Consider the following 144,179-nt stretch of genomic DNA (forward strand, 5'->3'; position numbering starts at 1 on the left):
GGCAGATTGTTAGAGCAACTACCAGCTTCATTGGAATCAAAGGGCAGCATAAAACTTAGGGTACAAACAACAGTATTGGCATCCGAAGTTTCATCAAAACATGAGGAGGAGACCCACAGTGATACAACTTCAGGAGAAAGGGACCACAGGAGACATCACCTGAGCGGAAGACATCTTAGAGATGAGCCAAACACCCTCACCGAGTTGCAGGCATGCCCTCTTGCTATGTCTTGTTTCCAGCACTTAGCATGTTTTGAATTTTTTCAAAGGGTGGAAAATATCAGAGTTCATCATGAGTTGGCCCATCCTTTTGCACTTCACCTACATGGAGGACAGTCTATCTTGGCTGGGGTCACTTTCACATTGACACCCGAAACCATATCAGTGGCAACAGGCATACCAAACATTGGAGAGCAGTGGCACAAGAAGAAGAAGGTAGAGAGGCATCATTATGAGCCTTACATCAAAGACAGTTGTTTGAGCCACCTCACGAGAGTTTTTCCATTCAGATTTTTGAAAGATGAGTATGCCCCGCTCATGAAATTGATCATGAAGTACTTCAGTTGCGAGGGGAGGTTTTCTCGCCTTTATTCCTATCACATCAGGTTGCTCATGCACTTTACCAGGGTGCGGATGATGAACCTCCCATTTTTCATCTGCGAGAACATAGAGAGGATGAGAAATTTCATGCAGCACAAGACCCCTCGACAGTAGCTCAATAGTGTGTATCACTTTGCCCTTATCCGGATTTTGGTGGACCATCAGTTGGGATTGGAGGGTATTGCTTGGGAGGACTTCATCTCCCGTGACTTCTTCAGTGCTCCACAAGTGGTTTCAGAGGCAGAGCATGAGATAGGGGGCCCATCTCATCAGTATGAGTGACATGAGACTGCTACTATGCCAGTATACATCACCTATCAGAGAGGCAGTAGACCCTTATTTGCAGCAGCAAAGCGAGTGTTATCTCCACCCAGGGTGGAAGGGGCCTCGCTTCCGACATCAGCATCACAGGAGTAGGGTAAGGGTAAGGAGCCAGTGCAGGAGGAAGGGCCATCAGGTGAGTGAGAGACCAGGTTTGTTCTCCTCTAGGATGATGAGACAGATGTAGAACCAACAAATGCGGAGCTTACAGAGATCATCCAGGAGCAGCAGTCAGTGATTGAGTCCTTATCTGTTGACTTGGAGAGGGCCAAATGGAACATGAAGTACTTGGAGCATAGAAACAAACAGCTTGAGGACCAACAAACGATCATGGAGCTGCAAAACATTCGTGAGCATTGCCAAGCTGCTCAAAGAAGAAGGGTTGTGCTCACATCTTTGGAGCAAGCAATCAATGGGGATCGGGAGGCCAACCTTGAGAGGGTCAACATGCATTTGGAGATGCTGCTGGACAAAGCCGACCAGGACCTTGCTCTACTGAGACATATGGCTTTCCGTTACAGGGTGCGAAACATGAGTGCACAGGCCCGGATAAGGAACTTGAAGGCAAAATTGAGGAAAGCAACAAGAAGAGAAAAAAGGACAAAAGAGCAAGACTGGCTTCGAATCTTGGCTGAGGCTTCCTTGGCCCATCATAACACCCCATAGAGATCCTCCAGCCCAAATTTCAAAAAATTTCGGGAAATTTTGGTCACTTGGTAATTTTTTGGGTAAAAAACATTCTAGAGCTCCAAATGAGGAATGGCTTGCAGTTTTGGATTCAACATGGAAAATTACGACTACTGGTGTTTGGGCAATAATTTTGGGCATGATCTGGGTCTCCTAAAGGTCAAAAAACACCCAAAAATGGCCTCTCTGCCACTTTTTTGACACACAGAAAGTAGTCTTGGGAGAATGAAGATTTGGAGGGGCAAATGAGCACCAAATTTGAAAATTCTAGTTGGGTTAGAAAGTAGACAGGACAGGATTTCCAGAAAGCCCACTTGGGCACATTTTTGACACCTGAAAGTGCCCCAAAAGAGGCCCTAAAGTAGCGCGACGCACAGAAAAATGGCGCGGCGCACAGAGGAAAATTTCGGTTCGCGACTTCTCCAAGTGGGCCCGCTCATCTACACTTTGGTTTTTTGGCACCAGAGGCGGCATTTAAAGATTTTTTTCTCCAAATTAGCTTCTATCCAAGTGGCAAAGGAAGACAAATGGTCAACCCAAGCCAAATGTCATGTTTGTAGCGCTGCACCTGTAGTTGATGGTTGGCTCTCCATCTCCATTTTGTAATGATTTGAGTAACTCCCCAACCCTTGGGAATTCTATCTCTTCCTCACACATTCTATATATTGTATTCAAGTTATTTGAAAAGGGTTGGTTGGCTTGTAATTTCTGGGAGACTGTGGGAAAGAAACTTTGTTTCTTCACTGTGTATTTTTGACAGAGAATTAATGAAAGGTAGCGGCTCTGTTTCATGAGATTCTTGTGGTTGTGAGTGTAGCACATGTGTCTCTTATGTTTTCATACGTATTTCGTTATGTTTCATAATTCAATTCATGTTCATTTCCAGTGAGATTTTCTGAGTGAGATTAGGTAGAATTCAATTCTATTGCTCGGCCTGTGGGAAAATTTTATGTTCAGTGCTATTCTTCGGTTGAAAAGGATTCATGTAACTATGCCCTTTTCACTTTCTTCAGCAATATATTCATTCCACGTTACCTCAAACTAAATTGTTACATTTTCTGCCTACCTTGCCTCACAGAATAACATGTGCCTTTGTATTAAATTCTATTTTCTTTGCTGAGCGCCGATCCCATACCATCCCAGAAGCTCGGTCATTCATGAAAATTGTTTCCAGAATCCCTATTCACTTACTAGCCTAAGGTAAATATTTCATTCTAAGTCATCTCAGACCATTTTCGATTATCTATTCACTGAGCGTGACTCGGAGAGAGCCCTCTCCTGCTCTAGTAGGGCTAGCTACCAGACTGAGCGTGGTTTGTGGTTACCCTAATTTTTGCCTTCCTTCAGCCTAAGGCAAATTTAGGTGCTAACATAGTGGCGACCATACTGGGGACAAACTGAAATCAAATCCCCTTGTTTCATAATAATTCTAAGCTTCCGGATGATGAGCTTAGGATTGGAAAGGTTGAGTAAGTTGGTTGTGTCTTGTGATTTTTCTCAATAGCACGCTGGCTTCGAGACGATATACCAAAGCCAATCCAGACCCGGATCCTCCTCATATCTATGAAAACCCCAATTTGATCCCAAGACTCCTTCGTCAAGAAAGCACCATAACTCCCGTGTTTAAATCCCATTCATGTCCCGACATTTTTGAGTATCTTGAAGAGCTTGAGTTTAACGAACAGTTTGAGATATCATTGTTTGAGTCTAAATCCGAAAGGGCTGTTGACTACACTGTCCCCAATCCGCAATTTCTTGTAGACTTGGAAATCGAAAGAGCTAATAGGTTAATTGATAATTACATTGCAACACAGCCCCAAACTCCAATTGCAAGCCCCTTGCAAACTGTGCACACTCCTTCAACACCTCCAAGGCCAAATCCACCGAGAATGATGGCTGCCCGTTTTGTACCCCTTGTTCTACCCCAAGTTCTAGATGATATGCCAATGGATTATCAAAGTAAAATCCCATTTTTTGATGGCGCTCCTAACAGCATTACTGTTCAGCAACATGTAGACAAAATGGCAAACTTCTATGAACTTCATGAGATTGATGCAAAGAACGTGGCAATGAGGTTCTTTGTACAGACATTTGCAGGTGATGTGAGGAAATGGTTTAGAGGTTTGCCAACATCAAGTATCACTACCTTGGTTGAACTACAAAGACAATTTTTTAACTGGTGGGAAGTGAAAAAGAATCCCCTTCAAATTCTCGCTGAATATGAACAAATCAAACGAAACGCTGGTGAGTTGGTCTAAGACTATTATGGTAGATTTAATGCAGTCTATAAGGAATTTCCAGATCATCTAAAGCCACCTGTGGGACTAGCAATGATGAATTTTCCAGATGGTTTTGATGCTGACATGGCGTACCAATTAAGAGAGAGAGAACCGGCCACAATGGAAGACATGCAGAAAATTGTGGTCAGCATTGAAGCAAATCTGTTGTCCAAAAGAGCTAGAGTGAAAGCAGAGAAGAAAACCACTGTGAAAGAAGAATCTTCTTCAATGGATCAACTTCTCAAAAAGGTAGAGCAGATGCTTGAAAGGGCAAAACTTGACAAGCCAGAGCCACAAATTAGGAATCCTAACTTTCGTGGCTAGCAGCAGCCACAATATAGAATAAGACAGAGAGATCAGCGAACTCAAGAGCAGACAGCACAACAGCCGGTGCAAACACCTTTGCAGCAGAATTTTGTGCATGGACCGGAGTTAGATGAGGACGAGAAAGTAATAGGTGAAGAAAACCAACTCTTTACTCCAGATGAGCTACCTACTTACATTACCGAAGAGGAAGAATGTGCAGTGAATTCAGCTGCACACCAAGACACTGATTTTATTCTAGCTAGCGACACTATGTTGGAAGAAGAATTAGAAGAATATCAAAGGGGATATATGAATGCTTTGTCCGCAAAACAACAATGGTATTCACTTAGAAACAGAGATGTGCCAGCCAAACCAATTCAGAAAAGGAAGGAGGTTGAAACAGCAAAAAATGATTCATCAGCTACACAAATAAAAGGAAAGGAGGTGGTTGGTTCGAAGAGCAGCAAGTCAAAATCAGTAGAACAAACACAGCAGCATGCGACATCAAAGGAAAAGGAAAAGAAAGAAATCCCAGTCAAAGAGGTAGAAAAGACTCCCGCTTTTAGCTTAGAGAATGAGGTTTCTAAGTTAAAGGTATCCATCCCCTTGACTGAAATAATGAAGAACAACAGTTATAGAGGACAAATTTCTAAAATGTTGAATTTCGACCCAATGTCTGACATGGTAAATGTAGAAGATGATCAGCCTAAAATGATTTTTGGACCAGCATCGAATGGTGAGTCTCCTGATAGCGAAGTGCCACCCTTCTATATTAGTTTATGATTGCATGATTTTGTGTTACACAATGCCATGTTCGATTTCAGAGCTTCTCACAATCTCATGCCCAAGGCTATCATGGATAAGCTTGGTCTGGACATCCCCTGGCAATATCATGATCTCTATTCATTTGATTCCAGCAGAGTAAGATGTATAGGACTCATCAAAGACTTGGTTGTGAGTTTGGATCAACTTCCTATGAAAAATGTTTTGATGGATGTGGTGGTAGCAAATATTCCTCCAAGGTTTGGCATGATTCTTTCCAGGTCTTGGGTAGTGAAATTGAGAGGGACACTACAGTTTGGACAAATGAGGAAGTTATATCGGGAACAAAAAATGAAATATATGATCACAAGCAAGGAGAAACCTATAAATCATCCTAGTAATTATGTACATACAGATTTAGATTCTTTTGTTTTCTTTGCAGATAGTTTAAATGATATATATAGTCAGATAGTAGAAGAAGATGACATTCCGGAAATAACAGAAAATTTCAGAGAAATTTTGAAGAAAGAAGGACAAGAAAAGCAGCAAAATTTTGGGCAATCAGCTGAAAGTAATGGACAGCAAGCAGACAAGGCATGACAAACAGATTTCCAGCACTTACAAGAGGAGGAAGAAGGTTTGTGGACCATGGATTTCGATGGAGCAGTAGGAAATGATGGCGTTGGAATTTGAATTTGGGTACACAGTCCTTTATCCACCCCAAACAAAGTGCCTAGCAGCGTGAGGGTTTGCTCTTATAAGCTGGCCTTTGAGTGTTCAAACAATGAAGTTGAGTATGAAGCTCTGATTGTTGGCCTGAAGATTCTTAGAAAGCTGAATGCAAAAAGGATTTCGGTATATGGCGACTCCGAATTGGTAATAAAGCAAGTCAGAGGTGAGTATCAAGCAAAACATCCTAGGATGCGGACCTATCGTAATGCAGTTTTAGACATCTTGAAGTTATTTTCAGAATACACCTTGACATGTGTGCCTCGTATACAAAATAGTATTGCTGATGCTCTTGCCAAGGCAGCAAGCAGTTTGAAGATCCGCATGAACTCCAGCAATAAATTTGAAATCCATGTCAAGCATCGTCCAACCATTCCAGACAATCAACGATATTGGAAAGTGTTTCAAGATGATGAGGAGATTAAGGATTTTCTGCTAAACAAAGGCAAGTTCAAAGAAACCTCAATTGATGTAGAAAATGATGAGGGTAAAGGGAATGGTACAAATGAAGTGTAGATCAATGAAATGGACGTATTGCAGTTGAAGAATAACATCATTCCTAGAGGCTTGATACCCCTGGAGGAACTTTTTGATCAGGATGATGTAGCCCGCAAGCCAACATTGCAGCCAACAGAGAAGGGTGTAAAAGAGATCAACATCGGTACAGCTGCCAATCCAAAGTTGGTAAAATTGTCTAAAGCATTACCACCAAAGATCAAGGACAAATACATCAGTTTGATGGCTTCATTTGCAGATGTGTTTGCTTGGGACTATTCTGATTTAAAGACCTATGATACCAATATTATTTAGCACACAATACTCATCAAGCCCAATCAAAAACCATTTAGACAGAAACTGAGAAGGATAAATCCAAAGTTGCTGCCATCTATCGAAAAGGAGGTAAACAGGTTCTACAAGTCAGGTATCATTGTGCCCATCAGATTTTCAGATTGGATATCTAACTTAGTGCCTGTACACAAGAATACAGGTGAGATCCGCCTATGCATTGATTTCATAAATCTAAATAAAGTCTCATTGAAGGACAACTATCCACTGCCTAAGATGGACCATATACTTTAGCGAGTAGTGGGGGCATCTCGTATGTCACTGCTTGATGGTTATTCCGGATATAACCAAATTTCTATCCATGAAGATGATAGAGACAAGATAGCATTCACCACTCCATGGGGAACCTTTCACTACGCCAAAATTCCCTTCGGTTTAAAGAATGCAGGCGCCACATTTCAGTGGGCAATGGACTTGGCTTTTGCAAATGAGAAGGATGTGTTTTTGGTGGTGTACCTGGATGATTTGACGGTATTTTCCAAATATGATGAAGAGCACATGCATCACCTAAAAATTTTCTTTCAAAAGTGCAGGAAATATGGTCTATCGCTGAATCCTAAGAAGAGCTTGTTCGCCATGGAGGAAGGCAAATTACTTGGGCACACCATTTCAAATAAAGACCCAGCACGTGTGCAAGCAATTCAACGAATCGATCTGCCTAGGAACAAAAAAGAGATACAATCATTCAATGAAATGACCAACATGCTTAAGAAGGACAGCCAGGTGAAATGGACAGAGGAGGCTATAAAATCTTTCAGCTTGGTCAAATTGGCCCTTTCTTCAGCTCTAGTTCTAGTCAACCTGGACTACACTCAGGATTTCATATTGTTTTCATTTGCTTCTGAGCACACTATGGCAGCGGTATTATTTCAGAAGAGAGATGATCATGAAAGACCCATTGCATTCTTTAGCAGGGCTATAAGGGATGCAGCTTTAAAGTAAAACATCATTGAGAAGCAAGCCCTGGCATTGGTGAAGGCATTGAAGGATTTCCGGGTATATATCCTACATTCTCACATTCTGGCCTATGTTCCTAATACTGCTGTAAAAGATGTTTTAGTGCAGACCGATCCAGAAGGGAGAAGAGGCAAATGGATTGTAGCCTTGCTAGAATATGATGTGGAAATAAAGCCCACAAAGTTGGTCAAAGGACAGGGGTTGGCGAAGCTAATGGCCGAATCAAACTTGCATGCCTTGGACATAAATCTGATCGCTGCCATGTCCGATGAGAATAAGGAAATATCATCCATTCAGGTATCCGAAATATTTTCTTTGTCCCCATGGTATTCAAATATAATATATGTGCTGAAAAATCTGTCACCACCGCCCGGCATGACTAGAAACAAAGCGAGAACACATCCCGCCTCTTCCGGACAGCATAGATGGATCCTTACAACAACAGACTATTTCACAAAATGGATTGAGGCAGCTCCTACCAGACAAGCTACAGACACGGTAATCATTTCATTTCTCGAAAATAACATCTTGTCTCGCTTTGGTTGTCCAAACAAATTAATCACCGATAATGCAACAGCTTTCAAATCGAAAAGGATGGTAGAATTTTGTCATAAATATCACATAATTTTGGGTCATTCAACTACCTATCTTTTGCAAGGAAATGGATTGGTGGAATCTTTGAATAAATCATTGGTCAACATCATCAAGAAGCTACTGGAAATAAATAAAAAGAGCTGGAATTAGAGGTTGGTCCATGCGCTTTGGGCAGATCGGATCAGTTAGAAAAAGTGCATTGGTATGTCACCGTTTGAGCTTGTTTATGGAGTTGACATAGTATTCCCCGCCTCTCTTGCTGCCCTGGTGGTCAGACTTCTTCAGGGGGCCGGCAGTGAAGAAGATCCCATGCAGAGAAGGTTGAATCAAATGATCCACTTGCAGCAAACAAGAGAAGAAGTTTTGAAGAACACATCCAAATTGCAGGAGAAGATAAAGAAAATCTATGACAGAAAAGAAAAGGCAGATAAATTTCAGTTGGATGATGTGGTGCTGAAGTGGGATGCAAGGAATGAAGAGAAAGGAAAGCACAGAAAGTTCAAAAATCTTTGGAAGGGTCCTTTCAAGATTGCAGCATATAGGGGTCAGAATGCCTTTCTTTTGAAGGAAATGAACGGGGAAGATTGTCCGGGAGGGCCGATCAATGGTCAGCTGCTCAAGCGGTATCACTGTTGATTTATTAACGCTGCTTCCACTGTCATTGTAAATACCATTTTTATTTCAGTTTGGTTTCAATCTGTAAAGTTAGTTTTTTAGTTATTTCAATGTCAAGTTTGAGTCAATTTCTTGGTCATTTCAGTTTCATAAATAAGTCAGAGTCCTGTGCTATTTATCAGAATGATGACTCCATAGCCCAATAGACAAAAGGAACTCTCTAGCTCCTCCAGATATCTGTTGTTCTTGGCACCTCCAAGGAGCTACCATCCCCCATTGGAGCCAATGTTAGAGTCAGTCTGGTCAGCCCTCTGTCAGAGATCAAAACTCTTTGTGCATTTCAATTTTAGATGTCCCGCTCCATTCACTTAGCTGCATTTCGCTAGGGGAATGCCATGATATAATGGAGAAATTCATGCTAATCATTTCCCCTAATGTCTGGCTCCTGCTGGCTCAGGTCTTTTGTCAATAATCACCAAAGTCCATGACAGTCAAGGTCTGGTCCTTTACAGGACAAAAGTCATTTTCTATGTTTGGGTCTAGGAATTCATCAATTTGGTCTTTGAAACATGTCCAGTAAAGCCATGCAGGCCAGAGGGAGGCCCTTACACAGCTATGGTTCAAAGAGCTTCGTCGTCACGTGGATAGACTTCGACTCTTCTTCAAAACTCTGTTTTGAATAAAGGTCAAACAAGGTAATTTATGACAAAAGTTTCCAAAAAATCGCCAGTTGACTTTTCAGATGCAGTCATGGTTTCCATGGCCAAATGCTCTGTCATACAGTCCCTGCAAAGATGTGCCGAAAATTTCATCATTTGAGCCAAAATGTCAAAGGGAAAGTGAAAATCAATGTGTTTTAAAGTCAGTGAAAAAGTGCAAAACACAACATTAGAAAAATGGGTTTTCAAGGAAGCAAAAATTAAACCCATCTCTTCCAAGGCTATATATACATGTTTTTACCCAAATCAAAGGCATTGTGCTATTACAAGACTTGGAGAAGACATTGCAAAGGTGTGAGTGTGAGATTGGAGCGTTTGAGTGAGTGGGAGCAGGTTTTAGAGGGTGCGGCGCACATACCCAGGAGTGTGGCGCACTCACCGGGCACGGCGCACACGCAGCTAGCCCGCAGTTGAAAGTTTACATAGGTGCGGCACATACCCAGTGCGCGGCGCACTAGTAATTGAGCGTGGTGCACACAGACCAGGGGCCGAGAAACATTGCCAAACCACTCCAAATTTTGGTGAAGGCTATCAAATCGAGAGGTAAGCCTTACGGCATCACCTGTTCATCAAATTTTATCAATGATATGGTGTTTTTGGAGATGTTTTAATGTCACCAAAATTCATAAGGTCAACCATAAGAAATCACCAACAAAATGATGGCTAGGGTTGCTAAAATGTGTTGTTAGTGCCAAGGTTTCACTCCACTCACCTTCTCCCCTCACCTATCATTTTTCCCATCTCCCCTTGATCATTTTTCCTAAAAACCTCGCCCTAAATCACTACCAACCCCTCTCCCTATTACTCCACTATTTGGTCAACTCAAAATCACCATAAGAGCAGCTCATTATGCAAGCAAGGCGGTGTAAGAAAGGTGCAAGGTCGAAGGGTTGAAAAGTGAAGCAATTTGGAGCAATTTAGGGTAATCTCAGAGCACGCGGGGCACACACGAAGGAGTGCGGCGCACTCATTGGGCCCAGCACACTCAGAGCCCGTCCACTGTGTAAATCTGCCACTGGCGTGGCGCACTGGGCATTGCATGCGGCGCAAAGGGATATAAAGCCCAAAAACCAAATAATCTGCCTAAAAATTTTGTGGATGCTCATCAAATTTGAAAGGTAGGCAACCTACCTCCACTCTTGCATCAAACTTCAAAGGAATAGCATGGTTTTAGGATTATAAATCAAATGCAAAATTTTTTATAAAGCCAACAAAAGAAGACACAAAGAAAACATGATCCTAGGGTTTGTGCTACAGTGACAATGTTGCCAAGGTGATTCCTACCCTACCCCCATTTCTCATTCCCCTATGCTATTGTCCCTATAATCGCTACCCTAACCCTACCAAAAAATCATACTCCCTTTCCCCCCTTACTATTCCTCAAAAAACCCAAACCCACCTTCCAGACAACACAACCCTACCCCATCAACACTATACCCAAACTACTCCCAAATCCCTGACAAATCTCTCCCTTTAACCCCTATTCCCATTTCATCATTCCCCTCCTAGTACTCCCTATTTTATTGTCCCCTTGGTGGCAGATTGTCAGAGCAACTACCAGATTCATTGGAATCAAAGGGCAACATAAAACTCAAGGTACAAACAGCAGTAATGGCATCCGAAGTTTCATCAGAACATGAGGAGGAGACCCACAGTGATATAGCTTCAGTAAAAAGGGTCCACAAGAGACATCACCGGAGTGGCAGACATCTTAGAGATGAGCCAAACACCCTCACCGAGTTGCAAGCATGCCCTCTTGCTATGTCTTGTTTCCAGCACTTAGAATGTTTTGAATTTTGTCAGAGGGTAGAAAATATCAGAGTTCATCATGAGTTGGCCCGTCCTTTTGCACTTCACCTACATGGAGGACAGTCTATCTTGGCTAGGGTCACTTTCACATTGACTCCCGAAACCATATCAGTGGCAACAGGCATACCAAACATTGGAGAGTAGTGGCACAAGAAGAAGAAGGTAGAGAGGCATCATTATGAGCTTTACATCAAAGACAACTGTTTGAGCCACCTCACGAGATTTTTTCCATTCAGATTTTTGAAAGATGAGTATGCCTCGCTCATGAAATTGATCATGAAGTACTTCAGTTGCCAGGGGAGGTTTTCTCGCCTTTATGCCTATCACATCAGGTTACTCATGCACTTTACCAGGGTGCGGATGATGAACCTCCCATTTTTCATCTGCGGGAACATAGAGATGATGAGAAATTTCATGCAGCACAAGACCCCTCAACAGCAGCTCAACAGTGTGTATCACTTTTCCCTTATCCAGATTTTGGTGGACCATCAGTTGGGATTGCAAGGTATTGCTTGGGAGGACTTCATCTCCCATGACTTCTTCAGCGCTCCACAAGTGGTTTCAGAGGCATAGCATGAGATAGGGGGCCCATCTCATCAATATGAGCGACATGAGACTGCTACTATGCCAGTATACATCACCTATCAGAGAGGCGGTAGACCCTTATTTGCAGCAGCAAAGCGAGTGTTATCTCCACCCAGGGTGGAAGGGGCCTCGCTTCCGACATCAGCATCACAGGAGCAGGGTAAGGGTAAGGAGCCAGTGCAGGAGGAAGGGTCATCAGGTGAGCGAGAGACTGAGTTTGTTCTCCTCCAGGATGATGAGACAAATGCAGAACCAACAAATGCGGAGCTTACAGAGATCATCCAGGAGCAGCAGTCAGTGATTGAGTCCTTATCCCTTGACTTGGAGAGGACCAAATGGAACACGAAGTACCTGGAGCAGAGAAACAAATAGCTTGAGGACCAACAGATGATCATGGAGCTGAAAATCTTTCATGAGCATTGCCAAGCGACTCAAAGAAGAAGGGTTGCGCTCACATCTTTGGAGCAAGCAATCAATGAGGATCGGGAGGCCAACCTTGAGAGGGTCAACATGCATTTGGAGATGCTACTAGACAAAGCCGACCAGGACCTTGCTCTACTGATACATATGGCTTTCCGTTACAGGGTGCGAAACATGAGTGCACAGGCCCAGATAAGGAACTTGAAGGCAAAATTGAGGAAAGCAACAAGAAGAGCAAAGAGGGAAAAAGGGCAAGATGGGATTCGAATCTTGGTTGAGGCTTCCTTGGCCCATCATAACACCCCATAGAGATCCTCCAGCCCAAATTTCAAAAAACTTGGGGAAATTTTTGTCACTTGGTAATTTTTTGGGTTAAAAATAGGGATTTTCTCTCTGTGTGCCGCGCTAGTGGCGCGACGCTAAAATTCTAGAGCTCCAAATGAGAAATGGCTTGTAGTTTTGGATTCAGCGAAAATTATGACTACTGGTGTCCGAGGAAGAAATTTGGGCAAGATCTGTGTCTCCTGAAGGTCAAAAAACACCCAAAAATGGCCTATATGCCACGTTTTTGACACACAGAAAGCAGTCTTGGGAGAATGAAGATTTGGAGGGCCAAATGAGCACCAAATTTGAAAATTCTAGTTGGGTTAGAAAGTAGACAGCACAGGCTTTCCAAAAAGCCCACTTGGACACATTTTGGACACCTACAATTGCCCCAAAACAGGCCTCAAAGTAGCGCGACGCACGGAAAAAATGGCACGGTGCACAGAGGAAAAAATTTCCAATTTGCTTCCGTTTCGCGAAATTTTGGTTCGCAACTTCTCCAAGTGGGCCCGCTCATCTACACTTCAGTTTTTTGTCACCAAAGGTGGCATTTAAAGAGTTTTTTCTCCAGATTGGCTTCTATCCAAGTGGTGAAGGAAGGAAAATGGTCACCCCAAGCCAAATGTCATGTTTGTAGCGCTGCACCTGTAGCTAATGGTTGGCTCTCCATCTCCATTTTGTAATGATTTGAGTAACTCCCCATCCCTTGCGAATTCTATCTCTTCCTCACACATTCTATATATCGTATGCAAGTTATTTGCAAAGGGTTGGTTGGCTTGTAACTTCTGGGAGACTGTGGGAAAGAAACTTTGTTTCTTCACTGTGTATTTTTGACAGAGAATTAATGAAAGGTAGCGGCTCTGTTTCATGAGATTCTTGTGGTTGTGAGTGTAGCAAATGTGTCTCTTATGTTTTCATACATATTTCGTTATGTTTCATAATTCAATTCAAGTTCATTTCCAGTGAAATTTTCTGAGTGAGATTAGGTAGAATTCAATTTTATTGCTCTGCCTATGGGAAAATTTCATGTTCAGTGTTATTCTTATGTTGAAAAGGATTCATGTAACTATGCCCTTTTCACTTTCTTCAGCAATCTATTCATGTCGCGTTACCTCAAACTAAATTGTTACATTTTCCGCCTACCTTGCCTCACGGAATAACCTGTGCCTTTGTATTAAATTCTCTGTTCTTTACTGAGCGCCGATCCCATACCATCCCAAAATCTCGGTCATTCATGAAAATTGTTTCCAGAATCCCTATTAACTTACTAGCCTAAGGTAAATATTTCATTGTTAGTCATCTCAGACCATTTTCGATTATCTATTCACTGAGCGTGACTCGAGAGAGCCCTCTCCTGCTCTGGTAGGGCTAGCTACCAGACTGAGCGTGGTTTTTGGTTACCCTAATTTTTTCCTTCCTTCAGCCTAAGGCAGATTTAGGTGCTAACACCCATGAAACCCACTACGTACCAGGTTAACAATGGAGGAGAACAGGAAAGTAGTTAACTTGGAAACCAACGAGGAAGCAGAAGACCTAAAGGACCTTATAATTGAAAAAGATGAGGACAAAGGCATGGAGGAAGAAACTAAGCATGTGCACCCTTGAGAAAATCTGCGTACCTATATCCACCCATGGAAGGGGAAGGCAAAAATGCCTAAGGATCACGATGAGAGAAAGAGCTCTCTCGAGACTCTTCTCCTCTCGAACGACATCTTCTTTGAAGGCACGCACCTAAGGTAAGTGCCTACCTAGAAGTTTGAAGATTGGGATCTCGCTGACCGTGAGAAATTCCCTCATCTAGAGACCGCACAGCTCATGAATCCCAAGCAAAACACTGCGGTGGGGGTTATCAAATTGGAGCCGCAAAAGTGGTTGCGTGAAGTGGAAAAAGTAGGGTTATTAAACTTGCTCTGGGTTCCACATTTCCATCATGCCCCAATAACAATATTTGTCATCAGGAAGCTGCTCTGCCTAGTGCATGGTGGGTGTTTTTGGCTAGAGGAGCCCATCCCCATCACGAACCACTTAATCTACCACATTACCTGACTCCCATGCGAGGGAGAGAACCTTGCAAACATCTTGGAAGGGAAGAGTAGTGACTTGGCCATCGCGGAGGCCATGAAGAAGAAGTACAAGCTAGAGAAGAAGAAACGAGGCTACATAATCTCCAAAATCAACAACAAAGAAGTTAAAGTGGTGACCCAAATACTGGAGAGTAAATTTAGGCGCAAGTGTCGCACGGATGAGGTACCCACGTTGGTGGTGGCACTTGCTGAGTAATACGAGGAGGGGGTCCAGTTTAATTGGCCTGAGTTCCTATGCAAGGAGTTCCTGGAAAATTGTCACGAGGCTGAGGAACAAGGCAAAATGTTCCACTATGCATGACTTCTACTGTCCATAGTGCTCGTGGTAGGGGAATTGCTGTACGACAGTCAGTTCCCCATAATTGATAGGGATTTGTCGAAGGTCGTGAAGTACGCTTCGTCGTGGGCCACGAAAGACGTGAACCGGATCTGCGACAACAAGATATTCTAGGTGTTCATGGAAATGAACATCATAATGGAGATTAATCGCAAGCCGCGGTTATCACCCAATGTCTACAACAACCTGCAAAGCTTTGTAGCATTTAAAGTGGACCTCCACAGCGTATATAACAAAGCGCACAAGGACCTGGCCAAGAAATGGAGCGAGCTACCTTTCATGGCCATAGATGATGTAATTTTTGATGTATTGGAGACATGGCAGTCGGAGTGGCGTGCCCTAGACATCGCGGCGTTGGAGAAATTTGTGGCGCAGAAGAAGAAAGAGGAGTCCCAGCTGCACATGACACAGTTGGTAGAAAAGAAAATACAATAAGAAAAGGCAACAAAAGCGCAGGAGGCGCAGGACACTGCACAAAAAGCAACAGAATAGGAAATGGCTGCAGCAGCACAGGAGGTAGCTAAGAAGGTGCGTGAGGGCCAGGAGTCGCCTTCGCGTGGGCAGGAAAAAGAAATGGAAACAGAGGAAGAGGAGGGTGGCGCAGACCCACAAACAACATCAACACTATTGAAGCGACAACGCCTGAGCGAGCGGATGGGGCCGCGCAAGAAGATGAAAGCATCCAAGCTATCGATCGACCCGATCACCCTTACTGAGGGTGATCTACATGACATTGGTGAGACAGTGCATGACATGACCACTGCGGCCCTCCAGACTTTCATGGAGGAGAGTCAGATTGTGTTGGGGGTCTCAAATCACATCTGGAGGAGTTGAAGGTGTGAACTCCTCAGGCTGGTAGCCTTTGGACCAACCTCGCAGTAGGGACAACTACAGTGGAGCAGATGTTGTGAGCTCATACAAAAAATACAATAGTGTTGTTAGAACAGGCATTGGTGACAACAAATGAGGCCGACAAGCCTATGATTAGCACACTGAATGGTATCAGGATCAACATGGTTGCACTCCCACGAGAAACGCTATATGTCCTACAGGATGAGATTACTACAGAATTGCAGGCTAGGGAGAGTTGTGCACTACAAGTGCTAAGTGAGCAAAAGTTCAACATGGAGAAGTTGAGCTTGTAGCGTGACGAAGTGGTGTCACAAAATAGGTAGATGGTACATGTACTGGAAGAAGCCTGTCAGATGGTCCCTAAGCTAGCCATCCCAGCAGACGCACCAGCAGAGGCTCATCCACAGACTAGCAGCAGGAGTGCATGAGGTGCGAGAAGAAATTACTAAGGTTTAGTTGGAGTTGAACCTTCAAATAGCAGAGCTGTGGTTGAAGGCGCAACCATCCACCCCTTTGGAAGTAAGAGAACAGCGCACCAATGCTATTACATCAGGGCTGGAAGAGATCAACAGTGAAGTAAGGGACTGCACCACAATGTTGGAGGAGCAATTTTGGGTCCTCATGTATCTGCAGGAGGACCCTAACATCCAATTCTTAGAGACAGAGGTGCATGAACTCTAGCAACAGCACGATAGCGTCAAAGGGACTGCATGGACAATGGCCCTCACTCAGCGGCTCACGCGAATACAACAGGCCAAAGCGCTGAAAGAGAAAGTGGATGTCACGCGACACTGAGGAGCAGTTCTAAAGGCACATGTTCAGCCTTGGATTGAAGAACCCTTCACCATTACCACAAACATTCAAGGAAAGCTCACACAAATGCAGGGGACACAAGAATGGATGTAGGGAAGCAGTTCCGACACAGTGGTCTTGGAACAGTGTGTACGGGAGATTCAACAGGCAGCTGCTGAGTGCGTTGCCGACCTTGTAGAGGTTCGAGCAGAGTTGGAGGGACGTCGTGCAAATATCTCCGCACCGTAGAGTGATTTGAGGGCAAGTCACGATGTTTTTGTTGGGGTCCTGTTGGGCGTGGAATACCCCCAAGACATGTTTTGGGGCTTAAAGCCTAACCTTTGAACAAGTCCATTGTAAAGACTCTGTGATTTGTAGGCACGGAGCGCAAAGTCATAATAGAGTCATAAGGTTATCCGCCCTTGTTTTTGTAATGTAATGTCATCTTGAAAGATCCACCCATGGTCTGCGGACCATGGGATTGTATAAATAGATTGAGGCTCTACGTGTAGAAATAAGAAATCAATGAAGGAATAGAATAGAAGCATGATGAATCTAAGGGATTGAGTCGAAGCGTAAATCGTGTCTTTGGGTCGTAGAGTAGGAGAAGGATCTGCAACTGTGTGCGCAGAGGCCTAGTAGTCTGCAGCTGAGTGCGCGGACCCTTGCGGCTGAGTGTGCAGGGCAGGTCGAGTCTTTAATTGTGGGAAGAATTAATAAAGGGAATTTTTATCATATTTCTGTGTATCTTCTCCTGTTTGATGTATTATTGGGTATGAATTGCATGTTTACTATTTATGTGCTACGCGAACTCATATGAATGTGTTGTATAAATAAATATAACATAGGGCATCCATTTATGTGAAGATAACTGACTAGTGTAAAGAAGATAAGTAAGATCTCGGGGGTGACTTAGGAGAATGGTGCAGAGCGCTACTCTAGCAGTACAGAAGCCCCATAGCCCTTGGTTAGGACTGCATGAAGGCAAGTATAACAGGGCACGAAGGCCATTGAAGTGTGCGAAGCAACCTATGTGAAAGGACTAGAATTTGGATCGAATCAACCCCTCAAAGATCTCAAGGGTAGGCAAGTATAACAAGGCACGATGGCCATTGAAGTGTGCGAAGCAACCTATGTGCAAGGACTAGAATTTGGATCGAATCAACCCCTCAAAGATCTCAAGGGTGTGGAAAACTGGTTCTAGCACCCCCCCATACTACTTTGGGTGAGACCTTAGTCTGCGCTCCATCGACTGTTGCCGACAGGGCCAGTAGTACAAGGATTTGTTTTGCTAATCAACTTTGAACCTGGGTCAGGCCCCAACAAGCCAACACACACGTTGGAATGCTATAACGTGACTACTGAAGAAGAAGATGAGGATCCCAGAAAGATTAATATTCTGGAAACTGAGGGTCACCACGAGGTTGAAGGAGCGTAGATAAAGGATCCCAACATAACCGCACCACTGAAAGATAGACAGGTCAAGATTGGCACAAAGGCAGAGCTGAAATTTGCAAAGATTGGGGACAATTAGGACGACGCAATAGTAGATAAGGTCGCTGAGCTCCTCTGCGAATATCAAGATTTGTTCCCCACGAATTTTTTTGATCTGAAGGGAATAATAAGAGACCTGGGTGTCATGAAGATCACCCTGAAACCGGACATGAAACCTTTGAAACACAGATTTTACCACCTTAATCTAAAGTGTAAGGAAATGGTCCACGCTTAGTTAGATAAGATGCTCGTGACATGTATTATTGAACCAGTGGAAGAATTTGATTGGGTGAGCCCAATAGCGGTTCAGGAAAAGAAATAGAAGGAAGAAATAAGGATATGTGTAGATCTCTATAAATTGAATGACGCTTGTGTGCATGATCCTTTCCTGACCCCGTTCATTGACGTGGTCCTAGATAATGTAAGCGGCCAAGAAGCATACTCTTTCACTGATGGGTTCTCTAGGTACCATCAGATCAAAACCACGCCTAAGGATAGAAACAAGCCGACCTTCATGACTGAATGGGGATGTTTTTAGTACATCCTAATGCCTTTTGGGCTAAAGAATGCACCAACGATCTTTTCGCATGTAGTCATTGTGGCATTCAAAGACTTCATTCATAAATTTCTGGAGGTCTACTTTAATGATTGGGCAGTGTTTGGATTGGTCAAGCGCCATGTGGCAAGTCTATGCTTGATGCTAGATACATGTAGGAAATACCAAATCATGCTCAATCTAAAGAAGTGTTTGTTTTGTGTCCCTTTTGTGATCGTGCTGGGTCATGTGGTATGCAGACAAGGGTTGATGGTAAACCCCATGAATATCGCGGTGATAATCAACTTGGAGGCACCAAGGAATGTGAAACAGCTATGCACAACTCTAGGGCATACTGGATACTATAGGAATTTCATCAAGATCTATGCCCAGATCACTGCACCTATGGAGAAATTGTTGAAAAAGGATGCTACGTTTTGTTGGAATGATGAATATGAAAAGATCTTGGATGTGTTGAAAGAGAAAATGGTCACCGCATCGATCCTAGTCTTCCCGGATTAGAAGAAGGAATTTCATGTGCATGTGGATGCATCATGTATTGCACTAGGGGATGTATTGACACAGGTCGGTGAGGGAGAATTGGATCATCCTATAGTGTTCGCAAGTAGGAAGTTGTCTAAAGTGGAGAAAAATTATTCCACAACAGAGCGTGAAGGATTAGATATGGTATATGCACTCCAGAAGTTCAAGCACTATTTGTTGGGTGGACACTTTAAGATGTATACGGATCATTCCACATTGAAGTACCTAGTCAACAAGCCTATGTTGGGGGGAAAATATGTAGGTGGATGTTGTTGTTCTAGGAGTACGACTTTGAAGTTATTGTGAAGCTAGGATGACTGAATGTGGGACTTGATCATCTGTCGCGCATTGAAACTGGAGAGGAACCTACTAATTTGGAGGAAGGATTACCTGATGCACAGCTCTTTATGGTGTACATCGCAGACAGTCACTTTGTATTATCCACTTCCTGACGACAAGATCAGCTCTGGAAGGGTATACAAGTCAACAGAAGAAGGAACTAGTAGTGTGCACAACGGACTTTTCTATCATTACAGGGCACTAGTATAAAATGGGGTCAGACAAAATATTACGACGTTATGTGCCTAACTTTGAACAAAGTAGCGTCCTCTCTGAGGCTCACGGAGGAGCTGCAGGAGGACATTATGTAGGGAAAGCAACAACGCAAAAGATTCTACATGTTGGGTTGTGGTGGCCAACCCTGCATAAGGATTCGAAAGCATATTGTAGGGAACATGATGCATGTCAAAGGACTAGCAGGCCGTCTCAGAGGGATGAACTACCTCTGATGTCATAGGTGACGTTACAACCATTCGAGAAATTGGCGATTGACTTTGTTGGTCCAATTCAACCTCAAGGAAAGAAGACAGGTGTGTGGTACATCATCACCGTGACTCAATACTTGACCAGGTGGGCAGAGGCACAATCTGTGAAGGACTGTACAGGCGTGACAGGAGAAAATTTTATTTTTGAATATGTGTTGACAAGATTTGGTTGTCCAAAGATATTGATGAGCGATTGTGGTATGCACTTTCTTAACGAAACAATCAGCGTGTTGATAGAAGAATTTCAGGTGTATCATCAGAAAAGTATGCCTTATCATCCATAGGCTAATGGGATGGTGGAAGCATTCAATAAGATACTGGAGAGTGCACTGACGAAGGTCTACAATGCTCAGAGAAATGACTGGGATGTGTGCGTACCTGCGGTGCTATGGGCCTACAAAACAACTTGCAAGAAGCTGACTAGACAAACACCTTTCAGACTCGTGTATGGTATAGAAGTTGTGATGCAAATAGAATACATTGTACCTATTCTACACATAGAGGCACTCACAGGAATGGAAAATCGTGGAGCCCTAGAAAAGAGGCTCTCGTAGCTAGCGGAGCTTGAGGAGGACCAATTTCTAGCTGGATTTCATCAACAAGTTCAAAAGGAGCGTGAAAAGGCATGGCACGATCGGCACATCGCTTACACACCTTCAAGGTAAATGATCTGGTCTTGTTATATGACAGTAAATTTGATAGATTTCCAGGGAAATTTAGAATGGACTAGCTAGGGCCATATGTCATCAAGGAGATTACCGATGGTGGAGCAGTTCAGCTGGTCAAACTGAATAGAGAACCCTTCCCAAGGAAGGTGAATGGCAGCCAATTGAAGCCATACACCGATGATCCAGCTAGGTGGCTATATGAGGGTAGCACAGTCTTAGCACTCCAGGTAGCTGGAAGGAAGTGTGGGACTATAAACTACAGTGCCCGGGTCGGAGAGCTTCACAATTGGGGAACTGTGCGAAACGAAGAAATGGCACAGAGCCTGTAGAAGCACACAGGAAGTTGCACTACCAAAGGAAACAATGCGCAGGATAGCTGGAAAGTGACCATCAAAGTCATCGTTCATGATTTGACAATGCGAAAATGGTTAAATGGAGCGGGGGGGGGGATTTAAGTCAGAATTTATGGACCAGATCTTTGAAAATCTTCTGCTAATATCGCATTAATGAACTGATTTTGGGGGGAACTGTCAGATTTGAATTTGAGAATTCCTACAAATTACAAAGGGTTTCCAATCTGAAAACACTTGGCATTTTTAGAATTGAGGTGTTGAGCTCTTAGGCGCACATGAACCATGAAAACTTTGAAGTTTTTCTAGGAAGTGTAGTATTTGAGACATTGCCAAAGGAGACACAGGAGTTGTTGCATAGCATCATGTCGATGCCTGCAGAAGCTATGAGTGTTGAAGCAGTCACAGCCGAGGGAGTTGTTCTAGAGGTAGCTATGGCAGCACAGGGAGCTGTCTTGGAAGTTGCGCCTGCGGAAGTACCGACAAAAATTCCTAAATCCCCTAGGACACCCAAGCCAAGGCCTACGCTGACCCAAGAGGGTCCAAAACTGAAGAAGGACAAGCATAAAATGCAGCCGCTAGTGCATGCATCACCTAGGAAGCACCCACAGTCAGGAAAACCCACCATGCAAGAAAAGGCCAAAATGATTGACCTAGAGCTGGAAGAAGAGGCCGAAGAAATCCCCATGGATGATGAGGATATTGTAGTGGAAATGGAGGACATTGAAATTGAGGGGTTGGACCCCATATCTAAGCTGCCTGAATACATTCCTCCATGCAGGGGCAAGACGAAGGTTCCCAAAGATATTGATGAGAGTAAGGTCACCCTACACACACCCCTCTTGTCGGACCAAATTGTCCCCCTTTTGAAGTTGGAAGACTGGGACTTAGCTGACACAGAGCACCTCCCTCATTTAGCGACATACCAAATTATGCATCGTGTCCTCCACAAAAATACTGGAGTGACCGCCTTGGAGCTAAGGAAGTGGCTGAAAGGCATGGACAAGGTAGACCGGTTATGGATGTCGCATTACAACTGCACACCTATCACGATGGTAGTGATCAAGCAGTTGATGTGCTTGGTGCATGATGGGTGTCTGTGGCTAGAGGATCTGATACCCATCAATGACATGGTGATCCATAGGATCATGCAGTTCCGTACACAGGAGAAAATCCGGCCATGGTGTTTGGTGGAAAGGCCAGCAAGCATGCGCTTGCTGAGGTAATCAAGGAAAAATTCAATCTCGTACAAAAGCCACGCGGCTACACCATTTTGAGTATCTCTGACCCTGCGGTCAAGTGGTGACGCAAATCTTAGCAGGGAAGGTCATGTTCAAGTGTCATGCAGATGAAGTGTCGAAACCAGTGATAGCTTTGGCGGCCCAGTGCACAGAACGAGTTCAATTTAACTAGGTGCGCTACCTCTACGGTGACTTCCTTGCTAATTTTCATGAGGCACAAGATCACAGTAAGTGTCCACTATGCATGGCTATTGTTGTCCATAGTGTTGGTTGCGTGGGAGCTACCTAAAGATAGCCAGTTTTTTCCGGTCACACCAGACCTACCAGAGGTAGCGAAGTTCGCTTCATTTTGGGTGATGAAGGATCCTCAGTGGATAAAGGGTAGCAAGATCTTTTGGATCTTGATGGAGATGAGCATCCATATGGCCATCAACCACAAGCCGCGTCTGACACCTACAAATTTTGAAAAGTTGCAAGAGTACATGGAATTCAAGGCTAACTTCCACCATGTCTCAATACGGGCATGGAAGGACCCTGAGCAAAAATGGCACGACCTACCATACTTGGCCACAGATGATGAAATTGTAGCAGTCCTTGATTGTTAGCCAGCAGATTGGCACAATTCCATGGACTTGACAGTGGGATCTAGCAAGACCATCGTGAAGCGGAAGGAGGACCTTGATAATCACTTTATTTAGCTTCCTGTAATAAATGCATAACCTAGGAGTACCATCCTTCTTCCTTACGAACAATACTGGTGCACCCCAAGGCGATACACTTGGCCTAATGTATCCCTTATCAATCATTTCCTTAACCTACAACTTTAATTCCACCAACTCTAGAGTGTTCATCTTGTACGGTGCCTTAGATGTTGGTGTTTCTCCTCGCACTAACTCAATAGAAAATTCCACCTCTCTATGAGGAGGAAACTTTGGAATCTCTATAGGAAACACATCCTAAAAATGCTACAAAACAAAATGCCTCTTCAAGACTTCATCATCCTTAACACCCTTCTAATTATCATTAGAAATATGCATTGCAAATAATATGTCTGCTTTCCTGTGGCTATGCTTTGCTTTCATAGTTGTAACCATTCTCACTAATGCAAGCTTCTTCTTTCCATGCAAAATTCTCCTTTCTCCATCATCATCCAAGTACTCAATAGATTTTTCATAGCAGTCTACATTGGTCCTGTGAATGAACATCTAATCCATGCACAAAAGCATGCTATATGAACCCAAGGGAATCACATTTATATGTGTTGATGTAGGCATAAAATCAAACTCAAATGCATAAGATCTCACCCATTGATGAACTCTTCTCTTGGTCCCTGTAGCCAACTGCACCAACCAAGATTATGAATGCACTTGTTTATTCAAGCAACACTAATCCACTAGGTCAAGACTGATATAACTATAATTCGATCCAAGATCAATCAAAATAGAAACAACTTGATCACAAATCTTATCTTCCATCTCGAAAATGGATGCATGATGATCAGGCTACCTATACCCATTGCTTCATAAATCCGAGGAATGCTCTGACCAACATCTCCAACTATTTTTTCCTCCTTAGCACTGTAAATCTAAGGCCTATCAACCTGATGTGATGGAAAATCTCTCCTGTGACACTCTCCACTGTAAGTCCAACACCTCAAATAATTCCTACGATACCACTTTTTCTTCTCCTTAGATTGAGACCCATGACCTTTCTCGACTACATTGAACATCTTATGAGGTCCCACATTCTCCTTTTCACTTGCATCCTGAGGTCTTCCTTGCTTCTGAGGCCATTTTTCTTTAGTCTTGTCATTACCTTTCCAGTCACACTTAGGCTCAAACTTACACTTTGACTGCTCATAACAATGCTTTAGCTTCCCCTTGACTTCCTCCAATGACCAAGGCTCATCATACTCAATTTGATCCTTGAATGCTAATGGTAGTCCACTGATGAACCTTTGGACCTTTGCCTTCTCACCCTTGAAGAAGGAAACATACCTCAATAGCTCAAGAAACTTGGTCATGTACTCTTCATCTATCTTGGGACCCATCTTCAAGTCATATAACTCCTTGGAGTTCATGTCATAATATATTATTAGATAAGTAATTCTTCCTAAAGAGACTTTTAAACTCATTCCAGCTCAGCTCCTCTTCCCTTATGCCTCTAACCCGCTTAGCATCTTCCTACCAGATATCTACTTTTCCTTTAAGACTGAATATTTCTATCTTGGCTTTCATGTTCTCTGAATAATCATGCAATCTGAAGAAATTTTCCATCCCAAGAATCCATGCTTCTGCATCTTCTGACTTATTCACATCCCCATCAAAAGTATGAGGCATGGTTTTCCTAAATTCATCTAGAAAGTAACCCCTATCACTCCTACTGTAAGGATGATGATAGTAATGATGACGATGTATCTCAAAAACAAATCTGGAATAAAATCCATGAGTGTTAGCTTTCTTGTCAACTCTATCCAAATATCTACCACCATTGATTGTATCATATATATCCATCATGTATCTCCTATAAGACCTCCTACCATATGCCCCATTTGTCTTCTCCTCTTGTCTATCTCCATGATTCATTAGGAGATTTTTGAGGTATAAAATGGGCCTTCTAAGGAAATTATAAAATAATATTGGAAATAATAAAATAAGAATAGATTACATCATCAAAGTTTAGAGGGAAAAAAGAAAAATCTATTTTTCAACTTGTATTTTCAACTTATCTCCCTACGGGTTTACTCAAATTTTGAGCGGAAACACTCGTTGGATGTGGAATTTGATTCCTCATCCAAGGAGTACCCATGATGCATACTTTATATAGACCCTACTACATGAAAAATGAGAAATACATGAAAAAAATGTGATTGCAATCACATTTTTTCATGTATTTCTTATTTTTAGTGTAGAAGGGTCCATCGAAACTATGAAACATGGGTACTACTTGGATTAGGAATTAAATTTTGCATCCAATGAGTACTCTCACTCAAATTTTGAGTAAAACCTTAGGGAGATAAGTTGAAAAAGTAGTTTTATTATTTTATTTTTTTTAATCTTTTTACTTTTTTACTCCAAAAATGGTGAATCATCCCCCGTGGTTGATATCATCATCTTGAATCCTATTGGTTCTTATAAATTTTATTTTGGTTGTACATTTTTCTTAGGAGGCCCATTTTAGACATAAAAATTCCCCTAATGGTTCCCCAGTTGTCCCTGCTTCTACAAATCTGTAAGGCTCTAAAGAATCATTGTATTGACTTCTACTTTCATTTCTTGAGTTATGGCAAGCCTTTAGCCTCAATCAACCTGTCATTATCTACCTTGCAACTTTTGATCTCTGCCCTAAAACTCCTCAATGTATCTGTTAGATCAAGAGAATACTCTTCTCCTTGTTGCTCAACTTACCTTTATAATTCCAATGATTTCACATCAGTCTTGTAAGGGGAGTCATGTGAACTATATTCTAATACTCTTCTCTTCATCTCTGATCTTTTATTTCCTGCAAACATACCATGTCAAATAAACAAAATAGAAGACATAATCAAAATCATACCTTAGTGTACCTCAGGGGAGGTTATTGCCCCTACACAAGCCACTCCAGAATAGCATGATAAAATGTCACAAGCATATCAATTCATACATAAATATCATAAACATAACCATAACAATGCATGCATAAAAACACATTTAGCCCATCTAATCCAAGTATTTGAACCTGGAAGCTCTAATACCACCCTGTAACGACCGCCTCCCACATTTACTTGATTTTACAAGCTCTCCAGGGTAAACATGAGATGAGTGCTACTATGACATGACCCAACCTCCAAGTTCTAGTTATGGAAGTGGGGCCTACAAACTAGAACACATACTAGCATCCCTTAGTGTTACAGGGAAAAGTGTCTACACAGAACTGCTTATCCCACTAAGGTGTGGTAGCTACCTTAGAAACAAACAAAGTAAAGCTACTTTTGTTTTTCCTTTATGAAATATAGATGAGAGAAGAACAAATAAGACCAACCTCTGTCTTCCGCTAATCTCCTAGTTTGATTCCTCTCTCTCTTGATAGTCTTTCGCTACTTGCTCCCTTGTATGCCCAACTTCACAGAGTACCTCTAAGATCACAATAGCATAGCACTATACAAGAACATGGATCCATAATCATAAACAATCTAGGATCAGATGTAAATTGACCATACAAATGCATAAAATATAAATCACACAAGAGTATGGAGGAAAAATTGAATAGCTTTTATTGATAAACAAGAAAGAGCCAAGGGAGTTACAACCAGTTGTTCTAACCCAGCATCATCCTCTCAGCAAGTAAGCCCCTCTTCACCTCATACAAAGCTTAGATCACCCAACACTCTGATGTTGTCTCAAGAAACCAAGAAAAATTCCTTACAATATGCAAAATTCGAACCTCTGGATCTCTGGGATGAGGGATCCATATATAGATATCTGTAAGGGAGATGAGTCAGCTTGTGATTTAATTAGTGTCTTCCCTCTGATAGTTCTTGCTTCCACTTGGAGATTGATGATCTCTTACTCATCCTTGGTCAAATTCAGAGAGGCAAGTGTCACAGGAGAAGTTTCTGGAAGGTTCCATGCCTCTCCACCTCGCGGAATGACACTGCCATTTGTCACTTCTCGCCCATCGCACCCCATATAAGGGCTTTTTGAAATGAAATGCACCCACACAGTGTATTTAGGTGAGATGCAACGCACTTTGCCTATGGAGTAGCTGAAATGATCCTGTTTTGACCAGTTCTGAGCAGTTTTTCATGGAGAACTTCTGGGAGAAGCTGTAATCAGTTGACCTTGTTCCTTTAGGGGTTAGAACAACACTTTTAGGGACTTAGGAGCCCTTGGTTTATGGACATTTCATGCTTGGGGTTGTAGTGCCCAAAAATGTCTATAACAGCTGCCCCCTAAATCATGAGGTCGTTAATCTTTTGACGTCGGGTGAAATGCTTTATTATGAGGCTCCGAAGTTCTTTCAAGCTGGGAGGAGACCTGTAATAAGATACAATACAATACATTATCTTCATAATATTTTCATCATCTAGCTGAGGCAGGCATTCCCATGCTCAGCTTTATAAATTCATTTTCATGTACATAGGACAGACAATCGTCTGAGTGTAGACTGATGATTCTAGTAGAGTCATCATCCCTTTGATTGGATGATTATCTGTGCAGCAATAATGTACATTTGATGTCTTTATTTCCCTGAATATATATCGCAGCCTGGATGGATGAAACTAGATCCAGGGTCTTCAATCTTGTTCGATCTTCACTCAAAGTACAAGTCTATCCATGTGAGAGATGTTCTGGAGTCGAACATGGAAAGACATCGCCTGATTACCAGCCAATGATGTAAGCTGTTAACAGGCACGAGAGGAATCACCGATAATGATAATGACCCTCAAGGTACTGCAGCACAATTCACGTGGTGTGAATAAAGGACTTGGCATCAAACACCACTCAAAATCTTTCGGTCGAAGGTCATTGATGTAAACCTATCGCCGGAAGTGAGAAACTTGCCATTGAGGCATGCAAGCTTCAAAGTACTGAACGGGGTGTTCCTAGATCGACTTCTTGGATAATGAGCTGATGTCGACAATAAGCGATCCGTCATAGGAGGGCCTTAATGAATCCCACATCAATGACATGGAACGGAGCAAATGATCTTAATGGAGGTGAAAACAATCTAATGACATAAGGTTCAGGGTGGCGGTCATGAAAGAATGGAGTATAAATGTATTGTAGTGGGTGAGACACAGGTGAATTCTCTGAATGACTTCTTTTGAATATATCGGTGACACTGACGTGATGGATTGGTAGCATTAACCCCAAATGTGGATGGTGTGATGGGACCATGGTGATGTGACCGGTGAATGAAACAACCCAACCCGATTTGGATGCGGAGTGAAAGTGTCATGTTCAAGAGCGACTTGCTACCAACAAAGTTTCTTCAAGTTTTCTTCCCAATTTTCCCCAGTCATTGCTGACCAGTACCTCTTTATTTTTGTCATGCTTGAGGAGGATAACATATGCTTGTTCTATAATTTTCCCTTCGGACAAACCCATCGCTATGTTTTAATGAGCCTAGCGATAGTGAAACTCGTTCTTGTCTGCTATGGACAAGTTTGTCGCTATTAATTTTTAACGAGTTTAACGACAAAGATAACTCGGTCCTTTTCAATTTTAGAGAGTCTGAAAAGGAACGTAAAGGAAACTCCAAAATTCCTTTTTCGTCATCTAATCCCTTAAGTCCTAAAAAGTATAAAACAATATAGAAGGGATGAATTTTCGATACTTTTAACGAGCCGAACAAAACAAGCGCTCGATCTTTTTGTGTAATAATCCCTCAGGCCCAAAAAGATTAAAATCTAGAGGAGGGATAGCACTTCTGGTCCCTTTAACGAGCCGGAGAGGCCAATGGCTCGGCAAACGTTTCATATTTTACGAGTCAGTTGAAAAGAGCTTAAAGGAGACTCGTCTTTTGAGGAACGAGTGATAAAATTGGGTAGCAGTTGATCCCAGGTAAGGTTTGGAATTTTCTAATCACGGCAGTGTTACAAGGATGGCTAGTGAGATCACTCTTCGCAGCTGTTCCTCAAAAGGGGTAAACAATCAAATGGAGGTGAATGATCGGCCAATATAGAGTGGAGGTGATGATGAGAACACGACCAAGGCTTTAAAGGCTGAAGTACTACATTCACGATGGTTATTTACCGAGAAATAGTTCATTTTTTAATGAGCTTAAACATGGGAAGAAACATTTGCTCATGACTTATGTTTATTTTTTAATGAGCTTGAACTATGTGCTAAAACTGCTCGATAGAATGGTCATTTCTTGAATTTACCATAAATAGCTTTTTTCTTTCAGAGATTGTACTGCATTTTCAATTGCTTCATCAAACTAGTTAGAAATGAACAATATATGTTTGAAAAATGAGTTAGAACACTAATATTTTACTCGAATTATGTAAAAAGTAATGTAAAAGTGCTTTTACCTCTCATTTTACCATTTCATTTGAACTTTGGTTTGTTGGAGCTTTGGAGGTGCTTTCCCCCTTGATTTTCATCAGCTAATTCCGGGAGATTCTGTGGACAATTCTTGGCGCCGTTTGGACCAGGTAGGAGCTGAACTTGAGCTCTTTCATTTCATTCTTTCCATTTTGCATTCTGAGCTTGATTCCTGGAGGACTATTCTGTTTACTTTTGGTAGGATGGCTGGTGGTGCGGCTCTTCATGTAGCCAATCGATCTTATATGCAGTATGCCTTGGAATGTCTCCAACCGAAGGTGTTCAACTGGTGGGACGCAGTACTTCTTGTGATGAAAGAAAAGTTGACCAAGGTGAAGAGTGGGAGGTTGAAGAACTTTGGGTATGGTTCTATTTTGACCGCCTTTGCCTTGGAAAAGATACCACTGATGCAGCCGCAGTATATTGCACTCGATTTACCTTCACCGATTGAACCACGTATGCAGAGATGGGTCGACCATATGTCTAGGCATGCAGGTCAGTCTCAGATTTCCTTTTCTGATACCTTCTTCGGGTGGTTTGATCTTCAGGAGATGGTGTATTCCGAGTATCCATATGCTGGTATGGACTTCCGGGGTGATCCAGATTTAGTACTGCCGGCTGGTGAATAGTGGGGTGCCATTGGTAAATTCTCTGACCATATTCCTATTTATCGTTTTTTTTTTTATAATGTCCTTGTGCTTTATTCTATCAAGACTAATCAAACTCATGTGTTCATGCAGATGTCGGTCCCGTTCGGCTAGTAGTACGCCTGAGAGTGCCAGCTACAGCCCCAGCAGGAGAGGCTGTTGGAAGGGCTATCCTTCGCGACCTCGATGTGGCCGAGACTCTCACAACATTACAGGAACAAGTTGAGGGCCTCACTCTTGGTATTCCAGATGTGAGGACTGACGAGCTGCCCTTGAGGTTGCAGCAGCATACTACTGGTGTGCCAAGATGATGGACTCGGCTCTTACGCATGATCACACAGGCTGTGACTTGTTATCACGAGCATCATTAGACTAGGGTGCCCCCTAGTGTTTTGAGTTTTGGGTCATTTGACCAATTTTGTCTTGGTTACAGAACATTATGTGTAAACCATAAACAATTATATATATATTTTTGATTTTCGAAGTTTTATTTTGGTTAAGTCACATGATCCAAATGCAAATATTGATGGTATGCTTATTTTTATAAATGTTGCAAATGTCTATCTAACACATAATTTGCCAATGAGTCAGTTAATGTGTTTAAGGTTCTGGAAATATGCTGATATTGAATAAAATCAAATTGCCTTTCCAAAATCTTAACCTTTAGGAACATGTGATAAATAGCTTGATTTCGGACAGAGTAGATACCAGTGACTTGTAGTATGACGAGTTGTGAGTCTAGCCTGACAATCAGTCGGCGTATACCATGTGTGATGGCATCAGAGAGAAGTTCTATCAACGCGCTATATTCAACGATGTTATTCGTTGATCGACCAATACATACCCCTCTGAAACTTACTAACTCGTCGCTTGGATCAAAAATGGCCCAGGCCGCGGAAGATAGGTTCCGCGAACTACAACTCGCTCCGTCGGCATATCCAACACATGACTCCAATAGGTTTGAGATCTACAATAAATGTAAAAAGTGGATTACTTGACCAAAACAAACACTTTAGCGAAAACAAAAACATAACAAAAGCATATAGGTTACTATACTGAATCACACATAGTAACGCTTGAGGTACAACCTGTTACGAGGTTGTGCCAGTGGAATCCCGTCATAATCCATTAACTCATAGGCTCCTTTTGCTAACACTCGCTTAACAATATAGGGGCCCATCCATAAATACTTGAATTTACCTGCCCCCAATTTATCGGATTCTTGGTCATAAAGCAAGACCAAGTCACCTTCTGAGAAGACACGGGGTTTGACATTCTTGTCGAACTGCACCTTGACTCGTTTCTTATGGGCTTCGTTAGCCAAATCGACATCATGACGGGTTTCATCCAATTGGATTAGTTCCAAGAAACGAGCCTCCTCTTCTGAAGTTTGGGGAGAAGGTCAATTGCGAGTTTGAGGGACGAGATTTCACACTGGATTGGTAAGACTGCTTCCAGGCCATATACGAGTTGGAAAGGTGTAAACCCGGTTGCATTCCTTACCGATGTTTGGTAAGCCCACAAGGCTGAGTACAGGATTAGGTGCCAACTTCTTTTGTGAACTCCAATCATCCTTTGCAGCATGCACTTCAGGACTTTGTTGATTGCTTCAACTTGTCCGTTGGCTTGCGGGTAATATGGAGTAGAGTTGTTGTGAGACAATCCTGTTTTGGCAGCTAATTCGACCATCATGTGATTGTGAAAATGCGATCCATGATCTGTGACTATAGCTTGTGGGATGCCGAATCTGGCGACTACATGATTGAAAAAAAAGAGGGCAGTTGTTTTACCAGTATTATCTAATGTAGACATCGCCTCGACCCATTTGGTAAAATAGTCAACTACGACTATGATATACCCATGCCCCCCGGTCGAGGTGGGGTTACATGTCATGAAATCGATGCCTCATTTGGCAAATGGCCCGACAGCAACTATTGGCTGCAGAGGTGCGGGTGGTCTTCTGGTTTTGCTATCGAAAATTTGACAAGCATGGCAACTTCTGGCTGCGGTTATGCAATCTTTGAACATTGTTGGCCAGAAGTATCCTGCTCGTAAAAAATTTTGCACTATAGCATAACCGGATTGATGCCCCCCACACGTGCCTAAATGGCAATCATTCAGGACTTTTTCGGCCTCCTCATGGGTGAGGTACCTTCTCAGAACTGTATCGATACCACGATGGTAAAGTGTATCACCGACAATCACGTAGTCTTTTGCTTGGTATCGAATACGTTTTTGTTCAGAGCAAGAGGTATTTGGCCTATATTTTTGGGTTCGGAGATAAATGATTATATCCCCATACCATAGATTGCTTGAAGATATCAGAAAAAAAATTTCGTCCACGATCGTTTCTTCGGATGTTTCATCGTTGGACGGCGATGGGAGATTGCATAATAATTCTGCGAATACGAGAGCTTTCTTTGACTTGGATTTTACAAATTCCAGATTAAACTCTTGTAGAATTGCTATCCATTTTGAATATTTCCCCCCAGCAACTGTCACGATAATATATAAGTCATGGGGTTGCAATCTGACAGAATGGTAGTTTTTCGAAAGAGGACGTAGTGTCGAAATATTTGTATTGCTTGAACAGCTGCGAGCGCTAGATTTTCAACATAAGAATATTTGCTTTCTGTATCATTTAAGTTCTTACTTAAATAATATATAGGATGTTCAATTCTGTTGTCTTCTTGAACTAAAACCATTGCGATGGTTGTATCCGCTGCAACTAGATACAGGTTAAAGTCTTTTTGATAATCAGGAGCGTACATTAATGATGCTTTCATTAGGGATTCTTTTAAAGCATCAAAGGAATCTTGCCCAACCTAATCCCAGACAAAGGGTACTTCCTTTTTCAAAAGACGCGTATAACCTTTAGCAAGTTCGGCGTAATTTGGAATGAACCTCCTCAGAAAGTTTGCTTTCCCTTGGAGTTTATGAATCTGAAGCAAATTTGAAGGTGGAGGCAAATTTATGATTGCTTGAACCTTACATGGGTCGAGACGAATCCCGTCTTTCGAGACTAAAAAGCCAAGTAAACGACCATAAGTGACACAAAATACAAATTTCTATGGATTGAGTCGTATCTTGTAGTGTCTGCAACGTAGAAATATCGCTCTTAAATGCTGGAAATGATCAGTCCACTTTTGCGAATGAGCCGAAAGGTCGTCGAGGTATGGTTGAATGATGTTTTTGATGTCATGGAAGGCATAATTCATTGCCCTCTGAAATGTTGCCCCTGCGTCCTTTAAACCAAAGGGTAATTTTCGATATGCGAATGTGCCCCACGGACAAATAAATGCAGTCTTTGACTGGTCTTGTGCGCGGATATTTATTTGATTATACCCGGAGAATCCATCCATAAATGAAAAGATTTCACATCTGGCGCATTCATCAATTATCTGGTCGATGAAGGGTGTAGGGTAGTTGTCTTTTGGACAAGCTTGATTTACATCCCTATAATCGATGCACACTCTAATTGTTCCTTGTTTGTTCATAACAGGGACAATATTCGATACCCAATCGGTTAGAGGAACCGGGTAAATGAAACCAGCATGGAGAAATTTTTCAACTTCTGCCTTAATGGCAGCGGCTTTCTTGGGGTGCACCTGCCATAGCCGTTGTCATACTGGTTTGACATCTGGATACATCTTGATTTCGTGTTCAATGATACTCAAGTCAATGCCTGGCATTTCACTATACGACCAAGCAAAGACATCTCTGAATTCGCGAAAAAGAGCGTTATATATTTCCAGTTCTGAAGGAGAACAACATTTTCCAACATAAATATTCTCTACAACATCTGTTTTGGTCGAGATATTTATGGCGATAGTCTCTTCAATGTTGGACAAGTTTCGCTCGAAATCCACCGTGTTTACAGTATTTGATAGAAAATCAAAAACTGAAGGATGATAAAGGTCATCAGGAGTATTTTCTTCACAATCCGGAAGAAGGGAATGATGGTGGTAATCATCCCATGGTGCCCCTTCAATTACCATTGATTGAACAATTCCTTCGTCGGTGACATGCACTCGCGACCAAGGATCTGAAGGGGTACCATATTCCTTAGACCTATTCTATCCAAACGCTTGATGAGTGTTGATTTTGGTTTGCCTCCCATGCTAGGAACATTGATTGCTACAATATTTTTGTTGGGCTTGGAAGAAAAACCTACGCATGATCCATGTCGATATCGTTTTCTAGATCTTTTTTGAAGATATCATGTTGCAGGTTCCTACCAACGCTACTTCCGCCAAATTGATTGGAGGTGGAAGGGCGAAATTTCCCATTAATATAGGATCTTTTAGTAGGCCTACTCTGATATTTTGAAGTGAATGGGGGCTTCCATGGATCATTGGAATGCTTCCCGTAACTTGAGAACCATTGGGGAGGAAGTTTTGTTGATCGACGATTGTAATCCCTCCTTGAAAGGGAAATGCAATCTTCCTAAAATAGGTCGACACAACAGCAGCCATAGCATATATCCATGGTCTTCCCAGTAGGATGTTGTAATCGAGATTTCCGTCGATTACCTCAACATCTATTTCTACTGTTTTCCCTCCTAGTTCAACCATCAAGTTATTTAGAACACCATATGGGGTATATGTTCGTCCGTCAAATGCTTTTAATGTCGTCGAAGATCGCGACAAGGTTGGAGATCCTAAATTTTTCCAGCAACTCATCGACATAATACATGTAGATGCCCCCTCATCAATAATTATTCAATGAACAGTTTTGTTGATGGCTTTCACTTGAACGAGGAAAGCTAGTTTAGCTGGTAACTGAGGATCATATCCTTTATGATTGAAGGATACAAGATTGGAATCCTTTGGGTCTATCCCACCAATGGCTGACAATAAAGCTTGCTTTTGGGATGGGCAATTTTGTAGTACCTCAAGAGTCGACATAGCGGATGGCGATTGGGCCAAATCTTCCACTATATTATAATGTTTTACCCCTCTAATGCGGGGATTAAACATCGACTTGTGTACTACTCCCTTTGGCGGTTTTATTGTCAACTCGAGAATGATGGGCGGCGCAAATTCTATCGAAGTTTTTGTCGAACTACTAGGTTGATCTTTATCCTTGTTGTTCGACAGTTGTGGATTCCCATAATCTTTGTTCCTTGTCGATATCAAAGCATCATTTTGCTGTTTAGAAACCGACAACATCAGCACTTGAGACGGGGAAGCATTTCCACTGTCAACCAGATTTGTTCCTAGATTCGGAAATGGATCAGTTAATACTGCTGAGGTCTTTGTATTCTTGAAGATTTTTTTAAGCTCAGCTCTGTGTGGACAATCTGCGGTCCAATGATCCTCATCGCATATGAAGCATGGATTTCTTGGCTTCCTATTTCCAGGAGGGTTTGCAGAAGATTTTTCAGGTGATGATTCTTCCTGTTTCTTTTTCTTCCCTTTGCCTTTCTTCTTGCCCCCTTGTTGCTTGGTTTCTTTTCCTTTATCTGTCGACACGGCATTTACTTCTGAGGCAAGAAGTTCCTCTTCTGCATTTTGACCGTAAATCTTACAGGCCTTTTTAGATGTAGCCTTTGCCGATTTTGTGTCTGTTGCGCCAATCACGCCATCATCGGCATGAGAGTCATTGTTTGATTTAAGAGGAGGAGGAACTAAGAATTTCGGTCTAGGAGCGTCAGGTATTTTATCGTAGAGCGTGCCACACTGAGTGTAAATCAAGTCCAAATATTGCGCACGAGCGATAACCTGCTCTTCGGTGACGACTCCCCCTTTTGCCACATCTTCCGTGATGGAAGGCAGTAATGACTTAATAAACCATTCAACTAAAAGCTGATCGGGAACATACGTTTTCACCATTCTACGACGACGTCGCCACTCATGTATATGATCAGATATGTGAGTGGCCGTCGTTTGTTTGAAATTGGTAAGAAGTTCCGTTCCCATTTCGTACCTTATTGGTAACTGAAAATGGGTTAAAAAGGTTGTGGCCAGGGTACTGAAGTTGTCAAATGAAGCTCTAGGCAATTCGATATACCATTTTGCTACCGGACTAGTTAACGTCCTCTGAAAAAGGCGAAGCCTAATCGAATCATCATTTAGTGTGTTTGATGAACACCACAGATGAAAGGTCATCACATGATTCGACGGATCTTCACCCGGATTTCCATTAAATTTAGGAATATCTGATGGAAGTTTATGTAGAATCGCTGGCCACCAAGGGCGTAAGCGATTGGATCGTTTGTTAACCGATTTAAATCAGGTAACTCTAAAGTCGCCACGAAGGGTAATTGTTGATTCAGGTTAGGTGAAGCATACCTGAGATAAGATGGGATTGCTTGAGCAGTTGGTCTTTGCATACCAGCATAATGCATTTGATGCTGGTAACTCTGGTAAGGTTGGTGGGCATGACCATTGTAGAATGGTTGATTTTTATCATTTTGAATATACGGTTGCCCACTATTTGCAAAGATTTGTTGCTCAGAACCTTGGTACACTTGTTGGAACTGTGGTTGTTGGTATTGTACTAGCCATGGTTGTGAAGCCATGTGCTGTTGCCCGATACTAACTGTTTGACCAAGATGAGGGGTGATTGTACCCGTTTGAACCTGTGTCATTCCACCAGTTGACGATTGTGGTTGAGTTGCAGGCTCAAGAGGCTGTTGCATTACAACCTGAGAAACTTGAGGTTGGCATACAATAGGTAGCGCTTGAACTTGCGACACCGTCACAATAGCTAGCGTAGTTGGTATACTTGACATAGGTAAGCATTGTTGCATCGAATATACAACTCTTGGTTGTTGAGGTAGTATCGGTACCCAATCGCTTGACGTAATTCTAGCATAACCCGAATTTTTTTGTGAACTCCCGTATGGCTATCCTCCCGGAGGGGATAATGAAAGGGTATACTGCCCCCCATACGCTGCTAATCTGGTACTTAAGGGAATGGTTTTCCCTTGAGGGCCGGACTGCCCAAATTGGCCTCCAAATGGATCAATTTGTTGAGACTCAACATAAGAGTTTTTGGATATTATTCTGGATGAACAAACAGGAACAGACCATACCGTCGAAATGGCCCCTAAGTGGGCTCCTTCTAGCGATTGAGAGTTAGTTGGGACAGATGGTATACCGGCGAACATTGTTGGAGTGATAGCAGGAAGTTCTGCCATCGTTGTATCAGACGACACAGTCCTAGATGTTGACGGTTGTTTAGACATTTCTAGTCTATCCAAAAGATTACCTAGCGATTCTATAGGAGCTTCCGCTGGCGGTAGACTAATTTCTGATGAAGAAAGATACAGAGTGATCCCGACTCCAAATTGCGATGGAGCACTAGATGGAGGATCTTCCACAATCTCTTCTATATCAATTAGACCAGGTGGAAAGGGTAGACCGTTAGGTCTGTAGAATATTTCTGGTGTCGAAGAAGGTATGGAATCTGCAGCTACAGATGTTTGGGGAACAACACTCTCCGAACCGGTTGTAGATGGGACTGGTTCAGTGATACAAGTGTTTACCCTCATACTAGGATCAATACTACTGTCCTTCTGTGGCTGCTGAAATTCTTCTGTAAAGGTATGGATACCAGAAATGTTTGGAGTAACCAGAGTCTCTGATGTTGTTGGAACAATCGTTCTAACTTTACTAGGAGATTTGGAACCGGTTAAATGAGTTCGCTTTGTCCGTACTAGTTTCGATTCCAGAGAAAAAGACGGTTGACTCGTAAGCCTCCGCGAACGACGGGGTTTCAATTGACTTTCTTCCACGAGTGCGGATTACTAGATCAACTAAAAATAAAGGGGAAGTATGTTTCTGAATTAGATGAATTTTAGACACTTTGACACAACTTGTTTTTTCAATTTTTAAGGGTCGAGAAAAAACAAAAGATGACTCTAGTCGCCTTCGATTTTTAATGAGCCTGAAGTGACAAGTGCTCAAATGGACCTTTTCCGTTAAGGAGTCTGAAAAGGAATGAAAGGGATTGCTCTGGAAATCTAGGTAGAGGGATTACCAAACCAATCGCAAAACTGTAGAATACTTTTTACGGTACAGCAGTCAATCTTCCCAAATGCTGTGTTCAGTGCATTGCGATCGATAGGGTGGCAGACACAGCTTCCTATGGATAAAGGATTAAGCTTATTGTGGTCTCCAAAAATATACTCAACGATACGTGGGAGAATAAGTCCGTACTGGCACTTATCGTCTCAAAGTGGAGGAATCACCCAACCATCAGTGAGAACAACAGTTACCAGGCTTTATGACGCTGGAATACATCTCTAGCCTAGACTTCTAAATGTTGTGCGTTAGGTTCCAAAGCGTTGTTAGATTCATTGAATTTATTTTATAGTTGATCTTGTTTAAGAAATTTTCCTTTCAGGTTCACCGCGAGATGTAGATGTATAATTCCTAAAATGCAATCTAAGATGATAAACAGTCTTTTATCTTCTTTGTGCAATGAAAATCCTAGCTACTAAGGAAAGAGAGACAGTATTCTTTCACAAAGAGCAAAGAGCACACTCTAAATGCACTGTCCTAAATCAAACCAATCAAACAGTCTAAATGCAAATGCACATGCATGTATTTGTTTTTGGCTTTCTTAGTATGTGAATGGTAAAAAGAAAGCTAATGCACAAATCTGAATTACTTTTCAAGCGACAATTATTAACGAGTTTCTTTTCAAAATCAAAAATTGAGACAATCACAACATTTTACGATTTGGAAATGAATACTTGTTTTTGACACTAGAAAAACTAAAAATTTAGACCAAATACAATAGTAACAGGATAATCGACTACCAATAGCAACCAAACTCTTTCCTATGACTGAAAACGACACTTGCGACACTTTCAAATCAAAGGACGACAGTACGATTACGTTACTTTTTGCAAAGGAGAACTGAAAATGACTTAACAAATACACAAAAACATTTACAGCTCTTTTGCACAAAGGAGGCGGAATAACAGCAAGGAAAAGGGGTTTCAAACAGAGATATACTGATTACAGGTAGCAAAATTCATGAATAGAACTGAAAATAATGAATTGCAGAAACCAAAACTGAACAATGCCTAGTCTGATCAGCGCACCTGTAACACAGGGAATTTGAAATGCAGCGCACCTACTACACTCGGTAAGTGCGCTGAATTTCATATTCACAGAACAATACCTGCGCTGGGCCAGAGACAAGACTTTGCTTGGGTTCTGGGTCACAGTTTGCATTTCAGTTCATGGGTTTTGGCAGAGAAAATGGTAATCAGTAACGCAACAATCAGGGGCAGATCTAAGGAGGTTCTAAGAGCTACCACAAGGGGCAATCAGAGAGTTTGTGAATCAGTTGTTTAAGTCATAAACAAATCCCAGAGATTGACTGAAGCAGCATTTATCTACTTTGTATTTACATAGCAAATGCAGTTCGAAAGCTACCTGGCTCGACTTCAGGCTCTGTCTGTAAGTTTATAAAATAGACAACAAGGAAGATAAACAAACAAACTAATTCCTCCCCAGCGGAGTCGCCATTTTGTTACAGGGAAAAGTGTCTACAGAGAACTTCTTATCCCACTAAGGTGTGGTAGCTACCTTAGAAACAAACAAAGTAAAGCTACTTTCGTTTTTCCTTTATGAAATATAGATGAGAGAAGAACAAAGAAGACCAACCTCTATCTTGTGCTAATCTCCTAGTTTGATTCCTCTCTCTCTTGATAGTCTTTCGCTACTTGCTCCCTTGTACGCCCAGCTTCACAAAGTACCTGTAAGATCACAGTAGAATAGCACTATACAAGAACATGGATCTATAATCATCAACAATCTAGGATCAGATGTAAATTGACCATACAAATGCATAAAATATAAATGACACAAGAGTATGGAGGAAAACTTGAATAGCTTTTATTGATAAAAAAGAAAGAGACAAGGGAGTTACAACCAATTGTTCTGACCTAGCATCATCCTCTTAGCAAGTAAGCCCCTCTTCACCTCATACAAAGCTTAGATCACCCAAAACTCTGATGTTGTCTCACGAAACCAACAACAATTCCTTACAATATGAAAAATTCCAGCCTCTGGATCTTTGGGATGAGGGATCCATATATAGATATGTGTAAGGGAGATGAGTCATCTTGTGATTTGATTAGTGTCTTCCCTCTAATAGTTCTTGCTTCCACTTGGAGATTGATGATCTCTTACTCATCCTTGGTCGAATTCAGAGAGGCAAGTGTCACATGAGAAGTTTCTGGAAGGTTCCATGCCTCTCCACCTCGCGGAATGACACTTCCATTTGTCACTTCTCGCCCATCGCACCCCATAGAAGGGCTTTTTGAAATGCAATGCACCCACACAGTGTATTTAGGTGAGATGCAATGCACTTTGCCTATGGAGCAGCTGAAATGATCCTGTTTTGACCAGTTCTGAGCAGTTTTTCATGGATAACTTCTGGGAGAAGCTGTAATCAGTTGACCTTGTTCCTTTAGGGGTTAGAACAACACTTTTATGGACTTAGGAGCCCTTGGTTTATGGACATTTCATGCTTGGGGTTGTAGTGCCCAAAAATGTCTATAACACTTAGAGACTACAAACCACTCAGGAGCCTGAAAACCACCCTAAGTGGTCAATCCCTAATCTGGAACTCATTTTCCCTAGTTTGACACCCTAACCACACCCACAAGACATTGTGCATGCGGTTATGACCCAAAATTCCTAGTTTTGTGCATGTAGTGACGAGATCTATGCCACTTTTTCAATCTAGCCTCTAGACCACCATCCATAATTGTGTATAACTATTTAGGAACATATCTAAGATGATGAAAAGTCTGAACAATCAAAACTCAAGCAATATATTGACCTAGACATGTCTAATGCATGATAGACATTTTATCAAACATATGATAAACATAGAAGCTACAGGTCATGAATGCGTATCTGATCATAAACTTATGAAATACATCAGAGAATTGTTAATAAGGTCCAATTCCCTCTCAAGGCAATGTTAACAAATCTTCTTAGCCCATGCATTCATCATCCATTCAATAACTCATCGAATCATGAGAGAGATCCATAATAATAAAGCAACATATAACTATGCAAATAACCAATATATAATGAGAATATAATCCATAACAAAATAGCCATAAAATCAACGCATTAACCAATACAAGTGATCATAGATCACAATAGGAAAATAGTTGATACTAACATATGAAAAAGCCAACCAAGTCAAAGACTTCCACTTACCAACTGACCATATATTGGGCTAAACCAAATCCCTCTTTTACCCAATCACCCTCATCCCATATTCCAAGCATGAATGTGGGATCATATGGGTTAAACCAAAATAGAACTAACCAGGGCTTCCAGATGCCAAACCACCTCAACCCTCTACCACAGTGATCTCAACTAAACCTATCTGAAAATCACTAAAATCAAGCAAGCATGGATGCTTCTGACATCCTTACCAGCTCCAAAGGAATTTTCCTATCTCCACCTATCCATAAAGCAATTCAAGGGAGAGCCCATCTCCACCCTTGACCCTTGGGAATTTTCCCGAGACCACCTCAACTAGGATACAACTCTATTAGCCATCCAAATCTAACTCAAATAGAGAACCCACTACAGCATGGCTATCCAAAAAATAGAAAGGAAAGGTTGAAACCATTGTCAAAATAGGAAAATCTCCATGCCAATGATAACAAAATAATCAAGGAACCACATGCAAGTACCACAAATACAAAAACCATCAAGGAAATCATAAATGCAACTTGTTACCTGCAAAGTATCCCTTTTGTAGTTGTTGATCCAGCCTTATTTTTTGTTGTCCTTTGATTTCTTGATTGTTCTTTTCTTTCTTTCTCCAAGTCCAACTGAATTCTAGAATGCTCCAAAAATGCTCTAAGTGTGCATGAGTGTAGGAGTATGGGAGAAGAAATTCAAAACTTAACTAACAAAATCTAGAACCAATATAAGCTATGAATTATTTATTTGATGCCTTTTTATCATTGTTGTCCCCTTTCTCTTTCATTTTTCTTCACTTTCCTCTAATTTCCCTTGAAAATTTGTGTCTCTTCACCTTCCTTTTCACTATTTTCCTATATTTCTCATAATTAAATGCCAATTATTGCCTCTTTCCTTTGCCAATTCCTTTTCCAATTTCCATATCCATTAATAAACCAAAAGTGATACCCACTATAATGTTTACCCACCATTCAACTTAGAATACGTGTCCCATGACCTTGGTCTTATTTTATTTACATGGAAAATCAACCAGGGGTTGTTACATGTAGTCATCAATCATTTCTCTACATCTTCATTTCTGTTCACAATCCTTTCATGTTGCTCCTAGATTTCATGTCATACTCCAACTTCACCTATCTTTGTTGGATTTATTCTCTGACCTATTATGTAATCACTTGTCCTCCACAAACTTCATTACATAGATTTATTTTTCCCCTTTCACTTTCAGAACACACAACACACAAAATAACTCCTCTTACACTTAGTAAAATCTACACCTAAATTCCGAACTTCTTTGGCTTATTCATGCTATGAAAAGTTGAAAAAATGTGGGAGAGTCGTCATTCCATGGAGGATAATCTAGAAAAACTAGAATATTCATTTTATTGTCTCAACTGAAAATTTGGTCCTGATGAGGATCAATGGCTCATTGGACCCTTGGGGTGTATATATAACTACATTAAAACAACATAATATGACCCTATTAACCATTTACTCCACTGACTCCAATTCCAAGACCACCGAAGCGTAGCAGATTACTGGACATTTTCTAGAAATCATAATTAAAAAATTTAACTCCAAGGGCTTATTATCACTCCATAGGATCAAGAGTCAAAACCATTTCATCAAGTTAATTTAACACTCATGTATCTTCGAATAAGTTGGATAGCGCTTCACACAAAACCTTGACTAATTGAACCTTGACCACTTTCCCATTGAGCTGAATCCAATATTTGATTGTTTTTTTAACCTTCTTCTTGAACCCATCAACTCTCGTATTGCTGGATAGATGGATGGCACAATGGAACCATAACTATTGGAACTTTTACCCTTTGATCCAGTAAATCTAAATCAGATCCTTTGACCATTATCACATACACCCCATATTTCTTGGGAACCACAAATATCTAAACATTTCACATTTTCCACCTTCTTTGCCATCGAATTTGGATCTAGTCCAATAGTAAACCTATGAATTGATGGACCACTGCATCAACATATGCCCAGATGTCCTGAAAATTTTAGGACTTTTGTTGATTTTAGCGCAAATCACTATTTTAGCCAAAAAAATAAATATATTGAAAAACATTTGTCAAACCATTCCTTGGTGTAGATATTGAGGCCTTAGATGTTACCACATCAAAAATATGAGAACTAATCAGAAATTTCCACATGGATATTTTCCTTATCATCTCTTCCATGCCACTACCACATCATATGCCACATTTCATGCCACATCGTTTCCATGTGTCACTCAAAATAGGGCCTTTTGGCCACCCAAAATTCCAAATATTCCTTCCATGTGGCCACACCTCAGGGTGACAAGTAATTATCTTCTACCACCTCGTGCCACCTATCATCCTACTTTTAATTCCAAGTTAGATGGGGTCCACTTGAAGGCTAAAGCATAAATCCAAAAATTTGGTTTTTTTTTTTAAGAAACTCTTTTCTTGCATCCTCGGATACCCAGATGTTTGGGTATGCTGAAGCATCCAGATATGTTGAAGCATCCATATATGCTAAATAATCCAAATATGTTGAAGTGTTGAAACATCTAGATATGTTGAAGAAGCCAAATACATTGAAATTTTTTGGATATACTAAAGACACTAGATATGTTGAAGCATCTATATAGGCTAAAGAACCTAGATATAGTGGAGAAGCCTAATTATATTGTTAAGACGCATATATTACTTAAGAATGGAAATTTGACTAGTGTTGGAACCTTGCATGACTTATTCACTTAAAGTTCATTTTCCGCATCATTCCTATGGAATTGAGAGAAGTGTCATATATCACAGGTAAAATATTTGAGAGGGTTATCTAACCATACAACATTCATTATAATTTGGACTAGGGAATAGAGAATAAATTCATTCAAATATATGTTATCCAAACTATAATTTTGACAAAAAAATAACACACATCCAATAGTCTCCCATATTGACGAACTTTGAAATCAATGACCCTACAGTTGAAATCAATGACAATATATATGAAAAAATAACCCCCTTTGGAATTGATGGAAACACCCCTAGACATATGCTAGTCAATTTATGATCTTGGACTAGACTCCCCATATTTTCTTGCTAACTATACTACCCTTATTTGCTTACTGACTGATATTTTCTAGATGTCTAGTTATTCTCCCTCTTTGACATCGATGACAAAGGGAAATATCCCCATGTGTTGGTGCATATTATTTCCTTGAACTCCTATCTTCAATTTTCCTTGTTCCTTATAACTTGATCCCTTTTGACATAAATAATAGAAGTATGCCCCCCCGTAAACTTGTGCTTCTTCTTTTTTATACCTCTTTTTCATGTGAAACTTTTTATAATGTCTACAAATTCTCCCCCTTTATGCTATATTACCTTATGTATGCATGTTATCCCTCTTCATGAATGGAAAAGGGTTTTTTTTTTGGTTGCAATTTTTACTATTAACTGAAACCTCTTCATCCGATTGATCAATTGTAAGGGGTTTGTCTTCAATATGTGCAACAAAATGCATGCTTCCTAGTCTTCATCCACTAATTTGTCTACAAGCCTCTACTTTAACTTATTTAATTTTGATGCATTCCTCTTCCCTCTTATTTTACTTCATTTAAGCACTTGCAATTTGCTGAATTATTTAACAACCAACGTAATTATCCCTGAAAACAAATACTTTTCTATCTTATTCATCTTTGTTGTCCTTCTATGAAAAAAACATTGTTGATGTAGTCCTTAACATTTGCACCTATTGTCATGGACCTTTACTTCCTTGCATTTCATCATTATTTTCATCCAACTTTTATTATTGCACTTTCTTCTTCTTAATGGTACCTTCCACCTCTTTTTTATGTGAAACTTTACTTCCATTCACTGATGTGTTCATAGGAGCAACTTCATGGATTGTCTTCTTTGTCATGAGAGTCATCATCCTCATGTCTATCCTGTAACCTCTTCATCCTTCTCTTATAGCTCCATACTCAATAATTCCCATTTTCTTAATATGGCTTTAGATGTTGTAGTTTCTCACTTTTACTAATGAGAGAATTACCAATCTTTTGTATTGTCAAAATTCCTGGTTTTTTTTCCTACTATTTTTTATATTTTGATTTTCTTATTACACATACTTTGGAATTGATTGTGACTTCATGTATTTTATCATCCATACAAAGGACATACAATTATATTGAGTATTTCATTCAACTTACTTCTCATGCATGTTCACTAAGAAAATACAACATCTAGTAGCCTTCTAGCGTATGTATACACGATGATTTCAGCATAACATTTAAACATAAAGTATTTAACAACATTTACAATTCACTATAAAATAAGAAAATGAAATTATATGTTCCTCTTAAAAAATTTGGAAATCGAAGAAGGGACTATCCCTCTCCACCCAACCATAAGCACAACTACACTGCAAATTTCTTGCAACTGGTCACCTTGTTAGGCCTCGGTCTTGTCATTTGTACCATCCAAGAATTGTTCATGTAATGTAAAGGAGTTTTCCCCCTCAAAGAGGCTGATTTCTAAGGTGTTTATCTTTCTTTTCTATATTTTTGTGAGCTGGTTTCATAACATTTGGTATTAGAGCTTTGGATTCTAGGGTTTTGATGCTCCAAACAGGTCATCGTGGATTTTTCACTATAATGTTGTTTCTACAATGTTTCAGGAGCTAAAAAAAACCCCATTTGAGAAGAAATATTGTTGAACCTCAGATCTGAATTTCAGATCTTGTCTCGCTATATTTTCGGAGATATTATCTGAGGAAGTTAGGGTTTTTGCAAGCTCCGGAATTTCATCTCAAATAGGTCATCGTGGCCTTTTCGCTATAATTGTTTTTCTACAAAGTTTCAGACTCTAAAATTAAAACATGTTTGAGCAGAAAACTTGGTGAAGCTCGAGCCCGAATTTCAGATCTCGTTTTTTATATTTTCGGAGATACATTCCAAGAAATTTAGGGTTTCTGCAGGCTCCTGAATTACATCCTAAATAGGGGACCTTGGGAAAATCGTCATAAATTTCTCTTTAAGCATTAGATTGAAAGTTCGTAAGAAGTTGCAAAAAGAGAACAAACTGTAGTTTTGTGTATCGGTTTTATGTCCTAAAGTCGAAATAGTGACATGTGGCACTTCGTACAACTTCGCTCTACTAAACAAGTCTATAATCACGCCATCGTGGGAGATTTGACATAACACTTCCTTGAAGAATCAAATCTTGATCAAACTTACGGGGTTAGAAAGAGGATTCAGAGGGCTACTGTAGGATGCAGTTTCAGAACTTGGAGATCTAAAATTACATAGTTAGATTTGTTTCAAGATCGAGCTCCTAAAATCAATAAAACGTAATATGAGGGAATGTGATGGCAACGATCTGTTAAATTGGATACTACATATGGAGTAATATTTTGATCTACATGAGGTGCAGCTGTTACAAAAGGTACGTATTGCATCTTTATATTTAGAACCGAATCAATTATTATGGTATGAAGGGCTTTGTTCTTGTAAACCACTTGTCACGTGGTCCATTTTCATGGAGGAAATGATAACAAATTATGAGGATACAAAGAGAAACACTTTCTTTAGCCAATTGATAAATCTCAAACAAAAGGGTTCAATGGCAGAGCACATTGACGACTTTCAAAAGTAGAATATAAGGGTAAATAATATTCCAGAGAAGCAAATGATTTATGTCTTCATAGGGACTTTAAAGGATAACATTCAACATGAGGTTCGTCGTTGGGAACCTGATTCATTGGAGAAGGTATTCAGGTTGGCTAGAAAAATTGAAAGCAAAATTATGGAAACAATGAATCCTACCACTCATGACTATAATTATGGAAGTGTTTTTTCTCCTAGCCTTCTATAACCTACAAGGTTTACACCACAACAATTTGGAAGAGAAAAGAAAAAAAGGGCTTTGTCACAATTGTGATAACAAATACACTAAGGGTCATAAGTGTGCTGAGAAGAAATTATTTTACATAGATTATGAAGAAGGGGAAGAAAAGGATCAAGAAACATCAAAAGAAGAGGATATACACCAGGAACCAACCCCAGAGAAAGAAGAAATGAACACGACCATATCTTGTAATGCATTGGAAAGAATTACCACTCCTCAAACTCTCAAGATAGAAGGACATATCAAGAAGGAAAAAGTTCAAGAAGTGAAAGATCACATTGAGAAAGAAGAAATGAATCCAACCATATCTTGTAATGCATTGGCCAAAATTATCACTCCTAAAACTAACAAGATAGAAGGACATATCGAGAAGAAAAATGTTCAAGAAGTGAAAGATCACATCGAGCATCAAGAAATGAATCTAACCATATCGTGTAATGCATTGGAAGAAATTGCCACTCCTCAAACTCTCAAGATAGAAGGACATATCAAGAAGAAAAAGATTCAAGCAGTGAAATATCACATCGAGCATCAACAACAAGTTCTCCAACTTTTAAATGATAACGCCACTTTGGTGCAGAGTCTAGTGAAACAACAATCATATCAAAATCGTAGTGAAATAAGTTTTTATGTAGGTGATTGGGTATTTTTATGGCTACATCTCAAGAAAGCTATTTATGAGAAGGAAATGTTGGCAATACTACATGCACTTAAGAAATGGTGACCTTACCTAATGGGAAGACACTTCAAGGTAAAAATGGATCATGATAGTATTAAATACTTTTTAGAACAAAGATTATCTTTAGAAGAACAGAAAAAAATGCGTCACAAATATGTTGGGTTATGACTTTGAAATCATATACAAAAAAGGGAAGCAAAATGTTGTCGCAGATTCACTCTCAAGAAGGGATGAGGATGTGGAAGCATTGTTTTGTGCCATTTCTATTATCCAACCAAATTGGATAAATGAAGCAAGGGATGATGGAAGAAGGATGAAGAAGTGTGGCCACTCATTCAAAAGTTGCAGAAGATCCCAGTTCAAACAATATTGCTAGAACTTGACGAGGAAGGAAAAATAATATTGGAACCTGGAGCAGTCACAGAAACAAGAACCTGAAAGCTACGAAATCGATCAATTCCGGAGTATCTCATCAAGTGGAAGAACTTACCCGCTGAAGATTCCACATGGGAGGACAAGAATTTTATATAGAAGCATCAAGCATTGAGGACAACACTTTTTGAAGGAGAGGGGCATGTTAAGTCGCTATAATACTAGTGTAACCCCTTATTGTTACTAGCACAACCCCCTTATTATATTTGTGTGCCCATGTAGTCCCCATATTGTTATTATTATGCCCCATGGAAGCCCACTATTGTTATTATTGTGCCCTTGCATTATTATTGTTATGTCGGCTCTGATTATATTATGACCCCTTAGACTCCTATATATAGAAAGGAGGTCTTGTCATTTGTATCATCCAAGAATTGTTAATTTGGGTAATGTAAAGGAGGTTTCCTCCTCGAAGAGGCTGATTTCTAAGGCATTTATATTTCTTTTCTATATTTTTGTGAGTTGGTTTCATAACACACCCTCGATCTAGATTCAAACTTTGAAGGATGCTTCATTGAAGGTATCACACCAAAGGTAAATTATGGGTAGATATTAAAGGCCAATCTCTTTCAAAGGATGGGAAATAAATGTCACTTCTCAAGCTTTGAATTAAGGCTCAATACACAACAGGTATGGCCATTGAGTCTTGCACAACCTACAGGGAGACCCCTTCTCCGTTCTCACAATCCCTCGATGATTCTCCTTATTCTAGTGCTTCACATGCACATCATAATCACATAATAGAGTTGTTCCCTATAATTTTACTCAGACAAAGTTATTTTCCCAATGTTTTCCCAAGATATCACTACTCAAACCTAGACACTACAATCTAGATTTCCACACATAAGTTACAGGTTGACAGGGTTATTGAATGTTGAGGTTACACAACTAGTTTGGGTCTCTCCCTCAACTGCTACCATTTTTCCTTAGCTTCCAAACAAGATTTTCCTCACTCATAACCTTCCCCACGATAATTTTGCTTCACACAAGGGGTTTTGGGATTTCCGTATCAAGATGTGAAGTCAACCTCTCTATTGTGAGGTACATAACCTAGGCCTATAATCATATAATACTTCTTTCCCCATTTGTCATAAATACCTAGGAAGTTGATAGGTATGTAAACAAATTAGGGATTTTGAACATTAAATTCAAGAAAGATAGGAAAACTTCCCAATCTCTCTCACATACTTCCTAAGGGAGGCATCGTTCTAGACATCGAGATATGTATATGAATGTCCTCATTTTCATGTTTAGTAGTGTATAATTTAAATCAACAAAATATTTACATCAATTAGTTTGGCCATATAGCCATGCTAGTTCTCTAGCATTAGCATCCTTTAATTACATTACAAAACTTAAGGGATTAGAAAAAGGTATATTACATTCCCCTCCTTTACAGGAACATTATCCTTGGTGTTCTATCATTCATAAGACTAAATTTTATACAACAAAAAAATGGATATGCCATTTTCATGGCATCCTCTAGCTCCCATGTTGCTTCATATAGTCCAAAGTGCTTTCGTTGCACCTTAAAAAGCTTAATGACTTAAATCCAAAGCATCGTTTCCTCTTATCTAGTATTCATTGTGATTTTGGCAATAATTCGCCCTTTATTTCCACCTATTTCATAGTCCAATCATGAATTTGCATTAGGGGAATTTTGAGGTCTAAAATGGGCCTCCTAGGAAAAATGTACAACCAAAATAAACTTTATAAGAACCAATAGGATTCAATATGATCATGTCAACCATGGGGGATGATTCACCATTTTTGGAGTAAAAAAATAATAAAATAATAAAACTATTTTTTCAACTCATATTTTCAAATTATCTCCTTAAGGTTTTATTCAAATTTCAAGTGGGAGTACTTTTTGGATGGAAAAATTAATTCCTCATCCAAGGAGTAACCATGTTGCATACTTTCGATGGGCCCTTCTACATGAAAAATGAGAAATAAATGAAAAAAGTGATTGCAATCACATTTTTCATGTATTTCTCATTTTTCATGTAGCAAGGTCCATCAAAAGTATTCAAAATTAGTACTCCTTGGATGAAAAATTAAATTTAGAATCCAATGAGTACTCTTGCTTGAAATTTGAGTAAAACCTTAGGGAGATAAGTTGAAAATACAAGTTAAAAAACATTTTCTTTTTTTCTCTCTAAATTTGATGATGTAATCTAATCTTATTTTATTATTTCCACTATTATTTTATAAGTTCCTTAGGAGGCCCATTTCAGACCTCAAAATTTCCCTAATGACTATCATAATGTATATATCATTAAATCAATGAGATATGAAACACACACTCTGCCTTCACTATGGGAGGAAAGTCTAGCTTGCATGCTACTGGCCCCACTTTGTCCAAGATCTAGAAGAGTCCAAAATATCTTGGTGCTAACTTGGCACATGATCCCACTCTCAAGGAACTTCTCTTTGGCATGATTCAAATAGCACATGCTCTCCTATGAAATTCCTTATGTTTGATGTTCTACTCTACATAACTCTTTTTCCTATCTTGGGCTATATTCAATTTCTACCTTATGATAATTGCCTCATGTTCCATTTCCCTTAACATTTTTTTCCCAAGTGTGACTTTGTTCACTATATTATCCCAACTAATTGGAATATTGCATTTTCTACCATATAGAGCTTCAAAAAGGCTCATTTTTAGTGACTCTTCAAAACCATTATTACATGTAAATTCAACTAGAGGAAGAAATTATTCCCATTTCTTGGGCTAGTGCATGACATACATCCTAAGTATGTCTTCTAAAATTCTATTTACATGTCCTATCTTTCCATATGTTTTAGGGTGATATATTTCATCGAAGGCTAGCTGGGTTCTAAATCCTTCCAAAAATTAGAAGAAAAACTTGGCATTCTAATTAGATATCATCTTCTTGCAATCTAAAACTCTGTCATTCTAATTAGATATCATCTTCTTGCAATCTAAAACTCTGTCATTCTAATTAGATATCATCTTCTTGCAATCTAGAACAAAACAATGCTTCCACATCCTCATCCTTTCTTGAGAGTGCATCTACAACAAAAATTTTATTCCCTTTTCTGTAGATGATGTCAAAGTCATAACCCAAAATATTTGTCACCCATTTTTCTATTCTTCTAAAGATAATATTTGTTCTAAAAAGTATTTAAGACTGTCATGATCCATTTTTACCTTGAAGTGTCTTCCCATTGGATAAGGTTGCCATTTCTTAATTGCATGTAGTATTGCCAACATTTCCTTCTCATAAATAGCTTACTTGAGATGTAGCCGTAAAAATACCCAATCAACTACATCAAAAAAAAAATTCACTGTGATGTTGATCTACCTGTTGTTTCATTCGATTCTGCACCAAAGTGGCGTTATCCTTTAAAAGTTGGAGAACTTGTTGTTGATGCTAGATGTGATCTTTCACTTCTTGAACCTTTTTCTTCTTGATATGTCCTTCTATCTTGAGAGTTTTAGGAGTGGTAATTTCTTCCAATGCTTTACAAGATATGGTCGGATTCATTTCTTGATGCTTGATGTGATCTTTCACTTATTCAACATTTTTCTTCTTGATATGTCCTTCTATCTTGATCGTTTGAGGAGTGGTAATTCTAGACAATGCATTATAAGATATGGTTGGATTCATTTCTTCTTTCTCAATGTGATCTTTCACTTCTTGAACCTTTTTCTTCTTGATATGTCCTTCTATCTTGAGAGTTTGAGGAGTGGTAATTCTTGCCAATGCTTTATAAGATATGGTCGGATTCATTTCTTCTTTCTCTGGGGTTGGTTCCTAGCATATATCCTCTTCTTTTGATGTTTCTTTATCCTTTTCTTCCTCCTCTTCATACTCTATGTAAAATAATTTTTTCTCAACACACTTATGACCTTTAGTGCATTTTCTATCACAATTGTAGCAAAGCCCCTTTTCTCTTTTTTCTTCCAATTGTTGTAGTGTAAACCTTGTAGGTTGTGGAAGGCTAGGAGAAGACACACTTCCATAATTATAGTCATGAGTGGTGGGATTCCTTGTTTCCATAATTAAACTTCCAATTTTTCTTGCCCACTTGAATGCCTTCTCCAATGAATCAGGTTCCCAAAGACAAACCTCATGTTGAATGTTATCCTTTAAAGTACCTATTATGCCCCTATACCAATAGGTCTCATATATCATGATTGACTTGATGAGCTATGTAATATGTTCATACCTTTACTTGTTGCAAATGCTTTCCATATTTTCAAAAAATCAAAAAATTAAAAAAATGTAAAGAGGGTATGCCCTAAGAGAAAAATCAAAGGGTAAAAAGAATAAAAGATGAAAAAAAAAATGAAAGAAAATGAACCCCAACAAAAAGAAAAGACCATGAAAGTGTGCAAGTCTAAATGCCACTACTTTTTTATTGTTGTGAAATAAACAATTGTGTGTAGCTTGTCACTTATGTCATAATTTGTGAATAGTCAAACAGTTTAAACTTGGCTAATTCATTTTTCAATTTCATGTTGTAGAAAGAGAGAATAAAGATGTGACAAAACAATGTAATCTTGGCAAATAAGTAGATAGGCAGAGTGAAAAAAGGAGCTCAACAGTTTAATCTGAGCCGTTGGATGTAATAAGTGTAGACTTAGATAGGCATTGCCATGTAAAGAAAAGAAAATTTTGATAAGGGTTTTCCAGTCTAAGTGCACCCTAATAAAAAATGAAAATGCTAGATTAAAGTAGGTAGGGTAGGTAGTTGATGGTTGCAGAATAACATGTGGTGAATGATGATGTTCAAATGTGCAAATCTTTTATTTTTATTATAAGGCAATGGCATGCAGTACATAAAATATGTATCAAGCAAGAAAAGTCAGAATAATTAACTCCCCCACTCATTTTCCCTAAATTTTTACTAATTTCCCCTAAGTACCAAGTTATTCATTGAATTAAAGGGGCTCAAAACATTTCTCTGACTTCTGGAGGGACTGGACCCTTGGCCCAATAATTTATAAAGCCTAAGTACTTAAAACCATTCATTAAATCATCATACCCATTCATAAATCATTCATTCCTTTGATAAGTTTTTCCTAAGTAAAATTCTATTTTACTTAGGAAAATTACAATGTTTTATATAAAAACCCTTTTTCACTTTAAGCCTAAGTTTGAATACACACATCAAATGTTTTTATACTTAGCGCTTGTCCATTCATTATGTCATATTAACTACTAATTTGTACTAATTTATAAATCCCTTATAAAATTTACCCATTCCCGTATTATTGTAACTATGATAAAAACCCCGAAATATTAATATCCCACCCCTTTGGTTAAAATATAACCGTAATCTGTTGTAAATAGGGATTAATTAGTTAATCTGTAACTAATTAAGAGCCCTAACCCCCACCACACTAAAAAGGGATTAATTAACCCTCACGGTTAATTAACAGCCTCCCCTACCAATCCCGCTACTTCCGATATGATTAAATAATTCTTAAATATATCGGGCCCACCTTTGTTAAAACTCTGTCACTTCGTATCTCCCAACTGTCATCTAATCAAGTCCCTAAGATCTGACAGCTATTATGTATATTGCATGGCTCTTTGTGACCACGCGTTAGCATGTGATCAGAAAGCGATTTCATGTACAGTGCCCCTACCACACGTCGACCTTTCTATGGAATCGTTGGCTCAAGGATAAATACCGCCCCTCCCCATAAGTGATGCAATATAAACCGCTTACTGCCTTCCAACAAAATGACAAAACATCTTGTCGTCACCCGCCCAAATCCCAAAACGCGCCAACTCTTGACTTTGTGTATAAAACAAAACAAGTCATTTTCATTATTTTATTCTGTAAACCTATACGCCCATGCAAACGAACATCGAGGTCAACTAGCTCGAGTTTTCAGTCGCCAACCTGCTCCAAACCTTGCAGCCGACGCCGCCCAAAACCCTCCAACCACACCCAGTACCTGCCTTTCACCACTCGTCCCCCAAAAAACAAGTATTTATCAAATTCTTGATAAAAAACCCTGCAAATACTTGTTTTCCATGATAAATTTACTAAAAGATCCCAAATTAACCATAATTATGTTATTACTTTCGTCATTCAATTCCTCCAGACCCTCTGTTTTGCACATTTTCGCAAAGAAAACCTCAATTTCCTTTCTGAATCCACAAGAACCAGAAATGGAAACCTCGGCGGCTTTGAACGTTGCACCCATTAATGCTCCTCACCGAGATTTAGACTATCTGCCTCACACAGATAAGGACTTACAAATAAAAGACATAACCACTGATAAAAATCACCTCAAAGTCTTTTGCCAATGTAGAGATAACTACTTGAATGACTATGATGCCATAGGACTGTGGGAATCCAACCTCCCAATATATTTTCTCCCCTCTGTTCATGTTTTCTCTAACATAATCCATCAGTGCCATGCCAATTATGACCCCAACCGTAGAGCAGTCATGTCTCCCAACCAAACAGTCCTTTTCCCAATAACTGTTGAATCAATCAATGAGATGCTGCAATTTCACTCTAGCCAGGCCCTCACCCCCATTTCCATTGGACATTTACTTGAGAAATCAACCAAAATGTCCCAATCTGAACTTGATCGCCTCCACCAAACCTTCATATTAAAACAATATCAAACTAAGGACCCACCTCCTTATTTGCAAGTTTTCTTCACAGATATGGGTAAAATCATAGTCGATATGATATCTGCAGTCATGGGATTCAACACTAGTGAGTATGTAGATGAACTGACCCTAGTGTTGTTGTCTATATTTACTCCTGGATAGTCCCCTGCTGTCAAGTATGATTATGCCTCATTCATTGCTAACAAAATTTATGACTAGTTCATGAGACTGAATAATGAAAGGGTCTTCAAGTTTTCTACCTTTATATATCACCTCCTCCTCTACTACCAATCAAAAAAATTCCCATTTTCTGTCATGAAACTTGATACTAAGGGTAATCCAAGGTCTGTCATCTTTTGGACTTCCATCTTCCATAAATCTTTTGATAACCCTTATTCCTATAATGAGTTCATTGATCAGTTTGACACCCAATGACCACCTTGCTGACAGGGATTCCACATCCCAGAATCAGTGATGACATTAAGAGGATCCTTCAGGTCTCCAAAAAATACATAGTGGGTGACTGGTATTTATACCAGAACCATATAGAAATCAGAATATATGGGTGTGAGCTTTCCCCATTCAAGCTGCCCAGATATGTTCCAATGAGACTGTTTGCATTGGAATATTACAGACAAATGATAAAACTAGATTTGGTTCATTTCTACAAAGCCAAAAAGAAAGCATAACTTAGAATCGAGAATGAATTAGGCCCTTTCATCTGCAACACTAGAGAAGCATGGAAAGAAGCAGAGCAAATCCTAGAAGATCATCTGAAACTATTCAAAAGTTTTAGTTGGATTCTTTATGATCCCCATAGTTTCATCTATGATAGAAGTATGAAAAATAGACTATCACCATACATACATCACAAAATTCCAGAGATTGAACAATTTTCTAACATGGATGAATGGAGTGAAGGACCCTAATAGAAACTGATACTGAGCAGGTCAATATAGAAAATGTAATGAAGGATCTTAAAAAAAGACTTGACCTGGATTCTTTTGGACAGGTATAGTTTGAAACTTCTCAAAGGTCAGCATCAGGGATTAGTGCCACAACAGCTAAAACCTCTCAAAGTCACTCACAAGATACCAGTACGCCACTTACAAGGACATCTAAGGGAAAGAAACCAGAGACCGACACCCAAACAACAGAACAATCATTCATGTCGAAACAACTTAAAACTTCTCAAGAGAAGGCTCAAACATAGGCTCACCCAACTCAAGTTAATGTAGAAGAGCCCCCAATTTTGTAGATTCCTATGGATGAGGAAAGGAACAGAAAGAGAGACAGGGAACTAGCTACCCCTGCCTGTGGTCCATCAAACTAGCCTGGTGCTAAAAGGCACAACACTAAATCCTCATTCAGAAGAGGAATTTTTTGAAGAAACCATAGATAGCCAAAGAAAAGAAGGTGTAGACAATCACCAGACTTTCCCAACAGGTGGGACACCTTCTAGCTCACAAAGACAAGAGATTGAGAGGCAATAGAGTGCTAAAGTATCATCCTTTAAGCCTCCAAGAAATGAGAACCTGGATTTTAAAAAGAAATTCAAGGAAATAAAGCTAGGAATGAGCCATTAAGGATCTAAGTCTATAATCAATATTTTAAAATGGCTCCCACCAATCAAAATAGGTTGATGTCAGCCTATGACATCAAGCAGCGAAAAATGCAAATGAGCCTCTTCAAGCCTAAAGTATAACAATCTTAGATAGCTGCAGATTACCTTCAAACAAATTTTGAGGTCATGGCAAAAGATATTCATTCCTTGGATCAGATTTAGTTACACAGGAAAACAGAGGAAATGATACATTCAACATTGACTGGTAAGGCCATAATGGCCCAAAGACTAGAAAATTATTTAAATAATACAACTGCCCAACTACAGCTGGAGAGAGCCTCCTCATAGGCTAAAGACAATAGAATTAAATCTTTTGAAGAGTTAGTGATTGGATTGGGTCATAATCCAAAGGATGTGAAGGTTGCAGAAGCCTTAATAAAGAAAAAAGATGAAGACATATCTACCTTGAGAAAGCAGCTAAAGTTACCGCCATCAAGACATCCACAAACTATAGGAATTGTTCAGAAGAAGTCTTAAGAAGAACTTATGGACTTAGTCCTACAGCTTAATGAACAGTTGAAGGAGACCGAGCAAGAGTTAGAAAAATCACTCAAGAGAAAGCAGGGAGAGTCGACCTCTCAACCTTCGAATGTGATACCAGTGGTCTCCACTATAGTCCCTTCAACACTGGCAATAACTCTGGCACCCAATGTCCCTTTGGCCACAACTGAAGTAATCACAGCTACAAGTACAGGAATGGCACCAGCAGGAACTTTAGGTTTAAGCACAGATGAACTGATAAAATCAATGGAGGAGATGAATCTCCAAGTCTCAGAATTACAAAAAGTAAAAGAACAATTTGTTACCTTAGAACAGAAATATGATCTTTCCAAAACTGATTTTGCTTAAAAAGTGAGGGAAAATAAAGGTTTAGCACAACAGGGGAAATCATTAGAAAAATACCTCACCTTTGACAAGCCCTTAGCAGACATTAGGAAGATTCTTTGGACCAACATCACTCAGTCAATAAACGATGTTTGGCCATCAATACAAATAATTTTTTAACATATTGATTTGGTAAAGGTAGCTCTTGAAGAAATCCAGAAAACTAAGGAAGAATTAGGAAGGATGCCTAAGGAAGCCACAAGGCTTATAAATTTTTTAAATAGCAAAAATAAGTACCAGCTTGAAGTACTGGGCATTGAAGACAGAACAGGGACTATTCTGGAAGTCAAAAAGTTATTGACCAAAAGGTCTCTAATGTAGAATTTGGAAAGGAGATGCCAAAACATGCAGGTGGAAATTAATGTTTTTATGTTGAAATTTGGTATTTTGCAAAGCAAAGGACTCCCTAATCCTTTAGTTATTAATGATAAATTAATGAGACATATAGACTATGTTGAAAAATTAGCTCAATATGCAGATAACTAGGCCAGTTCATCAACTAGTACATCAGCACCAAAGGCATTGCCTACGGGTAGAGTTCTCTATGACAGTCTAGAGAACCTTTTCTATGTTGAACATGAGTTAAAGCATTTGTTTCTAGTTCAGCCTACTTTTTTCAAGTACATTGAGACTGATGAAATCCTCAAGAAAATGCAAAGGACCAGAATACCATAGGAAAAATGGTGGACAGAAATGCTAGAAATTTTGTAATTTATCCTTGGTAAAAAGGTAAATTTTCATTATTTACTACAGTCAATAGTGGTAAAAGAGGATGAACAAGGATCAAACAGGTAAAGAGTATCAAAATAGGTCAAAGAGTGTCAGTAAGAAGATGAAAAGCAGAATATCCAACACTAATGTATGAGGAAGACAACAAGATGCCTCATCGTAGGGCCTTCCTCCAGCTCATTCACAAAAACAAGGACAACAAGCCATCAATTTACTTTATCTTCTATCTTCGAGACCATATGTCTCTACTTTCATGTAACTTATAGTTAGTCATCCTAGAATATATCTCTCTTTGTTATGAGATATTTTATTGTAAAACTTTTGTATAAATACCCCCTCATTCGGAGTATTGAGGGTGGATTCTTAGACATTTTTGTAAAGCTGATTACTTTGGAATAAAGTGTTGTTGGACAAACTCTTGTATGGCTAGCTGGAGGAAGGATTAATACAAAGGACTTTTCACAGGATTCATGTGCAAAACATCGGACAAATAAGTATTTTATATCCCATGTGTTATTGTTTTCTTGTTTAGTATTTCAATTATGTTCCATATCTGAATATTAAAACGAAAAAGTATAATTCAGAAAGTGCTTGAGTGCAATCTGTTTTCAATCATTTTTAATCTTAATGTTTTCCTCTAAACTATCATAGGCAAGGAATTCTTAATTGCTCCTACTTCTTAGTTTATCATTTAGATCATTTAGTAAAAAATCCTTAATTGCTTTTTATTGGTGATCATCTAAATTCCCTCTTCTCAAAACATGTGGAAGGATTCTTAATTGCCCTTCTTCCCTTTTGAGCCCATCCCATCCTTTCAAGTACCATTTGCTCCTTGTTTTAGCTATCTTTCCCTATGAATCCATCCTCTATTAAAAAACCAAATCCAGTTGAGCCATCTTTTGTTGACTCCATTAGCCCAATGGCCTGAAATATTCAGTTCTACCCATCTACTATTGAATTTCACCACCAAACCCAATCAAAATCCCAAAGCTTTCATAACTAGCCTAAAACCTTATAAAACAAAGCTAAAACTTAAATAGAGAGCCCTCTGAGTATAGATTTGCTAGATTTTGTACTTAAACGTTGGTTTGTGGTTACCTCGAACCCCTTTCCTCTTCCTACAACTTCTAGGAAAATCTGAGTGATAACATAGTGGCGACTCCACTGGGGAACCAGTTCCTCAGTCAAACAAATCTTTAGGAGAGTTTAAATTCAAATCTAAAGCATCTTAAAGAAATCACAGAATTTTTTGTTGATATTAATTTAGAAAATCAAAACCAAGAAACCTGGCTTCAGAAAGGACTCATTACACTAGAGCTAATCCTGATCCCAATCCACCACCAGTGTTTGAGAACCCCAATCTGATCCCCATAATTCTTAAGAGGCAGGAAAGTCAAGAAAGTACTGCCCCACCTACAGATCAAGATCCTGTCCTGTTAGGTGGATTTATCTGGAAGACGAAGCCTTTGATGAGAAATTTGAGACCTCTTTGTTTAGAAAATCTTCTGATTCTGAATTATTTGATTTGGTCCTAGACCCAGTATTCATTGAAGAATTACAGTTTGAAGCTGTCAGTTCCTTAATTGACAGACATTTGCAGAATTCAATACAATCTAAGCTTACCTCTGAAGGGACACCCAATCCCTCTGTAACCACTGCTGCTTCTGCAAGATCATCACCGTTTCCTCATACATCACAACCTCAATCCACTCCACCTCAAACCATCCCTCCTACCCCTCCATCCACAACGCAAACACCCATTGTTACCCCTATCCCAGTTGTTGTTTCATCATTACCTATAGCCATCGCAAATAGTTATACCCCCCTGGTTCTACCAGCAAACTTAGGTGCCATGCCCCAGGACTACCAAAGTAAAATCACTTCATTTGATGGTACTGGTACTTACACAGACCAACAACATACCAAAAAAATGACTGACTACTTTGAAATATATGAGATAGATGTTGATGATGTAAGAATGAGAATATTTATTTAGAGTCTAACTGGGGAAGTCAGAACCTGGTTTAGGGCTCTAGCAGCTAACAGCATAGACAAACAATGTAAACTTTGAAATGGGAACTATAAACACAAAACAGGAACTCTGGCCAAAAAACCCCAAAAAAACATCAAAAACAGTGCTAAAAACGAAAAGTGTGTATACTGGAACGATGTTTTTATTTGTTAGGCGTCAATTTTGAACATGTTTTAAAAATGGCAATGACTACGAAATTTTCGTGCAAAATATAGCTTCAAAATGAAAGTGATGATACTGGAACAATGATTTTTTTTTTTAGGGTCAATTTTCAAAAATTTTCAAAAATGCTAATAAAACCAAATTTTTATGTCTCAAACAAAGTTGTTTATGAGGAAAAAACACATTAATGGTTTTGGTAGAATATCATTTTTCTTTCCTAAGTATAAATTTAACATGTTTTCAACCATAACATGCTAGATACAAAAGAAATTGAACTTTTTTAAACTATAAAATTAAAAAACCATGACATTATGAACAAATTACATCACTAAATAAATTCAAAAGTCATTATTTGTATACTGAATAAAACATACATTATATCTCTAATTTAATATTGCATTGTAGATATTTTAAAAAATAAAATTTAGCATAATTAAGGCATATAATCCAACAACATAAAAATGCTTCATAACTTCTCATTTAACACCATATGGAAAACATTAATTTTATTTGAAGATACGATGCATACATCAGTTATATAAACTGTCTTAAACAATTATTTAAAATCACTCATATTTTCTTGCACACCATCAGAATTCACATCTTCAGATGAGTGACTAGATGCTGACGAAGATGTTCCATATTCTTCTCTTTCATCAACTAGTGCCCATCTGAGTCCACAAGCATGCCCAACATTCCAGGTTTCAAAATTCTTCTAGATATACGATTGGTTTTAGCAGACTCCCATGTCAACACTGTTCCTTCTGGTAACAACCTTTTCAGAATCTCTATCGTCTTGAAGCAAAGAGTTCCTCTCTTTGTTGAATTGAAGTCATAAACAAGTATGTCAACATCCTCCAATTGTAATATGTCTGTGCGGCGACGATTTATATTTATACCATTTCTTTTTCTTTTTCCGCCATTTTTTTTGTCAACTACCATCTCTGGCTTATACACACCATTGAATGGGTGTGTATTTGTGGCATACCAATGTACTTCAACACCTATAACATCCTCATTTTCTGTAAAGATCTTTATAACTTTAGCAACCCAAAATGGGTGGCCATTGGGATCTCCATCTTCTAGCACTGCAATCATGCAACCCTCCTTAATATCATGTATTGAACCCCTATAAAGGTCTTCCATGGCTTCACGTTGTGCACGAGATCTTCTGGAACCAATATACATCTCTCTTTCCATTGCCTGTGAAGAATTAATAATACCTTGACTTTGTCGTTGTTCAACAATGTTTACTTCCTCATGTTCATTCGACACATTTTGTGGCCAAATAAATGGATTTTTCAAAGGTATATCTTCATTTGTTGTTGTTGAAATGATATCAACAATGTAAACTTTGAAACGGGAACTGATACTGTTACCCATTTCGTAGAGATAGCAAAAAAATGACCTGATTTTGAAAAGGGGTGATGCAGAACACACATGTTTTTTTTAGAGCATAGTTTTTGGAACTTTAATTTCTTTCATGTGCACTACATTTTAGAATGGTAGTGATTTTCATGCTGATTTTAAAAAGTGAGTATTCTGCATCACACCCTTTTTTTAAAAGACCTATTTTTTGACTTTAAATTTTCTAGTGTATGAAATGTAAATAATTATTTTCTAAATTTGATAGTTTTTGAAGTGGTTGTTTTCTTCATATTTTCTTGTTTTCTATTTTAATTTTAATTTTTTTTGTAGTGGGGTTTTTATTGTTTTGCATTTTTAAATTAGAAAGTCGATAGTTTGAATTTTACATAATCTACATATTTATACATCCTTAATTAATTTTTCAATCCACATGAAATAATTGTTTCTAAAAAACAATATTTTTTAACAATGGACATAAAAATAACCATTTTTAACATAAAAATAACAAAAAAACTACACGTTTTGATATTTTTTTGCTAGAATTAACATGTCAAAATCACAATTTTTATACAAAAATTTTAACTAAAAATGGTCAAATAATAGTTTTTTTAATGAATTTCATGTCAAAAAAATAACAATAATCACTTTTTTTTTCAAAAAATAATAATTAACTTAAAAATCAATGCGAAAATCACAAATTACAAATATTGAACACATAACAACTTTAATTGATTGATTATTCTTTTCATAAAATGTCAGAGTCAAAACATTGCAAAACTTGATTTCCAAGAATAACTTAAATTTAATCAACAATGTCACGTAATCCAAACTCTTCGTCCTCTAGAGTTTCATCATTGTCTTCTTCCATAATATTTTCTGCTTCATTTTGCGCATTTTCCTCTTCTAATGGGTCTTTGATGTCTGCGAATCTCCCAATGTATGTCTTTCCAAACATACCATGTAATGGTGGTTGGGGCTCCTTTGCCTTTTTTGCCACACGTGATTCACTAAAGTCCCCTTTCTTCAACCCAATTTCTTGCATTGCATCTGGAAGAAATTGAAGAGCATTAATTCTTTGCTGAATGAAATTGCATTGTAATGGATCTTTCTCAATTGCAATGCAATTTCTTCCTTTTTGAAGGCAGCATGCTAGTGTTGTACCTAATAATTAAGCACAAAAAAAATAATGAAGTAAATTAGTACAATGACATATTAATTAAAAAAAGAACATATTGAAATTCAATTCCCTATAGAAAAACCTACCTGAGCCAGAAAATAAATCCAGAACCCAATCTCCTTCATTTGAACATATGTCTATAAGAGATTTAATCAATAATTGTGGTTTTTGATAAATGTTAACTATCTCTCCTTTCGTTTCTTTGTCTTCATATGTTAGTTTTCTCACAATAGCATCATAAGTCAGTATTTGGCTATGACTCTTTCCGTCCACCCGATTAAAAATCATAGGCATATGGCTATCATCTTTTGCCCAACTATCAATATGAATGAACTCACAGTCATTTATAAATTGTTGATCTTCATTGTTAAGAAGATTTGACTTTTGCCTGTAACATGAAATAGTAAAAGTTCAGTTAACTTGTACATAAATGATTTTTTCAACATTAATCAAATATACCTATTAAACGTCTTACCATGTAAGCTGCATCCTTGAATTTGTTTTCCCCTTGAAGCTTGACAATATCATTGCCAATTGTGTGTCTGAATGAAATGTCACAAATCTCCATAATGGTGATGACGTCACTTCAACAAATGCTACAACCACTTTATTAAAAGCTTGATAAGTATAAGGGTCACTATCATAGTAAATGTTTGGAATATTGAAACCATGGGGAATATCTGCAATAACTAGGGCATAATCCCTTTTTGGTATGAGTTTAGCAATGTCTTCACAGTCGCCTTGTATTACTTGATATTGAATAGTGTCTAGCCCATTCCAAATGAAATGATTAAGAGTTGGATCAAGTTCAACATTCTTAATACGTTGCTTCCTCAGTCTTTCAATCTTTATTTTTTCAATAAAAGTCTTGAAACTGTTTGGTGCTCCATTATCTTCCTTCCTCATCTTTTATCAAATAAACAAATATATGTGTAATTTTTAAATTAAAAATAGTACACAGATGAATAAAACTGAATGTATAAATCAAAGTACCTTTTTAAATGCAAGATAAAAAGCTTTTAATGTTGATGTAGAACTTGAATATGGATAGTTGCGTACAACATCATCCCAACTATCTTCATTCAATAATCTAACCATTTGTTCCTGAATTTTCATGTAAACTTGTGACTGCATAGATAAAGTAACAAAAATTTAATATAATGATATGTATAACAAATAGTACCAAGAACAACATGTTTTATTTAAAAGATAACTATAATCCTATAAATAAATAAAAATAATTCAGCAAACTTACTTTTGAAATTCTTCAGACATTTCTTCCAATGATAATTCCCCTGACCTCACACGAGATAATATTGTTTTGACAATTTTTTCATCTTTCACTCCTTGCATCGCCCTCCAAGGCGTGATGGTCATATCGTCTGGAAGTTGCTTCAGTTCAGGAGCTGATTTACTGTTGCTACATATCAATGGCTTAGATTTTTTGACCCTCTAGTTTTTAATGCCAATGTCTTCCCACATGGTAAAAATCTCATCAATAAACTTCCAAACATCTCTAGTTCTAAATGCCAATTGGAAAATGTTATCAACACCTCTGAATAAATCACTATGTCTGTTGTCTTTTCCACCTTTTGAATTGGTTTTCTCTTCAATTCGATAGCCTATTTCCATACAACATTCCTTTCGGAAATCTGCAGTAACATGTATCCTATCCCCACCACATTTTTCTTGAAATTCACTATGAATAAATCTAACTCTTTGGATGAAAGCCATAGACATCCTATTTCATTATCTGAATTATGGTCCCATGCTACTAACTTTGCTTCTGTTTCATTTAAACCAGCATAAATGATACATTTCATTGCTTCAAAACGTGGGTTATTAGGATATTCCTCCATCAATTGTCTTTGAGCTTCTACAGAATGGTTCCCCCCAAGCACATAATAATTGTATTCAAAACATTTTGACTTATCAAATGCTTCTTTGTTGGGAACTTGAAGTGGATCAACAAGAAGCACATAACTAACCACATGAGCATATGGATTGTACCTCATCAATGTCTTCAAGTTGTGAACATGCAGATGATGTGGCTTTTTGACTTGATATTGGCATTATCCTTCACTTGCCTTATAGGTTTGTCTGACATTTAGCTGAAATGTACGACCACCATCAATTAAGTTTCTTTTTGTCAAGTTCTGTCGAATGGCATTTTGTTTTGTTTTGATAATGCCATCATCTAAATCAGCTCTTGGTGTAATGATTTCTTTACTTTCTTTTGAAGTTTCACTAGGTTCTTGACTGCTGGTAATGACTAATTCAAGATCTTCAACTCCACTTTTCTTCGTCATAACATTCTCAACAGATTTATTCTTGGGAATTGTTACTTTTGGTCTTTTACTACTTTTCTCAGTTCCAATGTCATCTTCAGTAATGGAAACATATGCTTCACTGTCAATTTCAACTTCATCATCCTCAAAAGTAACTTGTTTACCCTTGCTAGATTTATCCACCAGAGACCCTTTTTTCTGATTCTTTGGATGTAGTTTTGTAGCATCATCAATTACTACATTTTCCATGTTTTCCATATCTTCTTCTGACACTGAGTAAAAATGGCTGACAACTTTCATGATATCATGCTCTATGAAATGAATGCCTCCCAACCTAATTGAACAACTTTCAACAAAATTCTACCAAACAAAATATCATATGTCAATAAAAACAAAATTAAAAAAATATAGCGAGACACTTTCAAGAACGCAAAATAAAAGTACAAATAACAATACTTACGATGTTTTGTGTCATCTCGTTTACAATTTGTTTACACAACTTTGTAGATACCTCTCTCGTGTCATATAATGAATATGATAGTCGTTATTTAATCCTTTCATGTGACTTGGGAGCTTTTATAAGTACATAAACAACTTCAGTGTTAGGTACCGAACACATATCTATGACTCTTCCCATCACCTCCAAATTTTCATTATTATGGGGTGTACCAATATATAGATATATATTCACATTTGTGCTCTCTCTTTCTTTCACATACCAGGCCCTTGATGAAAATTTAAGCTCTTTTGAAGTTTTCCAGTCTGAAATTATCTTCTTATCACTTAAGGCACTTGAATTATTTGTAGCCATGAACTCAGGTGGAGTTCGTTCACCAATGTTTTTCGAATATGCACCTCTAAGAGTCTTTGGTCCAGAAAGATTCACAGAAATTTTCCTTGATGCCATTTTCCCAAAAAATATAAACACATAAATTAGTAAATAAAAAAAAGCATATCAACTTAAATTAACAACAAAAATATACCATAAATTTGTTATTTGTATAATCAAAATGGCCCAGCCACCTCTAACGGGTGGGCGGGCGGGAGCTCGGGTCAAGGACGATGAAGCTAAGTGGACTGTTGGGCAAGTGAAGGTGAACCGCCTACCCCCTACCCATGCACCCCCCACAAACCCCTACCCAACCGACCTGTCCCCCTACCCAGCCTCCCCCACACAGCCCCCCTAACTCCCCCCCTCCCCGGCGCCCAACCCTAACTCCCCCCCCCCCCCCGACCCCCCCACCTAACTCCCCTACACACCCCCCGCCCCCCCCCCCCCCCCCTAACCCCTACCCCGTGCCCCCCTTAACCCCCCCATCCCCCCCAACCCCTACCCCCTTAACCCCCCCCACCCCATAACCCCTACCCGTGGCCCCCCACGCCCCTAACCCCTACCCCGTGCCCCTCCTTAACCCCCCCACCCCTACCCCCTTAACCCCCCGCACCCCCTAACCCCTACCCGTGCCCCCCTCTTACCCCCCACCCCCCAACCCCTACCCCCCCACCCCCAACCCCTACCCCCCCTAACCCCTACCCGTGCCCCCCCCCTTACCCCCACCCCACCCTCCCACCCACCCACCCCCTAACCCCTACTTATGCCCCCCCCCACCCCCTAACCCCTACCCGTACCCCCGCCCCTACCCCTCCCCTCCCCCCGGCCCACGACCCCCCCTCCCCACTCCCCGGCCCCCCCGCCCTCTCCCCGCCGCTCCCCATCTCCCTCGGTGCGGCCCTCTGCCCCGCCCAACCGGCGGCGGTCGATTCCCAGTCGGACAAGCTGGAGGGCCACGCCGAGGAAGATGGGGAGTGGCGGGGAGAGGGCGGGGGGGCCGGGAGTGGGGGAGATGGGGAGCGGCGGGGAGTGGGCGGGGGGGCCGGGGAGTGGGGAGGAGGGGTCGTGGGCTGGGGGGAGGGGTAGGCGGGGGCACGGGTAGCGGTTAGTGGGTGGCGGGGGGGGGGGGCACGGGTAGGGGTTAGGGGGTAAGGGGGCGGTGGGTGGCGGGGGCGGGGCGGGGAGGGGGGGTGGGTGGGCGAGGGCGGGGCGGGGGGGGGATTAAGGGGTGAGGGGGAGGTGGGTGGGCGGGGGGGGCATGGGTAGGGGTTAGGGGGTGAGTGGGGGGTAGGGGTTAGGCGGGGTAGGGGGATTAAGGGGGTGCACGGGGTAGGGGTTAGTGGGTGAGGGGAGTGGCTGGGGGGATTAAGGGGGGGCACGGGGTAGGGTTAGGGGGCGAGGGGGGAAAGGCGGGGGGGAGTTGGGGGGGTTAGGGGTGGGGGGTCGTGGGGTGTGTAGGGGAGTTAGGTTAGGGGGGTTTAGGGGTGGCGGGGTGCAGGCCCGGGGGTAAGGGTTAGGGGGTAAGGTGGGGGGGGGAGTGGGGGCGGGGGGACTCACAGTGGGTGGGGGGGGCCGTTGGCCGGAGGGGGGTTAGGGGGGAGGGGGAGGGGGGAGGGGGGGTAGGCGGATGGACTCACGAGGCGGGGGGATGGGGTGTTAGGGGGCGTGGGCCGGGGATTGGGTTGGGTGGGGCGCGTGGGAGTTAGTGGGTGGGGGAGGTGAGGGAGGGAGTTGAGGAGGGGGGGCGCATGGGTTGGGTAGGAAGGTGAAGAGGGCATGGGTGAGGGGGAGAGGTCGGTAATGGGTTGGGGGGAGGCTGAGAGGTGAGGGGGGAGGGCGCATGGGTTGAGGGAGGGTGGTGTGGGACATGGGGGGCACGATGACGGCCTACCCACGGTTATTGGGCGATTGATTTTGATCGGGCCCACCATGCTCAAAAAAATTATTAATTTAAAAAAAAAAATATTCTTCATTAAATTAATTTAATATGAAAATTTTGAAGGAAAAAAATTGAACTTACCTTTCAATTGCGAGAATTCTTTGTTCAATATGTTGTTGATAACAATACAGCAGCTCCACAAATTCACGAGTCTTTCAATGAACCTCAGAAAACCTGGATGTGACGTGAGTAATAGTGATAATGAAATTTAATATATAAGTGAAATTACGAAGATGTTTTTCCGTACGATTAATGTGGGATAATTTGTTTTAAAATATTATAAAGCGAATATTGTAGAATTGTTTTATAGCGGATTGAATGTGGGATTAATTTGTTTTAGAATATATTATAAAAATTTAAAAAAAAATTAGTTGTTAGTAAATATTATATACTTTAACTATTACAATAATTAATGTACAAGTTATAGTTTACAAATTTAATTTTAGTGATTTATTTCATAAAAGCATTTAGTTTACATTTTTCAATAAATTGTAGAATAAATTAATGAAGGTAAATAAATCTAACAAACTTTTGGAGGGAAATTATTTCGCGAAAATTTTTGGAGGGAAATATTTTCGCGAAACTTTTTGGAGGGAATAATTTTGGAGGGAGTATTTCATTCTTTAAGCTATATAATATCCTTATGAGACTCCATTTGTATCATTCAACATCTCCTATTTCAAAGGGATGGATTGTTCTGATAGTGAAGTTTCGATTTATACACCATCAACATCTTCATCGCGTAACAATTCTATTCATATTGATGAATATAGCGGGAATTCTTCCACTATGAATAGAAAGTCAATTCTTCCACTTAGTCCCCATTCTAAAGACTATGAGAGTAGCACTGATGAAAGAGGGGATGGAGAATTTCAAATTAATAAAGAGTCACATATTCCACTTAGTCCTAATTCTAAGGACTATGAAAGCAGCGGTGATGAAGAGCATGATGGTGAAGTTCAAATGAATGGAGTGTCACGATGTCCACTTAGTCCTAATTCTGAGGACTATGACAGTAGCAGTTTTGAAAAGCATGATGGTGAAGTTCAAAAGGATGGAGTGTCACGGTGTCCACTTAGTCCTAATTCTGAGGACTATGAGAGCAGCAGTTTTGAAGTGCATGATGGCGAATTTCAAAAGAATGGAGTGTCACGGTGTCCACTTAGTCTTAATTCTGAGGACTATGAGAGCAGCAGTGATGAAGAGCGTGGTGATGAATTTCAAAAATATGGAGTGTCAAAGTGTCCACTTAGTCCTAATTCTGAAGACTATGAGAGCAGCAGTGATGAAGAGCGTGGTGATGAATTTCAAAAGAATGGAGTGTCAAATTGTCCACTTAGTCCTAATTCTAAGGACTATGAGAGCAGCAGTGATGAAGAGCGTGGCGATGAATTTCAAAAGAATGGAGTGTCAAAGTGTCCACTTAGTCCTAATTCTAAGGACTATGAGAGCAGCAGTGATGAAGAGCGTGGTGATGAATTTCAAAAGAATGGAGTGTCAAAGTGTCCACTTAGTCCTAACTCGAAGGACTATGAGAGCAGCAGTGATGAAGAGTGTGGTGATGAATTTCAAAAGTATGGAGTGTCAAAGTGTCCACTTAGTCCTAATTTGAAGGACTATGAGAGCAGCAGTGATGAAGCGCGGGATGATGAATTTCAAAAGATTGGAGTGTCACAGTGTCCTCTTAGTCCTAATTCTAAGGACTATGAGAGCAGCAGTGATGAAGGACAGGATCATGCAGTTAGTCCTAATTCTAATGATTATAAAGGTAGCAGTGACAAAGGACAGGATGTAGCATCTTCAATAAGTAAACAGTCTCATTTTCAACGTAGTCCTAATTCTATGGACTATGAGAGTGGCACTGACAATGCACATGAGGAAGAATATCCATTAAACATTGAGTCAAATTTTCCATCCAGTCTAAATTCTAAAGATTATGACAGTGGCACTGAAGAAGGGGAAGATGAAGAGTATCCTCTAAGTCAATATCTGAAAAGCAGAGCTGATGATAGTGTGGATAACATTCCTCTTAATGACGATGAAAATCCTTATAAAAATGATGATCCAATGATGGAGATGTTGCCCAGAAATATTGTATCGAGGAGTAGGAGCAGACCTTTTCGTATAAATGCAAGTTGTTCTAGTTATACAAGGGGTACAGCAGAATATCTGACGAGAAGAAGTTCTATCAGTGCTCTCATTTCAAGTGAATGTTGCCAAAAAATTGCTTGAAACATATGGATTTCACATTTGCATTAGAAAGTAGGAAGAGATATTTGTCAATGAATAAAAGCATGCAAAATTCATATTTAGTTGGATGCATGCAATCTACATTGTCAGGTTATGATTATCATATTAGTAATTTATTATTGTGTAGAAAAGCTTTCAAAATGTTTCATTCGATTGGGAATTTTCGTCTCTCGAGAATTCAAGAAAATTTGGAAAAGGATCCCACATTTTATTCAGAAGTACGTCATAAAAGATAGTTTGGGCCATTATCAAACATTGCAATGTCATGGATGAAAGATTTATTTTCAAAGCATGGAGAGTGTATGCCAAATAGAGAGACAATACATATTCCAGATAATTTTTCAAGACGAAAAATCTACAACTTATACAAAGAATATGTAGAAGGTGCTGAGGGACATGGCCAATTTATTACATATCAATATTTTGTGAAGATATGGAAGAAAGAATTCAATAATGTCCGTATTCCTAAGAAGACAAGGATGGGGATTTGCAGTACATGTGCTTCTCTTAAATAAAAAAGGGACAAATGTGAAGGCTCAGAAAGAGGTAAGCATTCATAACTTTAACTTTTATAATTGTATAGTCATCAACTATGAAAACATATTTCTTAATGAATTTCTTTTATGTTGTGTAGATTTAATTGTCAAAGAACTTCAGGAGCATCACGAACAACAAACAAATGAAAGGAAGAAGTTGTAAAAGCATCGAAAGAAGTTTTATGATAATCAAAATAAATATTTGGGTTTGATAATTGATGGTATGGACCAGAAGAAAACACTTTTACCACATTTTTGTTCGCACACCCAAAAATTTACAAGAGGAAAATTTTATTCAGTTTCACTTGGTCGGTTGTATGGTCTTCAATGGGAAAATGTTGCCAAGGGTGTACTTCACAACTCCAAATATTCATAATGATGCAAATCTGACCATAACCATAATTCATGATGTGATTTCTCATTGGTCTGGTAATCTTCCTGAAGTTTTGTATCTACAATTGGACAACACTTGCCGTGAAAACAAAAATCAGGTTGTTTTTGGATATCTAAACATGCTTGTTGAATTGAGAATTTTTCAAAAGGTAAAGGTTGGTTTCCTTCTTGTTGGGCACACTCATGACCATATTGATCAGATGTTTAGTCGTTTTTCAGTCACATTGAGGAGGAAGGAAGTTGGGAGCTTGCCATCACTAATTGAATGTATTAAGAAATCATACATGCCAGAGCCTACGTTTGATGTGTTGGAAGAAACTGTGGACATGCGAAGGTTTATTCTAGGATCATATGGTGAGGGGAAATGCATTGAACAACTTAATGACATTAGCTTCCAACATCAATTTCGTATCAAAAAAATTGATGGGAAAACACTAATATGGGGCAAGAAGTTTTCAACTACTACAGAATGGGCACCATCATTAGGTTTGCAATTTTTGAAGTTCATTCCAGATCGTCCAATATTTGCATCAAAAATATTGTCATTACAATCAGTTGGTGAAGTTCAGAATGCACGCAGACAGAATAGACATATAAATTATTCTGATTGCCTGGAAGAAATTAAAAAATGTATTAGATATACATATGAGTACTTTGACATTGCTGATTCAATTTGGTGGGAATCATTTTTCAATAATCAAAGTGATATCATTTCAACAACAACAAATGAAGATATACCTTTGAAAAATCCATTTAGTTGGCCACAAAATGTGTCGAATGAACATGAGGAAGTAAACATTGTTGAACAACAACAAAGTCAAGGTATTATTAATTCTTCACAGGCAATGGAAAGAGAGATGTATATTGGTTCCAGAAGATCTCGTGCGCAACGTGAAGCCATGGATGACCTTTACAGGGGTTCAGTACAAGATATTAAGGAGGGTTGCATGATTGCAGTGCTAGCAGATGGAGATCCCAATGGCTATCCATTTTGGGTTGCTAAAGTTATAAAGGTCATTACAGAAAATGAGGATGTTACAGGTGTTGAAGTACATTGGTATGCCACAAATACACACCCATTCAATGGTGTGTATAAGCCAGAGATGGTAGCTGACAAAAAAAATTGCGGAAAAAGAAAAAGAAAGGGTACAAATATAAATCATCGCCGCACAGACATATTACAATTGGAGGATGTTGACATACTTGTTTATGACTTCAATTTAACAAAGAGAGGAACTCTTCGCTTCAAGATGATAGAGATTCTGAAAAGGTTGTTACCAGAAGGAACAGTGTTGACATGGGAGTCTGCTGAAACCAGTCGTAGATTTAGAAGAAATTTGAAACCTGGAATGTTCGACATGCATGTGGACTCAGATGGGGCACTAGTTGATGAAAGAGAAGAATATGGAACATCTTCGTCAGCATCCAGTCACTCATCTGAAGATGTGAATTTTGATGGTGTGCAAGAAAACATGAGTGATTTTGAATAATTGTTTAAGACAGTTTATATAACTGATGTATGCATCGTATCTTCAAATAAAATTAATGTTTTCCATATGGTGTTAAATGAGAAGTTATGAATCATTTTTATGTTGTTGGATTATATGTCTTAAGTATGATAAATTTTATTGTTTAAATATCTACAATGCAATATCAAATTAGAGATATAATGTATGTTTTATTTAGTATACAAATAAAGACTTTTGAATTCGTTTAGTGATGTAATTTTTTCATAATGTCATGGTTTTTTAATTTTATAGTTGAAAATTTTTCAATTTCTTTTGTATCTAGCATGTTATGGTTGAAAAAATGTTAAATTTATACTTAGGAAAGAAAAATGATATTCTACCAAAAACATTAATGTGTTTTTTTCCTCATAAATAAATTTGTTTGAGACATAAAAATTTGGTTTATTAGCATTTTTTAAAAATTTCGAAAATTGACCCTAAAAAAAATTATCATTGTTCCAGTATCATTACTTTCATTTTGAAGCTATTATTTGCACATAAATTTCATAGTAAATTTCGTATTCACTGCCATTTTTAAAACATGTTCAAAATTTACGCCTAAAAAATAAAAACATCATTCCAGTATACACACTTTTCGTTTCTAGCACTATTTTTGATGTTTTTTTGGGTTTTTGGGCCAGAGTTCCCGTTTTGAGTTTATAGTTCCTGTTTCAAAGTTTACATTGTTTATCACTTTGATTATTGAAAAATGACTCCCACCAAACTGAATCAATAATGTCAAAGTACTCATATGTATATCTAATACATTTTTTAATTTCTTCCAGGCAATCAGAATAATTTATACCTCTATTCTGTCTACGTGCATTCTGGACTTCGCCAACTGATTGTAATAACAATATTTTTGATGCAAATATTGGATGATCTGGAATGAACTTCAAAAATTGAAAACCTGATGATGGTGCCCATTCTGTAGTAGTTGAAAACTTCTTGCCCCATATTAGTGTTTTCCCATCAATATTTTTGATACAAAATTGATGTTGGAAGCTAATTTCATTAAGTTGTTCAATGCATTTCCCCTCACCATATGATCCCAGAATAAACCTTCACATGTCAACAGTTCCTTCCAACACATCAAAAGTAGGCTCTAGCATGTATGATTTCTTAATACATTCAATTAGTGATGGCAAGCTCCCAACTTCCTTCCTCCTCAATGTGACTAAAAAACGACTGAACATCTGATCAATATGGTCATAAGTGTGCCCAAAAAGAAGGAAACCAACCTTTACCTTTTGAAAAATTATCAATTCAACAAGCATGTTTAGATATCCAAAAACAACTTGATTTTTGTTTTCACAGCAAGTGTTGTCCAATTGTAGATACAAAACATCAAGAAGATTACCAAGCCAATGAGAAATCACATCGTGAATTATGGTTATGGTCGGATTTACATCATTATGAATATTTGGAGCTGTGAAGTACACCCTTGGCAACATTTTCCCATTGAAGACCATACAACCAACCAAGTGAAACTGAATAAAATTTTCCTCTTGTAAATTTTTGGGTGTGCGAACAAAATGTGGTAAAAGTGTTTTCTTCTGGTCCATACCATCAATTGTCAAACCCAAATATTTATTCGGATTATCATAACACTTCTTTTGATGCTTGTACAACTTCTTCCTTTCATTTGTTTGTTGTTTGCGATGCTCCTGAAGTTCTTTGACAATTAAATCTACACAACATAAAAGAAATTCATTAAGAAATATGTTTTCATAGTTGATGGCTATACAATTTTAAAATTTAAAGTTATGAACGCTTACCTCTTTATGAGCCTTCACATTTGTCCCTTTTTTATTTAAGAGAAGCACATGTATTGCAAATCCCCATCCTTGTCTTCTTAGGAATACAGACATTATTGAATTCTTTCTTCCATATCTTCACAAAATATTGATATGTAATAAATTGGCCATGTCCCTCAGCACCTTCTGCATATTCTTTGTATAAGTTGTAGATTTCTCATCTTGAAAAATTATCTGGAATATGTATTGTCTCTCTATTTGGCATACACTCTCCATGCTTTGAAAAAAAATCTTTCATCCATGACATTGCAGTGTTTGATAATGGCCCAAACTGTCTTTTATGACGTACTTCTGAATAAAATGTGGGATCCTTTTCCAAATTTTCTTGAATTCTCGAGAGACGAAAATTCCCAATCGAATGAAACATTTTGAAAGCTTTTCTACACAATTATAAATTCCTAATATGATAATCATAACCTGACAATGTAGATTGCATGCAACCAAATAAATATGAATTTTGCATGCTTTTATTCATTGAAAAATATCTCTTCCTGCTTTCTAATGCAAATGTGAAATCCATATGTTTCAAGTAGTTTTTTTGGCAACATTCACTTGAAATGAGAGCGATTATAGAACTTCTTCTCGTCAGATATTATACTCTACCCCTTGTATAACTAGAACAACTTGCATTGATACGAAAAGGTCTGCTCCTACTCCTCGATACAATATTTCTTGGCAACACCTCCATCTTTGGATCATCATTTTTATAAGGATTTTCATCATCATTAAGAGGAATGTTATCCACACTATGATCAGCTCTGCTTTTCAAATATTGACTTAGAGGATACTCTTCATCTTCCCCTTCTTCAGTGCTACTATCATAGTCCTTACAATTCGGACTGAATGGAAAATTTGACTCGATGTTTAATGGATATTCTTCCTCATGTGCATTTTCAGTGCTACTCTCATAGTCCATAGAATTAGGACTACGTTGAAAATGTGATTGTTTACTTATTGAAGATGCTACATCCTGTCCTTTGTCACTACTGCCTTTATACTCATTAGAATTAGGACTAACTTCATCATCCTGTCCTTCATCACTGTTGCTCTCACAGTCCTTAGAATTAGGACTAACAGGACACAGTGACACTCCATTCTTTTGAAATTCATCATCACACTCTTCATAAATGTTGCTCTCATAGTCCTTAGAATTAGGACTAAGTGGACACCGTGACACTCCAATCTTTTGAAATTCATCATCCCATGCTTCATCACTGCTGCTCTCATAGTCCTTAGAATTAGGACTAACTGGACACCGTGACACTCCATACTTTTGAAATTCATCATCATGCTCTTCATCATTGCTGCTCTCATAGTCCTTAGAATTAGGACTAAGTGGACACTTTCACACTCCATTCTTTTGAAATTCATTATCGCACTCTTCATCACTGCTGCTCTCATAGTCCTTAGAATTAGGACTAAGTGGACACTTTGACACTCCATTCTTTTGAAATTCATTATCACACTCTTCATCACTGCTGCTCTCATAGTCCTTAGAATTAGGACTAAGTGGACACTTTGACACTCCATTCTTTTGAAATTCATTATCACACTCTTCATCACTACTGCTCTAGTAGTCCTTAGAATTAGGACTAAGTGGACACTTTGACACTACATTCTTTTGAAATTCATTATCACACTCTTCATCACTGCTGCTCTCATAGTCCTTAGAATTAGGACTAAGTGGACATCGTGACACTCCATTCTTTTTAAATTCGCCATCATGCACTTCAAAATTGTAGCTCTCATAGTCCTGAGAATTAGGACTAAGTGGACACCATGACACTCCATTCTTTTGAACTTCACCATCATGCTCTTCAAAATTGCTACTCTCATAGTCCTCAAAATTAGGACTAAGTGGACATCATGACACTCCATTCTTTTGAAATTAACCATCATGCTCTTCATCACCGCTGCTTTCATAGTCCTTAGAATTAGGACTAAGTGGAATTTGTGACTCTTTATTAATTTGAAATTCTCCATCCCCTCTTTCATCAGTGCTGCTCTCATAGTCTTTAGAATGGGGACTAAGTGGAAGAATTGACTTTCTATTCATAGTGGAAGAATTCCTGCTATATTCATCAATATGAATAGAGTTGTTACGCGATGAAGATGTTGATGGTGTATAAATCAAAACTTCACTATCAAAACAATCCATCCCTTTCAAATAGAAGACGTTGAATGATACAAATGGAGTCTCCTAAGGATATTATATAGCTTAAAGAATGAAATATTCCCTCCAAAATTATTCCCTCCAAAAAATTTCGCGAAAATATTTCCCTCCAAAAATTTTCGCGAAAATATTTCCCTCCAAAAGTTAGTTAGATTTATTTACCTTCATTATTTTATTCTACAATTTATTGAAAAACGTAAACTAAATCTTTTTATGAAATAAATCACTAAAATTAAAATTGTAAACTACAACTTGTACATTAATTATTCTAATAGTTAAAGTATATAATATTTACTAAACAACTGATTTTTTTTTTAATTTTTATAATATATTCTAAAACAAATTAATCCCACATTCAATCTGTTGTAAAACAATTCTACAATATTCGCTCTATAATATTTTAAAACAAATTATCCCACATTAATCGTACGGAAAAACATCTCCGTAATTTCACTTATATATTAAATTTCATTATCACTATTACTCACGTCACATCCAAGTTTTCTGAGGTTCGTTGAAAGACTCATGAATTTGTGGAGTAGTTATATTACTATCAACAACATATTCAACGAAGAATTCTCGCAATTGAAAGGTAAGTTCAATTTTTTTCCTTCAAAATTTTCATATTAAATTAATTTAATGAAGAAGATTTTTTTTTTAAATTAATAATTTTTTTGAGCCAAAATAACAATTACGTCCATCGTGAGCATGGTGGGCCCAATCAAACTCAATCGCCCAATAGCCGTGGGTGGGTCCTCGTCGTGCCCCCCATGTCCCTTCCCACCCCCCAATGCTCCAACCCTCCCCCAACCCATGCGCCCTCCCCCCTCACCTCTCAGCCTCCCCCCAACCTATTACTAACCTCTCCCCCTCACCCATGCCCACTTCCCCCTCCTACCCAACCCATGCGCCCCCTCACCCTCTAACCTGCCCCCCCACTACACCCCAGACCCATGCAATCCCGCCTACCCACGCCCCTACCCATACGCCCCACCCCCTCTACCCCCCCCCCTCTAACTCCCCTACCCATGCGCCCCACCCCCTCTACCCCCCCCCCCCCCCCAACTCCCCTACCCCCCCACCCACATGCACCCCCCCCCCCCCCCCCCGCCCAATCCCCCCACCCCACCCCTCTACACCCCCCACTAACCCCCCTACCCACGCACCCCATGCCCCCTACCTCCTACCTATGCCTCTCCCCGCGCCCCCCCCCCCCCCCCCCCCCAACCGCTCCCCTCACCCCCCCCTCTCCCCCGCTCCCCTCCCCCCCTCTCCCCCGGCCTCCTCCACTCGCGCCACCCCCGGGGCCCTCTGCCCCACCTGACCGGCGGGCGATCAATTCCGGGAATCGACCGCCTGCCGGTCGAGCGGGGCGTGTTAGAAAATTATATATTACGGAGCAATGGAACACATAAAATATTGCATAAATATAAACAAATAAAACACACAAATTAAGAGAGACACAGATATACGTGGTTCACCCAGTTTGGGCTACGTCCACCCCGAATAGCCAGTCCTTCCTTTCTATTATCCAGCAAAATGAAGAGACACAACCTACAACAAATCCGTTGTAATATCCTCTGTTTTCTCTCACAGTCTCACCTCTTTGTTTCTCGCTCTCAGAATACACATCTATATCTCAACCTCAAATACAATGCCCTCATACAAAGAGAGAGGGGGTTGCCTTCTAGGGAAAAAAACCCTAAACTAAACATAAGTTCTACTGTCAGATCATCCGCCTAATGAACGGCCCAGATTGACTAGAAATTACTATACTTTTACAAGGCAATTTTGCATTTGTTTTTAGCTTCGGGGGTGATGCCCCCGAGCCCCCGTCGGGGGACCGCTGGCCCCTGGGCCCCCCAGCCGGGGGGGATCGGCCCCCCCGGACCCCTGCGGGGGGGACAAGTCCCCCCCGCACCCCCCCGCGTGGAGGGGTGTACAAGACTTCCTGGGGTATACATCCGGCTGAAACAAAGACCTGTGAACAATCATGCTCCACACAACAATCTCCCACTTGGAGAATGATTGTAGCAACTCCACTGCTGCTACATTTGTTGGACAATGACTCCTCTTTGGAACTGGTTGTTTTTCATCTTCATCGTCATCCTTGAAGACCAATTGAAACTGAGCATGTTCTCAGTTTCTCCCTGGTTACAACTTTTGTTAGCATATCTGCAGGATTCTTGCTAGTGTGTATCTTTTCCAGCTTCAACTCTCCATCTTCCAACACTGATCGTATGAAATGGTACTTGAGCTGTATGTGTTTAGTCCTGGAATGAAATGCTGAGTTCTTTGCAAGATGAATGGCACTTTGACTATCACTGTATAACGTGCCCATATCATGCTCCTTAGCCAATTCACCCATAAACCTTTGTAACCAAATCATTTCTTTACTAGCCTCTGTAGCAGCAACATACTCTGCTTCTGTTGTTGAAAGTGAAACAACACTTTGGATTTTTAAAATCCAACTGACAGCTGTTCCACCAACAATAAATACATATCCTGTAGTGCTCCTCCTGTTATCCCTGTCACCTGCCATATCTGCATCAACATATCCTTGTAGGGAGATGTTTGAACCACCAAAGCATAATGCTTTATTTGTGGTACCTTTCAAATATCTGCGAATCCATTTCACTGCCATCCAATGTTCCTTTCCTGGATTGTTCATGTACCTGCTTACAACTCCCACTGCATGTGCAATATCAGGCCTTGTGCAGACCATTGCATACATTAAGCTTCCAACTGCTGATGCATATGGAACTTTAGACATATAATCCATGTCTTCTTGGGTCTTTGGGCAAATTTCCTTGCTAAGTTTGAAATGGCTAGAAAAAGGTGTACTAACTGGTTTTGCATTGTGCATGTTAAATCTTTTCAACACCTTTTGTATGTACTCATTCTGAGACAATGTTAATTTGTGATTTTTCCTGTCTCTAGTGATTCTCATACCAAGGATTTGTTTTGCAGCTCCAAAATCCTTCATTGCAAATGAATTTGCCAATTTTCTTTTGAGTACATTTATTTCCTACATGTTAGATCCTGCAACAAGCATGTCATCCACATACAATAACAATATAATATAGCTACCATCATTTTGCTTTTTCAGATAAACACAATGATCAGAGTGACATCTAGTATAACCTTGTTCAGACATGAACTTGTCAAATTTTAGATACCACTGCCTTGGAGCATGTTTTAAGCCATACAAGCTCTTCTTCAACCTGCACACTAGTTTCTCCTTCCCTTTCACCTCATATCATTATGGCTGCTGCATATATATCTCTTCCTCCAAATCCCCATGGAGAAAGGTTGTCTTTACATCTAACTGCTCAAGATGCAAATCTTCAGCTGCTACAAGACTTAAAATAGTTCTGATTGAAGTCATTTTAACAACAGGAGAAAATATTTCATCAAAATCAATACCTTTCTTCTGTGCAAACTCCTTAACCACAAGTCTAGCTTTGTACCTCTGTTTTCCTCCATCTTCTTCCTTCAGCCTGTAAACCCATTTATTCTTCAATGTAGTTTTTCCTGCAGGCAACCTGACTAAATCCCAAGTCTGGTTATGCATTAAGGAGTCCATCTCTTCTTCCATGGCTACCTCCCACTTCTTCCTGCTTTCAACCTGCATTGCTTCTTCATAACATTCGGGTTCACTAGAATCAGTGAACAATAAATAATATAATGAAGGGGAGTATCATTCAGGGGGTCTACTTATCCGGGTAGATCTTCTAACACCACTTTCAGGTGTTTGGGGTGCCTGTTGTTGTTGTGGTGGTTTCTGTTGTTGTGGTTGTTGATTATTATTATTTTCAGGCACCTTTCCTTTTTCAGTGATTTCATCAAGAACTGCGTATTCCTTGTTTTCCTTTTCCTGTTTCTTTTCCTGCAACTGATTCTTATACAAGACCTTTTCATTGAATATTACATCTCTGCTCCTAATGATTTTTTGATTTTCGTAATCATATAAGCGATAACCAAAATCATTAACACCATATCCAATAAAGGTACATTTCTTTGACTTTGCCTCAAGCTTTGTTCTATTTTCTTATCAATATGGACAAAGGCCTCACAACCAAAAGGCTTTAAAATAGAGTAGTTTACCTTTTTACCTGTCCATGCTTCCTCTGGAACACCACCATCCAAGGAACTTGAAGGCCCTCTGTTTATTAGATAAACAGTGGTATCTACAACATCTGCCCAAAACTATAAAGGCAATTCTACATGCAATCTCATGCACCTTGCACGCTCCATGATTGTTTTGTTCATCCTTTCTGACACACCATTTTCTTGTGGTGTTCTTGGAACTGTCTTATCTCTGTGAATTCCATGCTCTAAATAGTACCTATCAAACTCTTTGCTGCAATATTCACCTCCATTGTCTGATCTAAGACACTTCAATTTGTTTCCTGTCTCAATCTCAACCAAAGCCTTCCATTTCTTGAAAGTATCAAATGCATCAGATTTATTCTTAATACAATAAATCCAAGTTTTTCTAGTTGCATCATCAATAAAAGTAACATAATAACAAGAGCCACCGAGAGATGATACCTGAGCAGGTCCCCATACATCTGTATGCATAAGCTCTAATTTTTCATTCTTCTTTTCTTTCCCAACTCTGAGAAATCTGACTCTCTTCTGTTTTCCATAAATGCAATTCTCACAAAAGTCCAAATCAACATTCTTCAAACTCGGCAACAAATTCCTTGAGTGAAGAACCTTCATCCCCTTTTCACTCATGTGTCCGAGCCTATGATGCTATAATGCTGCATCTGCTCCTTTGGAAGTTAAAGCATTAACAGAGTTAGAAATACCATTGCATAAATACAATGTACCAACCTTTTCACCTTTTGCTATTACCAGGGCTCCTTTGGTGATCTTCCAAGCTTTATCTGTAAAATTTGTAACACAACCTTCACCGCCTAACTGCCCTGTTGAAATCAGATTTTTCTTTAGATCTGGAACATGCCTTACCTCCTTTAATAGCCATTGGTTTCCATTCTGATGTTTTACAAGAACCTTACCCATTCCAATGATTTTACAGGGTTTATCATCACCCAGACGAACTTGTCCAAAGTATCCTTGAACATAGTCATGAAAGTATTTCTTATCAGGTGTGGCATGGAATGAAGCCCCTGAATCTACCACCCAGGAATCAATAATATTTTCGAAAGAAAGAACCAAAGCATCTTGTAACACCTCACCTGTCACATTTGCTTCATGATTGTTTTCTTGTTGTGCATCTCCTTCTTTTCCCTTCTGAGATCTACAGTCTTTCTTTAGGTGTCCTTTATTTCCACATTTACAGCACACTATCCCCGATCTGGACTGGGATCTGCCTTTCCTTGATTTACTGTGATATCCTGAGCTCTTTCCTCTTTCCATTTTTCTTCCTCTAGACTCTGCACTCAAAGCATTTCCCGATGTCTCACCGGAGCTTTTCCGTCGCATTTCCTCGCTAAGGATAGCACCGACAACATCATCAAACTTTAAAGTACTAGATCCAGAAACGGAGTTACTAATAGCCATTACCAAACCATTCCAACTTTCTGGTAATGAGCACAAGAATAACAGAGCTCTAACTTCATCATCAAAGTTTACCCCTACAGAAATTAACTGACTTGCAACTGTATTAAAATCATTTAAATGGTTTGCAACAGATCCACCTTCCGACATGTTCATATTAAATAACCGTTTCATAAGAAATACCTTGTTTGAGGCCGAGAGTTTTTCATATAGTTTCAACAACATCTGCATCAAACCGTCTGTCGTGGTTTCCTTCGAAATTTTGAAGGCGACTCATGTAGCAAGGCACAACCGTATTGTTCCGAGTGCCTTTCTATTGAGAAGGTTCCGCCCAATGGTAGGTATAGATCTTTCTGATACAGATAATCTTCCATCTGCATCTTCCACAGCGAGAAGTTTTGGCCGTTAAATTTCTCGACCCTAAACTTACCATCTTCCGCCATTGCTCCCACTCGAACCAGGAACCCTTCTTTCCTACGAGTTTATCAGCCAAATAGACCTTCGGCTCTGATACCATTTGTTAGAAAATTATATATTACGGAGCAATGGAACACATAAAATATTGCAGAAATATAAACACAAAAAACGCAAAAAACAAGAGAGACACAGATATACGTGGTTCACCTAGTTTGGGCTACGTCCACCCTGAAGAGCCAGTCCTTCCTTTCTATTATCCAGCAAAATGAAGAGACACAACCTACAGCAAATAATATCCTCTTTTTTCTCTCACAGTCTCACCTCTCTGTTTCTCGCTCTCAGAATACACATCTATATCTCAGCCTCAAATACAATGCCCTCATACAAAGAGAGAGGGGGTTGCCTTCTAGGGTAAAAAACCCTAAACTAAACATAAGTTCTACCGTCAGATCATCCGCCTAATGAACGGCTTAGATTGACTAGAAATTACTATACTTTTACAAGGCAAATTTACATTTGTTTTTAGCTTCAGGGGCGCTGCCCCCGAGCCCCCGCCGGGGGACCACTGGCCCCCGGACCCCCCAGCCGGGGGGGATCGGCCCCCCCGGACCCGTGCGGGGGGGACAAGTCCCCCCCACAGCCCCCCGCATAGAGGGGTGTACAAGACTTCCTGGTTATACATCCGGTTGAAACAAAGACCTTTGAACAATCATGCTCCACACACAATAGGGTGGAGGGCTGCGGGGGTGGTGCGGCCGAGGCCAGCACCACCCCTGTGGCCCTTCGCCCCGCCTGCTGGTCAGGTGTGGCAGAGGGCCGTGGGGGTGGCGCGACCGAGACCAACGCCTGGCCACCCCCGTGGACCTCCACCCCACCTTACCAGCGAGAAGTCGATTCCGGGAATCGACCGCTCGCCAGTCGGGCGGGGCGGAGGACCATGGGGGTGGCACTGACCTCGGCCGCGCCACCCCGAATCGACCGCCCATCGGTCGGGTGGGGCGGAGGGCCGCGAGGGTGGCTAGGCATGGGCAGAGGAGGCCGAGGGAGAGGGGGAGGGGAGGAGAGGGGAGCGGCGGGGGGTGGGGTAGTGGTGGGTGGGGGGGCTGAGAGGTGAGGGGGCGGGTTGGAGTGGAGGGCCGAGAGGTGAGGGGGTTGGGGGGGCACGTGGGTGGGCGTGGTAGGGGTTGGGGGGGCACGTGGGTGGGCGTGGTAGCGGTTGGGGGGCGTGTGGGTGGGGGTTGGGGGTGAGGGTGGGGTAGTGGGGGGGCATGGGAAAGGGGTCATGGGGTTGGGGTTGGGGGTGAGGGTAGGGGTGTGGGCGTGGGTAAGGGGTTTTGGGGAGGGGGAGGCTAGTACCACCCCCACGGCCCTCCGCCCCGCCCGCTGGTCGGGTGGGGCGGAGGGCCGTGGGGGTGACGCGACCGAGGCCAGCGCCTGGCCACCCCTGCGGACCTCTGCCCCACCTGACCAGCAAGCGGTCGATTCTGAGAATCGACCACTCGCCAGTCGAGTGGGGCAGAGGGCCATGAGAGTGGCGCTGGCCTCAGCCGTGCCACCCCAAATCGACCACCCACCGGTTGGGTGGGGCAGAGGGCCACGGGGGTGGCGCAGCATGGGCGGAGGAGGCCGGGGGAGAGGGGGAGGGGAGCTGGGGAGAGGGGGGAGGGGAGGAGAGGGGAGCGGTGGGGGTGGGGTAGTGGTGGGCGGGGGGGTTGAGAGGTGAGGGGGCGGGTTGGAGTGGAGGGCCGAGAGGTGAGGGGGTTGGGGGGCGCGTGGGTGGGGGTGGTAGGGGTTGGGGGGCGTGGGGGTGGTAGGGGTTGGGGGGCGTGTGGGTGGGGTAGTGGTGGGGGGCATGGGTAAGGGGTCGTGGGGTTGGGGTTGGGGGTGAGGGTAGGGGTGTGGGCGTGGGTAGGGGGTTTTTGGGAGGGGGAGAGGGGTGCGGAGAGTTGGGAGGGGTGTAGAGGGGGGGCACATGGGTAGGGTGGCGGGTTGGGTAGGGGGGCGCATGGGTGTGGGATGGGGCATGGGTAAGGGCTGTTAGAGTGGTGGGTCATGGGTAGCGGGGGTAGGGGGTTGCGGGAGTGGGTGAGGGGGCATGGGTAAGGGGCTTGGAGGGGCGGCATGGGTAAGGGGGTTAAGGGAAGGGGGCATGGGTAAGGGGCTTGGGGGGTCGGTTGGGTAGGGGGAAGGGTCGGTTGGGTAGGGGGTTGTGGGGGGCACGTGGGTGGGGGGGTAGGGGGCTCGCCCTCACTTTCCCAACTGTCCACCTAGCCCCATCGTCCCTCACCCAACCTCCCACCCGCCAATCGACCTGCCCACCCGTTAGAGGTGGCTGGGCAATTTTGATTATACAAATAACAAATTTATGGTATATTTTCGTTGTTAATTTAAGTTAATATGTTTTTTTTTTACTAATTTATCTGTTTTTATTTTTTATGAAAATGGCATCAAAGAAAATTTATGTGAATCTTTATGGACCAAAGACTCTTAAAGGTGCATCTTCAAAAAACATTGGTGAACGAACTCCACCTGAGCTCATGGCTACAAATATTTCAAGTGCCTTAAGTGATAAGAAGATAATTTCAGACTGGAAAAATTCAAAAGAGGTGAAATTTCCATCAAGAGTCTGGTATGTGAAAGAAAAAGAAAGCACAGATGTGAATATATATCTATATATTGATATACCCCATAATAATGAAACTTTGGAGGTGATGGGAAGAGTCATAGATATGTGTTCGGTACTGAACACTAAAGTTGTTTATGTACTTACAAAAGCTCCCAAGTCACATGAAAGGATTAAATACCGACTATCATATTCATTATATGACACGAGAGAGGTATCTACAAAGTTGTGTAAACAAATCGTAAATGAGATGACACAAAACATCGTAAGTATTGTTATTTGTATTTGTATTTTGTGTTCTTGAAAGGGTCTTGCTATATTTTTTTAACTTTGTTTTTATTGACATATGATATTTTGTTTGGCAGAATTTTGTTGAAAGTTGTTCAATTAGGTTGGGAGGCCTTTATTTCATAGAGCATGATATCATGAAAGTTGTCAGCAATTTTTACTCAGTGTCAGAAGAAGATATGGAAAACATGAAAAATGTAGTAATTGATGATGCTACAAAACTACATCCAAAGAATCAGAAAAAAAGGCCTCTGGTGGATAAATCTAGCAAGGCTAAACAAGTTACTTTTGAGGACGATGAAGTTGAAACTGACAGTGAAGCAAATGTTGCCATTACTGAAGATGACATTGGAACTAAGAAAAGTCGTAAAAGACCAAAAGTAACAATGCCCAAGAATAAATCTGTTGAGAATGTTATGAAGAAGAAAAATAAAGTTGAAGATCTTGAAGTAGTCATTACCAGCAATCAAGAACCTAGTGAAACTTCAAAAGAAAGCAGAGAAATCATTACACCAGGAGCTGATTTAGATGATGGCATTATCAAAACAAAACAAAATGCCATTCGACAGAATTTGACAAAGAGAAACCTAATTGATGGTGGTCGTACATTTCAGCTAAATGTCAGACAAACCTATAAGGCAAGTAAAGGACAATGCCAATATCAAGTCAGAAAGCCACATCATGTGTATGTTCACAACTTGAAGACATTGATGAGGTACAATCGATATGCTCATGTGGTTAGTTATGTGCTTCTTGTTGATCCACTTCAAGTTCCCAATAAAGAAGCATTTGATAAGTCAAAATGTTTTGAATACAATTATTATGTGCTTGGGGGGAACCATTCTGTAGAAGCTCAAAGACAATTGATGGAGGAATATCCTAATAACCCACGTTTTGAAACAATGAAATGTATCATTTATGCTGGCTTAAATGAAATAGAAGCAAATTTAGTGGCATCGGATCATAATTCAGATAATGAATATAGGATGTCTATGACTTTCATCCAAAGGGATAGATTTATTCATAGTGAATTTCAAGAAAAATGTGGTGGGGATAGGATAAATGTTACTGCAGATTTCCGAAAGGAATGTTGTATGGAAATAGGCTATCAAATTGAAGAGAAACCCAATTCAAAAGGTGGAAAAGACAACAGAAATAGTGATTTATTCAGAGGTGTTGATAACATTTTCCAATTGCCATTTAGAATTGGAGATGTTTGGAAGTTGATTGATGATATTTTTAGCATGTGGGAAGACATTGGCATTAAAAACCAGAGGGTCAAAAAGTCTAAGCCATTGATATGTAGCAATAATAAATCAGCTCCTAAACTGAAGCAACCTCCAGACGATATGACCATCACACCTTGGAGGGCGATGCAAGGAGTGAAAGATGAGAAAATTGTCAAAAAAATATTATCTCGTGTGAGGTCAGGGGAATTATCATTGGAAGAAATGTCTGAAGAATTTCAAAAGTAAGTTTGCTGAATTATTTTTATTTATTTCTAGATTATAGTTATCTTTTAAATAAAACATGTTGTTCTTGGTAGTATTTGTTATACATATCATTATATTAACTTTTTCTTACTTTATCTATGCAGCCACAAAGTTTACGTGAAAATTCAAGAACAAATGGTTAGATTGTTGAATGAAGATAGTTGGGATGATGTTGTACGCAACTATCCATATTCAAGTTCTACATCAACATTAAAAGCTTTTTATCTTGCATTTAAAAAGGTATCTTGATTTATACATTCAGTTTTATTCATCTCTGTACTATTTTTAATTTAAAACTTACACATATATTTGTTTATTTGATAAAATATGAGGAAGGAAGATAATGGAGCACCAGACAGTTTCAAGACTTTTATTGAAAAAATAAAGATTGAAAGACTGAGGAAGCAACGTATTAAGAATGTTGAACTTGATCCAACTCTTAATCATTTCATTTGGAATGGGCTAGACACTATTCAATATCAAGTAATACAAGGCGATTGTGAAGACATTTCTAAACTCATACCAAAAAGGGATTATGCCCTAGTTATTGCAGATATTCCCCATGGTTTCAATATTCCAAACATTTACTATGACAGTGACCCTTATACTTATCAAGCTTTTAATAAAGTGGTTGCGGGATTTGTAGAAGTGATGTCATCACCATCATGGAGATTTGTGACATTCATTCAGACACACAATTGGCAATGATATTTTCAAGCTTCAAGGGCAAAACAAATTCAAGGATGCAGCTTACATGGTAAGACATTTAAAAGGTATATTTGATTAACGTTGAAAAATTCATTTATGTACAAGTTAACTGAACTTGTACTAGTTCATGTTACATGCAAAAGTAAAATCTTCTTAACAATGAAGATCAACAATTTATAAATGACTGTGAGTTCATTCATATTGATAGTTGGGAAAAAGATGATAACCATATGTCTATGATTTTTAATCGGGTGGACGGAAAGAGTCATAGCCAAATACTGACTTATGATGCTGTTGTGAGAAAACTAACATATGAAGACAAAGAAACAAAAGGAGAGATAGTTAACATTTATCAAAAACCACAATTATTGATTAACTATCTTATAGACATATGTTCAAATGAAGGAGATTGGGTTCTTGATTTATTTTCTGGCTCAGGTAGGTTTTGTTATATGGAATTGAATTTCAATATGTTCTTTTTTTAATTAATATGTCATTGTAATAATTTACTTCATTATTTTTGTGTGCTTGATAATTAGGTACAACACTAGCATGATGCCTTCAAAAAGGAAGAAATTGCATTGCAATTGAGAAAGATCCATTACAATGCAATTTCATTCAGTAAAGAATTAATGCTCTTCAATTTCTTCCAGATGCAATGCAAGAAATTGGGTTGAAGAAAGGGGACTTTAGTAAATCACGTGTGGAAAAAAAAGGCAAAGGAACCCCAACCACCATTACATGGAATGTTTGGAAAGACATACATTGGGAGATTCGCAGACATCAAAGACCCATTAGAAGAGGAAAATGAGCAAACGGAAGCAAAAAATATTGTGGAAGAAGACAATGATGAAACTCTAGAGGACGAAGAGTTTGGATTACGTGACATTGTTGATTAAATTTAAGTTATACTTGGAAATCAAGCGTTGCAATGTTTTGACTCTGACATTTTATGAAAAGAATAATCAATCAATTAAAGTTGTTATGTGTTCAATATTTGTAATTTGTGATTTTCGCATTGATTTTTAAGTTAATTATTATTTTTTGAAAAAAAAGTGATTATTATTATTATTATTTTGACATGAAATTCATAAAAAAACTATTATTTAACCATTTTTAGTTAAAATTTTTGTAATAAAATCGTGATTTTGACATGTCAATTAAAAATATTGTTTTTTAGAAACAATTATTTCATGTGGATTGAAAAATTAATTAAGGATGTATAAATATGTAGATTATCTAAAATTCAAACTCTCGACTTTCTAATTTAAAAATGCAAAGCAATAAAAACCCCACTACAAAAAAATTAAAATTAAAATAGAAAACAAGAAAATATGAAGAAAACAACCACTTCAAAAACTATCAAATTTAGAAAATAATTATTTACATTTCATACACTAGAAAATTTAAAGTCAAAAAATAGGTGTTTTAAAAAAAGGGTGTGATGCAGAATAGTCTCTTTTTTAAATTAGCATGAAAATCACTACCATTCTAAAACGTAATGTACATGAAAAAAATTAAAGTTCCAAAAACTATGCTCTAAAAAAAACACGTGTGTTCTGCATCACCCCTTTTCAAAATCAGGTCCCTTTTTTGCTATCTCTACGAAACGGGTAACAGTATTAGTTCCTGTTTCAAAGTTTACATTGTTGACAGCCTAGAAACCCTTTATAGACAGTTCCTGAATCGTTGGGAGAAAAATAAAGATCCTCTCCAGATCTTATCTGAGTACGAAAACCTCAAGAGAGGAACACAAGAAACTATGCAGGATTACTGCACTAGATTCAACAATGTCTACATTGCCATCCCTCAAAACCTAAGACCCCCACCTAATTTGGCCCTAATCAAATTCCCCAATGGATTTGATTCAGATATGGATTTTCAGCTAAAGGAACGAGCCCCTAGAACTTTGGAAGATATGCAAAGTATAGTTGTCAGTGTTGAAGCTAACCTAATGTCTAAAAGAGCCAAGGTTAGGAGTGAAAGAAGGATACCAGTGAAAGAAGAAGCCTCACCTTTTGAACAAAAACTGGATTCTATAATTAAAGGGATGGATAGAGTAGCAGATAGAGTGGAAACAATCGAAAGAATAGCCCCTTGGGATGGTCAGCCAACCAACACAGGGAGAAATCCTAATTTCTGAAAAAATCAAAACCAGAACCTTGGGAAGACTGGTCCAGATCAAAACATTAGACCCCCTTTCCAGGAGAATTATGTAGAATCTTCCAGTTTTGACAATCCTCAAGAAGATACTCAAATAAATCTGATGGGACTCAACAATGAAGGAGAAATTTTCTTGACTCAAGATGATCAAGAGGCCCACATTCTTAAACAATTTCAAACTCAGTCAGGTGAATCATTTTACTTTAGGGAGGGATATGACACAGCCATCTACGAAGTGCACAAGCAATATAACTTAAGGAGTAGAAGAATTGATGTTCCTAAAGCCAACAAATAGAAAGCTCCAAAATATCCCATCAAAGGTAAAGCAGTCACTACACATGTACAAATTCTTTCTAGATCAAACAATAACCCTCCTAATCCAATAATTGAAGATGTCTCTGATAATCAACCAAGCAACAAACAGTCTTCCACTCCCCTTCCTTCAAAGGGAACTCTGGAAGAACCTCCAGGAGTCGATTTAGGAGCAATTGTAAATCTTAACCCCACTCTTGAATAAGAGAAAAATACAGAAAACACTGAAAACAGAGAGAATCCCACTGTTCGAAACATAAAAGCCCAAATAGGAAAACCCTTTAACCTAGAAACTGAAGTAGGCAAACTAAAGATTGTTGTTCCATTGTCTGAATTAGCAAAACATGATGCCTACCGAAGTCAAATCAACAGATCACTCAAAATCACTAGAACTAAAGACTCTGTTAATGTTTTTGATGACCAACCAGAATTAATCTTTGGCCCTGAAGTAAATGGGAAACATTTAGAAGGAATTATTCCTCCCTTCTATGTGAGCTTAAACATACATGATAAAATCCTTCACAATGCCATGTTTGACTCTGGGGCATCTCATAACCTAATGCCCAAGTCTGTAATGGAAAAATTAGACCTAGACATCACTAGACCATATAAAGATCTCTTTTCTTTTGATTCTAGTCAAGTGAGATGTTTAGGATTGATAAAAGACTTGTGTGTCTCATTGGTTCAATACACTGCAAAAACAATCCTAATGGATATAGTAGTAGCAGATATATCACCAAAATATGGCATGTTATTATCCAGGTCCTGGGGTGCTAAGCTTCAGGGATCTCTTCAATTGGACATGTCTTATGCTACTATCTCAGTTTTCATCCAACCTAAGAAGTTAATAGAGAAACATTAATGAAATATGTAGTAAGTAGTCGGGAAAAACCACAAAATTTCCCCATCTACTCAGTACACTCTGATATGGACTCATTCATTCTTTATAATGTTGAAACCAATGCTGCCAACACTATATAAGTTTTAGTAGCAGAACCAAAAGAAATTAAAAAAGAAAAATCAAGTGTTCAGATTCAGGAAATTTCAGATACAAATGATAATTTAGACAACAAAGAAAAACCAGATGAGAATGAAAAACTAAATCCCCTTGTTAAACAAACTCCCACCACCCCTGACACTGATTATGTGCATGAAATTCTTTGGCATTTAGAATTTGATGGCTCAGTCAATAAATTAGGGGCAGGCGTAGGAGTTTGGGTGCACAATTTAGAAAATGACCATGCTGAAGGTCATGCCTATAGATTAAATTTTAAATGCACCAATAATATGGCAGAGTATGAAGCTCTTTTGCTAGGACTTAAACTTGTCAAAAAATTAGGAGCAATTAGAGTATCTGTCATTGGAGATTCAGAATTAATAATTAAATAGATCAAAGGGAAGTACTTAACTAGGGATCCTAGATTAGGATACTACAGAGGAACAGTCATAGAGATTCTCAATACTTTTCTAGAAACTAAGCTTGCCGTAGTGCCTAGAAAACACAACTTACATGCTCACAGTCTGGCCATGTTTTCCAGCACCTGCAAATTACCTTTCGAACCTAATCATCAGTTTACTGCTGAAATTAGGCATAGACTAGCCATCCCTGACAATCTGAAGAACTGGCAGGTCTTTGATAGTGACAAGCAGATTAACAACTTTTTAACTTTAGATGAAAAATTTTCTCACAGTTACATTGATGTTGATACAAACAGTAACTCTAAACAAATAAATGAGGTAGAAACCAACATTTTAATAGAAAATTCAATTCAAATGCTTCATCCCACAAAATTCACTAGAAAAGAAGTTGAAGACCTAAAGAAAATGGAACTTGATGAGATAATTGAAGAAGAAACAGCGGTTATTGACCTGAAAGACAATCATCTGCCCAAAGGATTAACTCCTCTAGAAGACCTCTTTGATTCCAATTATATTCCTAAGAAACCAAATATGGAACCATTAAAGGTAGACATTGAAGAATATAATGTAGGAATGGAAGACAATCCAAAGATGATAAAACTATCAAAGTCTTTACCACCTGATTATAAAATAAAATACGTTGAATTTATGAGAGAATTCCAAGATGTTTTTGCCTGGAGTTATGAGGATTTGAAATCATATGACACCTCAATAATTCAACAAACTATACCTCTGAAAGAAAATCAAAATTCCTTCAAACAAAAACTCAGAAGAATCAACCCCGTATTACTACCGCTGATTGAAAAAGAAATTAAACGTATGTATGAAGCAGGGATTATCGCACCTATAAGATTTTTAGAGTGGGGATCTAACTTAGTACCCACTAGGAAGAAAATTGGGGAAATAAGATGATGTGTTGATCTGAGAAATGTGAATAAGGTCTCCCTTAAAGATAATTATCCTTTACCCAAGATGGACCATATTTTGCAAAGGGTAGTAGGTTCTTCTAGAATTTCCCTTTTAGATGGGTTTTCAAGATATAACCAGATCCCGGTTCATCCTGATGACCAAGAAAAAACTTCCTTTACAACACCATGGGGCACACTTATGTATATTAAAATGTCATTTGGACTTAAAAACGTAGGAGAAACTTTCCAAGGGCAATGGAGATTGCATTTGCTAAAGAGATTCATGATTTTCTTGTTATATATCTAGATGATCTAACTATTTTTTCTAAATCAGATCAGCAACATTTGGACTATCTCAGAAAAGTATTTCTTAAATGCAAAAAATATCGTATTTCTTTAAATCCAAAGAAGTCCTTGTTTGGCCTGAAGGAAGGAAAACTCTTAGGTCACATCATATCCAAGGATGGCATTCGAATTGACTGTTATAGACATTTTTGTGCCTTACAGCTCTAAGCATGAAATGTCCATAAACCAAGGGTTCCTAAGTCCCTAAAAGTGTTGTTCCAACCCCTAAAGGAACAAGGTCAACAAATTACAGCTTCTCCCAGAAGTTCTCCACCAGAAACTGCTCAGAATAAGTCAAAACAGGATCATTTCAGCTGCTCCACTAGCCAAGTGTGTTGCATAGCACCTAAACCCACTAGCTAGGTGCATTGCAATGCACCTAAATGTACTACCAAGGTGCGTTGACTGGGAAATGACAAGTGGCAGTGTCATTCCACGAGGTGGAGAGACAATGGAAGCTTCCAGAATCTTCTCCAATGACACTTGCCTCACTGAATTCGACCAAGGATGAGTAAGAGGCTTTCAGTCTCCAAGTGGAAGCAAGAAATGACAGAGAGAAGCCACTAATCAAATCATAAGCTGACTCATCCTCCTTGCATACATCTATATATGGATCCCTCATCCCAGAGATCCAGAGGCTGGAATTTTGCACATTGTAAGGAATTGATGTTGGTTTTGAGATACATATCAGAGAATTGGGTGATCTATGCTTTGTTGGGGGTGAAGAAGGGACTTCTTTGCTGGGAGGTTGATGCTGGGTCAGGAATCATCAGTTGTAACTCCTCCTGGATCTTCTTGTATATCAATAAAAACTATTTGAGTTTCTTCTCCATGCTTTTGTATCATTGATGCTTGTTACATTTGTATGGTTAACTTAAATCTGATCCTAAGTTATTTATGAATATAAACCCATGTCTTTGTATAGTTTCCTTCTTTTGTGATCTTACAGGTACTTGGTGAAGCTGGGCAAGTAAGGGAGCAGGTAGCTGGAAGCTATCAAAGAGGAGAGAGATTGGATCAAAGGACTAGCGCAAGACACAGGTTGGTTCTTCCTATTCCTCTATGTTTATAGTTCATAAAGAAGATACAAAAGTAGTTTTCTCTGTTTGTTTCTAAGGTAGCTATCACACCTTAGTGGGATAGAGCAGTTCTAAATAGACACTTTTCCCGGTAACAAAATGGCGACTCCGCTGGGGAGATTGTCTAATTAGTTTGTTTGTGTATCTCTTGTTGTTTATTTCATAAACTTATAAGTAGCAATCGAACTGCATTTGCCATAACAAATGCAAAGTAGACATCTGCTACTTCAATCCATTCACTGGATCTGTTTATGATTTGAACAGCTGATTCATAGACTAACTGGTTGCCCTTGTGATAGCTCTTAGACCCTCCTTAGATCTACCTCTGATTGTGCATTACTGATTGCTTTTACTCGGCCAAAAACCAAAGATAAAACTGCAAACTGTGACCCAGAACCCGGATAGAATTCTTGTTTCTGCCCCAGCGCAAGCACTGTGAAGAGGTTCTGCATTTCAACGCACTTCCCGAGAGGGCAACCTGCGCTGCAATGCAGTTTCTCTGTGTAACAGGTGCGCTGATCAGCCTAGCCCTGTGCAGCTGAGGTTCTTTGCTTCATTCTTTCCAGTTTTGTCTTTGTATTTTGCAGCCTGTGATTAGTATATGACTATTTCAGACCCCTTTTACTTACTGATATTCCGCCGCATTTGTACAAAAGAACTGTAGATGTTTTTATGTGTTTGTTGAGTCGTTTACAGTTTTCCATTGCAAAAGTATAATAATTGTACTGTCGTCCTTGGATTTAGATCTGTCGCAAGTGTCGATTTTGATCATAGGAGAAAGTTTATTTGCTGTTGATGGTCGATTATGCTTTTACTTTTGCCTTTGGTTTGAATTTGTGACTTTCTAATGTCGAAACGAGTATTTATTTCAAAATCATAAAGTGTCGTAATCATCTCTACCTTTAGATTTCGAAAAGAAGCTTGTTTGTGTTTGTCGCTTGAAAGCAAATTCAGATTTGTACATCAAATTTCTTTTTAGCATCAATACTAAGAAAGTGAAAAAACAAATACATGCATGTGCATTTGCATATTGAAAGTCTGTTTGGCTTGATTTAGGAAAGTGCATTTACAGTGTGCTCTTTGCTCTTTGCGAAAAGATTGTGTCTTTCTTTTCCCCTAGTAGCTAGGATTTTCATTGCTGAAAAGAGATAAAAGTTTGTTTATCATATTTAGATTGCATTTTAGGAATTACATCTACATCTCGTGGTGAACCCAAAAGGCAAACTTCATAAGAAAGATCAACTTAAAATAAATTCAATGGACCTAACAATGCTTTGGAACTTAACGCACAACATTTAGAGGTCTAGGCTAGGGACGTATTCCAGCGTCGTAAAGCCTGGTAACTGTTGTCCTCACTGATGGTTGGGTGATTCCTCCACTTTGAGACGATAAGTGCCAGTATGGACTTGTGCTCCCACGTACCGTCGAGTATATATTGGGAGACCCCTATAGGCTTAAATCCTTTATCCATAGGAAGCCGTGTCGGCCTCCCTACTAATCGCAATGCACCGAACACAGCATTCGGGAAGATTGACTGCCGTACCATAAAAAGTATTCTGTATTTTTGCGATTGGTTTGGTACTCCCTCTACCTAGACCTCCATAGAAGTCCCTTTCGTTCCTTTTCAGACTCCTTAACGGAAAAGGTCCATCTGAGCACTTGTCACTTCAGGCTCATTAAAAATCGAAGGAGACTAGAGTCATCTTTTGTTTTTTCTCGACTCTTAAAAACTGAAAAAAAAAGTTGTGTCAAAGCGTGTTAAAAATTATCTTAAACGGAATATTCATACCCCTTTCCTACGTTGATCTTGGGTTGAGAAAATGGAGTCTACCAACCAAGGAGTTCCCCTTGGTGGAAATCCTAGTCCCTTCTCCTCTTGGGCAGATGTTGGTGCACCCCATATGGCCACATTGTCGCTTCCAGGACTAACAATTGGTTTGCCTGTATGGCTCTTCTCAACCTTTGTCATTCAGAACACCACTATTCCTGAACAATTGAATCAGCAATTAGATGAGTCCAGAGTTGCCCACCAACCTTCTACTTCCTCTAATTCTTCCTCTCCTCCTTCCTCTTCGCTTGATGGGGCTGGTAAAGCCAAAATTCAAGTTCCTAAGGAAAATAAGGAAAAGAATAAGAAAGAGAAGAAGAAGAAGGAGCCAAAGGTGAATGGGGGAAAACGAGTGTCGTCTAACGAAAATCCACACACTGCACCGACCAGGCCTAAATCGCCATGTGTCATTTGCAAAGGAGACCACTTTCACAGAGATTGTCCTTGCATCCCCTGGATACTAAGGGACTGGTCTCCTCGTTTGCACAACCCGGTGTCGTCAACCTCTGATGATCGTGTTGAAAGCACACCGTCAACTAGTGAAAGTGAAGCCCCATGACAAAAAGGGAAAGCTAGATTTCCTTGTAAACTATGCGAAGGCAATCACGCCGTCCACCATTGTCCCTTCTTAGATGAAGCTAAAAGATTTTTGGATGATCATCCGGTTTCACCGTTACGACTTCCTCCTAGATATAAAAAACTCTTGCCAAGTCCGTCACTAGTTGATCAGCCTAGCCCTGTGCAGCTGAGGTTCTTTGCTTCATTCTTTCCAGTTTTGTCTTTGTATTTTGCAGCCTGTGATCAGTATATGACAGTTTCAGACCCCTTTTCCTTACTGATATTCCGCCTCATTTGTACAAAAGAACTGTAGATGTTTTTATGTGTTTGTTGAGTCATTTACAGTTTTCCATTGCAAAAGTATAATAATCGTATTGTCGTCCTTGGATTTAGATCTGTCGCAAGTTTCGATTTTGATCATAGGAGAAAGTTTATTTGCTGTTGATGGTCGATTATGCTTTTACTTTTGCCTTTGGTTTGACTTTGTGACTTTCTAGTGTTGAAACGAGTATTTATTTCAAAATCATAAAGTGTCGTAATCATCTCTACCTTTATATTTCGAAAAGAAGCTTGTTTGTGTTTGTCGCTTGAAAGCAAATTCAGATTTGTACATCAACTTTCTTTTTAGCATCAATACTAAGAAAGTGAAAAAACAAATACATGCATGTGCATTTGCATATTGACAGTCTGTTTGGCTTGATTTAGGAAAGTGCATTTACAGTGTGCTCGTTGCTCTTTGCGAAAAGATTGTGTCTTTCTTTTCCCCTAGTAGCTAGGATTTTCATTGCTGAAAAGAGATAAAAGTTTGTTTATCATCTTTAGATTGCATTTTAGGAATTACATCTACATCTCGTGGTGAACCCAAAAGGAAAACTTCATAAGAAAGATCAACTTAAAATAAATTCAATGAACCTAACAACGCTTTGGAACTTAACGCACAACATTTAGAGGTCTAGGCTAGAGACGTATTCCGGTGTCGTAAAGCCTGGTAACTGTTTTCCTCACTGATGGTTGGGTGATTCCTCCACTTTGAGACGATAAGTGCCAGTACGGAATTGTGCTCCCACGTACCGTCGAGTATATATTGGGAGACCCCTATAGGCTTTAATCCTTTATCCATAGGAAGCTGTGTCGGCCGCCCTACTAATCGTAATGCACCGAACACAGCATTCGGGAAGATTGGCTGTCGTACCGTAAAAAGTATTCTGCAGTTTTGCGATTGGTTTGGTACTCCCTCTACCTAGACCTCCAGAGCAGTCCCTTTCGTTCCTTTTCAGACTCCTTAACGGAAAAGGTCCATCTGAGCACTTTTCACTTCAGGCTCATTAAAAATCGAAGGAGACTAGAGTCATCTTTTGTTTTTTCTCAACTCTTAAAAACTGAAAAAACAAGTTGTGTCAAAGCGTGTTAAAATTTATCTTAAATGGAATATTCATACCCCTTTCCTACGTTGATCTTGGGTTGAGAAAATGGAGTCTACCAACCAAGGAGTTCCCCTTGGTGGAAATCCTAGTCCCTTCTCCTCTTGGGGAGACGTTGGTGCACCCCATATGGCCACATTGTCGCTTCCAGGACTGACAATTGGTTTGCCTGTATGGATCTTCTCAATCTCTGTCGTTCAGAACACCACTATTCCTGAACAATCGAATCAGCAATTAGACGAGTCTAGAGTTGCCCACCAACCTTCTACTTCCTCTAATTCTTCCTCTCCTCCTTCCTCTTTGCTTGATGGGGCTGGTAAAGCCAAAAGTCAAGTTCCTAAGGAAAAGAAGGAAAAGAAGAAGAAAGAGAAGAAGAAGAAGGAGCCAAAGGCGAATGGGGGAAAACGAGTGTCATCTAACGAAAATCCACACACTGCATCGACCAGGCCTAAATCGCCATGTGTCATTTGCAAAGGAGACCACTTTCACAGAGATTGTCCTTGCATCCCCTGGATACTAAGGGACTGGTCTCCTCGTTTGCACAACCCGGTGTCGTCAACCTCTGATGATCGTGTTGAAAGCACACCGTGAACTAGTGAAAGTGAAGCCCCAAGACAAAAAGGGAAAGCTAGATTTCCTTGTAAATTGTGCGAAGGCAATCACGCCGTCCACCGTTGTCCCTTCTTAGACGAAGCTAAAAGAGTTTTGGATGATCGTCCGGTTTCACCGTTACAACTTCCTCCTGGATATAAAAAACTCTTGCGAAGTCCATCACTAGTTGAGAATCCAGCTGGCCCGCTCAGGTGGTCGGCTGAAGCGCCTATCATTGAAGATAAACCATCTGGATCCATACCAGACGAAAGTCAAAAGGTCGAGGCGGTAGTTGACCCGGTCTTGCCTTCAGAGGTTTCATCTTCAGATGATGCAGTCACTGAAGAGAACAAGGATGACACCGTCCAAATTCTCTTCATAAACACAGACTCCGACGAACATGGGAGAAATTTACCCAGTCCTTTACCGCAGGAAGGAAGTTCGTCAGAGCCGTACCCGACCATCTATTCGGTCCCACCTCTAAGCAACCTAGTTGTCTCCTTCGACTGGAATCAACTAGGCAGACCCCGTTTACCAGCAAGCGTACCATTCTGAATTATCGTTCAAATATATAGAATGGTTATGGCTGGTACCATCATAGATGAGGGGGCTTCTGTGAGTATCCTTTCCTCAACTGCTTGGAAAGCGCTTGGTTCTCCATCGCTTTTGCCTGAGATGAGAAATCTGACAAGCTTTGATAAAGGAACTAGTCGACCTTTAGGGATCCTTCCCGATGTGCCCATAAAATTGAGAAGGAAGACAGTTCGCATGAATGTAATGGTAGTTCAAGGACCCTTGGATTATAACCTACTCCTTGGACGAGACTATATTTATTGCATGGGAGCGATTGTCTCCTCACTCTTTAGAGTAATGTGTTTTCCGCACGAAGGAAGAGTGGTCAAGCTCGTGGACCAGCTTTCATTTCCCGGATCACGCATAGCAAATAGTCATATACCATCCCTAAATGGTCTTTTCACGCAAGAAATGTCTCAATCTCCAGTTCGTCCTCCCGATGAGCGCGAGTAATTCGGAGGGATATGACTGAAACCCAGGGGGCATGCACCCTGGTCTGCTTCGGCAGGAAAACTTCGGGTATAGGGTAGGTTTCCGCGGGAGAATATGACTAGTCTGTACCCCGTCCGCGATTGGAAGAGGGGTTATTCTAGAACAAGATTCTCTTGTCAAATTTATGTGAGTTGGCGGGCATCATCGCTCACCTTTGTTTATTTCGAGAGACATCGCCGGAGAAGTGTTTTGTTTGCGCAGTGAATAGAACAATCTTTGGGTAACCTGTAAGAGGTATACCCTTCTTGATAAAACAAATGTTTTGTCAGCTCGAATAGAGGGTGACCTTGAAACTCTGTTTTATACTTGGGGGCATGCAAACCTTTTGGAGTGCAAGCAAAGAGCGATCATTTATCTGTTTTTTGGATTGGTCGTTTCCTAACTTGCATAAAGAAAGGATGTGGGGCAAAACACGAAAAGTTGTCGTTTTTATATGGGACATTCTTATCATATGACTGGATTAATCGAGCAGTGTTACCGCGAGGTTCAAGCTCGTTAAAAAATAAACCCGGACCGAGCAAATGTTTCCACCCGCGTTTAAGCTTGTTAAAAAATGAACTATCCCCTGGTAAATAACCACCGTGAATGTAGTACTTCAGCCATTAAAGCCTTGGTCGTGTTTGCACCATCACCTCCACTTTTCCATTGGCCGAACATTCACCTCCATTTGATTGTTTACCCATTTTGAGGAACAGCTGCAAAGAGTGATTTCACTAGCCATCCTTGTGACACTGTCGTGATTGGAAAATTCCAAACCTTACCTGGAATCAGCTGCTACCCATTTTTCCACTCGTTCCTCAAAAGACGAGTCTTCTTTAAGCTCTTTTCTGACTCGTAAAATATGAAAAGATTGCCAAGTTCTGGCCTTCCAGCTCGTTAAAGGGACAGGAAGTGCTATCCCTCCTCTAAATTTTAATCTTTTTGGACCTGAGGGATTATTGCACAAAAAGATCGAGCGCTTGTTTTGTTCGGCTCGTTAAATCTATTGAAAATTCATCCCTTCTGTATTGTTTTATACTTTTTCGGACTTAAGGGATTAGATGACGAAAAAGGAATTTTGGAGTTACCTTTACGTACCTTTTCAGACTCTCTAAAAATGAAAAGGACCGAGTTATCTTTGTCGTTAAACTCGTTAAAAAGGTTAATAGCGACGAACTTGTCTTTAGACGAGAACGAGTTTCACTATCGCTAGGCTCGTTAAAACATAGCGATGGGTTTGCCCGAAGGGAAAATTATAGAACAAGCATATGTTATCCTCCTCAAGCTTGACAAAAATAAAGAGGTACTGGTCAGCAATGACTGGGGAAAAATTGGGAAGAAAACTCAAAGAATCTTTATTGGTAGCAAGTCGCTCTTGAACATGACACTTCCACTCCGTGCCCGAGTCGGGTTGGGTTGTTTCATTCATCGGTCACATCGCCATGGTCACGCCATACCATCCACATTTGGGGTTAATGCTACCAATCCATCACATCAGTGTCGCCGATATGTTCAAGAGAAGTCATCCAGAAAGGCCACCTATGTCCTGGCCACTACCATACATTATACTCCATCCTTTCATGACCGCCACCCTGAACCATATATCATCAGATCGTTTTCACCTCCATCAAAATCATTTGCTCCGTTCCGTGTCATTGATGTGGGATTCATTAAGGCCCTCCTATGGCGGATCACTTCTTTTCGACATCAGCTCATTATCCAAGAAGTTGGTCTAGGAACACCCCATTCAGTACTTTGAAGCTTGCATGCCTCAATGGCAAGTTTCTCACTTCTGGCGACAGGTTTACATCAATGACCTTCGACCGAGAGATTTTGTGTGTTGTTCGACGCCAAGTCCTTTATTCACACCACGTGAATTGTACTGCAATACCTTGAGGATCATTATCATTATCGGTGATTCCTCTCACGCTTGTTAACAGTTTACATCATTGACTAGTAATCAAGTGATGTCTTTCCATGTTCAACTTCAAAACATTTCTCACATGGATCGACTTGTACTTCGAGTGAAGATCGGACGAGATTGAAGACCCCAGATCTAGTTTCATCCATTCAGGTTGTGATATATATTCAGGAAAATAAAGACATTGAAATGTACAGCATTGCAGCACAGATAATCATCCTACCAAAAGGATGATGGCTCTATCAGAATCATCAGTCTACCATCAGACGATTGTCTGTCCTATGTACATGAAAATGAATTTATAAAGTTGAGCATGGGAATGCCCGCCTCAGCTAGATCATGAAAGTAGTATGAAGATAATGTATTGTATTGTGTCTTATTACAGGTCTCCTCCCAGCATTGAAAGAACTTTGGATCCTCCTAATAAAGCATTTCACCCGATAAACAGCCTCATACTTTAGGGGGCAACTGTTATAGACATTTTTGTGCCTTACATCTCTAAGCATGAAATGTCCATAAACCAAGGGTTCCTAAGTCCCTAAAAGTGTTGTTCCAACCCCTAAAGGAACAAGGTCAACAAATTACAGCTTCTCCCAGAAGTTCTCCACCAGAAACTGCTCAGAATAAGTCAAAACAGGATCATTTCAGCTGCTCCACTAGCCAAGTGCGTTGCATAGCACCTAAACCCACTAGCTAGGTGCGTTGCAATGCACCTAAATGCACTAACAAGGTGCGTTGAGCGGGAAATGACAAGTGGCAGTGTCATTCCACAAGGTGGAGAGACAATGGAAGCTTCCAGAATCTTCTCCAATGACACTTGCCTCACTGAATTCGACCAAGGATGAGTAAGAGGCTTTCAGTCTCCAAGTGGAAGCAAGAACTGACAGAGAGAAGCCACTAATCAAATCATAAGCTGACTCATCCTCCTTGCATACATCTATATATGGATCCCTCATCCCAGAGATCCAGAGGCTGGAATTTTGCACATTGTAAGTAATTGTTGTTGGTTTTGAGATACATATCAGAGAATTGGGTGATCTATGCTTTGTTGGGGGTGAAGAAGGGACTTCTTTGCTGGGAGGTTGATGCTGGGTCAGGAATCATCAGTTGTAACTCCTCCTGGATCTTCTTGTATATCAATAAAAACTATTTGAGTTTCTTCTCCATGCTTTTGTATCATTGATGCTTGTTACATTTGTATGGTTAACTTAAATCTGATCCTAAGTTATTTATGAATATAAACCCATGTCTTTGTATAGTTTCCTTCTTCTGTGATCTTACAGGTACTTGGTGAAGCTGGGCAAGTAAGGGAGCAGGTAGCTGGAAGCTGTCAAAGAGGAGAGAGATTGGATCAAAGGACTAGCGCAAGACACAGGTTGGTTCTTCCTATTCCTCTTTGTTTATAGTTCATAAAGAAGATACAAAAGTAGTTTTCTCTGTTTGTTTCTAAGGTAGCTATCACACCTTAGTGGGATAGAGCAGTTCTAAATAGACACTTTTCCCGGTAACATTGACCCTGCCAGAATAGAAGCAATTTTACAGATACTTCATCCAAGAAGTATCAAAGAACTTCAAGCTTTCTTAGGGAAGATAATTTTTTTGAGAAGATTCATAACTAACTTAACAGAATTCATTAGATTAGTTAATGATATGTTAAAAAAGGATTCAAGTATAAAATGGATAATAGAAACCAAATAAGCATATGAAGAAATCAAAATGGCTTTAACCAGAACATTGGTCCTTACAGTTCCTCAATTTGATAAAGAATTCATAATTTTTTCTTCTGCCTCAGAGCACACTACAACAGCTGTTTTATTACAAAAGGATGACCAAAGATGTGAAAAACCAATAACCTTTTTTAGTAAATCACTTAGAGATGCATCATTGAAATACAAGATCATGGAAAAACAAGCTTTTGCACTTGTTAAAGCCTTTAAAGACTTCAGAGTCTACATATTATACTCTCATGTGATAGCCTATGTACCAAATGCAGTTGTCAAGGACATCCTGACTCAGGATGGAATTGAGGGCAAAGGGGGTAAATGGATTTCTACCATCTTAGAGTATGATATAGAAATAAAACCTACAAAATTGATAAAAGGACAGGGATTGGCCAAACTCATGGCAGAAACCAATTGTCAAGCCTTGGACATAAATGAACTGGATGACGAACAGGAGATGGCGACTCCACAAATTAACCAGGCCTTTTTAGACTCACCTTGGTATGAAGATGTAATTTATGTGTTACAAAACCTACAGGCTCCTCCAGGGTTATCTAGAACAAAAAATAGGTTTTTAAAAATGAAAGCTTCAAAGTTTTGTATTCTAGATAATGCTCTTTTTTGGAAAAATCATGAAGGAATTTTATTGAATTGTATGTTAAAAGATGAAGCTGACAAGGCTCTCCAAGAATTTCATGCAGGAGACTATGGTGGACACCTATATTGGAAATCAACTGCAAATAAAATCCTAAGGGCTGGTTTCTATTGTCAAACCTTATTTGCTGATGTGAAGAAATTTGTCACTTTTGCCATAAATGTCAGATTTTTTAGGGCAAGAGAAAACTATTACCTTTACCCCTAAAACCCATTTCTACTGAGAAGCATTTCCAACAATGGGGTCTTGACTTCAATGGTGAAATCCATCCTTCCTCCTCTGGCCAACATAAATGGATACTCACTGCCACTAACTATTTTACTTAATGGATAGAAGCCATCCCCTCCAGACAGGCCAATGATACAGTGATCATAAGTTTCTTAGAAACCAATATATTGTCCAGGTTTGGCTACCCTACTAAAATCATAGCTGATAATGCTGCATCTTTTAAATCAAAAAAATGATCAGTTTCTGCAACAAGTACCACATTACCCTGGGCCATTCCATAGCCTATTATCCATAAGGGAATGGACTAGCTGAATTTTCCAACAAGAGTCTCATTAATATCATCAAAAAATTGTTGGAAGAAGACAAGACTAGACCAGAGAGGAGGTGTACCAAACTAGACCATCAATTTACAACAGACCAGAGAGGAGGTGTACCAAAGATCACAAATATTGTAGGAGAACCTCAAGAAGATATTTGACAAAAGAACCAAGGCAGAAGATTTCCACCTTGGAGATAAAGTGTTAAGATGGGATTCCAGAAGAGAAGATAAGGGGAAACATGGGAAGTTTTACTTCCTATGGAAAGGACCATACATCATCTATGCCCTACAAGGGAACAATACATATTTTCTCAAAAACTTGGATGGAACAGAAGCAGAAGAGGGACCAGTCAATGGTCGGATGTTAAAACATTACTTTGATCCTACTTATTAATGCTACCATGATTTTTAACATGTATATACTATATCATTTGTAATGTCACAGTTTTGATTGGACAACAAATTTTGGAGTTCAAGCCCAAAGAGAAGGCCCTAAGCTTCAAATGTATCACTATCATACATACAATAAAGTAGTAAGAAGAAGAAGATAGCAAAACATAATCAAAATCATTCAGAGGCCATCTGATCTACTGTTCTTGACTTTCCACCAAGAAAAGCCATCCCCAAGTGGAGCCACTATTATGCCCCTATACCAATAGGTGTCATATATCATGATTGACTTGATGAGCTATGTAATATGTTCATACCTTTACTTGTTGCAAAGGTTTTCCATATTTTCAAAAAATCAAAAAATTAAAAAAATGTAAAGAGGGTATGCCCTAAAAGAAAAATCAAAGGGTAAAAAGAATAAAAGATGGTCAAAAAAAAAATGAAAGAAAATGAACCCCAACAAAAAGAAAAGACCATGAAAGTGTACAAGTCTAAATGCCACTACTTTTTTATTGTTGGAAAATAAACAATTGTGTGAAACTTGTCACTTATGCCATAATTTGTGAATAGTCAAACAGTTTAAACTTGGATAATTCATTTTTCGATTTCATGTTGTAGAAATAGAGAATAAAGATCTGACCAAACAATGTAATCCTGGCAGATAAGTAGATAGGCAGAGTGAAAAAAGGAGCTCAACACTTTAATCTGAGCCCTTGGATGTAATAAGTGTAGACTTAGATAGACATTTCCATGTAAAAGAAAATAAAAGTTTGATAAGGGTTTTCCAGTCTAAGTGCACCCTAATAAAGAAGTGAAAATGCTAGGTTAAAGTAGGTAGGGTAGGTAGTTGATGGTTGCAGAATAACATGTGGTGAATGATGATGTTCAAATGTGAAAATCTTTTATTTTCATCATAAGGCAAAGGCATGCAGTACATAAAAGACATATCAAGCAAGCAAAGTCAGAATAATTAACTCCCCTACTCATTTTCCTTGAATTTTTACTCATTTCCCCTAAGTACCAAGGTATTTATTGAATTAAAGGGGCTCAGGGCATTTCTCTGACTTCTGGAGGGACCAGACCCTTAGCCCAATAATTTATAAAGCCTAAGTACTTAAAACCATTCATTAAATCATCATACCCATTCATAAATCATTCATTCCTTTGATAAGTTATTCCTAAGTAAAATTCCATTTTACTTAGGAAAATTACAATGTTTTCTATAAAACCCTTTTTCACTTTAAGCCTAAGTTTGAATACACACATCAAATGTTTTTATACTTAGCGCGTGTCCATTCATTATGTCATATTAACTACTAACTTGTACTAATTTATAAATCCCTTATAAAATTTACCCATTCCCATATTATTGTAACTATGATAAAAACCTTGAAATATTAATATCCCACCCCTTTGGTTAAAATATAACCATAATCTGTTGTAAATAGGGATTAATTAGTTAATCCATAACTAATTAACAGCCCTAACCCCTGCCACACTAAAAAGGGATTAATTAACGCTTACGGTTAATTAACAGCCTCCCCTACCAATCCTACTGCTCCCGATATGATTAAATAATTCTTAAATATATCGGGCCTACCTTTGTTAAACCCCTGTCACTTCTTATCTCCCTACTATCGTCTGATCAAGTCCCCGAGATCTGATAGCTATTATGTATATTGCATGGCCCTTTGTGATCACACGTTAGCATGCGATCACAAAATGGTTTCATGTACAGTGCCCCTGCCACGCGTCGACCTTTCTATGGAATCGTTGGCTCAAGGCTAAATACCACTTCTCCCCATAAGCGATGCGATATAAACCACCTAACCCTTCCAACAAAATGACAAAACATCCTATCATTCCCTGTTGTCGTCACCTTCCCAAATACCAAAACCCACCAACTCTTGACTTTGTGCATAAAACAAAACAAGTCATTTTCATTATTTTATTCTGTAACACTGTATGCCCATGCAAACGAACATCGAGGTCAACTAGCTCGAGTTTTCAGTTGCTAACCTACTCCAAACCTTGCAGCCGACGCTGCCTAGAACCCTCCAGCCACACCCAATACCTGCCTTTCATCGCTTGTCCCCCAAAAAACAGGTATTAATCAAATTATTGACAAAAAACCCTGCAAATACTTGTTTTCCATGATAAATTTACTAAAAGAACCCAAATTGACCATAATTCTGTTATTACTTTCATCATTCAATTCCTTCAGACCCTCTATTTTGCCCATTTTTGCAAAGAAAACCTCAGTTCCCTTTCTGAATCCACAAGAACCAGAAAGGGAAACCCTGGTGGCTTTGAACCTTGCACCCATTAACGCTCCTCGCCAAGATTTAGACTATACATCTCTAGTAGATAAGGACTTCCAAATACAAATACTTAACCACTGATAAAAATCACCTCAAAGTCTTTTGCCAATGTAGAGATAACTACTTGAATGGCTATGATGCCATAGGACTGTGGGAATCCAATCTCCCGATATATTTTCTCCCCTCTGTTCATGTTTTCCCTGACATAATCCATCAGTGCCATGCCAATTATGACCCCAACCATAGAGCAGTCATGTCTCCCAACCAAACAGTCCTTTTCCTAATAACTGTTGAATCAATCAATTAGATGCTACAATTTCACTCTAGCCAGGCCCCCACCCCCATTTCCATTGGACATTTACTTGAGAAATCAACCAAAATGTCCCAATCTGAACTTGATCACCTCCACCAGACCTTCATATTAAAAAAATATCAAAATAAGGACCCACCTCCTTATTTGCAAGTTTTCTTCACAGATATGGGCAAAATCATAGTCGATATGATATCTACAGTCATGGGATTCAACACTAGTGAGTATGTAGATGAATTGACCCTAGTGTTGTTGTCTATATTTACTCCTGGACAGCCCCCTGCTGTCAAGTATGATTATGCTTCTTTCATTGCGGACAAAATTCATGACCAGTTCATGAGACTGAAGAATGAAAGTGTCTTCAAGTTTTCTACCTTTATATATCACCTCATCCTCTACTACCAATCAGACAAATTCTCATTTTCTATCATGAAACTTGATACTAAGGGTAATCCAAGGTCTGTCATCTTTTGGACTTCCATATTCCATAAATATTTTGATAACCCTTATTCCTATAATGAGTTCGTTGATCAGTTTGTCCACCTAGTGACCACCTTGCTAACAGGGATTCCACCTCCCAGAATCAGTGATGACATTAAGAGGATCCTTTAGCTCTCCAAATAATACAGAGTGGGTGACTGGTACTGGGTGATTGGTACTTTATACCAGAACCATACAGCAATCAGATTATATGGGTGTGAGCTTTCCCCATTCAAGTTGCTGAGATATGTTCCAATGAGACTGTTTGCATTGGAATATTATAGACAAATGATAAACTCAGATTTGGTTCATTTTTACAAAGCCAAAAAGAAAGCACAACTTAGAATCAAGAATGAATTAGGCCCTTTCATCTGCAACACTAGATAAGCATGGAAAGAATCAGAGTAAATCCTAAAAGATCATCTGAAACTACACAAAATTTGTAGTTGGATTCCTTATGATCCCCATAGTTTCATCCATGATAGAAGGATGAAAATAGACTATCACCATACATACATCACAGAATTCCAGAGATTGAACAATTTGCTAACATGGATGAATGGAGGGAAGGTACCCTAGTAGAAACTGATACTGACCAGGTCAATATAGAAAATGTAATGAAGGATCTTGAAAAAAGACCTGACTTGGATTCTTTTGGACAGCTACAGTTTGAAACTTCTCAAAGGTCAACATCAGGGATCAGTGCCTCAATAGCTGAAAACTCTCAAAGGCACTCACAGGATACCAGTATGCCACTTACAGGGACATCCAAGAGAAAGAAACCAGAGACCGACACCCAAGCAACAAAATAATCAGTCATGTCTAAACAACCTAAAACTTCTCAAGAGCAGGCTCAAACACAGGCTCACCCAACTCAAGTTAATGTAGAAGATCCCCCAATTTTGCAGACTCCTCTGAATGAGGAAAAGAACAAAAAGAGAGACAGGGAAGTAGCTACCCCTGCCAATGGTCCATCATACCAGCCTAGTGCTAAAAGGCACAGGCTAAATCCTCATTTAGAAGAGGAATTTTTTGAAGAAACCACAGATAGCCAAAGAAAAGAAGGTGTAGACAGTCACTAGACTTTCCTAGTAGGTGGGACACCTTCTAGCTCACAGAGACAAGAGCTGGAGAGGCAACAGAGAGCTAAAGTATCATCCTTTAAGTGTTAAAATTGGACACCAGGGAAAAACTTCATGTGGGTCATCTTATTCATGGTTGATAATATTTTTATTAGATTCCTCTCGTCGAGAGGTGTAGGATTGATATAAATATCATCCGTTTCCGATAAGTATTCATGGAGATATGAATTTATTTTGATTATGGAATTATTATCAAGCCGACCTACAACTCATGTAGGCTCAGAAGCCCAACAATCACATCTATTCACCCACCAACGTTGCGTATAAATATAAGAGTACTTTTCCTCTTTTGGACTCACTCATCTCATCACATCTCTCTCTCTACTATGCAGAAATGAGTCTCTTCTCTACTGCGGTGAAATGGGTCTCTCTCTCACACATGTGAAGTCGGAAGCTGTTGAATTTGAAGCTGCAACTGCAGAAGTAAATATTGACTTGCGTGGCCTAGAAGATCTCCTCTTTGGAACTGTGATGTAGGTTCATTTGAACCTCCTTTGAAAGCCGCAACTTTTGGCGGTGGAATGAAGTCAATCCGATGAACTATTTGCAAGATATCGACTGCACTAGTTTGAAGCCGGAAACTGTTGAAACTGAAGCTGCAACTGAAGTAAAGATTGACTTTCATGGCCTAGAATATCTCCTCATCTGAACTGCGCTATAGGTTCATCTGAACCTCCTCTAGAAGCCGAAACTTTTGGTGGTGGAATGAAGTCAATCCGATGGTCGGTTTGTGAGATATGGTCTGCCCTAGTTTGATAATGAAGTCGCTAATGTTGATGCTGCTAATCTAGGGTTTGCTACTGCTGATATGAATCAGAATTATTGTAAGATTTCTCTCTGCTGAATTATTGAAGATAAAAGAAGATTTGATCAAAGGGTTTCCCCACACATTGTGGGGTTTGTCCCTGGCTAGCCGCCACATCTTGTGTCTCTTGTCTTGGCTTGTTTTCTGTCGATCGTTTAATGTTCTATCTGCACTTTACTTTATGTACATGTGATTGCTAATCAGTGGAATATAATAAGAAAAGAAGTAAACTGTTATAAGCATAGAACATACCATAACTTAACATTAAGCCTCGAGGAAATGAGAACCTGGATTTTAAAAATAAATTCAAGGACATAAAAGATAGGAATGAGCCATTAAGGATCCAAGTCTATAATCAATATTTAAAAATGGCTCCCACCAATCAGAATAGGTTGATGTCAGCCTATGACATCAAGGAGGGAAAAATGCAAATGAGCCTCTTCAAGCCTAAAGTACAACAACCTCAGACAACTGCAGATTACCTTCAAACAAATTTTGAGGTCATGGAAAAATATATTCATCCCTTGGATCAGATTGAGTTACACAGGAAAACAGGGGAAATGATATATTCAACATTGACTGGTAATGCCATGATGGTCCAAAGACTAGAAAATTCTTTAAATAATACAACTACCCAATTATAGTTGGAGAGCGCATCCTCACGGGCTAAAGACAACAGAATTAAATCATTGGAAGAGTTAGTGATTGGATTGGGTCATAATCCAAAGGATGTGAATGCTGTAGAAGCCTTAATAAAGAAAAAATATGAAGACATAGCTTCCTTGAGAAAGCAGCTAAAGTTACCACCATCAAGACATCCACAAACTGCAGAAATTGTTCAGAAGAAGTCTGAAGAAGAACTTATGGACTTAGTCCTACAGCTTAATGAACAGTTGAAGGAGACCGAGCAAGAGTTAGAAAAATCACTCAAGAGCAAGCAGGGAGAGTTGACCTCTCAACACTGGCAATAGCTCTGGCACCCAATGTCCCTTTGGCCATAGCTGAAGTAATCACAGGTACAAGTACAGGAACAACACCGGCGGCAACTTCAGGTTTAAGCACAGATGAATTGATAAAATCAATGGAGGAGATGAAGCTCCAATCTCAGAATTACAAAAGTTAAAAGAACAATTTGTTACCTTAGAATAGAAATATGATCTTTCCAAAATTGTTTTTTCTGAAAAAGTGAGGGAAAATAAAGGGTTAGCACAACAAGTGAAATCATTAGAAAAAGACCTCACCTTTGACAAGCCCTTAGGAGACATTAGGAAGATTCTCTGGACCAACATCACTCAGTCAATAAACGATGTTTGGCCATCAATACAAATAATCTTTGAACAGATTGATTTGGTAAAAGTAGCTCTTGAAGAAATCTAGAAAACTAAGGAAGAATTAGGAAGGATTCCTGAGGAAGCCACCAGGATTATAAATTTTTTAAATAGCAAAAATAAGTACCAACTTGAAGAACTGGGCATTGAAGACAGAATAGGGACTATTCTGAAAGTCAAGAATGTATTGACCAAAAGATCTCTAATGCAAAATTTGGAAAGGAGATGCCAAAACATGTAGGAGGAAATTAATGTTTTTATGGAGAAATTTGGTATTTTGTAGAGCAAAGGACTCTCTAGTCCTTTAGTTATTAATGATAAATTAATGAGACATATAGACTATGTTGACAAATTGGCTCAATATGCAGATAACTAGGCCAGTTCATCAACTAGTACATCAGCACCAAAGGCACTGCCTACGGGCAGAGTTCTCTATGACAGTCTAGAGAACCTTTTCTATGTTGAACATGAGTTAAAGCATTTGTTTCTAGTTCAGCCTACTTTTTTCAAGTACACCAAGACTGATGAAATCCTCAGGAAAATTCAGATGACCATAATACTACAGGAAAAATGGTGGACAAAAATGCTAGAAATTTTGTAATTTATCCTTGGTAAAAAAGTAAATTCTCATTATTTACTACAGTCAATGGTGGTAAAAGAGGATGAACAAGGATCAAATAGGTAAAGAGTATCATAACAGGTCAAAGAGTGTCAGTAAGAAGATGAAAAGCAAAACAGCCAACACTAATGTACGAGGAAGACAACAATATGCCTCATCGTAGGGCCTCCCTCCAGCTCATTCATAAAAACAGGGCTAGCAAGCCATCAGTTTACTTTATCTTCTATCTTCGAGAGCATCTGTCTCTACTTTCATGTAACTTATAGTTATTAATCCTAGAATATATCTCTCTTTGTTATGAGATATTTTATTGTAAAACTTTTGTATAAATACTCCCTCATTTGGAGTATTGAGGGTGGATTCTTAGACATTTCTATAAAACTGATTACTTTGGAATAAAGTGTTGTTGGACAAACTCTTGTATGGCTAGCTAGAGGAAGGATTAATACAAAGGACTTTTCACAGGATTCATGTGCAAAACACCAGACAAATAAGTATTTTATATCCCATGTGTTATTGTTTTCTTGTTTAATATTTCAATTATGTTCCATATCTGAATATTAAAATGAAAAAGTATAATTCAGAAAGTGCTTAAGTGCAATCTATTTTCAATCATTTTTATTCTTAATGTTTTCCTCTAAACTATCATAGGCAAGGAATTCTTAATTGCTCCTGCTTCTTAGTTTATCATTTAGATCATTTAGTAAAAAATCCTTAATTGCTTTTTATTGGTGATCATCTAAATTCCCTCTTCTCAAAACATGTGGAAGGATTCTTAATTTCCCTTCTTCCCTTTTGATCCCATCCCATCCTTTCAAGTACAATTTGCTCCTTGTTTTAACTATCTTGCCCTGTGAAGCCATCTTTTGTTGAAAAACCAAATCCAGTTGAGCCATCTTCTGTTGACTCCATTAGCCCAATGGCCTGAAATATTCAGTTCTACCCATCTGCTATTGAATTTCACCACCAAACCCAATCAAAATCCCAAAGCTTTCATAACTAACCTAAAACCTTATAAAAAAAGCTAAAAATTAAAGAGAGAGCCCTCTCTGAGTACAGATGGCTAGATTCTATACTTAAAAGTTGGTTTGTGGTTATGTCAAACCCCTTTCTTCTTCCTACAACTTCTAGGAAAATCTGAGCTATAATAGTACCTATGAAGACATCAATCCTTTGCTTCTCTGGAATATAATTTACTCTTATATTCAATTTTTGAAAGTCCTCAATGTGCTCTGCCATTGAACACTTTTGTTTGAGATTTATCAATTGGCTAAAGAAGGTGTTTCTCTTTGTATCTTCATAGTGTGCTATCATTTCCTCCGTGAAAATTGACCACATAACAAGTGGTTTATGACAACAAAGCCCTTTATACCATAAAAATTGATCCAAATCTAAATATAAATATGTAATACGTACCTTTTATAACAGTTGCACCTCATGTAGATCAGAATATTGGTCCATTTGTCGTATCCAATTTACAGGATCCTTGCCATCAAACTTCCTCACATCGCATTTTCTTGGTTTTAGGAGTTCGATCTTGAAATGACTATAAACCTGTAATTTTGGCTCTTCCAGTTCTGAAATTGTAAAATGAAGTAGCCCTCAGTGTCCTCTTTCCACTGCCACTAGCCTTAACAAAATTGGATTCTCCAAGAAAGCGTTATCCACAATCTCCCAAGATGACCTCATTATATACCATTTTAGAAGAGGGAACTTGTATGAAGTGCCACGTGTCACTGTTTTGACCTTTGGATCTGAAAAATATACAAAAGCAAATATATTCCATCCTATTTCTATAACTTCTTACGAAATTTAAATCTAATGCTTAGAGAGACAGTTATGACGATTTTCCCAAGGTGACCTATTTGGAATGTAATTTGGGGGTCTGTAAAAACCCCAACTTCCTCAAACTATATCTCTGAAACCGTAGCGAGAGGGGATCTGAAATTTGGAGCCACAGTTGAGACCGATTTCTTCTCAAATATATTTTTTTTTATCTTCTGAAACTTTGTAGTGAAAGATTTATAGCAAAATTTCCACAATGACCTGTTTTAGTTGAAATTCTGGAGCTTGCAAAAACCCTAACTTCCTCAGATCATATCTCCAAAAATATAGTGAGACAAGCTCTGAAATTCAGACCTGAGGTTTAGTGCGAGTTCATCTCAAATGGGTTTTTCTTTTTGCTTTTGAAATGTCACAGAAAGAAAGTTATAGCGAAAATTCCACGATGACCTATTTGGAACAACGACACCCTAGAATCCAAAGCTCTGATACCAAATTTTATGAAACTAGCTCACAAAAAGATAGAAACGATAGATCAACGCCTTAGAAATAAGCCTCTTCGAGGGGGAAACCTCCTTTCCATTACACAAATGAACAATTCTTAGATGATACAAATGACAAGACCTCCTTTCTATATATAGGAGTCTAAGGGTTCATAATATAATCAGAGCCGACATAACAATAATAATGTAAGGGCACAATAATAACAATAGTGGGCTTCTATGGGGCACAATAGTAACAATATGGGGACTACATGGGTACAACAATATAATAAGCGGGTTGTACTAATAACAATAACGGGTTACACTAGTAGTATAGGGGCCTAACATTATCTTGTAATTTTCTCCTTTTAGCCTCTTGCGCACTTGCTGCAAGCACTCATTTACATCTTGGAAGTGCTCATCTCCCTATAATTCTTTGATCTTTTCTTTAATTTCTGGCTCACGTGTGTTTTTGGATGCCATGTGTATCACTTGTATGCTTCCATTGAGTGCATCAACCACTCAATTTGTCTTTTTTTAATGTGCTTGATTTTGAAAATGAAATCACTAATAATGGAAAACCTTCTAGATTTCCTAGCATTTGATCAAGGAAAATCAAATAAATACCTCATCCCACTATGATCTGTTATCAATGTGAAATTTCATCCAAGCAAGTAGTGCCTCCACAATTTTAAAGCATGCACAATGGATGTAATCTATAAATCATGTGTCACATAGTTCCTCTCATGCTCACTTAATTTCCTAGACTCGTAGATTATCATATATCCATCCTACATGAAAACTCCATCCAGTCCTTCCTTGCATGCATCTATTCAAACTAAGAAATATTTATCTATGGCTTCAATCTTCAAAATAGGGACATGTGTAAGAAGGTGCTTCAATCATTTAAAGGTTGTTATGCACTCTAATGTCCAATGAAATATCACACCCTTCTTTTGCAATGTTGTAATTGGGTTCCCAAGCTTCAAGAATCCTTGAAAGAATTTGTTGAGAACATTGTTCATTAGGCACATAAATGTGGTTGATTCATTGTCAACCCAAATGGCACTACTAATAATTCATAATGTCCGTACATGTTCTTGAATGCAGTCTTGTGTATATTCTCATCCTTGATCCAAACTTAATGATATGAAAACCTAAAACATATCTTTGAAAACCTCATGGATCCTTTGAGTTGGTCAAATAAGTCATAAATTTCAGGAAATGGGTACTTGTTTTTAATAGTTACCTTGTTCAACTATCTGTAATCGATACACAACCTAAGAGTGCTATCCTTTTTATCCACAAATAAATTTGGAGCTCCCTAGGGGGACACATTAGGTCTAATATACCCTTTATCCAACATTTGTTTAAGCTATATTTTTAGCTGCGCTAAATCAAGTGTGCTCATTCTATTAAGTTCCCAGGACATAGGAACTTATGCTATAGTTAGCTCTATTGATAAATTGACATCCCTCTTAGGTGGAAATCACAGAATATCCTCATAAAACAAAACATTGTGTTCCTGCAGTATGAGGTGATCTTCAATTATTAGCTTGTTGTATAACTCTACTAAACTTGTCACTTGTCTGGCATACAAGGGACATACCTTCCTGTAAAATTTCTTTAATTTCAGAGCTAAAATATTTCTTACAAAGATATGCTTATTCACTCTTTGCAACAACCTTTTCTTTCAATCATCGTCTATGCATTGCAATGCCTTATAATAGTAGTTTACTTTTTCTCAATGTGTCACCAACCAATACATATCGATCAGTAGGTCATATGACTCTACGGGGGAATATTTTAAATGGTTTTGGTATGCAAGACACCTATTTCAAATTGGTATGATTCAAGGGAATCAATCACTTTATTTTTTACTCCAGTGGCTAACTAAACCAACAACGATTTAGCATGTTGTTTCCTTTGTAAAACACAAGCCTCCATGACTTGTGGAGAAACATAAACAAGGTTAGAACTAGGGTCAATTAGAATTGAGAGAATATTATTGCCAAGTATACCTTCCATTTACACTACTGAAGCTTAGAGATCCACTTTCTTGTTTTCCACAGTGGCATAAATCCAAGGTATAGTTCAGGCCACATCATTAACTGTAGTAGCTTCTTGGACATTGTATACCTCTTCCTTGATTTATTGGCCTTTCCCTTTGTTGGCGAAATTGACTTGTTCTCACTTGGAGCAGAAAATCTATGCTACAACTCGCTTTTCTAGGTATGTTGAACCTAACACTTGTAACAGAAAAAGTATATGGTAACTAGATGAATCCACAGGTCAGTTGAGAGGTGACAGAGTCATGGAACAGAATAAAAAAAATGATGGGACAAAGGTTTACAAATCAGAATCAGAAGTTTGATAAAGGTGAATATTTGAAGATATATATGTGGGTTCGTCAAGGCCAATCACGTATACATGTAGGTACAAAGAATAAAAGTTGCATTTACATGATCCGCACTAATTTAAGAATACCAAGGGTCCTTACCATGGTATTAGCCTACAATATTGAGTGCAATAATGGTTACTTGATCCCGTCCAAGATTACCATAGGCACTAGTGTATTTTTGACCCATGGTCTTGGCTAAGGCTCTAAATATATAAGGAGGTGAAGATCAAAGTGCTAAGTGTGCATGTGAAAGGTTTTTTGATGAATACTTCAATCTGAAGTATATTTGGATTGTAAGGGCCATAGTTGACACATAGATCTGAAATAATTATGCACCAATGAATACAATAATGGATTAGGATCATCAGACTTGAAATGACTTTCCATTGTATGACATGCTCATGGATTGACTAGATCTAAGTATTGATGCATGTTTTTATCTCTGAATATTATGATCTGGGTCTTTCTGAAGTTTTAAAGAGTTGTGCAATTTTAGGTCAAAATTTGCAAATCAGTATGTAGGTTGGTCTCAGTGAAGTCGCGTATACATGTGGGCTAGTTTCTTCAAAGTTGCATATAAAAAGGAAGGATTTCTATTCATAAATGACTAATCAACCTGACTAGTGCTACTATATCTTTGTCATGTGTCAATGATTTCCTCATGTTGATATGGGTTGAGTGATAATGTTTGAAGTAGAACTGATTAAATGATGAAGTTGAATTTGGTTACATGTTGATTGGTTAAAAATATTATTCATGCTACTAACTGTATGAGGGTTCTGTAAGCTAATATATTATCTCAGAATAACTCAGGTCAACTCTTTGTCTGATTCAAAATTACAAGGTTTCGGTAAATTGGGAACTGTACGCAAGTTCCTCTACAGAAAAGCATGTATACACGCAAGTTACCTTAGGTGAAGTAGCGTGTACATGTTGGCATATGAATGATTAGGGTTGCAATTGATTCTATGTGTTGATGCGGTCTTCTGAGTTCAGTTATGTATTCTAGTTACAATGATCTCACTATTCTATTTGAATTAAGTTGATGTTTTCTTCAATTGATCTACAAGTTGTGATGTATTAAAGCAAGTGGATCCAGTGTGAAAATTTTGAAACGTGGTCCATGGATGTTGCTGAGGATTGGAGCCTTCAGTGAGGAAGTTGAAGCTTCTTGTCAGTAGTAGCTGGTAATCAAATCAATGGGTTGGAGCTCCATTCTAGTAGGAGTTGGATAACAAGTGAAGGTTGTAGCCTCAGCAGGGAGGTGCCTGCATACTAGCATGAGTCTGCACCAATACAAGAATGTAAGAAGTTTTTGATATTAATAAGTTTTAAGACTGAGACGAAAGCAGTGGTGGTTTTCTCCCACAATGGCTTTCCACAATAAATCCTAGTGTTCTTGTGTGTTTCTTATATGTGATACTTTATTCTGTTCTTACCGCACCTGCTTACTGCTTATCAAATGCATGATAAATCTCTTACATTCTAGTTTAAATTTAATAAAGAAAGAATTAGTTGTTTTACAAGTTTACTAAGCATACACTAGCTTCTTTTAGAATAGTCGCATACATCTGCAAGTTGGGTTCAGTAAATTTGCATACATATTTCAAAAAATAAAATTATTATTATGAGTTTTTTAAATATTGATTCACACCCCCCCCCCCTCTCAATATTTTTCCCAATTCACTTTTCTTTGTCTACTTATAGTGTGAGAATCTCACTTCATTTCTTCTTAAATTAGTCTTTTTCATACTTCTTCCATTCATTATAGAATTTAGCATTATGCTTATAGTATTCATGAAAATATTTCACCTTTTGAACGATATTCTCCAACATCTCATGTTCATAAAATTTTATTATGTACTAGTAGGCCTATGGAAACATATTGAGGAAATGTTGTATCTTTATCTTTTCATCTTTAATATAAGGCACGTGCCTCAATATCTCTATAAATATGTTGGTGTAAGCTTCCATGATAAGTTATCCTAAATTATGCTCATAGAATTTCTTTCTCTTGTAATAATAATACCTTTCAAACAAGTATTTCTCTCTTAAGTACTTCCCAAATTTGCTCCATGTTAGATTTTTCTCTCGAAGTCCATTGAAATTCTTGAGGTATTCCCACCATATATCTTCCTACCCTATCTGGTTGAATATGACCACTCATGCCTTCATGTTATTAGAGTAATTATGCACCTTGAAATGTTTTCTTAGGCCTTGAATCCATGCTTCACCTTCTTCACTCTTCTTAACTTCTCCATCAAAAGTAGGAGGCTTTTTCCTTTTCATTTCTTTAAGTATTACACTCTTCTTGGGCCTTTTATTCTTATGCAGCCTAGATTTAATTGTTATGTTGGATAGCTTCTTAGAACCGTCAATTCCACCTTTAGAGGTTTCCATTGAGGTACCTTCACTGGCTATATCCTTGCTTATAGACATGTGCCTCTTTCTTTCTATGTTTCCTTTGGAATCCTTTGGACCTATGCTGGTCTAAATGACTCACATTTGATTCAAGCTTTTTTGACATTTTAGATTTGATCAAATGTACAATACGACAACACATACTTCTTCCTACTTCTTTAGGGCCCTAATAATCTTCTCATTGTCAGCCATACAACTTCTGAGTTCAACCCTCATGCTTCTAAGGGTTTCCATCTAGTCAAGAGGTGTCTCCACTGTGATCCTCTCATCGGAATCCCATTCTCTGTTATGAGAAGTATTATGCATGTTGTATTGAACCTCTCTATTGCACATTCCATTTATTTTCTATTGTGGAATGTGTCTTCTTATGTGATGGAAACCCACACACAATTTTTGGTTTAAATTAAACATAAATAACAACAAACACACTAAGTTACCTTGGGGTATGTTATCATGATGCAGGAAAAATTGATTTTTTTCGTAACTCAACTTTGATCTAAACAAATTAGCACTTCACTATTTCTCTTACAATCATTAACACAGGTTTGTTAGGACTCTTGTACAGTAATAATTAATCATTCACATTATGTAAACATCCACTAGATATCCATGTATTCATGCATAAACACACAAAATCAAAGCACACCAATTAATGAACTCCTCTTCTCATTAATAAACACCATAATTGTACATACATAATAAAAATCTTGATCTATTCTCCTCTGGCCTAATTCTACATTCATTTGGTCATTTATTTTCCCTTTAGGCTTATAATATTTATAATAAGATATACAAACAAAATAAATTCTCCTAGATCCATAAATCAATCCACAAATCACTCATGTTTTTCAAAGTAGACCGACTTTTTCCTTATTGAAAAAAATCTTGCCTATCCATTGCTTTTCTAAATCCTCAAAGCACCCCTAATAGTTTCTAAGATTTCTAAACTTTTTCTTATCCTAAGAACTTGTTAATTGCTACCAAATTTTTTTCTCCTACAACCTCTCATGATTTATTTCCTAAATTTTTCATGCCTTAAAAGACAAATTTTCTTCTTAAAAATATTATCTACTAAATCTTATCCCTATCTATAGTTCTCTAGGAAATAAATAAATTAAAATTATTTACAATAGGGAAATAAAATTCCTTTTTCATGTTAAGACCTGGTTTGGAGCTTTGTCTCCAAAAAGATTGATGGCTTGGGAGTTCTAATGTTCTTAATCATATCACTAGATCATGTTGGTCCAAAACTAATATTTGACACATCCAAATATCAACTAAATAAATTCATAATATTTAAATTCATAAGGTTAGTAAAAGAAAATATTGAAACTTTAACCCTTCTCTATTTCAAGATTTTTTAGTCCAAATGCAGAACTTTAAGCACTAATTTTATTTTTGAAAATTCCACTCGTCTTTAGCTGATTCAGCCCAAGTATTGAACCTTAGCTCTAATACCACTTTGTAACCCACCCAACCCCCTAATGTCATATTACGGTTGTGGGGTGTAATAGATCCCATCTTCAATGTACATTATGAAGATAAGGTTATCTAAAAATCTTTTTCTTCCATCGCCCCAAATCACAATATCACAATTTTGATACTACTATCATCTTCTACTCGTTGATAACTTTCCAACGATATATATTTTCTCTCATTTTGATCTATAGGAGCAATGTCATGCACCTTTAATTTTTTTTTCCATTTTAAGGCCACATCATCATCCATATGCCCACTTAACAACTCTTGGCCACATGGAAACTGCACCACAAAAACTTAAAAAATAAAAAATTATTAAAATTATTAAAAAAATGATTATTATAATTGTATAATTAGATTGATTTTGTTTTATTTTTTAAATTGAATTAATTATTTTGATTCGATATGATATTTAATATAATAAATAAATTTTAAATGAAACTTTTAAGTATTTTAAATATTTATTGATTAACAAATTATAACTTACCCAAATATTATGAAAAGATTTAATATTTCAAGCTAAAAACTTTAATATTTCAAAAAAAGGATGTTTTTCCTATTTTGGTTTTTATCTTTTACAAATTTAAAGTTTGAAAACGAAATCATTGGTTTACTTTACACCATTGCATTTTAAGATTACCTATCTTAATTAATATAAAATTGTATATTTTATAAAATACAAATTTAATTTACAAAATCATAATTATCAACATTTTTTTTCGTAAATAAGTTATATATATATATATATATATATATATATATATATATATATCCTCTTTGTTTCCTATATATGGAAGTTAGAGTCTTTGTCTAAGACATCTTTGTTTCATGGAGATTTGCATATAATAGAAACTCTGCATTTTGTTCTCAATCTTTGTCCCATTATCCTTATTCTTTTGGAGTGAAGGAAAAGAAGAATCAGTGCGTAAGAGAACCCCCGAGAGCTCGTAAGTCTGTCATAAGTCTTGTTTTGTCCGAAGGATAGGCGTTAGGGATTTGAGTAGATTACTCCTACTATTGCTCTACCACCAGGTGTTTCTATTTCCTTTAATCTCATTGATGTGGCTAGTAGTTCAAATTTTGATTTCTCCGTTGATTCACAAAAAGCAGCTCATGAGAAAAGATGGTCATGGTTAACTAAGTATACTAGTAATGATCAGAAAGATGTTTTGTTTGATGATAAAGTAGTTGAACAAGAGTTCAATCCCCAACCCAATTGGGAATTACCTTCAATCAAAACTAATAAAATTTACAAACTACCCATCTTCCAGTTTCATGCTGCTACTCTTTTCAGGTTTTCTTCTGTAAATGTTCCCGTTTCAGTAGGGAAGAGTGTCTATCAGATTCCTTTGATCAGAAAAGATGATATTGAATGGGGTTTGTGTCATGGATATAAATACATTCATATTGGACTCATTCAATTTGGTATCAACCCTTTAGTCAGACCAGGTTTGAATAATTCATGTCTTACATGTGTTCTTGACACCAAACACAATAAGTTTGAATATGCTTTAATTGGTGGGTTTCAAAGCCCCTTAAATAATGGTCTAGTCTAGTCTTCAGTCGATACCAAGTGTCATTAATAGACCCATATATAAATGATTTTCTACAAGCATATATTTAGTTTCATGGGTATGACACTGCTCGCTAGTCTTAAATAGCACAGATACAATCACATGTATGTATTTGATTTGTTTCTTCAAGTATGCCTCCTCTAAATCCTAGTTTGTCACAAAGAGATTTAAAAGAAGGAGTTATTGTTGGCCCTAGAAACACAACTCCCTTGTAGGTAGGGTTTTGTTATTTAAGGTTACCATCTGAATGGAATAGCCAATACACCCCAATGTCACAGAAATATCCACAATTGGCTGATACTTCCTCCAAACAGTGAAAAACTATAAAAACACCAGATGGTACTACAAGTCTTAGGTTCCAATCAGATTCCTCGCAAAAAAAGTTAGTTAGAAGTCAATCTTCCAGATTACCTCACCAAGTAAATATTTCATCACCCATTTATAAGTATTTGGATAAGTATAAAAATAATCCATTACTGGACTACATTTACTGCAATGGAGATAAAGAGGAAAAAAACAAAAAGCAATACCAAACAGTGGTAACAACTCACCATTTAGGACAACATCAAAATTGTCCTAAATGTATCATGCCTCCAGCAAGAGATATATACATGACCTCCCTTCCTAGAGAGAAGCTAGGAAATAGGATGGAATTACCGGAAAGAATATTAGATCCAAGTAATATCACACCTAAATTCAAGGATGGTGTTGTTTAGAGTGATCTTCAGTTCTTGCATTACAGAATAGATATAGATCCAGAACCCTCTGGATTCACTCAAATGCAAAACTATGGTAATTATCAGTTAATTTGCATAGTCCAGAACATAGATGACTTAGCCAGGGAAGTGGTTGAAGTCAAAGAACATGTCAAGAAAATTCACCAGAGTATTGATACAATGCATGCTTCTTAGGACATATATGAAAATTAGCTTAGGATAATCAATGATCAGTTAGGAGTAATAAGTAGAGTTGTAACTAGCTTTGAAGCATCTATAGTTAAGTCTAACAGTCCTCCCAATTACTCTAAGATAGAAGAAGAAGGCCCGAAATTCACATTGGCCAAAGCTATTGGAAATTCACAACAACTCTCACTTAAAATGATGGATAGAAATGATAGCAAGCTATCTGCTTTAGTTCAAGGCACTAGCTTAGCCCGTGAAAAGCTAGATCTATTAAAACAAAAAATTGAAAATTTATGTATTATAGAAATCAAGATGGCAAGTCAGTCAGGAGATGAAGGTTCATCAAATCCTCCAAAAAACAAAAGGAATGAAAAATTTAATTTTTCAAACAAAAATGCAAGAACAACAGGATTTTATATTGGATCACAATCAAAGAACAGTCATTTTAACACATGGACACAAAATCTTGCTTCTACAGAATTCAGCTATGATCCATCCTCTACACTCAAGTCTGATAAGCAGGGGGTTACTTTCTTTATAAATTTTGATTGCCTGACAAGGGATCAAACCCTTATTCTTTTGCAGCAGATAAATTCTTGGGCCTCACAAAAGAAAGCTGATACAAAAGCTTCATGGAAAGATATAGTAATCCTCATCACATGGAATTTAATTGGAAATTCAAGAATGTGGTGGGAAACAGTTAAAAAGGATGAACAGGATGAAATCCTAGAAAGTGATGATCCACTCCAAGCAATACTGATGGCTCTCTCCCATGAATTTTTGGGAGTCATATCTTCTGATAATGAGCACTTTGCCCAGTTTATGAGTCAAAGATTGTGCAATCTAGATCTCCTATCAGAGTATTACTTCACTATGCAAAATCTGTATTATAAGATTCCTCATCATCATAACACTGCATATCTTAGATGTTACATAGCATCTATGTCGGTTAAGATTCCAGAATTAGTTCACCAATCACTTACTGGCAAGCATATTTCTATTGATACATTATCATTAGCAGCTTTGCATCAGCATATCCTTAAAACATTGAAGAATGAATGTGCATCATATAAGACCAAGAAAATTATCAAAAAATAGTTACATTTCAATCCTGCCATTTGTGATTAATTTTCATAGACATATCATTTTGGATGTTATAAGAACACCTCCAAGAAGGGTTCTCAAAGAAATCAAATTGATAAATGTCAATGCAAAACCAAGCAATATTCCTCTAGATCAAAGAAAAGATACTCATCACCAAAACAAAGATCTAGATTATATTCAGAAAGAGGAATAAGCCAGCCAAACAAACAAAATGTTTTATCTGTGGAAAGCTTGGTCATTGGGCAAATAACTGTCCCAATAGAGAAAAGAAAAATATTCACAAGAAAATGTATTCTATATTTAAATCGACACATGAACCAACAGAATGGGATCTAGTTTCTCAATTTGATTCTAACTTTGAATGCTAATCTGTTACTCAAACAAACATTTCCTCATATCTGGATGAAGATTTCAGACAACTCTGTTTAGATGATAATCAGAGTGATTGTACATATATTTCTGATTGCTTAATGTTCTCCTTCTCTACTCTTAAACAATAGGTGGAAGAATTAGAAAGAGACAAAGCATCTCTACATCCCAGTTTACTCATACCCAGAAGAAGAATACAAGAGAAAATAGATCATTTGAAAAATGATCTCCCTCAAACTTCTATTAAAATAGAAGATTTCCAGGATTGGGATCCTCCTTTGTCCACTAGTACCACAGAGAAAATATTGGATAAGATTCACCAGGTTGAAAAAAGTTTAAGAGAAGATAGGGCACAAATGAAAAATCTTGCACAAAAAATCAGAATTCAAATGCAAGAATTAGATGATTTAAACTCCAAGTTTGTTTCTCTCTCTTTTGCAGATTCTCAGATAGCTTTGACTACAAAAAGTCAAGACAACAATGAGAATATCCAAGATATCAGTGGGATTGATGACAGGATGGTAATCCCTATAAATATAAAAGTCCCTGGATATAAAGAATATACTTTGGATGCCCAGATTGATACAGGTGTTATGAGTAGTTGTTGTAAATACAAAGCAATCCCTGCCTACTACTGGAAGCCTACTCAAATCTAGTTCAGGGCAGTCAATAAACAGCTTATCCAGATTCCATACATTGCTCCAGATTTTCCTCTACTGCTGGGAGCAACAGAAGTTTTTGTGACTCTGTTTAATTATGACATAGGGACATACATATTGCTAGGACAAGATTTTATGAAAAAGTTCATGCCCATTACGATTGACAAAAATCTAATCATTTTTAATGTGTAGGGAAGTAAGGTTCCAGTTCCAGCCAAAAACAAATATACACTAAAAATCAAACCAGATGAAGCTCTTAATCAAGAGTCTACTCTAGCTGATCTAAGTAAAATCCAGAAAATTGTCAAGCATGCTGATACACATGGTGCCACTGTTCTTACATATATTAGTCAGAAAATCAGAGAAAATTGTACTTCTGACCACCCTGATGCATTTTGGTCCAGGGAAAATATTTTGTCTCTCTTCCATTTAAGAAAGAAGGAACAATTATGGCACAGAAAGCATCTGCAAATCATATGAGCCCTTCAGAGCAGGAATTATGCAACAAAGAGATCCAAGATCTACTGCTCATAAAACTTATTGAACCTTGTAAAAGTTCATGGGCTTGTCCTGCATTCTATGTCAATAAACACTCTGAGAAAAAAAGAGGGAAAAAGAGATTGGTAATAAATTACAAGGCATTAAATGAGGCATTAATGCCGATCAGGTATCCTCTTCCCAATAAAGGGTTGCTCTTATCTAAAATTGCGAAAGCAAATGTTTTTAGCAAATTTGATTTGAAAAGTGGATTTTGGAAAATTGGGATTATCCCAAAGGATAGATACAAAACAACCTTTGTAGTACCAGGGGGACAATATCAATGGACTGTCATGCCCTTTGGTTTGAAAAATGCTCCCTCAGAATTCCAGAAAAGAATGGAAGACATCTTTAAAGATTGTTCTTTTGTTATTGTATATATTGATGACCTTCTTGTGTATAGCAGAGATATTGCAGAACATAAAAACCATTTAGAAAGTTTTTATCAAATAGTCCATCAACATGGACTTGCTCTCTCCAATTCATCTGATAAGTTCATTATTGCCAAAACCTGTATTGAGTATTTGGGATTATTTATATCTCAAGGGAAAGTTGAATTACAGCCTCATGTTTTGCATTCCTTAGCCAACTTTCCTGATATTCTCCCAGACATCAAGACTGTACAAAGATTCTTGGGATGCTTGAATTATATAAGACAATTCTATCCTGAACAAGCAAAAGATACAAAAGTTCTACAGTAGCGACTAAAAAAGGGAAGCATTTGGTCTGATCAAATGACTCAAGCAGTCAAAAATATCAAGCAAAATATTGAGAAGCTACCACCTCTCACTCTTCCTCAAGAAGATCTTCCTTTTATACTAGAAACAGATGCATCAGATTTTTGTTGGGGGGCAATTCTTTTATAGAAACATGGGAAAAGAGAAGAAGTTTGTGCTTATACTTCAGGTACATTTTCTGGTCCAGAACTAAATTATCCATCTTCACATAAAGAAATTCTTGTTGTTAAGAAAGGAATTAAAAGATTTAGGTTATTCCTTAAGAGCACTCATTTTACAGTCAAGACTGACCTTAGGCATATGAAAGGAATGCTCCAGAGCAAAAGACTTCTAGAACAAGGTAGCTCTAGAATCATGAGATGGGCTCTTTGGCTAGATGGATATGACTTTGATATAATTTATAAAGCAGGCAAAGAAAATTATCTTGCTGATCTTATGATAAGAGAAGGGTCAGAGAAATCAGAAGAAATGGTAATCAAGAAGTTTGAGATTGGAGAAAGCTCATCCTCCTCAAAAATATCTTGTGTTGAATTATGTCCCCAGTGTCATTATTCATTTTGCATAGATTGCCTTTTATTTAAAATCAAAAGACTACCTACTGAAATTCAAAAGGTAATTATCGAAAAATGGTTTTGCACCATTGATGCCAAGATGGGTTACAGTCTTCCTCTTGCCAATGTAAATAATGTTCATATTTATTTTGGGTCAGTTATGCATCCATATAGAAGAATTGTATATATTTTTGATCCAGCTTTGAATTGGTCAGATTATTACTGTATTCTTCAAACTGCCTGAATCTATGAGAGAGTATCTGTAATTATGTATTGTGAAGATGTTTCTTCTCCATTTTGTTTTTGGAGCAACTGGATGAATTTATTAATGGCTTCATTTGCCCCGAGAAAAGAAGACCAGGGAAGGCTAACTCAGTTTACAGCTCTATCAATACTCCACCAAGATATGAAAGATGGGGCTGAGAGATATGACATATTTGAGTTTGATTTGTTGTACAAAGGAGTAGATCTAATAGAGCTTGAAGATGGTTCTTTTAGAATGCAATTAAATTACTTTGGAGAAGTTGGCATCCCTCCAAGTTCTTTAGATCTACACATGGGATTCTTTGCTTTTTCTTCCAGCTTTGGTAGTGAACCTCCATGGTTACAAAATCTACCAGGATTAGATTTAGAAAGGAATATGATTATAGTCTTGACATCAGTGATTATGACACAAACCGAAGTCCTAAAAGAGAATGGTGACATTTGGAGATCCTTTGTATATAAATTTTAGTACAAAAGCTTTATTACAAAGCTTTAATAATAAAATTTAGGCTTTCGTGGGTTCCCCTTGTCAAGAATCCTTACTTTATCTCATATCATATTACTATTGAAATCGTTAGGAAAGATTCGTAGGAGGAAAAATGATGATAGGGAGACCTCTTTGTTTCCTATATATGGAAGCTAGAGCCTTTGTCCAAGACATCTTTTGTTTTATGGAGATTTGCATATAATAGAAGCTCTGCATTTTGTTCTCAATCTCTGTCCTGAATCTTTGTTTTGTGTATCTCTGTCCTGAATCTTTGTTTTGCGTATATATTTGGTATCAGAGCCATTATCCATATTCTTTCCGAGTGAAGGAAAATAAGAATCAGTGCGTAAGAGAACCCTCGGGAGCTCGTAAGTCCGTGATAAGTCCCATTTTTGCCGAAGGATAGGCGTTAAGGCGTTGGGCAAATTACTCCTACTGTTTCTCTACCACTAGGTGTTTCTATTTCCTTTATTCTCATAGATATGGCTAGTAGTTCAAATTTTGATTTCTCTGTTGATTCACGAAAAGCATCTCATGAGAAAAGATGGTCATGGTTAACTAAGTATACTAGTAATGATCAGAAAGATGTTTTGTTTGATGATAAATTAGTTGAACAAGAGTTCAATCCCCAACCCAATTGGGAATTACCTTCAATTGAAACTGATAAAATTTACAAACTACCCATCTTCCAGTTTTGTGCTACTACTCTTTTCAGGTTTTCTTCTGTAAATTTTCCCGTTTCAGTAGGGCAGAGTGTCTATCAAATTCCTTTGATTAGAAAAGATGATATTGAATGGGGTTTGCGTCATGGATATAAATACATTCATATTGGTCAGACCAGGTTTGAATAATTCATGTCTTACATGTGTTCTTGACACTAGACACAATAAGTTTGAAGATGCTTTAATCGGTGGGTTTCAAAGCCCCTTAAATAATGGTCTAGTTTGGTCTTCAGTGGTTCCTCGATACCAAGTGTCATTAACAAAGCCATATATAAATGATTTTCTACAAGCATATATTCAGTTTCATGGGTATGACACCGCTACCTACTCTCAGATAGCATAGTTACAGTCACATGTATGTATTTGATTTGCTTCTTCAAGTATGCCTCCTCTAAATCCTAGTTTGCCACAAAGAGCTTTAAAATAAGCAGTTATTATTGGCCCTGGAAACACAACTCCCTTGCAGGTAGGGTTTTGTGATTTAAGGTTACCATCTAAATGCAATAGCCAATACACCTCAATGTCACAGAAATATCTATAATTCGATACTTCCTCCAAATAGTTAAAAACTGTAAGAAGACTAGATGGTAGTACAAGTCTCAGGTTCCAATCAAATTCCTAAAAAAAAAGTTAGTTAGAAGTCAATCTTCCAAATTACCTCACCAAGTAAATACTTCAACACCCGTTTCTAAGTATTTGGATAAGTATAAAAATAATCCATTAGCAGACTGCATTTACTACGATGGAGATAAAGAAGAAAAAACAAAAAAACAATACCAAACAGTGGTAACAACTCACCATTTAGGACAACATCCAAATTTTCCTGAATGTATCATGCCTCCAGCAAGAGATCTATGCATGATCTCCCTTCCCAGAGAGAAGCCAGGAAATAGGATGGAATTACCAGAAAGAAGATTAGATCCAAGTAATAGCACACCTAAATTCAAGGATGGTGTTGTTCAGAGTGATCTTTAGTTTTTGCATTACAGAACAGCTATAGATCCAGAACCCTCTAAATTCACTAAAATGCAAAACTATGGTAATTATTAGTCAGTTTGCATAGCCCAGAACATAGATGACTTAGCCAGGGAAGTGGTTGAAGTCAAAGAACATGTCAAGAAAATTCACCAGAGTATTGATACAATGCATGCTTCTCAGGACATATATGAAAATCAGCTCATGATAATCAATGATCAGCTAGGAGTAATAAGTAGAGCTGTAACTAGATTTGAAGCATCTATAGTTAAGTCTGACAGTCCTCCCAATTACTCTGAGATAGAAGAAGAAGGCCTGAAATTCACATTGGCCAAAGCTATTAGAAATTCACAACAAATCTCACTTAAAATAATGGATAGAAATGATAGCAAGCGATCTTCTTTAGTTCAAGGCACTAGCTTAGCCCGTGAAAAGATAGATCTATTAAAAAAAAATATTGAAAATTTCTGTATTATAGAAATCAATATGGCAAGTCAGTCAAGATATGAAGGTTCATCAAATCCTCCAAAAACAAAAGGAATGAAAAATTTAGTTTTTCAAACAAAAATTTAAGAACAACAGGAATTGATATTAGATCACAATCAAAGAATAGTCATTTTAACACATGGACACAAAATCTTGCTTCTACAGAATTCAGCTATGATCCATCCTCTACACTCAAGTCTAATAAGCAAGGTTTCTTTATAAATTTTGATTGCTTGACAAGGGATCAAACCCTTATTCTTTTGCAGCAGATAAATGCTTGGGCCTCACAAAAGAAAAATGATACAAAAGCTTCATGGAAATATATAGAAATCCTCATCACATGGAATTTAATTGGAAATGCAAGACTGTGGTGGGAAATAGTTAAAAAGGATGAACAGGATGAAATCCTAGAAGGTGATGATCCACTCCATGCAATATTGATGGCTCTCTCCCATGAATTTTTGGGATTCATATCTTCTGATAATGAGCACTTTGCCCAAATGTTTATGAGTCAAAGATTGTGCAGTCTAGAGCTCCTATCAAAGTATTACTGCACTATGCAAAATCTATATAATAGGATTCTTGATCATCATAACACTGCATATCTTAGACATTACATAGCATCTATGCTGGGTAAGATTCCAGAATTAGTTAATCAATCACTTACTGGAAAGAATATTTCTATTGATACATTATCATTAGCAGCTTTGCATCAGTGTATCCTCACAACGTTGAAGAATGAATGTGTAGCATATAAGACCAAGAAAAAAGTCAAAAAATAGTTACATTTCAGTCCTGCTATTTGTGATCAATTTTCAAAGACATATATTTTTGTATGTTATAAAAACACCTCCATGAAGGGTTCTCAAATAAACCAAATTGATAAATGTCAATGCAAAACCAAGCAATATTCCTCTAGATCAAAGAAAAGATACTCATCACCAAAACAAAGATCTAGATTTATATTCAAAAAGAGGAATAAGCCAGCCAAACAAACAAAATGTTTTATCTGTGGAAAGCTTTATCATTGGGAAAATAATTGTCCTAGCAGAGAAAAGAAAAAGATTCAAAAGAAAATTTCTTCTATATTTAAATCAACACATGATCCAGCAAAATGGGATCTAGTTTCTCAGTCTTATTCTGACTTTGAATGCTTTTATGTTACTCAGACAGACTGTTCCTTAGATCTGGATGAATATTTTAGAGAACTCTGTTTAGATGATAATTAGAGTGATTGTACATATATTTGTGGTTGCTTAATGTTCTCCTTCTCTGCTCTTAAACAGCAGGTGGAAGAATTAGAAAGAGACAAAGCATCTTTACATCCAAGCTTGAAAAATGATCTATTTTCTCTTGTATTCTTCTTCTGGGTATGAGTAAGCTTGGATGTAGAGATGCTTTGTCTCTTTCTAATTCTTCCACCTACTATTTAAGAGTAGAGATGGAGAACATTAAGCAATTGGAAATATATATATATATATATATATATATATATATATATATATATATATATATATATATATATATATATATATATATATATATATATATGCATGCTTGTGAGGGAGATGACTTGATAAGTTTATGAAAATATAAAGTAATGTGAGTACAAAGGTATTATTTTTAAATCTTGGCTTGCTTATTTGTGGTCGCAGGTCAATGGAGCGCTTCACCTTGCGGTTATAGTGGTAGTGGTTGTAATCAATCTCACACAAGTATGTGATTGGCCCAGTTTCCAATTCCTCTAGATCTATATATATCTATATATATATATATATATATATATATATATATATATATATATCTATATATATATATATATATATATATATATATATATATATATATATATATATATATATATATATCTATATAGATATATATATATATATATATATATATAATGGAATCCCTAATTTGATAGAAAAATACAATTTATGGTACATTCCCGTGGGAGGACACATGATAGATGGGAAGGGCATGTTGATTCTCCCACCTAACACTAATGCACAAAGACGTGTGAGTTAGCTCCCGCCCCCCACACACAAGAGTAGTTTAATGACACAAAGTGGCAATGGAACCACCAAGGCATTTCATTATGGAGGTTGGTTTTGTCATGTGCAATCATTGTAATGATCATGCTATGGGTATAACTCCAACCCCTCCTTTATTTTTTTCCATGGTTTCCGTTGGATTTTACGAATTGTAGATTCTCTACTCTACAATGGTTTTGTTGTTTGAATGATCTTCCTCTACAATGAGATCCCCAAGATTCATTGCTTGAATTACCATTTGACTTGGCTGTTTCCCCCTACATTCCCTTGGTAATTGGGTTGATGCCGTTAGAGGACTTGCAACCACTCCCCTTTACTAGTGCCTTTCCTCCTACTCCCCATCCACATTTACGAGAATTCACAAGACAATAGCAAATCGTCAATGTAGCCATCATTATGCAATATGCATTCTCCACTCCATTTGTTACACTCTAGCTAGATATTCTCATCACAACTTGGCCACCCTTGTTACCCCCTCATTGTTTTTGCAGTCCAATTTGAGGCCTAGGTCGCTCATCATACAAAGACAGAGGGCTAGGTTCTATAGACGTGTTGCATGCTATGAATCCTTAGCAATCTTGTCAGCTCATTAGTGGGAAGAAGCTTCGACTAGCCTATGTCATTCCAAGACACTACATGTGATTCACGTTGAGATAGTTAGGGAAGAGAGAAATATTAGAGGAAAACAAGGTTTCTTATCAGATAAATATATTACAGGTGAAGTGGGAACCTCGGTCCCTGGCACTTCTCATACCCATGGTAGACACAATTAATACATGCAATACCTCAAACTTTACTTTTAGATGAATACACTAGTGGGAAAGGTTTTGTTGGACAACAACAAAGCTAAGGAAGATATTATTCAAGTGTTAGAAAATATCATGTTAGCGTTCTATAATTTTTGTTGATCTAGATTGTCATTGATGTCAATATGGCAATATTCTAGGATACTAAATGATGATATGAAGCCTAAGAGAAGAAAAGCAGATCTGTGAAGAAACATGAGAAAGAAGCCAAGGAGAAAAAACATCAGGGAAGTCATTGGAAAGACATTGGAATCCATTGGAAGTCAAGAATATGAGCAGTCAAAGAATAAGAGGAAGAGTTCATCAAAAGCCATCAAGGAAGCAGGTTATCGCATATGCCCGAGGGTAAGTGCTATCGGAAGAACAAAGAGAAACAACGATATTAGAGGAGTAAATAAGAAAACATTGGAGGATCCATATTGAAAGTATCACATGTAATACATGCCTAAGAAGAACCGATAGGAAGAAAATAGTGAAGGTGCATAAACAGAGCTATCGGAGCAATGTATCAAAAGTCATTGGAGTGAAGAGAAGCCGTAGGAGCGACAAGCCAAGACAAAGCAGATCTATCGCATGTGCCAAGAGTAAGAGCCATATCAAAGATATCGCATGAAATATCGAAAGGAGCAAAGAAGAACACGCAGTGAGGAAAGAGCCAAAAATAGGAACACATCATCGAAAGAAGAGCTATCGAAAGAGTGGAAGAGCAAAGAGTGTACATAGCCATCAGAGCAAGTAAAGAAGAAAACAAAGTGCACAACTATCAGAAGAGCATGGGTAGGAGTGTACATCTATGTTGACCATGGCTGAAGGCTCGCACTAAATCCTAGTTGTTGATCTCATTTTCAATGCTTACGTCACAGTCAACGGTGGGGGTTAAGCCTGTTGTTAACTCGTGTGCTAGTTGAATACCCGCAGGTCGTAGATTTGATGACCTCATATATCCAATGGATATCGAGTCACAAAATGATTGGACGTTAATCTCAAGAACGAATCCGAACTTTTATAAATCAAGGATTTATAACCCTTATCAGCTCCGTAAAGGTGCTTAAGTGTCGTGCAATTTCCCCAAGTGATATTGTTATGAACCATTGATCCAACGCACCTTGATCAAACGGTGGACGATTGGGTTTGTTGATCGAGTGGATCAACAACAGATAGATTAAAGATGAGATCAACGGTGGAGAATTAATCTGATAAGACTTGGGACTAAGTGGACCCGACTGCACCACTATGACATAACTTAATGTAATATCGCATCTATTGAATCGCAAAGTTCAAAAAGGATGACATGTTAAAACCGTCATTTATGATAAAGTTGTGGACTCGATTGAGTTATCAAAAGAATCTTATTGGAATATTGCATCCGTCGCATATCACAAGCCTTGAAGAAATGTAACGATGGTAAACCACCGATTGCAATCAAGGTGATGATGTGGCAGGTGGGACCACCTATTATATGGTTTTAACTATATTGATATGTGAGGATCGCTGATGTTGATGTCAGAGGAAAAAGTATGTTATGGAAACGACTTGTAAAAGTCCTCTGGAAGTTGCGATTGCAATTAAAGGAATGACGTGGAACGTGGAATCTCCATATGGGTAACGTATCTCAGGCATCTATCACAGAGAATAGGTAACAGTTAGTGAACTTAAAGAAACAGAGGAAGCTGGAAGGTCAAGCAAATGAAAGAAGAAGTCCAAAGGTCGAGAAGCCAAAGGTTTGGCAGACGATGAAGGTACAAAAGAAGCCAAAGATCGAGAGAGAGATAGGGAAGCAAAAGGACAGAAGTAAGTCATAGGTCTAACAGGATAGAAGGAAGCCGAAGGTCCAACAGGACAGAAGGAAGCCAAAGGTCCAGCAGGACAGAAGGAAGCAGAAGGTCTAGCATGACAAGAGGAATCCGAAAGGCCAACAGAAGATGCAGTACACAGCACCAGCATTGAAGTGTTTGTGAGAGTGTTTCTTGGAAGTAAGAAACTGCAACAGTCACTCCTCTAAAGAAGTCACTCCTCAAGCAGTTAATCCTGAAGCAGTCACTCCTGAAGCATTTACCGTGACAGTAAGAATAGAGGCTTGAAATAGAGAGTTGTTTTTGTGTAGAGCTAAGTGCAGTTCATTGTAGACACATTGAAGTTGTGTGAAGATTATTGTAGATCATGATGGCTATTTGAAATAATCATAAGGTAACTTTGCAGACTCTGTGTGGGAAATATGAAGAGTTGTGAAGACTCCTTCATATGAAGACAGGTTGTCATTAATGATGTAGCATGGAGACTACAATGAAGTTGTAGATTGATAGAATTCAATGAAGAAAATGTTGGGAGCAGAGAATAACTACCAAACATATATATACAAAATATAGCAGTGGGTTGGAGCCCAAAGGGTTGGTGCCATGAAGGTTGGAGCCTCAAACAAACAAGTTTGGTGCCTTGACTAGATAGGGTTGGAGCCATTAGGGTTGGTACCTCAAAATTGGAAGGATTGGTGTCCTTGGAGGTGGTGCTCCTAAACACGTGGTTGGTGCCTTGAGAAGATAGGGTTGGAGCCCTAGAGGTTGGAGCCTCATAAAATACCAAGTTGGTGCTTGGCAATAAATTGGAGCCTTATAAATATTGTACTTGTTTTATTGTAAATATTATATTAATAAAAGCATTTATTCCTATTTTTCATTTTTGTGTTCTAAATATAAATGATTTAACTGGTAAAAATAAAAATTGAAAAGGAATACTGATTCAACCCCCCCCCCCAGTATTTCCAACAATTGGTATCAGAGCCAGTACATTCACTCAAAGCCTAATAGCTTGAAGGTTGATCTTTAGAACACAAATGGCGAAGCCAAGAAAGAAAGTCTCTAATCCTCCTAAAGATGTGTCTCCCTCTACCACTAAGATAGAAGATAATCAATTTGAGAAGGCTCCATGGTTCAATGGAAACTTTAATATATGGAAAGCAAGAAAGAGGAATTTCTTAAAGACTCAAGGCATTGAAATTTGGAAATCAGTGATTGTTGATAGCATGATGGATGGAGAATCTAAGGAGTACAATGCAAAATCAATGAAGGAAATCTTGAATGGGCTACCTGATTCTATCAAGAACAACTTAGGAAAATGTTTATCAGCAAATGGTTTATGGGACAAACTTAATGACCTTCACTCAAAAGGAGCATTGACCATGACCACCAATCAAGAGGATGATGGAAACCAAGAAGGAAATCCATAACCCATCATAGAAGCTGAAAATGAGAATGATGACATCAAGGCTAAAGAAGACCTAGAAGACGAAGAGAATGAAAAAGATTTTGTAGAAGATCTCCTCACTAAACTTATGGCTGCCATGGAAGAGATTATCAATTTGAAAAAGGAAAATGAGGAACTTAATAAGAAAGCACTAGCTGGTGACCAAGACCAAACAAGGAAGATAGTTGACCTTTTCAAGCTTCAAGTTTTAGAAAGGGATGAAGAGCTTGCCAAGCTTAAGAAGGAATTTCATCGAAGCAAAAGAAAGCATCATGAAGAAGTCATATCCATGAAAAATTGATTGGATAAAGCAAAGAAATGGGAAGATACCTTGTCAAGTCAACTTGAACAAAGGCACAAGAGCTTGAACAAACTTGAATAAGGGATTGGTCAGTACAAGGTAGAGGTATCCTCTCTCAAATCTCAACTACAAGAGGAAATAAATTTAGCACAAGGAGCTGAGAAGACAATGGAAGCATTGGAAATCATAGAAGGACAGGTTGATGAAGTAGAAAAGGAGAGAAACACCATGATACGTCAACTAAAAGCAAAGGATGGAGAAATCTTCAAATTAAAATCTAACATCAACCTTCTCAAGGTAGAAACATGTAAAGCTACAAGGATCAAGGAAGAAATGCAGAGCAGTCTAGAAAAGGAAAATGAAGAAATCTTCAAAATGAAGTTAGATATCATCTCCCTTAAATTAGAAGCAGATGAAGCAATACATATAAAGGAAGAGATTGAGAAACAACTTTCTATGAAGAATAATGATTGCGAAAGATTGGAAGAAGAGATTGTCTCTCTCAGGAAAAAGGTTGAAGGGATGGAAAAAACCTTGAAGAGCTCTCAAGCCTTAGATGACATGCTCAGACATAAAATATGTCCATTTGATAAATCAGGTCTCGGGTATGTAGCTGAATCATCAAGAAAGAATGATAGTGCTTAAAAAAAATTGATGCGGGGAAGCCAGAAAGAAATGTTTATGCTCCTAGTTCCAGCAAAGGTAAGGAGAAGAGTGAAGACAACAATGGAAGAAATCCCACTCCAAGAAGAAATGTAGATGATTTCAAGGATGCGAGAAGCAATAATTATCATCAAAGGATCTAAAGGCAAAAAGGCTTCAGAAGTACATCAAGGAAATCTCCATCTCCCAGGTACCAAAGTTTATTTCTTAGTTATTGTTCTTCTTGTACAAACTTTGGACACATGGAGAAACATTGTAGGGCTTATAATGATCCCCATCAATCTCTGAGAAGCAATTTCGAAAGAAGAAGTCATGAATTCTTATTCATGAAAAATATAGAATGCTTCAAGTGTCATAACATTGGTCATATGGCATGTAATTGTAACTTGATTTGGGCACCTTCTCATGCTAGAACCATTCCAGAAAAGAAAGTTACACAAGTATGGATAAGGATGCAAATACAATTAAGCTTTGCAGAGCTCCAAGAATCCCTCATCGCTGATGCACTTGATAATCAATTTTTATGGGATGATATTAAAATATATTAAAATAATGTAATATATTTTAATATAAATATATATGGTGAGTTATAAATAAAAGGAAAAGGGAAGGGAATTATTATGAAGCCTTCCTTTCCATAAAAAATTATCAAGGGATCGTTGTGGTATTAGTTCTGGGGACAAATAGAGGAGCCATGACTATTGTACTCTAAGGACCCAAGGTGGTCCTGGGTACAAGTGTTCTTATACGTGGGTTTCCTTGGGAAAGGATGGAGCCCAGGAGGCAGAAATGTAGGGACAGGTATCCCTGTATGATTGTGGAGTGTACCTGGAGACCCATGAGGGTAGCTATACTTCTAGGAAGCCATAGGGATTTGAACATCCCTATCTAGCCAAAATTCAAAACCATGGAAGGGTATTGGAAGATCCCAATGGATTGCAAGTGCAGAGAAGGGGGTGCACTACCTTGTGTTATGTGAGTTGATGGGGGATGTGAGACTGTTGATTAGAGGTTGTTGGAGCTTTGTACCTTGGTTGTAATCATATCAGTATTGGTTATGCAACTAAACTTAGGTAATTTATTTTCATTTTGGAGTCATGGCCCCAACTCGGGGGTGATCATTTTATGGCTTGGTGTTATGTTTGAGGTCTATAGCTAGTCAATGATTTTATCAGATAAGTAATGTGTATACTCTATTGTTTATATGTTTCATATGGTTAATTATTTTATACCATTTATTACATTTTCATATTTTAATTATATGTTATTAGTCAATTATGCTATTAGTGCTGGAGTTGGTGGCATCGTCACAACTGGGTGGCTCAGGGATGTTATGAGGGGACATTGAGAGTATATGACCCTCAAATCCTCAAAAGGGAAATTTTTATTAATAAAATTATTCTTGTGTGTTTTTCATTGTACAAATGGTCCCTTTATATAAGAATAGAGTAGGTAACCATAACACATACATTATAAATGAAAATTTCATTCAAATAAAATGCATTCATATTTACATATCTCTCTCCACAATATCATCAAGAATCTCTCAACAAATATTCATGTCTAACTTCTTCCATTTCTCTCCATCTCTCATTCTCATGTAGCATTCTAAAATTAGTCTACATCATTACAAATATACTATTTAATTTATTCATACAACATTACAAATAGGAATTATTCTTTCATAGTCCCTTGTGATTTCATTATGGCATCCTCATCTTTGGTCATCTATGGTTCCAATATCATCTTTATCTTATACGTTTTTTGCTTCACTGTCTTAGTGATATTTGGCCTTTCAGTATTGTATCTTCATCCTCATTCATATTCTTGTACATACAAAAGATAAATGCATTGAAGTTCATATAAAGAGTTACCATGAATCAAAACACATGGGTTGCTAGCTGCCATATATGTCAATTCTCTAGGAAAATCTTTGTTAACCATTCTTCCATCATAGGTTTTCATATATGTTCCTTTTCTTTTGCTTACATCATTACTGATGACCATTTTAGTTTTTCTTTGGGTTACCTGTAACCATACTCTTGATTCTCCAACATCAATAACCCTAGGCGCTACTAAAGAATCTAATAAAGAAGAGACGATCAAGGATTGTCAAAGAATCCATGATTTTATGAATGATTTTTTTTCTATGAGTGTGTAGATATTGACGATAGTTAGAATGTTGCAAGAAATGGAGACAAATATAAGGGAAACATGTACAAGTTTCAATGTTGTGTAACAACATAAGAAAAAGACAAAATGAAGGTAATGAGGAACGGAATTATGAAAGGAAATTTGAAGAAGATGAAGAAAAGAAAATATTAGGGTTTTCAAAAGTATATAAACAATGTTGTAAATACAATGAATTCATTATAGAAATGTATTTTAATGAATATTGTATTAAAGGACGTGATGTGAATCATATTGTTCATGTTGTGGATGTTGATAAGGATGCCACCAAAGCTATAATAGAAGGGAGAAGGAAGCAATCAACCTTGAGGGTTGTAGAGGTAGTAGTCTAGGTTGAAAAAGAGGAGAAAAGGGAGAAAATAAAGGGAGAAGGTGTCATTTCATCTTATTATGTTATTTTTGGTGATTATGCGGTAATAAAAACAACAACATTGCAAGTATGGGGAAGAATTAACACATTGAAGAAGTGTTAGGATAATTGAGTAGAAGATGAAGCAAGGATGATGATGATGAATAGGAAGCTTGGAATGTAAATGTGCAAGAGAAAAATAAATAAGAATATAACATAGAATATAAGATACCATGAAGCATTAATGAAGGAAAGTATGACCAAAATTTAAATAATTTAGAAAAAATCATTTTCATAATAGTACCAATCGTGATGAATATTTTTTATTGAGTTAAAGGCAAGGTATTTTTTGAGGATTTACTATTTTTCCTATATATTATATTGTAGGAAACTATTCTAGTTTGAAAATTCATACGTATAGAATCTACGCAAATTCAATAAAAAAACATGTAATCTACTATTAAAATCAGTAATATTTTGCGAATTTCATCCATTTAATCATATATATGTAAAAGATAGGCGATATTTTAATGAAATTAGTGAATAATGTTTTCAAAAAATGTCCAAAAAATAGCCCATTTGAGAAATTTCACCCCTAAGTTTTTCCTTGGTTAAAGGTTAGTAGATAACAAAGAAATTATTTTGTGGGTTTGTATATGGAAAGACAAAGAAATGGGACATTGAAATTTATACAAAGTAATAGTAGTCTACTAACAAAAATGAAGAAAGGAAGGCTTGAAATTAAAATGAAAAAACCACCATACTCCTAGTATAAAGTATGGTGTTGATGAAATAGAAGAAGGTAGCACAATTTTGATTATAGGTCATGCATTTTTGTTGTTAACCTTAGAGTCTAATGTAGGAGCACCCAACTTAGTTATGGATCATTTGGTGACATTGGCTACTGGGGCCTCCACAATCACTCACATCATTACAACAACCACTATTAAAATAGAGGCTCAATTTGTATGGAGTGGCCATCATTTTTGGACCTCGACATTCCCTCCTCACTATTTATTTGATCTTACAAAATAGATGGATCTTACATAATGAAGATCAAGTGGTGAGGACTTGTATGATATCACAAACTTTTTCCTTTCTCACAACCCCTGTTGGAGTAGTGGTTTGAGGAAGGATTTTAAGGATTCCGCGTAGAGGCACGTCATACAAACAAATACCACACAAGAATATTGGCTAAGGATCAAAGCATGGAATGTGGAAAAGAAGGAAATACTTTAGGTTAGTTTGTGGGTTTTTTTCCATGGTAATAGGGATTGCCCATAGTAAAATTATGGTTGTTTATTGGCTTTGTACCCAAATTTAAATCTATATATAGCTTAAGCCACGGTGTAATAGATAGAGATCGAGATATAAATGTATGGAATTACAACTATACCTGGAAATAAAATATGTTCTCATGTAAGGATTTCTTGTTTTAACTTGATGGATTAGGCTGGTGAGCCATAATAGTTGCAATTTAATGAAGGATTTTCATAAGTAATACAAATTACTATTTTTGTTCATTGTCTATTATTTCACATTATGATATGAATGATATGATCTATTTGTTATGCTTTATCAATGATTTATTTACTACATGAATTGGGGGTATACTTAATTTTATTTTATGATGAGAATGATAGTGATAGCCTAGGCTCCATCTCTCCTTAACCATTGAAAAAGTTTCCTAGTTCCCACAATCCCTCATAAGGTGCTTCGGGTGAGACTTCACCTACTCACAAGTGATGCTGAAAGGGTTGTTATCTCAGGGGGTATATTGGTTGTTTCACTCTAAACCTGGATCTACCCCTTGCATTCCAATAAATGGTTTTGTTGTTGGGACTAGGATCTGTGATTGAAGGGAATGTGGAGGTTGACTAAATAAGAAATAGAGTAGTGGATATAAACGAAGGAACACAAATTTGTGGAAGAAAAAATGAAAAACCAATGAATCAGTCCTAAGAAGTGGCTGCAAAGGTATGTCTTAATGGACTTGCATGATATTTTCATTGTCAATTTTCTTGTGGTTCTAGTTGAATGGGTACGAAGACTATCAAAGAACTTCATAAATTTGTGCATTGTGGTACCATATAATTGGAATCTAGAACTAATCTAAAGAGTAAATTATGTAAACAATAAAGTCTAGTTTTCACTTGATTTCTAGTTGAATAGTATATTGGAGTGGTATATTATTGAATTTGAGATAGAAGCTACTGAATTTTATAGTGAAGCCAAGAGGCATTTTTTCAAAGGAACACAAGGGAGATTTTTGAAATTGTTTACCTGGATAAAGATGTTGTTGTGTGACAAAGGAGTGATGTCATTCGAATTTGATACCATCAGGAGTGCTCGATGGGGAGATTGGAGGTCGACCAGTGGGTGCCCTGAGGGAATAAAGGAAAGGGATACAAAAGAGTGAATGACAACTAAGAATGTCAAGACATTTGAGAGATAAAAGCGTAGAAGATACAGGAAGGGTTAGAGCACATACATCAATATAGGTAGAAAGTGTTGGCATTATGCCACAAATTTGGCACTATGACATAGGTGTTGTCCTTGATGGAAACTCACTCAGATGACAGATCACAGTTTAGACTCACAGATTGAAGAAAGAGAGGTATACGTAGGTTCCCCATTGACCAATCTGTGTGTACATGCGAGTTAGCTGACCAAAATGAGCATATAGCGTACACACGCACTTTCACAGAAGGAAAGGCGCATACATGTTGGAAAAATAAGTTTTGGTCCATGGTATTGGTCCAAGGTATCTGATCTAAAGTGTTGAACCCAGGTATTTGGTCCAAGGTATTGGTCCTAAGTGGTTTTGGTCCATGGTATTGAGTAAGACCTAAGATTATAAAAGGAGGAGAATATCATTAGGCAAAGGCACTCAAGAATTTAATATCTAATGAAGAGCGAGATCTAGAATACAGGTTATTGGGTTATGGTGCACAACTGGATCTGAATCAAGGATGAACCTTAGTGCTTGATGAAGGATAAGATCTAATGATGGGTCAAGATCTTAAGGCTTGAAGTGAAGTATCTTTGTGTGGTTTTGATCTTTTATCTAAATAACTGGTGCATGTTGTAGTCTATAAATATGATGATCTGGGTAAAACTGAAGCCTAGAATTGTTGTAAAGATTAAATCATCATTTACATATCTGTACACAAGTTCACTTTAGAAAAGGCGTGTATACACACTGATTTTGCATATCAAAACATCATATACATCTTAAATTTGATTTACATATTTGTACGCAGGTTCGCCTTGAGAAAAGTGCGTATGCACATAGGTTCGACACATTGAAGTAGTGTATGCCTCATAAAATATGCTTTAGCTACTTCTATTTGTTGTTGCAGTGTTCTGGGTTCTAGTTACTATATTTTGGTTACTGTATTCTGGTTACTATATTCTAGTTACAACATTCTAAAAAGTGATCGATTGATTCAGTTGTGGTTGGTGCAAAGGAGATTGGTTGATGCAGATGTTTGAATGATGTTATTGATGGATCTAGTCTAAAAATTTATGAAGTGTGGTCCTTGGAAGAAAAGAGAAGGTTGTGGCCTTCCGTAGGCCGGCACCTACGTACTAGTAAACATATTAGCTAGTACCAAAGCTAGGGGGGTTGTAACTCCCTTCTAGGAGAAGCTGGAGAACGAGAGAAGGTTGTAGCCTTCTACAGGTAGAAGCCTGCATACTGGTATAAGACTGCACCAATACAAAAATTGTAAAAAGAAGTTTCTTATTAAAAGGAAGATAGAGACGATTGCAGTAGGTGGTTTTCACCCACATTGGGTTTCCACCTTATATCTTGTGTTCATGTGTGTGACTGTCTGTTCTATTTTTAGTGCACCTGGTTACTATTTATGTGGTTCTGATGCATTGATTAAAGATCAACATATGATGAATTAATTGAATCATAAGTTTGCAGGATATACGCTAGTTGCCTTAAATACAGTTGCATATACACGAAAGTTCCATGAAATAAAGTAGCGCATATGAATCTGATTATGGAAATGAAATATTATTGACTTGCTAATACTGATTCAACCCTCATCCCCCCCCCCCCCCCCCCCTCTCAGTATTATTTCCAACAATTGGTATCAAAGCAGGTCCTTCAGAAGAAGATTGATCGCTTGAAGGAAGATCTATCATCATGAGTAACTATGAAAGAGAGGGATCCATTAGACCACCAATATTTGATGGGAGAAACTTTGTTTATTAGAAGGTAAGAACCACAGCCTATCTTCAATCTCTTGGAACAGATGTCTAGGAAATCATGGAAGGAGGATATACATTTCCATCAGCAATTCCTACAGATACGGCAGGTAAAAAGAAATATAAGCAATATGAAACCAACGCTAAGGCTATCAATACATTATTGGGGAGTTTGTCACAATCAAAATTCGTCAAAGTTATGCAGCTCAAAACTGCCAAAGAAATATGGGACAAGATCATTCTAAGCTATGAAGGAGATAATCAGGTAAAATTTACAAAACTGCAAACTCTAAAAATTCAATATGAAACTCTCAAAATGCACAATGATGAAATTATAGCTAGTTACTTCTTATGTATAGATGAGATTTTTAATTGCATGAAGAACTTGGGTGAAGAGATAAAAGAAGTTACTTTAGTTTAAAAGGTTTTAAGATCCCTGTCTACTAAGTTTTAATCAAAAGTATCTGCCATAGAAGAAAAGAAAGATCTTCAGACTATTACTATGACACAGCTGCACGGAATCTTAACTGCTTTTGAAATGAGAAAAGGAGGTCCATCAGATATGAGAGAAGCTGCATTTAAAGCTTCAGGAAGAGAATAAATCAATGAATCGGGACATATTTCAGAAGGACAGGAAGAAGCAAACTTTGTCAAGAACCTTCAGCAAGGTTCTGGAAGATTTAGAGGTAAACTACCTTTCAAATTTTTTGCTTGTGGAAGAGTCGGTCATTATGCTACCAAATGTCCTCATAAAGATAAGCTTGATAAAGGTAAGAAATCAGCAAAATGGAATAGAAAACAAAGTGTAAGTAAGAAGAGCTACTATACACATGAAGATAGCGATGGTTTATCAAATAGTGATGAAGATGAAAATAGTAATGACTATAGACTACTGATGGCTTTTGAAGATGATGATTTCTTGGATGCTTTAGATGAAGATGACCTTTATGAAGAAATTTCTAAACGCAAAATATGTTTAG

Source organism: Pinus tabuliformis, chromosome 4_1 (assembly GCF_031772625.1).
Source record: "Pinus tabuliformis cultivar Carrire ecotype Pingquan chromosome 4_1, CPIR1, whole genome shotgun sequence".
Taxonomy (NCBI): Eukaryota; Viridiplantae; Streptophyta; class Pinopsida; order Pinales; family Pinaceae; genus Pinus; species Pinus tabuliformis.